Source organism: Cinclus cinclus, chromosome Z (assembly GCF_963662255.1).
Source record: "Cinclus cinclus chromosome Z, bCinCin1.1, whole genome shotgun sequence".
Taxonomy (NCBI): domain Eukaryota; kingdom Metazoa; phylum Chordata; class Aves; order Passeriformes; family Cinclidae; genus Cinclus; species Cinclus cinclus.
This window is the reverse complement of record NC_085084.1, coordinates 28144670-28288848: the sequence shown is the minus strand read 5'-3', so window position 1 is coordinate 28288848 and position 144179 is coordinate 28144670. Positions and strand designations below refer to the sequence as shown.

The following is a 144179-nucleotide window of genomic DNA, read 5'->3' as shown; positions in this document are numbered from 1 at the left end:
AACAGCCATACTGAGATTTTGAACAGCTAAAAATTCCAAGAGGTTCTGCTCATAAAATAAAGCCAGGCAGCTCCTTTAAGGAACACAAAATGTTGCACAAAAGGTAAGTACTTTCAAACTGTGCCTTCTAAAATGACCTCCCAACCTGCCACCATGGACATTTTGCAGTTCTTAATCCAAATTTTACAGAACTTTTCTCTGTGCACAACATACATTCATTTTCCCCGGATTAACACCAGAGTTCCAGTTGTCTCTCAGAAATACCCACTCTGCCAGCTTCCATCCCAACCACCCCAAGAATGCAAATGAAAGCGAAAACACCACAGGTTTAAATCATCTGTATTCCATGGTGAGAATTCCTCCCCAACTAAAGTAAAGAACAATTTTAGTCAAGAATACATGAAGTATGGAATAGATGTCTCTATAGAAGCAAGATGGAGAACAGTCAACTAACAACATAAACACCTTTTCCTGTAGCTTGCTTGTACTCCTCTTCAGCACTTGCTCTCCTAATCACAAATTAGGTGGGAAGATGAAATACCCCAGCCAAGGTTCTCCCAACTCCAAACAGTAGCAAAGACTAGTTTTCTTTGATACTGTTTTATAAAGGGCCTCATTCCCTGTTTCCATATTTTGTAGCATGAGCCTCTTTTCTAGCTTTAGGGTAAACCACAGATCACAGTGTCATAGGATACTGGAACTGTAGGATTAAATATATTGTTTTACTTAGACAAAGCGAAATGCCTGTGCTTACAGCAGGTAGTAGTCCTTATCACAGTGTGGATGGCAAAGCAAACTTAATGAGATCTTTGTCTCATCACAGCCCTTCCTCCCAGAAAAGTGCTGAGCTTTTCTTTCCACATTTCCCTAATAGTTTCTCATATGATGGCGCAGCAAATGTACCTTTGGGAGTGTCCATACCACTGAAATCAAGACAGCCTGTAACTGAGACAGCTTTTTTAATCAGGCAAAGAGACTCACTTTAGTTCCAAGGATGAGATAATTTTTCTGTTGCTGAATTATCAAGATCCTTGAGATACAGAACCAGCTCTCTTGAAAGTAACAGCTGATCTCATGTCATGTCCCTGGACTCACGCACTTCTTCCCCCTCTGGCTCAAAGCCTCACCTCTTTCATTTCTGCAATTTCTTAGTAGGCCTAGCAGATCATACACAGTTGTGACTCTCCACAAAAATAAAACCGACCCCCTTAAAGAATGAAGGAAAAAAAACCACAGTATCTCCATTCCAGTCAGCGGAGTAAGCTGACAGTATCAGTTCAGTGCTTCTGGAATGGGGAAAGGCTGTCCTTTCATGTCACAGAAAACCTTAATTAACTGTAGGCTATCAACAGCCAGGGGACTTTCTTCTCAGAACCCTAGCCAAGTCCAGCTACTGAAATAGATTCCCCAAATAAAAGAATAAATCCTGCTCAAGAAAGCCAAGTTTTTCAACACTATTTAGTAATGGAGCATAACTAATTTTTATTCCCACATAAGAGAAGGAGGGCTGGTGGTATTTGTTCCATCTACACCCCCATACTCCTTGTATTAGAAAACTCTGACACAACCTAAGTAACAATATTTTTTATCCACCATTAGCAGCATTACTGCAGCTTGGCCAGAAAAATCAGCAATAAATGAATTCTGAAAAAATGTACTTCAAAATGTCCCACAGATGTCTTGCAAATGAAGAGCTTTGGGTTACCATGAGGTGCCAGCAGAAACTGGAGCACAATTGTGTGAAAAGCAAACACTTTTTCTCTTAGAATGATCTGAATTTATGAAAACCTTCAGAATTATATCCACTAAGAAGTTTCCTTATAGGACACAAAACACCTAATGAAAAAACCCCAAGGTATCTAGAGAGCACGATATGATACATAAGGCCAGCGGCTGTTTTGTTTCTGCTTGTATTTATGTGCATGATAAAAGCACATTTTAAACCAAAATATCTAATACAAACTGAAATAGGAATTAATTCATCATTAAGCCAATGAAAATCATGGTTTTAAAATACAGTGTTAAAATTTTTAGAGTAGACAGTGGAAGGCCTTACATGTAAAAGTAGTTTAAATCTAAATCACAGTAACTGTAGGAAGCTCTGCTTTTGTCCTCCACCTACCATGCCAAGACTTTCCCACAGGTGAGAACAACAAATAGCAAACAAGTTTTGATTGCTTGGGAAAGCTGGGCAAGCAAAGTACCTTTTTAATTACATTATTCTTAATCATTAAAGTCTGCTTCTTTGTTTGATGCTGTGTAATTATGGTACTTCCCAAAGTTATAAGACGCCTTTTTTCAATTTGCTCCCTAATAGAAAGAAATGCCGTAAGGGATGTTTCTCCAGAAATTGGTGTTGTGCTAGCAAGTAGAAATTTACGGATGGTTAGAAGATATACATCAGCACCTGTATTCCTCAAGCTCACAAAAAAAAAATGTGCATTGATACAGGAATATCTTGCCCATAAATCTCAACTTTAGAATTGGAAAACAGAAGTCTAAATAATAGAACTAAGAAAACAGAGGTCACTTCAGCCATATGTAAACATTAAGAAAAATTGATTTGTTACACAGACTGAGTGTACTGGTTTGAACAGCAAAACTAGTGAGACTTCAAGTCAGTAATACAATTTTTAATAGGGAAGAGGGAAAAAAAAGAGAAAAAAAACAAAATACATGCAATAATAAAAATAAAACCACTGACAGAGTCAGAATACAACCTGATACCCTGTCAGTCAGGGTGCTGGTGCAGTTTTCCTCCAAAGGGTCCAGCGATGATGTGGATAAAAACCTGGTTCTTCCTCTGGAATCCAGTGGAAAAAGGCTGCCTTTGGCGTTCTAAACCTCAGTTTTTATCTAGGTAGGAAAGGCTTGGCTCGTCCTCCTGGCTGGAGCATCTCCCAATGGGATGATGTAATCTTATCAGTTCTACAGTAGGACTCAATGGCCCATTAACAGAAGACATTTCCCACAGAGATAAGGATGATCACCCTTCTCCGATGGTAATAGAATATGTATCTTGTATTGTAAACCAGGACACTGAGCACTCTTGTAACTGCAAAAGAAAGCTTTTTGACATAGTGTGTGTGGAGATACTATTCCTTTGTTTTAATAGACATTAAAAAAATCACGTTAACCTCTAATATTTAATACTATATATGAATTGCAAAGCTGCAATATAATTTCAACTGCAGTATGCAAAATTCAGCATGAAAAGATTAGAATATTAGAATGGATAATTATTTCAAAACCTATTTCAAATGCTTCTTGTTCTGTTGGGTTTTGGTGTCTTTTTTTTTTTCCCCAAACTGAAAATAACTACATTACTAAGTCTTTCTGAGTAATAGTCACAGTGTGGGTTTGCACAGCAATTTGGTTTTAAGATAAATAGGAAAATTCCCCCTCCCAAAAGAAGTTTCATTTATGTGAAATGCAGAGAAGAACGATGTTACGCAATTTTTCTGGACAATTATAATCTCTTTTGACAGTGGTTTTATCCAGAACACAGATGTTTGCCACTTAACCATGAATGTTGGCTGACCTGCCCTAATCTCAATAAAAAGCAGTTGTAGCAGAGTTTGTCTGCAAATGGTTATGCAGACAGGAATCTTCATCTCATGTATATGAAAGTATACCCTCTGTAATACATTCAAAAGCACTTCAGGTAAAAAAAATGGCTCAGAAGTATATGTACTGAAATCACAGCTAAATGCTTACTACACTGATGAGGCTATAGATTAGAGCCAAAACAGTATTAGCAGCTAAAGTAAGACACAGATTATTCTTTTAGAGGTCAAATTACACTGTCAACCCAACCCCTCCCACACTCCCGCCCCCCCTCACAAAAAAAAAAAAAAAAAAAAAAAAAAAAAAAAAAAAAAAAAAAAAAAAAAAAAACCAAAAAAAAACGAAGCAGGAAAGCAGTGTTCATTTTTTTCATTACGTGAAGCAGGTAATATAGTCTATCTACCGCTCTCCTAAGGTTACCACATAATGTAATCCTGGGGTAAAAACAGTAGGAAAGGAGTTGACCAGTTGTGTCAGCTGCTCAGAATGGCAGCAAAGGGCAATGGAAAGCTGTGGTAGGTGGTCACCAGCCAGCCGATGCTCATCATAGAGAGACCATCCCAGACCACACAACATACAACTTACCATCCTACCATTTAGCACTGTCCGCTCTGACAATGAAGTGGGGTGGTTCTTCCTCTGCCAGACACTGAAAATGACAAGACTCTGATCTCTCGAAGAGCTACATGCAGAATTCCAGTTTACCTTTAAAAAGTTACATTATAGCCATTACAGCTAGAAGGGGCTGGAAAGCAACTGAAGCCAACTGCCATCACAATCACTTCCCTATTTTCTTGGGAAAGTGTAATCTCACTAGGGAGAGATATGAGAAAGCAATTGGCCATCTTCTCACTCCATTGTTTACAAGAATTTATGGGTGGGGTTGAATCTTTTTTTAGAGGAGATATTATTTGATATTTTCCTTTCAGGGAAAAAAAAATCACAAAACCAAACCACAAATCACCCCACATCAGTTGCTGAAAGCTTCCAGATTCCTGATGATCTCTGTACCTCCTAAATGGAGATAAATCTCAAGAGAACCCAAGGCCAAGAAAAAGGTTTGTAATTTACCCAATTGTGTCTTTTTGTTTGTCTGTGCATACAAACGTAATTAACAGGTGGCCAAAAGCCCACACAGAACAGCCCTGATAAACTCCCTATATTTTGTTTTCACTATATGGATGAGATCATGTTTGTTTACATCTTATAAAAATTATCCAAAGTCTTACTTAGCACTATGTCAATGTCTCTAGAAGGCTATAAAATTAAGTTCCAGAATTTCAACATTTTGATGTATTTTGATGGCATTAGGCTTTACATATTAACTAAGTATTGAAAAGACATTAATAATATGAATCACCTGAGGTACTGAGATGTAGATGCCCATTGTAAAATGAATCTATGATGACTGGATTTTAATGTATTAGTAATTATTACCCTATTAAAACACAGTATTATCAATTTTGCAACACTAAATTATGGGATTATGCTACCCCCTAATTAAACAGTACCACTGTAACCTTCTTTAAAATCCTGACTATGTCAAGTTTCTGCAAGAGGGTCAATGCCTTCATACAAGTGTACTACAGGCAAAAATGCTGTCAGTTTATTTCTGAATTTTCATAATCAAAACTATTATTTATGTATGCTGCAGGAAAAAAACCTGCAAAAGTATACAGCTTGAGTGCTATGTCATGTCAGAAGTTTGGAAACCCAACACAATTGGTTTCTTTCATCATTATGGAACTCATTTTTTTGTAATTCAAAATGAATGCCAGACAAGAACCATTGTTACAGCATCTCATAAAAATGTGAGCTAAACCTAAGTTCTCTTAGCTGTCAAGTTTTCATGCTTATAATCAGATATCCATGGGCAATTTTCACTTTTTCTAACAAGTAAATGGCCAGACAGTGCAGCTCAGTAAGAAGATCCTGGGTATTAAAAATATACATGACTCATATATGTGTAAGTAGGTGTTAATTATCAATGTACAAAGATTATTTCTGCAATTTTTATCCCAGAGAAAATTCAAATCTGAGCAATCAAAATATTCTGGTTCATGACCAAAGACAATCTTCTTCACTTTACATGGTACACACATGTAATACACCTGGTTCTAAAAAAGGTACTGTCTCCTCCTTACAGTAGGACATAATTTAAAAATAGGATTTGTAGATAAAACTTCTTTAATTGCTAGAAGTCAAATTCCTTTCTATTCTCACCCTAGGCGGAAGAACCGGCAAAGAAAACTAACAGCTTTCTCCTTCTAGGTAGGAAGATAAATGAAACACACCAGAAACCAAACACTTCACAATTTGTGTCATTTTCTCTTTGTTGCACCCCTATACATGACTTCTGATGGACAGAAACACAGTGTATTTACTGTTTAGGAAAAGCACCTAAACAGTAAATTCCTACTGTTTAGGGAAGGGTTCTTGCATGATATTCCTTCAGATGTCAACCTAGTAAGTTACTTCTTGACAAATTCTGGTGTACTGTCCTTACATCAGTTCCTAGTTGTTTCCAGACAAGTAGCACATCAATCTTCCATAAAATGAGTACACATTTTGAACACATTTCTCTGGCGCACTTTCAGGAATCTTGAGTGCCTAATGACCAACTTGACTTGAATAACCCTCAAATTTCTCTCCTAAAAATCATACGTAATGCTGAAGCCATATGTCAGATGTTGCAATGCTTTTGTTGCTGGCACAATTTAGAATTTAAAATATGATAAGGGGAAAAGAAGACAAGAGAAAGTTTGGAGTGCAAATATTCTTTGGTTTACTCATTAAAACAAAAGGACACAGCAAACAGCAAAAACACTGGCAATTAAATAAACAGCAAATTCTTTATATGCTTCCTGACAAAAAGTCTTTGGCTGTTTGAAATGTATTAACTTCATGCTTTTAAGTACATTACAGTGTCTAGAAAGTCACATTTTTTATCCCCAATATCAAGGCAAAGAGAAGATGAAGAAAAAAAAGAAGGATAAAAGGTAGGAAGTAAGAAACGAAGAAAAGAAAATTATTTAAAATTCCATTTTTTCCATTAGTTAAATAGTATATAACACAATGATAATACTAATTTCTGTTTCTACTTTCATTGTACACAAAGGAAATTGGTTTGCAATTTATTTATCAATTTTGGTGAATTCACATCATCATACACATCAGACTAGAGTATCAAATATACTGACTCACATCTTTTCAAAAAGAATTGTGACCCTTCCAACCCAAATGATTGATTCTATGAGTCCACTAGCAGAATTCTAAATATCTTAAGGAATTGCACAAACAAGTCACCGTGTTTTATCTTATCATAGGCAGAGTTAAAATTCTGTACCACAAGCATTTTCTTGGGAATACTCTTCCCCAGTTCGGCTATTTTCCTGTAGCTTATTCCTCAAATAATCCCCATGTAGCCAAAGGAAGCAAGCACCTGTGCAGGCCTACAAGGATGTCTAACTTGGGAGATCCTTCCCTGCAGACAGGAAGTTTTCACCTCTGAGCTGGAGATGCACAAGACTGCTGTTAAGACTCTATGTGACAGCATCATTGATTTCATTTAAAACTCAATGTTGTGTAATGGCAACACTAGGAAGCTGTTATCTGTGCAGAGAGCATAAAAGACTATAACTGAATAATATATGTCTATTTTACAAGTAGATTAAAGAAATTACAGAGTTCACCATCACCATGATAGTCTGTTACCAACATTACTGGATTCTAGTAATTTAGAATTAATTCCATAAATCTATGAAAGATGCAGATTGTCTGACAGCATGTTGTTTTGGATTGTATGTCTATCTTGCTAGACTCTCACTCTACTTGAACTCTTCTTGGATTTGTCTGATTGTCTTTATCAAGCTGTTTCCATAGGCAAAGCACAGTAAAAAAAGTCATGTGGTCTTTCTTCCAGATGGACTGTGAATAGCAACAAATAGAGCATAGTAAGAAATCAATTATTAAAGATTTTAGGAAAGATTTGTCATCATGTAAAAAACCCTCTTTGCAAGCTCCCTTATTCCTTCATAAATCAACAGTGTTCCATCTACAAATAACTCATAGGCAGTCACCTCTAATACAAGTACCTATATGTTCCCCTCATCTAGCATTTTGTTGACCCCATCACAAAGTTTCTGCAAATGGATTTTATAAGGTCCAAAGGGATTGTACAAGGCAGCCAAAAATTCACAATCAGAGAAGTGATCAAACACATTGTTGACGCGTCCGTGTGACTTGGCAGTCAGGTGACGTTGAATGATTTCGTGAAGCAGCTCTCTGCATTCATTTAACAGTTTGGACAAGAAGTTCCTGTCAAAGGTATAATCCACCTGATGGAAACTGACCACGGTCTTAGCCAGCTGATGAACCTTCTTCTTGAATTTCTCCATCAGTGCTATTTCATCCTGATTAAACTGGTTGTTCCTGTAGAGAATTGCCAATTTGAGGACTATTTTAATGAGGTTTTTGATGATCTTCTCTGCTTCTTTTTTATTTTGTGTATATTCCTTTGTTACTCTGTAGAGCTCATCCAAAACATCACTGCTTGTATCATCGATCAAAGTAGTTGCTATTGATTTGGACACCATTTTTCCAAGGATCTTTTTCTGGGCCTGAATGGCCAGACTTTTGGAGTTGAAGACATCTGTGGCCACTAGAGGAAGAAAAAAGTATGCAGTCAGTAATTCCAAACAGACAGTCTCTAGACAGCAAGTTGAGGAATATTTCTATATTTATACATTCGTGATAGTCTCGCTAAGTGTCACAAAAATAATGCAATGTAGTCGTAGACAAACCCCCATATTTAAATCCCTAAAATTCTCTTCTCTTCAGGTTTACATTCTTTCGGACTGTTTTACTTTTGAGAAAATACCAACTGAACTTGCTCAAAATGGTTTAAAAGATCTCTCTATATATGGATTGATGGAATTTCAAATTGAGACAATGAAACTGCCCTATTCTATCAGATGAATGAGAAATCTAACCTGATTCTCGCATTCAGAAGGAAATCTGAAACTAGAACTACCCCCACATCATGACAAATAACCACTGCTATTCAAATAAAGGTAACAATTTGGCAACCATTATAAAGCCTTTTCCTGTTTAGCATTTTACATGATCAGTGAATGCAGACACCACACTTTCTTTTTTTTTTAATCTATTTTATGCATATCTATAGATATCCATGTAGAAATATAAAAGGACAAAAATCTATGGTCAGCATACAGCACTGAGATTCTCTGGATGGAATCTGAAGACACTACTTTTCAGAAGAAAAGCAAGTAGAGATTAACATTATGTCTTACACTTTATGCAGTATAAGCAAGACATTTACTTTCTAGGGATTTGCATAATACAATTGTGAGCATAACCTTTTAAAAAAATATCTTTCTGTCACCAGTGAAGTAGATCCTAGCTCACATTTCCACCTCTAAAACTATGTTTGATTGCACTAATACACCCAATGATTGGTCTGCATTTTTGTTTAGACACTTAAAAGAACCCAAACATAGCCTCAGAAACCTCACTTGTGAAATGTTAACGTGTTCTGTTGTCAGCAACAATTTTTTAAAGCACACTCCCTTGGCAGCACTCTCCATGAAGACACATGTGAGTTGGTATTTTCAGGTAGAATTGTCTGGGAAATGGCTGCCTTTGTGCTGCAGCTCTCCTAGAGTTTCAGACAGGCAAAGGAAGACTAAATCTGTTTACATTTACTATACATATGAAAGGTTTGTTCAGCAAATACAGGGATTGGAAATACTTTTTTTTTTTTTTCCTTTTAATGAAAACATCAACTTTGCAGATGTCAGACAGTAAGTCCCTGAATTTGGAAAAGGTTTCCTCTTAACTGCAGGTATGTGGGCAGCTGGGTGTGTTCAGACGTAGGGTGCCTCAGGGGTTACAGCAAATACACGAAACTTGTCCTTCATGACATGAAACACAAATCCGAACTTTTAATTCAACAGTATCTTTGAGAAACTTAGTAACAAGCTCCTTTTTTTATCATCCCATAAACCTTCAAGCAGGTTTGTTTGTTAAAATTTTCAATGCATATCAGCATTTTGTTTTGAAGTATGAAGTGTCTGAGCACATTTTAAAAAAATCTTTTCTACAAGAGGACACTCAAAAAAACAAAGAACCCCTTGTTAACAATCTCGGGCAAAACACTCAAGATCACAAGACAGACACACTTCTCAACCACAAAGATACAGGAAGACATTTAAAGATGCTGAGCAGTCATTTTGAACTGAAAATATGTGATTTGCTTTCTGTGTTTTTAAAGCTAAGACTGCAGTGGCTCCTATTAGAATAAAACTAATCCAAATTTCCAAAGGGTGGTCAAATACTAGAACTCAAGAGCCAATGCTTTACAAAGACCTACCAATGAATGACAGCTTTCTTTCCCTTACAAAACAGGAGTATCAATTGTTATTTCAGAACTTTCAAGAAGACTTTAAGTCTTCTTATTAATGCTCATGAGGTCTTCTTTCTGACAGTGTACACAGATATTGATGTTCCTATTAATAGCAGTTACTGTTTCAATGTTATCTTTTGAAAAATTTGCAGACAAAAAATTTACGTGATACAATGTACCTGTATTTTTAAGCATTTTTTTCCCCCGGATGCTGCAGGCATTCTTACAAAATATTATCACACTGGAACACTCCACTGCACTTCCAGCCCGAACAATTCTATTTTTTCTAATCTACATAACCTGCCTCCAGAAAGTCATGCAAAATACTCAGGTACAGTATGCTAAATATTTTTAAGTTTTTCAACAGAAAACCCTCATACATTACATAATTTTACATCTTATAAAGCACAGCTCGACATGTAGTTACCTTTGCTAACCAAAACAGGAATTGCTCCATTCCAAAAGCTGCTGAAGTCTTCATGGTATTTTCCTAGTATCTGTCCAAGTTTTGGGGCTATCCAGCATGGCTTACTTTCTATCTACTTTGCTGTAAGTACACCAGAAGTTAGCTTCGTTTTCCCTGTGCTGTTACATGAGTTCTAGTTTAATTGCTAAATTCGTGCATTTCACACTTCAGTATTTCAGCCAATCAAAAAAAAAAAGGAACTTGCTAACTCTTTCTAGTTTATAATCAGAATTTTTCCTCCTTACCAACGATAAAGACTTAAAATTTATTTCACAGCTTGAATAAAACTCAGTTTAAGCAGTAAGATTATAGAGCTTCTTGAGAATGAACACATATACTTCCTTAAATAACAGTAAAACTATTACTTACTTGTTCATCTAACGTGATTGCAGTTTTTATTGCTGACAGCAGAAAGAGAAGAAAAATACCCAAGATGAAGACTGGCCTGTGGTGTATTTACTCTGGTAAATCCAGCGCACACTTTATCATGTGCTTTCAAACATTGTCAGAAGCTACCACGGAACAAATATGGGGTTTTCCTCCTTGCTGTAAGGGCAGCTCTTCTCAGCTACCTCTCTCTCCTGCCTGCAGTGCTTCATTTTGCTTTGGCACCTCAAAATGCAAAAATACATCTCGGTGGTTTCACTTCCTCGAAGAGAGAGCTGAAAGGAAATTGCAGCACTGAGCAAGCAGTGCAACACTGAGGGCTGTTCCTGCCAAATGACAACGGGAACAACTCACAGACAGGGACAGAGAAGAAAGGTCCTGTGACTTGAGAGGACTGGTGAAGTGTCAAGAAGAAGTTAAAACATTCACCAGGCATCTGCAAGTGGAGATGTTCAGTATATTCGGGGTGCCAGACTCACAGGTTGTGCTGAGGAGGGCAGGGCACCCCTTTTCAACTTCCGACTGGAATTCCAGATACAATCACCTGAAAATGCACCTTTATACAACTACTTAGGGATGTAGCCACCTTCTGAAAGTGATTACAGTAGCTGGCCTGGATGTCTGACCACACCTTTTGTGTTGACAGGTTACATCCTTGCACTTTAAACTGAAATAGTATCATTTCTCTAGAGACCTGCTGGTAATCCCAGTAATTTTAAGCATCTCACAGTTTGGTTTACCTCATGACTGCCCTTTATAGCTCCAATTTCTTTCCTCTGTAGTTTTATACTTTACTTTTTTAAAAGGTTATCATAAAAAAATGCCCCTTTGAAATCAATGGCATGTCATTTTCTGCATGAACTACACAGTTGGTGTACAGTAAAGCCACACCTCCACAGAAGAATGAAGTCCAAGAGGAAAGGCTCTCAGAGGAAATATTACTTCCATTACTTTGAAATTCACAGGATCAATCTTGGGAATAATCCAGACATCTGCAAAATCTCCTAATTTATCATTTAAATGAGCAAACAAGGCACTAGAGACAGCCTCTTGTGAAAGCTGTGAGCTTTGTGATTATGAAACTTTTAGAATCTCATAGCTAAGCACACAATATATGTGTTTAATATGATATTTTGTGTATTAAAATGAATAAACACTGGACATGTAGAATTCTGGATGTGTTTTGCCCAAAATATTTTACCATTACCCCTTAAACTGTGGGGGAAGTGTAAACTTTCAGTGAAAATTTATAATTGTGGTTAGTAGACTCTCAGGAGACTGTTATAAAAGTACAAGAAGGCTCATACTTATGGCTGCAATGCTGACTTTTCCCTCACTTGGAAGCTAGCAAACCTCCCTCCATTGTGGCAAATGACTATTATACTATTACCACATACCCTATGTCTCAACTTTATTTAAATCATAAAAGTTAAAAAAAAAAGAAAAATAAAAAAGTAAACAAAAAGGTAGCATTTGGGGAATACCCAACTTATTATTTTCAACAAGACAACAGTCTATGGTGGATTCAATATCACTTGCAGCTGAGTATATGCAATCTCATGTACATTGACAATGAATACTTGAGTCACAGAGTATTTTTAAACAACTCATAATGAAGGAGCAGGGGAAGAAAAAATCCAGTAAAAAATTACAGTAAACCATCACAAATTCCATGGTCAAGTCAAGAGCTGAGCTTTCTGAGACTCGCTGTGTTGACAGAACAGTCCTAAAGGAAGAGAAAATATGACTGTGAAACTGCTCCCTGAGCCCCAGTTCTCGTTTTAGTGACTGGCTCATCACATGCTGTACGAGTAAGGCCCAAAAATGATGAGGGCTTTTGGGAACAAAAACACTGATACAGGCTTCAGAGGAAAGAGACAGCACTAACTGAGGGCTTCAGGCCCTAAATCTAAAGGGCTAAAGAAGCCCTTAGAAGAACATCACATAGCACTGAGAAATGCGGGAATGGACTTCCTGCCGAGAATCCTGTGTGGATGTGTATGTTTGCCTCTCTACAGACTGTGTCTGAGAGCCACAGCTAAAAGCCTGCACTTGCCATAAAAATGGTATGTTCAGTCAGACTCCTGTAGTCAAAGAGCACCATTTCCCTGGTGGGAGGCAACATGAAATCAGGTGGAATTAGCATTATACTCTCTGAGTGTATGTGACCATGAGTCATACACCTCCAAAATCATGACATTGCCTAGATATGAAGGGATAAAAGAATTACTGAATTTTTAATCTTTTTTTTTGCCTTCTGCTTTCTGGATCTTCACAGGTCTGCCCTTGTTTTCAGGAATGATACAGGCCAGATATGTAAAATAATAAATACAGAAACATATAAAATATTAATTAATGTATAAATACATTACTTCAGTAAGGTAAAGCTCCAATGGTGATAAGCTACAAGAGTTAGTATCAGTGAACAAAAGTCCTGAAGTACAAAATAGGCAAAAATAGTTATAAACCTGTAACCAGGGCTGTTAGTGTGAACTATTTTCACAATATGCTTGTTATGTGACAATATGATTAAAAAATATGAGTGGTAGGATACAGACTATGAATTCTTCAGATATGAATAAGGTAAAGTTGATTTTCTAGCTGCCAAATGATATATATATATAGCTTCTTCTTAATAATCATTTGAGTGAGTCACAGTTACAAAATGGTTTTTTAATGCTGTTTTCTTTTTTTCTATTTTAAGAGGAACATCGGTGTTTTGCTTCTTATCTCAGTGCTTCAAAGTTTCCTGGGTGAAAGGTATCCTAAAATCTTTACAATCTTTCCCAAAATTTTTCTAGAACTCCTTCCAAAAATACAGCAGTTCCCAAACAGTAACTTCAGCATATTGGCCAGTCTCCATACTCACTCACTTACTGACTTTTCAAAAGCTGACGAAAACTGAGGCTTGTACCAGACATGCAACACCAGAAGCACTCAAGAGACTCAGAGATTTCACTCTTCAACCTCAGACACTGGGACTGCAACTTCACAGCTGGCTAAGGGCAGGAATGGGAAGAGACCAGGACAGCCACAGAGTTCACTGACAGAAGGACATCAGCTGCGCACAGGTTGGGAAAGCACCATTAGGCAGTGGAAATCCCAGACAGCAAATGGCTAGGTGCAGAAGGAGGAATGAAAAAAAAAAAAAAAAAAAGAAAAAAACCACAAACAAAACAAAACAAAAAAAACCCCCAAACAAACAAACAAACAAACAAAAAAGAAACTACCCAAACAAAAAAAAAAATAACAACCAACAAACCAAAAAAAAACAGCCTCAAACAAGGGCCCTTGCAGAGTACTTGCTTCTTTCACATGCACCTCAACTTTTTTTAATTCATGTACACAAGATCCTGGTTGGAAGATCAAATATTTCACTTGGCACCTTGTGTTTTAAAAGAGGGATTTATATATGAATACCAATTTTAACTAGAAAACTGTTTAAGCTAAAATTTTCAATGCATACAAAGCACTCCTTCATGAATAACATTTGCCTACAAGTCTCCTAACAGGTAAAGTAAATTGTACTAAGTTCTGTCTTGCCATAATTGTTACCAACTGAACATACGATGAGAATGTTAATTATTCAAGCAATGTGCACTAGCTCTAGCATTCGCAATGGAAGACCTTCAAAAGGAAAAACACCCCATCTGAAGCCAAGCTTCATGTGTGGCAAATATTGCATGAGCAGTCTTACTGGATTTGGAAGTCAGCTATGAGGCTGCAAGTCACTCTGGAGCAACAGTTAGTCAAGTAATTTCAGAAAAAAATATGACTAATGAAGCATTTTTGAAAATACAGATTATATCTGATCTGCATAGTCATACTGAAAGTGAGCATATATTCCTCTGTAGAAACATGGGAAAAATAAAAGCCAGCAAACACAGAATAGCTTCTTTTCACTCAATAAAATATTCAGTAAGCCATTGCCAGTAGGTATGCAAATCACATGTGATATTGTTATGTGCTTCTGGATTTTGCATTTAATTTTAACATTAGTATATGATAATGTCCAAAATTTTATGAACTGCAAAAGATGATCCACATTCCAGCTCCAAAACCAAACCATTAAAAAACCCAGAAAACAAAATGGTTTTTTGGTCAAGAGGTGAGAAGAATTGCCAAAAAATGTACCTGAAGGTTAAGGCTGGATAGAGTAGCAAGGAATTATGCTATTTCCAATAAGAATGTTGCAGAGTTTTGCAGTCCCATGGGAGCAGTCAGTGCCAACAAGTTATTCTGGTTTTACATGCTTGTGCTTCCCACAGCCAGCCTGTGCATCACATGACATACATGCTGTAGCTGTTTCAGAAATTTTACAAAGCCTCCTAAAAGCCATTTTCCCCAAAACCTCTGAATGTATTTTAATTAGCAGTGTAGTTTTTAAAAGGAGGGAGTGGGGAGAAAAGTCAGATTAACTTCAGATGACTGCTCTCAGAATACTTCAGAATATGCTGGATATTAAACCGACAAAATGACAGTCACACAGAGCAGTGTCATGAACTTAATTTGGTATTCCAGTCCTCTGCCACCATTTGTTATCCTGTTGGAATGTAACAACTGGTGCAGTGCTGTAGACTTCAGCAGTTGGCCTTTTCAGGGCTATATCAAGTTCCTCTGTGTCTACCAGGTGTCCATGCACAGTGAACAGTAATAGTGACAAATCTTTTCACAGGAAATTAAGTGTATCTTATGTCATTCCTTCCAATCAATCAAATGCCATGCAGGTACTCTGTATTTATAGAGTGTATATATCAGCCTTAGAAACACATACCAAACTGCAGCAAGACAACAGTGCCAAGCTCCCCAGTCAAGTGGCACCCTAAATTTGAAATTTTGAGAAGTGGTACCTAAATACTCTTATAACCATCCTAGCAAGAAGAGTATTTTCTCACAAAAAATAAACCCAAAAACACTTAGCTGTAGGCACAGGAACTGCATACATATAAAAAAAAAAAAAAAAAGAGTTCCTAGCTTGAACGCAGAAGGAAAACTAGAGGCTAGCAGCCCTGGAGAACCTGGAATCATTGCAGAAAATTTATTTGACGTGGGGGCAGGGGTAAAATCTAAGACTAAGATATATGTTGCAAAAATACAGTGAACTGTAAGGTCCAGAGAAGATCCCAATCTGGCATGAGAAGAACTCAATCACAAATGTCACAACCTGGCTGTCAAAATGCCAAAGGCATGTATTTGAACCACACATAAAGAAAAGTCAAAGCAGAGGCTTCAGAGAGTTCAAATGACATACAAGTTTGTAAGTGATCTTACAACGTCTTTGAAACTAGTTAATAATGTTTCTCCTGTATTTCTAGTTCTGTTTCTCTGTTCTTCTCCCTGTCAATCTGCAGCTACACTGCCTGTTTCTTACAGAGATGATGGGAGTCTCTTGGTATCTTTCATTGTAATGTTTAAAGTAGGCTGGATTGCTACGATTCACTCTATGTATCTGCATATATAAATACACACATACATATACACACACACAAATATATATATATATATATATATATAAAACTAGCTTCCAAGACACTGAAGACTGCCACAGCAACAGGCCAGCAACATAAAATCTAGTAATAATACTAAAGGCTTTCTCAGGTGTCTGGCTGGTATACTCATTTCCAATATCACCACTGAAATGTACATCATAAAACACAAGAAAATATCCCATCTAAGAAATTTACTGATCACATATTGGCTGTTCTTTAGGCCTAAGACACTAGTGACACCCTTCATCTCTTTTTCAGTTTTAAATTTTTCACTACCCTTTTTCCTGTTCTGTAGCACAAAGGATAAAATTTATGCTATTCAACACATGGCTGTGCAGAGAATATGTGCTTTGTCTACCTTCCATACCAATCACTCATGGTATCTGTGATTATGGAAGACTATACTTGGTGGCTGAAACGGCAACTTTCTCTGCACACCTAACACATTTACTTTGCTATTCCACATGGAGCAATATAAACCAACCCCTGAATTTGAAGTTATTTTCCCATTATTTAGTAGCTACAGCCTGTTTCCTCTGCATCCATACAACTACTACCACAGCCTTTATCCAAACATCCAATAGTGAACCAAGAGGTTGGGTCTTCTCTTCACTCCTCTACTCTCTCGCTGTCAGGTCAGAACAGGCTCTCCAAGACCCAAGCACATCTTTCATATGCTTTGCTCTGACTGTTCTTTGTTTCCACTAGTGCCACCCAAACCCACTTTTATAATATTTGAATTAAGAACACCAAAACTCTCCAACATAAATTAAGACTGTAAAAATACCAGTCCACCTCCCCATATATTGCAAGAGTTTGGTTTTGCTTTCACTAATGTAATTAAGTTCTAGTGGAAATAAAACGTAAGACAAAAATTAGGTCTTCAATATTGTTAGCAACTTAATCTAAAAACTGAATCTCTGTTAAACATTTTGTCTGACACTGTCATTCTCTTTTACATCAGAAATCACTGCTATCTGGATACAGAACTTTGTTATCTAGGACAGTAGTAGTAATCCTACTTATTTTTAAAGGTCACAAGTATATTTACTGACTAAAAACTGGACAGCCTCCAGAGGTCCCTTTTCAGCTTCAACTCTTCTGTGATTTGTTAAACCTGCATCTACTTTGCAATTCTCTTCCTGGGGCAAAGCATATGAGAATTGACTGCATGGGTTTTTTTACAACTGTTGACTGCTGCAGAATTTGACAATGTAGCTTGTCTACTTCACACTGGCATCAGATGACATTTTCAACTAAGACAATAGACAGCACCGATCTGCTATGAAAGAGCAAGAAAGATTGTGGCACCTTGAGATTTCTAAGATTATTACCCAGAGTAACAAGGAGGGAATGCAAATTTGAACTGGGAGAAGGAAAGCCCTCGAATGGTGAATAGGAACACCATCAATCTAAATTTCAAGTATTTGTACTGAATTAAAAATGTCAATACTTTCTCTTTTCCTCGCCATAGTGTTGTCCTCTCCTCCCCAACTGCATGGCATCAGGTAAAAAGCCACAACAAAGGGATCAACATTTAACTGCAAGTTACTGATTTCGATACCAACTGCTTGTTGCAAAGAATTGTGAGTTTAAACATACATCCAGGATGCAATGTCTTGAATCACAGAATTTAAATCTCTAATTTCCAGCATTGAAGACAAGGCTGTGAGCCTGATGAGGACATCTTACCCACAAGACACCAGAATCAAACTTTATTCCTACCCTTTCCTGAAGCATCTGTTCCCAGATGCTCAAATTTATGATTCATTGTTTCAAGTTCCTAAAGAAGTCTACATGACTATTTCCCAATGAATGCGTTTAAAAGTAATGTTTTTAAGTGAACAGAAACATAAATTCATTTTCTTATTTGCAAGTAGTAAAATCCAGCCCTTGGAATTAGTCAATGAAATACATGCTGGTGTCATCTGCTCACTTCTGTTAATATTAAATCAAATTTTTATTCTTTCTATAAATAAAATGTTCTTTGTAGAACAGTTTTGCAAAGTGGACATTGCAAAAGCAAAACCATAAAACAATGGAGTTTCTGCATTTTTCAGAGTTTTCTCCACACCTCTTTGAAGTTACTTAAGTGGATGCTTGTCTGTGCATGCACTAAGTCAGCTCTTTATTAATTCTGGTATGAACATAAAACACTTTGGGATATGGACTTGAGGGTACCACATTCTTAGAGATCCACTGAAATCACACTGCAGCTAGCAATGCCTTAGAGAAACTTGCAATTACTGGCCTTTATAGATATATAAAATCATCTCAGAATATGTCCCTGGAATTTCATGTTTCAAACCTTTCAAGGATAAATGCTCTCAAATAAATGAGGTGCTTATTCTCACTTTTCTGCAATTTATTCTCATTACTGCAAGCTCCTGGCAGAAACAGGACTCTGCAGACACTTTGAAATTTGTATATTATCTGTCAAACTGAAATGTAGGTTTTCTCTACTGCTATGCAAAACAGACTATCTAATCTTTCACTGCTAATCTGCATAGTTACAAACACTGATGCTAAATTCTGCAAAAGGTAGGGAAAACTGAATTAGTTTATACAGCATGTATTCCAATCCTCTTGCTTCTGCTGAAAAAGTTCTGTTGGGAAGATTTTGAACCCTAAGCTCCCCAGACTGAATCCAACAGCCACCCAGAGATGCAAGCTCTCTACTTCTCACTGCCTGCCAGTCAAGCACTAGAAATGAACCACACACCAGAAACGGGGCAGGGAATTAACTGATGAAACTGAGTCAAAACAACCCAACCTGGGTAGGGACTCAGAGATAAGAACAAAATTTGTGAGAAAACATCCCAAAGTTATGGATATAGAATGAATATCACAAGGGGCAGGTCTCTCAGTTTCTCTCCTTCTCCCTCAAAGTAAGACTATTTCCAAATGACAATGGGTTTAAGGCTTGTGCTTTTGCTCACATGATGATCAAAACAACCAAGTTTTTGGCTGTTGCATTTTACTGCTATTCCCACCATGTATCCTACTCTGTAGTCATGACAGAGATGCCTCCATAAATCAGGAAGCGTACAACTACCATTAAAAAACACAATCATTTCATCAAACATAATTATGTGAACCAAGAAAACACGAACATCTGCAACCTTCAGATTTTCCACCATAAAAAACAACCTTAGTGTCAATATGTATAAGGCTATTGTTCAGATTAGTGCTACTCATTAATGCAGAACAGCCAGTTGAAGTACTCAAATTTCTTACAAATTCATAAACAGCAATCGCTATGGATAACAGTACTACTGCTGGATACTACCAGATCTATTAAATATGTAGCCAATACGCAAACATGAAAAAATAGTTTTAAATATGAAAAAGGGCAACTTTTCCTTTAAAGCCATTATGAAATAAACTATTTTAGCCTACTACTTCAATTAAGTATGGAAAAATGAAAACCAGAAGTTGTATCATGAAATAGCATAAAAATATTTCTCTTTATGAAATGCTATCCTCTTACTACATTTTGTAGTCTAATTGTAGCAAAAAGTTATTCCAGAAGTTTGAAATAACACCTGCAATATAGTTTTCACTTTCTTTCTTTATTATTAAAGGAACACTAAATGACTGAGTGGAGAGGGGATGCATTTCACTTCTCAAAAAGCAGTATTTAAGAACCCTTCTGAAACTGTAATATGTAATGGAAGACTTTACCAAATAATAAATTGATACTGATAAAAGAAATGTGTGCTTTTGGATAAAAATTGCAAACTACAATCAGAGTTTCAGCATTACATTTTCCTTGAGCTACTCCTGGCTGATGTATAATTGCTTAGAAGCAATTCATTTAGCTTCTTACTACACTTTGAAGTAGTACTGTCAAGGAATACAGCTCTACCAAATTTACATGCAAGGTCCTTCCCTTACCCAGGTATTTCTTTTCTGCAGAGATTCACTGATTTTCGCTCTTGGTCTCAAACCTCTTTCTCATTTGTGGCAGCCCATTGTTTGCACAGTCCCCAAGGAAAACAACCCAAAGGCATAAATACTATAATACATCAACAAGTAAATGAAAGGAAGACTGGGAAACTAAGTCTCCAGTACAACAAACAATTTTGGAAGTCAAAAAAATACTCATAGAACTTGAAACCAAAGTAATTTCTTCCCTTAGGTGGAATACTGTGAACAGTATTGGGCTGCCCAATATCTCCCCAAAAAACAAGGTGACAAAGCAAAGCAGGTCCTACAGGCTGTCACCAGCATGGTTAGGGAGGTGGAGCACCTGATACCAAAGAGGTATTGAGAGTGCTAGGTTTGATCAAGATACCAGTGACCCTTACCAGTATGTGTAGTTTTTTACTGTATAGTTACAGAGTAGACAGAACCAGGCTCTTTTTGAGGATGCACAGCAAAAGAGAAGAGGGCAAGAAATGCAAGGAGCATCAAGAGGAAGTCTCATTTGGATTGACATAGCAAGTGTGGCCAAATACTGAAGCATGAGAGAAGTGGTTGCTAGAGAAGTGGTGGTGACCACTCTCAAAGACACTACCAACGGGACTGGGAAAAGCCTGAGCAACTCATCTAACTTTGAATTTGGATCCAGCTTTGAAGCTGATTCTAACTCCAGTGGAAGGTTGTGCCCAGTGACCTTTAGAAATTCCCTAGAGCCTCAGTTAATCTATCATTCTCTCTATCAACCAGATAGCTCAAGGGACTGTATCTTACTTGAAACTAAGCATGTGAACATTGCAATTCATTTTGGATTAAAAGATTTGATTGCATAAGTATAATTATATTAATGGAATTTTCTCAAAGTAATCTAGCATTCAACCCTACAATCACAGCTAAATGATTAACCTGTTAAGTTTCAGTGATTCTCTGAAGTAATATATCAGCTACAGCCCATGTTTATCCCATGTCCTGTGCTCAAATTACCACCTAGCTTCCTCATCTGATCCAGCTGCACAGATTAATAAATACATGAGGTACAAAGTGTCCTGCAAAAAACTACTGCATATGGACTTCTAAATGTGTTATACAACAAAAACCCACCAGTTCAACTAATTAAATTCCGAGCCTGTAGGAAAAGCAATCAGAGTGGCCATCTGATCCACTCACAAATAGGTTATCTCAAAGATGACCCTGATGTGGCCAGGAAAATAAAAACATCATCTTTCAGTTTCAAAGGGGAGAGGTGCAGAGCTTCTGACAGAGTGTCATGGCTTAACAGCCTGAACTCAGTGCTCTTACTGATAGATTAAAGGGCCCACATCTCAATGAAGCCTCAGCAGCTGTGCTGCAAACCATGGCAGTTTTTGTCCTCATCACCTTTTATTTCCTGCATCTCATTTAATAAAATGTACCGTCACCCAAACCACACTCAAAGAAAAATCTAGCAGTTCCAACTTGCCTGCATACTGTACTCTTACTCCCCCAAAATTTCCCATTGCTTCTTCTTCATTAAGATTTTATCTTCTTGGTTTTCCTTTTACCCTGCTATTTGTACCTCTGGCAATGCTTTTCTCATGTCATTGTGATAGTTTTACAGCACCTGGTTAGTAATAACTCTTTCTAAACTCTCACAAGCTTATTTTCTTTTTTTCCTGTACAAGAGGGATAGTTTTTTACCCTATCACCTTGTCCTATCAATAATTCTAATTAACTATAAAAGGGATTGCACAAAATGCCAAATTGTCAAGCACTGCTATGATTTAAAAAGCTGTGTATGTGATATGTGTAGCCAGCAATATTTTCATTCTATTAATCAGCAGAAAGAAAGTCACCTGTGAGAAAAAAAAAAGTTCTCAAATTGAGTAATCAAGATCTCTAACACATCCACTGGGGCCAGATGATTCCTCCTGCTTCTGAACCGAACTGTCCAGACTACTACAACAAAAGGCCACTGTTTCACTGACCTTAATGTTTAATGAAGATTCTTTTTTTTTGCATGGGAGGGCAACCAAAGAGCAGGTGAAACAGAGGAAGCCCACATTTTTTAGTCTTTGGGGTGACAGCAGAAGGTGGGTCAAATCTGTGGGGATAAGCACTAATTCTGTGCTCCACTTCTGCAGTTTGGATTTCCCCCATTCACCATGATAAGGTAACAACTAACAAACGCTAGTTTTGGAGCTAGTGAGATGGAGAGTGATACGTTACAGAGTCCCATCGATGTTGTAGATGGAATAAGTGGACTGTAGGAGCACAAAAGCAGTTGATTTGTTGTTTAACTGAACACAATTCTAGCTTGGAAAACATCCACACATGAGAGGTGACTGCAAAATGTCAAAGCAAATCCAGGACTACTTACAGGAGGGAGTACTGACTTATTGAAACAGTGACTACTCTGTGATTTTATAACCCCTGTGTTGTTCTGAGCTCCAAAAGGAACAAAACAGGTGAGCTCATTCTTTAGTAATCTCATTTGGATTAAAAAAATGCTAATCACGTCTAAAAAAATCTCCAAGCACTTGCAGGAATGCAGTGATCTCTCTCTCTCTCTCCAGAAATGTGGTATTCAAAACTAAGTATGAAAAAGGTGCAATGCAGGCTCTCACTTGTGTCTGAGTTTGTAACACAATATCCATTATTTTACAGGCTATGTACTACATTCACTCTGAATCTGTTGTTATTTTACTCTTCCTTTGAGATATTTGACTTCTCCCTTGCTATTTTAAAAATATACTGCATAAAACCTGCAGAATAAATATGAAGTCCCCCAAAGTTTTACATAAATTTGTTTCCCTCTATTGAAGAAATGCATTCACATCACAATAATTTTGATTGGTATTGCCATGTATTTTAAAAGGTGCACTCATGGTGCACAGTTTTAACATGACAGCACTAATAACATTCCCTTCAGACTCTGAAAAAGGAATTCACTCAAATCAAAACCTGAAATCTTCCATTTGGTACCTCCCATGGTAAGTGACATGTCACCAATCAACACCAGAATGAATTTATGCCATGCAGTTAAATGCTAGTCTTCTTATCGACTTTAACACACAATTTTTTTTCATCTGGGGCAGAAGCAATGAAATCAAGAAAATGTGACGGGTTATTTATATCATGACAGTTGCTTGAATCTGTAAATGCACTACAGATTGATGCCATACAGACACATGCACATATTTACACTGCATTGTGGGGCTGAAGACAAATACAAAGATTGTTCTGAAGTTACTGAGCAGCGTGGAGGTTGGAAAAAACCTCTTTCATGTTACCAATTCTAACATGGACCACGAAGGCATCAAAGGCAGAAGCTGAAAACCCCACATACACTGCTGCTTACCCTACATCCAGCAATTAGTATAATATATAGTGGGGTAATGCCTGTCTTCTAGCAATGTCTTTTTACTCTCTACTCCTGTTAAAAAATTAGATTTTACTTGATGTCAAATGCTCTACTTTTATTTACAAAATACAATTACAAAAAGAAAATCTTTAGGAGTTTATCATTCAAAACTGACCCTGATTTTGGGTTCATTATAATTAATAGCGGGTATAGCACTTTTTCACAGAAGTGAAGCCTATGGTCTTAGATCTTGTTATGAAGATTTTTAAAAATACTCTAAATCTACTTTCATAGACATCCCAATGTTCTCCAGCTACTGCAAGTATAAAGTATAAAGTATAAAGTATAAAGTATAAAGTATAAAGTATAAAGTATAAAGTATAAAGTAGTTACTTTATACTGCTGTAGCTGAAAGTGAAGTATTGCTTACTTCAGGATCAGCTCACTGGCAGAACATGCACAATGTTCAATGTTATTACTGCACCCTCAACTCTCCTTTTCACCGAGGCTGATCTTCCAGCTCATGGTCTGGGAGTCATGCCTGGAAGCTGCAGCTGAACTTCAGAGCACCTCACACACCCCTTCACTAGCTCCTGGCCATTTGAGCATCTCTACTTCAAGGAAAACAGAAAAATCTGCCAATGCTTACAAACATCATTAAGCCAACATTTTTTTTTATGCAGCCTTCTCCTCCTTTCACTATGTAGCTTGTAGCAGATTAGCCACTATACCCTTCATCAATAGCTTTGGCCTTGAAATGTACAGAACCTGGTAGAATACCTTTTCTATAACTGTCCAAGTGTACTCTCTACTCCTTCCATAATCAGTCAAAGGCCTTTACCTCCCAATTCCCTAGGTGGACCACACAGTTTGTGGGTAAATCAGAATTTGTCTTTTAGAGAGACATTTAGTTTTGCACCTAAAGGAAAAATCAACAACCTCCCCTTGGGTAAACCACTTTAAAAATTAGTCTAAGACAAAAAGACTAAGCCATGCATTCTATTTGAATTTCTGAAGCATCCATTTTCTTTATGCAAAAAACATAGTTTCTTCATGAAACAGGGCTTATTAGCTGAAAGACTCTGACTACTTTATGCTACATACACTGGATCACTAGAGATACACAGGTATTTGACTAAATTTTTCAGTATTTTATGCTTCCACAAATGTTCAATCAGACTAGGCAAAGTAGAATTTGTTTGTAAAAACTACATTTTTACCTGTTAATCCCAGTTTTTATTCACATACACACTTTCCCCATGCATTTTCTAAATTGTTCTTTTAAAGATGTGAATATATTACCAGGGTTACCTTTACTGACTGACTGAAAAACCTTCTCAGTGACATCTGTACCTCATCTTCCCACAGTGGTTACTGTTTCATTTTCCATTCTAACACATTAAGAACAAAGAAAAGCAAAGCCCAAATATTCCCCAAGTTAAAAACAACTAAGCAAAAAGCTACATTTTTTACTTCCCCTGTCTCAGACACCTGCTTCAAATGCTTTTTTTTCAGCATGAAAATCCTGGCATGTCAAACTGTTTATGAAGAAATGCACAGAAAAGCAAACCTATTTGACTTAAAGAATCAGAGTCATCTAAGAAGGCAAAACATTTCTTCAAACAATAAAATCTACATTTCAAATATAGCCAGCTTAGTAAAACTGTCTTGACTTTCCTGTACAAAACCAGAGGATCTTTCCTCCTACAGCATGCAAGCAGATCTCCCCTGCTGTAAAACCGAGTGAGAACGTTCCCATATTCTCTTTTTCAAAGTTTCTATAGAGAAATAATTTTTACAGTTCTGCTTTCCAATAAATCTGTCCTACAGAATCTTTATGGGGAAAAAAAAAAAAAAAGGACAATCTGCCTTTTAGTTCAGCTGTTCATTTGACAAGAAGAAAAATATGATGACTATTCTTATCAAACCAGAGGCTGTCGGGCTTCATTACCTACCAGGTTCTACCAGCATTATTAGCATTAATTTTGATTCAGTGCAAGCAGACTTTTTTGCAAATCAACAAAATCCTCTTTTAAGCAAGTAAGCAGACAGATGACCCTGTTAATGTTATATTCAAGTGAAGGAAGTTGTACAGACTTGTGAGGAGAAAACCACCTGAAAAAGTTCTTGTTTTCACCAAATGCTTAGGTCACCTTACTGCCTGCTTTTCTGTTGGGGTTTTTAAAATTGTTTTTCTCAGCCATACAGGATCTCTGAATGCTTGAGTCTCCCTAAGAATTATGTGTAACCATGAAACATCAATTCTATTCTGAGAAATCCAGCATACAACCCCACCACTGCCCTGTTCCCTCATCTATATAAATGCTCTTTTGTACATAGGCACTTTCAGGAAATTGCCCTCCTCCTCCCCTGCTTGCTCCCTACTGTCCCAATCCCTCTCACCCCCCCCTTCCCGAACAACACTAGGGAATAACTGCATTTTTGTTGGAGCACTTCCAGCCCCTCCACACGTTCCACTCCAGAAGTAGCAGCACGCTGTAGCTTTGGCACACTCCTGTTATAGCGCGCACACACACACACGAACACTCATCCGCAGGGAAGACAGTGCCATCAACCTTATTCCCAAAATAATGACCTTTCACTTTCCCCCCATGCAACTGCCTCTTTTGCTGAAAAAAATACAGTGTTTCCAGATGAAAGAAATCTTCCTCTTTCGACATTTGACTACCAGTGTTTTGAACCACTGATTTTTACACTTATCTGTGGAATACACGTGTAAATTACCACTGCCGGGACAGACAGGCATCCCTGGGTGCCAACACTTCGGGCACCTCACATCCAGCGAAACTGGCAGGACTTAGTTTTTGCTAAGGCCTTTTCCCCTCCCCTCTGAACACCCGAAAGCTGAAGAGAGCAGAAACTCTCCTCCATAGCCCAAGAAGCAGCGTGCGCTATTTCGTCTCCAGCGAAAATAAACACTCAGAATCCGTACCTTCCTTGGGCTCATCCGCTTCCGAGCTCATGGTGCCGGGGAAGGCTCTGGGGACCAGATCCAGGCTGGCGTGCGCGCTCAGATGCAGCCGCAAGTCAACTTCCCTCCCCTTCCCTCCCTCTCTCTCTCTCTCTCCCAGAGAAAGGAAAGAGGGTGGGGAAGAGAGAAAAGAAAAAAGATAGAGCTAGCGAGAGAGAGGGTTGGGGTTTTGAGGGGAAAAGTCTACGAATTCAGCAAATCACAACTAACCTACTTGAAAAGAATCGCCCGCCCCTTTCTCAGCCGCACACAGCGACTGTGTGAAAAAACAGCACCTCCAGAGAACCCCGATTTTGCTCGCCAGCTGTTGCCGTTTATGAATCTTATTCTCCCCAGTCTGTAGGAAGGGTGGAGTTTTCACTTGTTGCAGCTTGCCAACGTGGTATGAGAAAGCAAGCAGGAGAGGCCAAAAAAGCCCTGAGAGCAGAGCAGTGTCTGATTGCGGTGACTGACAATCGCACTTGGGCTCCCTTAACTTGCAGGAAAATCTACTTTAAAGCGTTTTGATTTTTAAGCCTAAATGGTACATTTCAACACTGTTTGCTATCTGTAATTACTTCTGTAGCCTCCGTAATTGCACTGACTTACACTGGATTACTTCATAGTGCTCAAAGATGTGAAGTAGCAGGCTTCTTTCAGGTAGTTTAAGATAAATAATTTTCTTTCACTCATGCTCAGTGCATGGTGCCATCTACCCTGAGACTACTAACACTACACACCTTACAATCCCGGAAAACGATCTGGTTTCTTTGTGCTACAGCTGCCCCACACACATCCCAGAAAAGACTGATACTTTTAACTACTGCACGATAAAGTTTTACAGCGAGAGAACCGGGGTCTTTTGCAGTTTGCAATCTGTCTGTTTGCAATCTCTCACAGTTTGCAATCTGTCACACATGCTTTCAAGTGAAAAATCAGGAGGAATTACTTGGAAGCCTATTCTCAATTAGCACAGCCTCCAGTAAAGTCATTGTCCTCGGGAACCATCTTTCCCTACTTACTCATTAAATGGATTTTTAGCAAGGTGAACAGGACTAAACCTCGCTAGAAACACAACTGCTCTGACAAAAGGAGACGTGTGGTCTCTCCAGCAAAAGCCTGATGGCACTGCCAGCTCCCACACGCAATCAAATTTCAAATTCCCACCCACCTCTCTGTCTCAGGAGGTAAAATGTGTGGGCCTGAAGGGCTGTCAGGGTCTCCCGGAGGTAACACTATTAACAGTTAGCAAATGCCTGACTGGAGTCAAGTAGAAGTAAGTGCATTTCACGGTGAAGTCAGAAAGAGCTAAAGCTGTTAGCTCCTCTGCACTAGAGCACAGAGGGAAAAAAATAAAGTGTTCAGATTGTAACGTTCTCTTGTATTCCTTAAGGCTTATACACTCACAAAGCTGGAAAGACCAGATGTAGGTAGGATGGTCTAAATAACAGATACAGTATGAATTCTTTACCTACAGCAAAGTTGTTCTGCAAACTGGGATAAATACCTCAGAATGTAAGTGCTTTTATCCTATTTGCAGTTATTTTAAGGTAAGGACTGTCCTTTGCCATGTATTCCTCCCACACCTCGGAAAGACAGATTTCATTTTATTTAAAGGCTTTTGGCGACAATGCCAATTTCCTGTTTTGCAATATACATAAATCCATGGGTTCCTTAAAGCTATCTCTAAAGAAGTTAGCTGTCTTCTACAGGCCTTAACATCTCCTGTGGTGTACAATGCTGCATCCTTGAAAGCAGAGACAATGACATTGAATATTGCCCTAATTACCACACTGGAATAGCTAAAGAAGTCACATTTTCAAGGTTAAAAAAATAAAAATAAAGTACTAGTTTAGGGTAATTAGGATATTAAAACCACTCAAAAAACTTCATACAGAATAGACAAGGAACAGGAAGAAACATAAGGTTAGTCCATTGGAACTGCAGTAGCCTCTGGGGTCCTTTAATCAAAGGAAGTGTTGTAGAGAGACACAAATGTAAGCCAGCATCAAGATCCCTGCATGATCAGACTTACATATTAGATGGATGCCTTTTGTAATTTTAAATGACAGACAGAGGGATAAGACTTGCGATTTAATGTCAGCAAGTTCTGCAAATTAAGATTTCTTAAATCCCTCAGAAACTTTATACCTCACTGGAGAGATAACAAAAATACAGTTATTTTGTTTTGTTTCTTCCCTGTGGAATCAAAATCACATCTCCTCACGCAGCCCTGTTACTCCTGCATACAGGGTGTCAATTCAGACTAGAGAAATTGTTTTTTCTTTCATTTTGGTTGTTAGGCTTTTAAAAATACATGCACTGGCTGAAAAGACTCCAACCTGGCTAAAGACTGGTTATTTTTTTAGTTAGTTAATTTTCTGTTCTCAGGTTAAGCAGGAACTTGTATTGGAATACAGAAATGGGATATGATCACCTTTTTCCAAGTCTGCACCAAATCAACTTTAATTATTTTACTTAGAAAGACAGCAAAAGTAATGGAATGAGGCGGGTTAAAATTAAGGAGAGTCTGTGAAAAACACTGGGGACCAGGTAACAGATGACACTACATCTACAGGGAAGTGAGATTTATCAAAGCATCCAGATTGATCTGGATCCCATGGTGAGTAAAAATCCTGGAAACCCCCCAAAAAATCCCCCTTAAATTGTAAACGGTGCATGTGATTTGCAATAGGAATGAGAGAAATTCCAAAAATATAATTAGTAAGTGCAGGTAAATTTCATAGGACAGATTCTCCTAAAAATACCTTCCTACAGTGAAAGGAACGAAAACTTACCACACATTAGGAAAGACACTGTTGTGGAGGGAAGGCCAGAATTCCCAGAGGAAAATGAAAGAGTCTGTATGCAATGCACATAGAACAATGGGCTGACATACTTCAGTGGCTAAAAGCCTAAAAGCTTCAAAGCTGGGTGAGACAAGGGGAGTACAGTCCTTTCCACCCTCCTCTGCTGAAACAAAAAAAATTCTGGTTTTACTTTGCAAAAAAATTTAGCTAATTTTGGTTTGGCTTGGCTTTTAACTCATGATCTGTAAATTGTACTGACTTCTGCTAAGCCCTAAGGGAGGGATACCACAGCAAAAGCAGACTAGAGCCAGGCCCTTGCTTACTACAGCAGTGCATGGGAAATTGTGAAAGGATAGGTCAGCACAACCCCCATCCAGCCCAAAACCCTGCTTATGTTTTGTGTCACAATCCATGCTGAGACAGCTCTCTTTACACAAGGATTTGTTCATTAGATACAGAAGCTGCAAATCCTATTATGTATTTATTTTGTAGGTATATAACAGAAATAATAAGCATCTTAGTAGCCAAAAAAAAAGTGCTAATATTGTGTCAAGGTGACTCTGAAATGTCAAAAAAGACTATAATGTTTTGTTTCATAAAAAAAGAGGAAACAGCACCACTACCAGAAAAGTATCAGCAAGAAGCTTTCAAAAGGAGACAGATGCCATAGAAGCAAGACTAAATCTTCTACTGCAAGAAAAGCCCTGCACAGCCCTAGAAAAGTTCTAGAGAAGGACGTGGTAATGTCACACTTCAGACATTACACATTCAGGGGATTTAAAATAAACCACCCAACTTCCCCATATTTTGTTAACATAATTAAAATTGTCTAGTGAATAGCTTCCACTCTTCCAGAATGTCACATTCAATGCAAATGAATGCAGAAAGAATTTTTGCATAAAAAAAGGTTTAAAGAAAAACTTTAAACAATAAAAAATAGTATCTATGCCCAACTACAACTCCTTGACACAGATGATAGTCACCAGTCCTTTTACCTGAGTTAGTTGTGTGCCTTTTGCTGACTGTAACTTACTGAATTATCTGAAGCCACAATGAAAGACCCCCGATAGCAGCTGAGGGGATCTGGATTTCCCACCACACTCCCAACTGTGAGGAAAAGGAAAAGGTGTACAAGTAAACTCTGCATGTGATACACAATAGGAAGGGCAAAACAAAGAAAACTCTAAAAATGGAATCAGTAGACACAACAAAATTTTGTAGGGCAGATTCTCCTACAGAAAACAAAAGTAACTTCCTACAATGAACAGCTTAAAACCCACCACATATTTGGGCAGATAATGTCACAGATGGCAGGCTAGAATTCCTAGAGGAAAAATACAAGGAAACCTTTGGCCATTTCTTCTTTTAGCTGCAATAAGCTTTTGTACTTCTTTCCGATACTAGAAGTTGGGTTAACAGATTTTCAGCTTTTGAGGCTCTTCAACACATAGAGATACATGAAGCAAGTTTTCACATAGGATAAGGACAACATTGGATACTATCCTTAATCATTCACATACATTATTTTTTTATGTAGACAATTTTCAAAATGTACTGGGAAATTACGTGTCACACTATAATGCATTTCAGCAATTCTCAAGAGTTTTGACTTTGAGTTTTCTCTAATATTCTGAGAGGGAACAAGATGTAAGATCATTATATGTAAATCTAAGACCTTCCAAGCAAAAAAACCGGGTATCAGGTCTGGTCTGCATACATGTATGGAATCTCCAAACATGCTGCCCTCTCATAAGGACAAGATGCTTACACAGTATCTCAGGAAAAAAAAACCAAAAACATACAAATGGGGTTTTTTCTCATAGAAATAAGAGGAAAATTGTTAAATTCAAGTCTGGAAGCCAGGCCAAGATACCATTAGGAAATTTAACCATAGCAACTTCTTCTGCAAGTCATGCCTTAATAACTTGTAGATTTTACCTGAAAAACCTTTTTATAAAAAGTTACTGATTGAGTAAGCAGGCAAAGACAGCAGAGAGGGGTGCCCTTGATTTGCTCCTTTGCTCCTTTCCTGCAATCCTTCTACAACCTTTTCCTCAGGCAGGCAGATCATAATTGCACTGAGTTTCAAGATGCACAGATTCATAAAACAGGAAATATTTTTCTTTTCTAGCACTTCTCTGTTAGTTCAGACTGGTGGGTGAGGTCTCAGAGCACTGAGATCTTGCAGCACAAAAGCAAGATCTGCTGCCTCTTGAAGCACTGTCCATCTCCTAGGATGCAGAAATCCACCTGCCCAGCAGCTGTCAGGTGCCCAAGGTTCAGCACTGACCTGCAGGCATTCTGCTGCTGCCACACACGGGCACGAAGCTGCATGCAGGCATTGTGTGTGCAGGATGGGGCACAGGGAAAGTGTGGGGAGAGTGGTACAGTCACAGAAAAAAAAGTGAAGTTTCAGTTTTCTTGCTGAAACAAAGAATTGTATTATGCCCACTTTATCTAAGTTGTTCTGCTTTCAGTTATGCACTTAAACAGCTGCAAGCAGACCAAGTGAACTGGGCAAACCAAGAAATTATTTTAAAGTTATTTCCTAACACAGAGGTAAAGCAACACCAACTGTAGCTGTAGTACTTCTACTGTTGCAAAAGAAAGTGCAATATACATTGTCCGTGAGGTGTGAGCACAGCAAAGCCAAATTCAGCTCTTACGCAATTTAATTATTTTGGAATTGAGTAAAGAAAAAAAATATCTTGATTAGCTGTGTGATTTTAATGGCACTGTTTATACAGTTCTATTAGGTACAATAGCCTGTTGCTGTAGCCAGACTTTACTACTGTTTTATCTTCTACCATAAACAAGATATATATCAAGATAACCTAGACAGTACTTATCTTACAATCAATGTAAAAAATACTGTTTTCAGCAGGATTCAGTGTTTCCACATAACAGCACAAATCTAACATCTCAGTTATTATGGTGCAGAATTGTAAACCAATTTTTCTACATGCACATAAACTATCAGGTAGTTTTTATTTTAGGAAAATCCAGCCCACTGAAAGACAGAGAAAAAACATAAATAAAAAATTAGCAGGTTGAGCTATAATCCAGATCTGAAAAACATGTGTACTCCTGGGTTTGGTCGGATCGCTGCTGCTTTTAATTCCTTAACTTGTTATTTCCCCTTTGCCCAACAAACTTCAGACCAATGGAGACGATTATGGCAGCTGCCGAAACACTCTCAATACCCCCACCTGTTGGGGAAACCCATGAATGATACTCTAGCGTTTGTTTCTATCATGAGTTTTAATGAATTATAGAAGTTAACTTTTATAAGTTAACAAATTATAAAAACGTCATTGTCACCTGATAATTGTACTAGGTGATCACTCAATGGATGGCATTTGCTCCATGTTTGGTATCCAGCACTTCATCCTGTTACTCTCCCCTCCCCACGCTGCCCTCCTCTCCTTTTTCTAGACCTTTCTGTTACTACATCCATTCTCAACCTGCTGCTGGTATACTGAGGTCTGCCCACACTTTCATTTCCAAACGGTAAAAGCAAAATAGGACAAATCTGGTGTTGAATGAACTCATACCACACTACTGTTGTGGCCCTTCAGAGTGAGCACAATCTGGAGCTTGACCACAGAGGAAATTGCACAGAAGAGTGGCTGAACACCTCCTCTGGACAACCAACCAGCTGAATGAGAAGCAGTATGGGGTGACAAAGGAATTCACAACAAGCCTACCAAGTGAGGGGTAGGAAAAAGCAGCATGTGGGGGACAGAAACCAGATTTCATATGGAGGAAGTTAAACTTCCCTAACAGTCCTTAGCCCAGCTCTTCTCCCCAGTAAAAAATGGACGCAGAGAGGGCAGGAAGATACATGCACAAGAGGCTCCATAAAGTTGAACCTGCTTTATACTGAACATAACTTTGCTAGAACATATGAAAGTCCCATCTCTGCATTACCCATGACCACATTTACAAATATTCAGAGCTGACAGCACAAGAAGACAATGTGACAGTAACCACCTTGTGAACTGTCAAGACAGCATGCAGTGAGCATCTTCCAAACCACTGTCCTTGTCCCAAACATGTTGATGTTTCCAAGTTTCCAAATAGTGACAACTGTTGTTTTTAAGCTATTGTAGAGTCTATTCAAAAGGTCATGTGCTTAAGAGGTGAGGAAACTCATTCACTTAGCCTCAAAATGAAGCTTTCTTCATAAATTGAGGGCTCAGACTGAGCCCTACCTTTCAATCTCACAATGTTCATTATTTGTTACAGAACAGCACATTGCAAGGCTACAAGACTGCTCTCAGCTCAGAAGGGATTTCACTGACATGTTTTTTCTTTCAAAATCATTCTGCAAATTCACACACAAAGCAATACCATGACTTCTGAGATGTGAATTCTGATGTAATTTGGATTTCTTGTCTGTACATATCGTGTTGCCAAAACCCACTAATAGTAAGAGGTCTTACTGCAGTCACATATATATGGTGCACTGAGAGTAGCTAACTTACCCAGAAGTTAGCAGTTAGTGAAAACAAGTTTTCAATGTATAAGCAAGCATAAAGCAATTTCTCAAGAGCAAACAATTCAAAGCAATTCAATGGCTTGGTTGTTATTGTCATGGCTAAGCCCCAGCTGGCAACTGATCCCTACAGAGCTGCTCCCTCATTTCTATCCAGGGGCCGGGGAGAGAATTGGAAGGCCAAAAGTGAGAAAACTCACGGGTTGAGATGCAGACAGTTTAAGAGGCAAAGAAAAAGCTGTACACACAAGCAAAGCAGAACAAGGGATTAATTCACCACTTCCCATGGGCAGGGATGTCTTCATCTATCTCCAAGACAGCTGGGCTCCATCACAGGTAACAGCAACTTAGGAAGACAAATGTTATTGCTCTGAATGTCCTTCTCTTTCTCCTTCTTGCCATAGCTTTACATGCTGAGCATGACACCATATGGTCTGGAATATATCCCTGTAGTCAGTTTGGGTCAGCTGTCCTGGCTGTGTCCCCTCCCAACCTCTTGTGCAGTCCCAAACCATTGATGAGGGGGTGGGGTGAGGAGATGAAGAGGCTTTGGCTCTGTGCAAGTAGCAAGGAAAACACCCCTGTATTAACACTGCTTCCAGCAGAAATCCAAACACTGCCCCATTCTAGGGACTGTGAAGAAAATTAACTACCACAGCCAAAACCAGCACATCTATCCTGAAAGAGGAGGTAATCAGTCACAGCTGGTGATGGTCTGAGAACTCTTACAAGTTGTGGCAGAAGTTAGAGACAGTGTTTTTGAAGGCCTTGCATCAAATCACGCGACTTGTACTGACACTAGCTTACAGCAGTGCTTCCTCAAACAGCAAACACTATTTTCACTTTTTTTCCTGTAACAGGATCATACACAAATTGCTCCTGCCAACAGTGCTATGCCAAGCAGAGAGCAGCACTGGAGAGAACAAGACTGTGACCTGCATGAATAGAGAGGTAGGAAAATGTAATTCTCTGGTCTGGTGAAAAGTACAGCAGATCAGAGGTCACACAGGAAAATAAGCTTCCCAACAGTAGCTTATGATGTAATTCTTACTGAGATGCTTGTGTTTATATATGAAGTTGCATCCTTTGCAAAAATAATACAAGGCCTAAGAAATCTGAGGGGCAGAGCACCAAAAACATAAATTTGAAAAAAACTCCCTGCACTGAAAACAGAAATCACACTATTATGTCACAGTTTCCCCAGACAAGTAGAGGGGGTCAGTGGGTGCTACACAGAACCTGCCAGCACCACCTCAGGCCATGAGAAGAGATACTGCACCAGATCTGCTCTCAGCAAGATATGAGAGGTATTGCTGGATGCTTGTGCATTAAAACACTGTGCTAGAAAAAAGATCTTAATTGAAAAGGGACATTTTAATTAAAAACAAAAAATCTAGTATCACATAGCTGAAACTCAAAAAGAGCTCGAAAACAAGATGCCTAATGTTAAATATAGTACATTTTAAAAAGTGCTGCTGGAGTGTGTGGCAAATAACGGGTTTGGGTTTTTTTTGGTTTTTTTTCTAAGGCATGGCAGCAGTGTTGACAGAACAGTAAACTGAACATTATCTTAAAAAAAAAGGAAAGTTTCTGTTCATATAGAAGTGGTGCACATGTGGGAAAACACATGTGCCTCAGTATGTGAGGGCTGTGTTCCAGTCCCACGCACACAATCCAAGTGTTTTTCTAATGTGTAACAATCAAACTATGCCCTTTTTCTCCAAGACATCAAAGATATTAATCATGCAAACAGTCAAAACACCACTTGCATATCAGATGGAGATCTAGATAAAATTTCACATTAAAAAAAACCTAAAAAATACCTATGTGAAAAATCTCCTGTTAGTACAAATTTAAATGAGAGACTAAAAACAGAGATGTAAATGGATATTAAACCTAAACAGGTATTGCCTTTTAAAATTGAGTTTAGCTATAGTTTACATTCACAAGCCAGATGTACTTAATTATAAGATATTCCTTCAACTAGACATATTGATTTCTGCTTGCTCCAATTTTGCTTTTAATCAGTTTATTATTTGCATAAAGCTTAAACTGAAGCCACAAATAATCTGGAGGAACATTTTCAAGAGTTGGCTTTTTTTTTTTTGGCGAAATATTGACTAAGACTACATTGAACGAGTGCTGGAAATTCAATAGCCAAAGAAACTCAGGAACTCATAATTTATACAAGTCTTAGAGGTCACTTGCTTTCTCTGGCTTATGGTAACATTTTCATAACTAAATCACACTTGAGAAAACAGCACTTCAGGCTGCTCCAACTGAGTGTCTGTCTACCAGAGCAGCACTGACTTCTTCCTCTCCATTTAGCATGCTGGCATAGGCATGTGGTGTCCATTTACAGGACATACATAGCTAACTTGGTTTGTTTGTTTGTTTCGTTGTTTGTGTTGGCTGGGAGAATTTAAACCACTACTAGCTCCCTGATTTTTTTTATATATAATAAATTAACTGCAGCTAAAAATAAGTATTTGTCTGAAAAAGAAGGTCTTGGATGATCTCTAATCTAGTTATAACCACTGAAAATCCATACCTTGCTCATTTTCCCCTGTATTAAGCAAGCTTACACTAGTGAGCAATGTGCAAGAAAATTCATGTGTAAACTCTGCTTAGCATTTCCACATTGCATTAAAAAATCAATACTGGGCTTCCATTGATTGCTCTCAGTTCCAATTAAAAACACACACACACACCAAAAAAACCCCAACAACAACAACAACAAACAAACAAAAAACCAAACCAAAACAAAACAAGCATCAGAATTTTGCTGGACTCCAAATGAGTTTATTTCATAGAAGCATGTCTAACTTCTCAACAATTTTATCCACTTTACAGGAAAATCATATTCCAGCCCTTAGAATGCTTTAGCAACAATAACAACACAATCTGCAGTCTGGGGCTTAGCCAAACTGAATACCACTTCACAAGCTTATTGCAAGACTTTCAGGAACTATTTCAAGTATTTAGTTTCAAAAAAAATAAATAAAAAAAAGTTGTGGATAACAAGATCTGAACAAGACTTCTTCGTCTTGTTGCTCAATATTTTGTTTACAGAGAGCTGAATTATGGCACATACTTTAGATGATTTACTTGTTCAGGCAGATGGTCTGTCAGGGCTGTGCTTCTGTAATTCTTCCAAAAACCTTAGGACTTTAAAGTGTGTTTCCAAAATCTGAGACTCAGTATGACAATAGCTATACTATCTTTGTCCACTAGAAAATAAATGGGACAAGAGTGAGAATAAAGACTGCCACTGACTCTGCATACAAGGAATGTGGCACTTGGATCAGAAATCCCACCTAACAAACTTGAGGGCTGCACTGAGGTCAAGTCTCTCAGAAGAGATCCACCTGCTCCCCTCTGTGCGTCCTACATCCATCTCACTCGGACATGTCAGCAAGTGATGCAGGTCATGGAGCATTTGCTACTGGTTTTGGCCAATGCCACAAGGTGGCAACAGCACTCTGATTAAAAAAGAGCAGGACTTCTCGGATGAGTTTTGCTTGTCTAGGGAACAGAGCAGGAAAGCACTGATTAAAATGTCAAGCAAGAGGCCTCCCATACAGCCCTGCAATAGCATTTTATACTGCAACACACAGAAAGGCTGCAATTGTGTTTGGTACATGCTGGTATGGCATATGTGGAGAACTAAATGTTTCCGAAGCAGTGGACATCACCTGAAATCACTTGGCAAAACACCAGGTAGCAGTACAAAATACCTGTCTTTTTTCCCAACCCGAATATCAGATAGGTTTGAAAAAAACTCAAGTACATCTAGAGGATAGCTACATTACAATGGCAATATAGCAGATGATGTACTGGTAACAGCTTGACCACCTTTAATTTGAAACCACACTAAAATTTTAAATATCACTTCCAAGTATGGATAAAAATGTGCTACTCATGAAGCTCACCCTTGCTCCCAGCTTCTGCCTGCAATGTTTAGACCTGCTCTGCCCTCTGTGTTTTTCCCTTCCCTATCCTGCCACTGCCTTTCCAGAAATGGGGTAATGTAACCTTCTTTTTTTGCCTTTGGAGGGGATGTGTTGAGTTACCTGTAACTCAACTTCCCAGCTGAAAAGTCAGTGCCAGCATTTCCTCTCATTGGACATACAGGATTGTTTTGCTTGCAGAGGTGGTGGATTACTGAGGGGGAAAGTGCTGAACTAAAATGTCCATCATAAACCAGGAACACCACGTATAAGATTGCACAGGCAACCTCAACTAAGTCTGAAAAGCCTCCTCAAGCATACGGCTTTTCATTATCTTGCCTCCACAAAAAGACAGTGTCTTATTAATTTTGTGAGAATTCAAATATTCAAGAGATGTTTTTCTTTTGAAAATTAAGAGCAACTCAAACGGTGGCAAAAGGATGGTATACCTAAAATTAGGTAATAGTTGTTGTTTTTGCATCCACTGTAAAACTGCAGTTATCTGGGGCATCCCCCTTCAATATTTTTTCCTATGCAGCTAATTTATAGTAACAGAGATGCAATCAGAAAAATTAGGATATTCTAGTTTAATCAGCACTGGGTAGAGACAATTGCCTACCATGTTTTTAGATGTATATGAAATTAAAAATTACTAAATCTATGTTTTCTACTTCCTGGCTGCCTTAGAGCATTTAATCCTAAATGTATAACAAATGCATACACATTCCCTATGAAAAAAGATGAAGCAGGAACTGCCATCACTTAAAACATTCCCTTTACTCAAAACAACTCTACTCAAAACAACTTAAAACAACTCTAAGCAAATAAGATTGTTCCCAAAATCTCGATCTGTATTTTAAGCCAATGTAGAGTTATCAAGTTCTTCCTCTCTGTAAATGAAATTGAAAAAGCAAATCTCCATTAACAAATCACAATTGCCAAACACCAGACATGACAAATTTGTCTTAACTGAAACTAAGAGAAGGTACACATTAACTGAAAGCATTAAAAGAGCATCTATTTAGCACAAAGCTCATATGTTCACTTGGCTATACAGCTCTTTCATTCAAACCAGATTTTTATAACCAAACACTCTTACTTGATCTCAGTGCAGTTAGCTGTGTGTAGAAAACAGTAGTAAGTCCAGATGATGAATAGAAAAGCAGAGCTGAAATATGGCATTATTATGAGGCCAGGCTACAAATATATTTGACTCAAAGCTAGTGCATGCCTTCCCAAAACAGATAATTTCAACATCTACATAACACGGCTTATTTTTAACATCAGGAAAAAGCCAGCAGGAGCTTACCTGACAGTAAACAGTGAGCATGTTTGAGCAACATAATACTAAGGCCATCATGTTTCCCCATTTCCTGAGAGTTTGCTTTCATAATCCCCTGTGGTTTTTACACCACAGTTTATACTGTAAATGCAGACTGACCTTCAAGCTTGCGACCAATTCTTGACAGCTCTTCAACAGTCATTGCACAAATAATCTAATTTCTTTTCAAAATTTCTGTGGAATTTAAACACAGCAGACTACATATGTAGATACCTGGAAATCTAAAAGTAAGTGTATCAGTCTATAAAACAATGCAGATCAGGGGTTAAGAAGTGAAAACTTCTCTGCAAAAATCACACAGGCATGACAAAATAAAGACAAGAGCCTAATTTTGGTCCTAATGACTGCAAGGAAGAAACAAAAATTCCAATCTATCATACTGGGTTTCTGATCTCTATTCCAATATTTATCAAAAACAGGTGAAATACAAACATTTAATAGCAAATGAATGGGCAAAAAATTAATTAATACATTAAAATATGCAAGTATTTAAGACAAGTAAAGAAATCTGTCTAAATATAAAAAGTCAAGAAAAAGAGTGTCATTTAAAAAAAAAATACTACTCAAAACTGATACTGTGTGACGACTGATGACAAACACAGTTGCTTTCTCCCTCATTTGTGAACTTGATAAATTTTTTTATTTCTTTAGTTTTTAAGAAGCATGCAAGTACAGTCATCATGAAATGTGGCATTTTAAAGTCATAAGGTCTAACAAATATCAGGATCCCCTGCATAATTGGGCAACACAGATTCTATTCTGCAGAGCCTTCACTGATCATGCACACACAGAGCACCTTGGGGTATGTTCTATCTATTTCTTCCAGATCCTTTTAAATGTGGTATCTATGAACATTTATCCTTTGAAGACTGTTGCACATGAATGCCAACTCTTTCTCTTAAATGCAGCCATAAAATTCTTCAGAGACCTAGATGTACGTAAGACCAATGTGCACAACAACAACAACCAGAAACCACTGAGTTAATCACGTTTGTGCAACAAAAATCTGAAAGAAAGTAACACATTTGATGACCACAGAGATTCATGCTCATCTTATCTGATCTCCAACTCAAATCTACTTATGCCTTCTTACCAATTGGTTTCTAAATGAAATCAAAACTGAACAGGGTTAGAAATACTTGGCCTTGGCTGAGAATTGAAGACTTTTTTTTTATCACCTTCAAGCTATTTCTGTCATTATATAAAGAAATAAACAAACCCCACAGATTATATTTACTCCAAATTCATGTATTAACAATCTCCATTCACAGAAAGGTCTCATTTCAGACGTCCAGGACACAAATTTTTTGGGGGACAAAGCTACTACCTTTCCATGTGAAGGACATCTCTCTCCAGACAGGAACTAGGACTTCATGCAGGTCAGCTTCTACTGATGGCCAGGAAGTCCTTACCCAATCTATACTGGTGGCTGTGAATCCCATATTAACTGGTCAGTTCTTTTTGAGGGTGCTGACATCTGATCCAGGGCTTTGTGCTGAAATCCCTTGGTAAGGTAGCATTTTTTTTCCTCCCTAAGTTTTTTATAGCAAAACCCTCATGTATAAAGCTACAGATTTTTCATTTGACCTACTACTGCTTTCATACAGTAAAAGCACTGTAACTACAAATGTCTGCTCCAAAATTGGCTGCACAAGTGAGTTAATCATTCACAGGTGGTTTATACTAAAACTCAAACTAGATATAAATGTTATTTTGACTAAACAAGAAAAATGAAACGTATCTTCTGCATCTCAGCAGAACTACCAACCCAAACAAATAAATAATATCTGTTTTTGCACTGAACCAGAGAGAAGCTATTGATCAAAGTGTCTGATACACCTCTGGGAAAGGAAGAAGGGTTAGCAACATTATGAAAGATGAAGTCCAGGTAGTGACAAAAACCACCAACAGTTAACATGTGAGAAAGTACCCATAAGACTCTTGTTTAACTGCATCTGTGACACCTGATGCTCTCTTAAAATGAAACATGTATTTCTATTTTTATTTACATTTTAGTGATTGCAAAGTTTTTGGGGACCAGTTTCATTACAAAAATTGAGTAATTTAGTTTAAGGCCAAAAAACTTGAATATATTCAGCACCCATCACGAGCCTGTGCTATCATTTTGGTCTGTATAAACCCTGATTTACTATAAAATAAGACAGCAGTATTAAACAACTGCCTGTGTGGTTGGCTGTTCAGAAATAGTCCTAAGACATGCATACTCCATCCACAAAACAAAATGCTTTCAACTGCCACTCTGGTGTGTTCCTAAACGTTTATGTTATCAGTAACCAGTATCTTTAAGAGATACTCACATTATGACTATGCATGACTGGAACTGCTGGTGCAGATGTGCTCACATCTCCTCCCTCAAGGAGGACACAAGATCATGCTGCTGAACTCTTGGTTTCTTTACAATCTTTAAGTGTAAAAATCACTTGGCAGCACTTGAGGCAGAATGACAGAAGACAGTGAATACAGATATGGAATGCAGCTGGAATTATCTGTAGTTATCAATAAACGGCCCTCACATCTCCTTGAGGTCACTCCTGCTCACACTGTTCTTCTGCTCCAGAGGAAACAGGCTGCTCAGGGCTGCAGCCTTGGAAGACATCAATGCCTGTCTAAGGTGCTCCCTGAACACGGAAAATACAAGGAACTCAACTGCATGGGGTGTCAGGCATTGGATACCCGTGTTTAAAGCACAAGCACATCTCATGGGGCTGAGAAACCCCCATGTTAATGGGGCTGAAACCATCTAGCTGACAAGGGGAAGCATTGGGAAATGTAAAATGTCCCAGCATTCCCAGAACTTCCAAGTATTTTTGAAGACGCAGCAGAAATCCTCATTAGGAAGTCTTACCTCAGACTAAGAAGGGGGGAAGGCACCCAGCTGTGCTGTTAGGAAACCACAGGCTCAGAAATTGAAAAAAACATTACTTTTATAGTCAGAAAGAAAGGTAACACTTAGGAATACTTTAAGTTCTGGTTTTTTCAACTTTTGTGTTGGGTCTTTTACTAGCAGCCCAGATGTTTAACCAAACTCAGTTATCTTGTAAGACAACCTCCCCAAAGTAATTGACTTCCTTATGCAGGACAAAGATCTCTCAGTTTTGTTTGTGGGATACATTATGATTGCTAACTGTCAACACTAAAGCATGACAGTTGTTCTTTCAGTGGGAAAATGCTAGACATCCCTCCATACTGCATGGAGATGCTGTGCCCTAACCATCGAAGTGTGCTGGGACAGCACCTTCCACATAATCCAGATCTGGATGGGTCAATCCTCTAAAGAACCTTGTCTTGCCTTGCAGCATCCAGAAAGAATTTAGAATTCTCAGAACAGCAATCCCAGTTTTTGTCAGGGACTGCTGATGCTTTGCATTATTTTTGTAGAATATGGCATGAGACACTATGTCAACTGATGACATCACACACTCCACTATATCAAAAACATGAGAAGGGATTTTCATCATTATACAGCTGCAACAAAATGGAAATTATACAATCTATGTCCAAATGCAGAACAGAAGGAGAAAAAAAAACCCACATCCTTTCTGGCAGGAGTCCAAAGATGTGGTGGTGAGATGCAGTTGGAGGCAAAGAGAGCAACAGTGTCCCTATAAGCAGCAGCACTGCTTCCTCTCCTGAATATAGGGATGAGTACAACTGGCTTAGCTTCTTTCAGAGACAGTAAAGAAAATGAAGAGGAACTCCTCAGTGGCACAGTTCTATCCTTGCTGTGACTCCAGTGCTTATTGTAGGGAAAATTCAAAGCAAGGTGATCTTCTAGAATAGTACTGGAGTCAGCTTAAATATTGCAATACTAGATGAAAGTTATCTGAAATACTTAAGGACTAGCACTTAATAATTTGTTTTAGTTTACAGTAGTTAAGGGACATAAAAATAGGAGTTATCTGTTTATATTGTGAAAGTAAACCTGAAATTAGAAAAAAAAAGTTATATTAATTTACAAGACAATTAAAACATTTATTTTTGTTCATTTATGTGAATAGAAAAAACAAATCCCTAAACAATCTACTCTTCAAACATCTCTTGAAGAAGTTGTGAAAAATCCTGAACAGTAAAATCATACATTTATGTCTTCAGCACTCTGGTTCAGCAGATAATTAAATACAACTGTAATAGTGAAGAAAATCACATCATCTTGGCTTCTGTGAATTGTCCTGTTTTGTTGAAGTACCTCTGTCACAACTAATGCTATTTTAAATCACCTTTTGTACTGGGGATTTTAGAGAAGCAAAGAACTACAGCAAAAACTCAGTACTCAGTCTAACCATTTTAAGAAAGAATATCATTTTAGCTTTCTCATGTATTTTGAAAAAGAGACTGAAGATCAGGATTTAAGACTACCAGGTTTCCTCCCTTAGTTAATATTTAAAATGTGTTGAACAATTTCATTCCTTCCTTCACATGAACTGGCTTCCACTTGCATTGAAAACCTATACAGAAACAATTAAACAACTGCTAAGGAAGAATAGTTTTTAAAAACTCCATATGCTTCCTAGTGAAAACACAAAAATACTCTGACATGTGTACGTATGTCAGCTACACATGGAGCAAAGGGTTTTTCTAATACACAACAGCCAATGCACACACATGTGGCTTGCAGATGCTACACTGGCCCTTCCTTCTGATATACATCCTGCAATGCAAACCTGCCACTGCTGACCCTGAGAAACAGATATTCGTAAGAGCTAACTACAAAATTAATCATTAGACACAGCTATATAAACGGCTAAGATTAATGGGAAAACTCCTCAGTGTCTGGCATATTTTGTTTTCCATACATCATCATCCATTGTACTTGGGCATTGCTGGCTGGGTCAAATTCTCCTGCACTGCAGGGCAGATCTCCCAGTTCACTGTGACAAGTGGCCACAATGAATGCCACACACTACAGTGGCCCAACATACACGTTATGGATCATCAGCTTTAGTGAAAGGCACCTTATTCAGGTATACAAGCTAATATTTGAGAAACAAAGCTAAGCTGTATCAAGTACTGAATGCTCTGAAAAAACCCATACTTCAAAAACTGACACAGAGAGGATCAAACATTCCCAAAAATATCTCAGAATCCAAACACACTACAAAGTTTCTTTACAAATCCTCAAACGCAGAGAATGGTTATATTGATTTAAGGCTGAATAATTTTCATCTGTAATTTAGGAAAACTGCAAAATAGCAAACAATAAAGGGGAATGGGAGAAGTGAACAAGTGATCTGATCAACTACTACTGCCTCTTGGTTTACAGCAGCACTCCAAGTTATGGAATGTCTTCTAAAGAGAGGTTAAATAAATGGAAACATTATTCAGAAGTGGCCATCTACTTCAGAAATAAATCTTGGCTGAAAAGAATGTGAGCATTTGTGAGATGTCTCCAACAAAACTGAGAGGTGTCCTGAACAGAGAAAGTCAAAACACACAGGAAAAAAGGAACAAATCAGGGTTTCAGTGAAATGGGATACAGACCAGTTTCAGTGAAATGGGATACAGACAGCTAAGAAGAAAGTCAGACTGAGAGGCTTTATGAACACTTTATGAACTTTTAAGCACTGCCTCCAAATGAAGTGGTTGCAGAGTTCCCAAACCTTAGACATGTTATACCCACTCTATACCCACTCTGTCCCCTTCTTTCACCCAGCCTGAGAGCTCCCTGTGGTAGGAAAAATATCTGTTTAGCTGCACAACATATCAGATTGAAGGACTAATTCACAAAAAAAAGATTGCTGGGGGAAAAATAAAAAAGGCTAACTGATCTCACAATTGAGTTCCTCATTCTGACAAACATGAACATTTCTGCTGACACAAGGAAGGAAACAATACAAGCATGGGAACAGGACAGCATGACATTTTTGGCAGCAGAAGGGCTGTGAAATCAGTGCCAACTGACTTGAATCCTTCAGCAGAGTGGGTATCATCCACTGGAAACAAAAGGGAAAGGTCCTGTGCCACACAATCATGACAAATCAACCAATCTGTCACTGCTCCGAAAGAGATAAGACAACAATGGTGAGATACACAAGACACTCATCTGCATACAAAGGATGATACAACACTTGGTATGTGGTTAAACAACAAAGCACAGCTTCAACTCTTCTACAGAGACTCACTAAAGTCATAAAATGTGTGGGCTTAAGGATGCCTTGTTTTTTATTTTTATCCTGCACCCAAAGTAATGTATCATAATCCTTTAAACATTCAGACCACATAGGTAAAGAAATTGTTCTGGTCATCTCTTTCCTTTTCTGAGGCTGAAAATTTAATAGCTCACTGTATTTCCTTCATTATGCAGCCATTTACTGGCAGCTACCTTTCCACTGGTATATCTGTCATGCATAATCCTGTGTTGCCTGATTACACAGGGGCTCCTGCCTTTGAAACAACACTCAAACAACACAATTTAAAAAAAAAACAAACTTTTGTTGTATGTCCTATTTCTCAGCCCAAATTCCCACTGCCTTCAGTCAGGCATCATGCACAGCTGGCAGCAGGGGACATTACCAGCCCTTAATCCCTTTTCCTAGGTGCACCACATCTGTTTCTCTCTACACACCCTTCACCCAGCCTGACAGATTTTGACCATCTCAAGACCCAAATTCAGGTCTGCCATGATGATGTCCCCAGCACAGATGTCATTGCATTAGACTTGCCTGTCAGCATTGGTGGCTGATCCCATTTATTTCAACAACCAGGGCACACAGTTCTCATGGTGGAGAAGGTATTTCCAAAACCACTCCCAAAATGCTCCCAGCACAATATTCACCCCACAGCTTCCTCTGAGGCTCACATACCCACACTCTCAACACCTACTGGTGTTTGAAACACTGCACGTCCAATACAAACATACATCACTGAGCTTCTCTCCTTCGGGGTATTTATTTTATTGAACTGGGCCTTCTTCATCCTCAGGCCAACTCTAGATGAGTAGCTACCTCAGTAGTGTGTGCTGAGAACAGTGTTCAACCTTCACCTGAAACAAGGATAATTTCAAGTGACCAGAGATTTTCTAACATGGCTCTTAAAAGCTCAAATGGCTGAATCCTGATAGTGTTTGCTAACGAACTGTACTTTTTCTCCCATGCTGAAAGTGAAGGAACCAAACACGCTCCATCTCTTTCTGCTTCAGTTACCACTTCTCAGCTTGAATTGTGTACCAGGGCCTCACCAGGTCCTCCCAGGACCTTACAGCCCCATATGCCCTTGAGGTCCAAAGCATCTGCTACACCACAAACACTGCTCAGAGACACAGTCACATCTAAACATGAAGAAAAGCATGTCCTGCACATGTTTGCTAACAATGTGCTTAAGAATCTGTTAGTAATGCAGCCACATGAGCCTGCACATTAATGACTAGTTTTAGAACCTTAGAATCATTCCGATTTTAAAAAACCAGTGAGTCCAACCTTCTTCCAAGCTGTACCAGAAATGCTGCCACAATACAACAGTTAATGCCAAAGTGTAGCTATGCCCATGGCAGCATGAAAACATTTAGCAGAGGAGCCCACCTGTCTCTCTCTAGTAAGAACAGAAGAGAAATATCAAGAGCAGTGGTTCCAGCAGAGACAGAACTCCACCTAGAGATGTTATTTATGACAGGTATGTATGTATGTATGTATGTATGTATGTATGCAAAGAAAAGCATGTACTTGCCTGCACTGTTCAGGAGAGCAGGATTTAAACCAGGGGAATTGCAAAGGAGAGTGTAGCAGTCAAGGGGAGAGAGTGCACAGCAAGCAGAAGAGTTTGATATAGTCTTTCAACCAGCATGCTCATCAGAGAAGACCTCAGCCTATGAAAATATCCAGGGTCTGAACAGCAGGTAATGGAAAGAATTAATTTAGTTCACAAGATGATAGGAAAACATGTGAGAATAGATCAGCCACAAGACAAGTAAAACTGTATTGGAAGCCTCCAACACTGGAGCAAATCCCCCAGCTACCTCTGTAAGGAGTGAAAGTGCCTGTGCAGAGTAAAAAATTAGGTTTGACCACAACATGAGATGCAAATGCTTGCTACAGGGGCACCTGTGATTCAGAAGGCAGGCTTCTTCCAGCTGTTCTTCCTAAAGCACAGCCGCCACCACTGGCCTAATGAAACCAGTATGAGAGCACATAGGATCCGCACCAAACCTATAAAGATCTTTATTATCAAAAAGAATTAGGGGATGTCTTAATTATTAAAGGTAAAAATTCAGTCAAGTGATTTCAAGCTAGCAGCATGAACATTAGCAGCAAATATTTACAGATTGTCCCAAGCTTTTAAGTGATAAAACACCACAAAAGATTTTCTATGAATCAAAGTGAATAGTATTCGGTAGTAATTGAAGAATAGCAGTGAAATTTGGGTCCAGAAACATTGTACAGTCAGCAAAACCAGGAAAATTGCCCACAATGAGTTTTATTCTGATTAATTTGATATTATAAATATCACTTTTTAAGTTAAATTTCTTTAAATCTATCTTCCTAGTCAAAATAAAGAATAATTCAGTAAAGTCATAGACACATCTCAACTTCTACCATGTTAAGAATCCTTTTAACAGCCTTAAAATATTATGTATTTAGCTTCTTTCAGGAAAGAAGCTTGAGAAGTGAGGGTTTTTTTTATAGTACCTATTTGAGAAACAGTGGAAGAGAAGAATCTGAATGAAAGCAGCTGATGACTGCAGCATGAGAGTTGGTTTCAGTCTGTAACTGAAAAAGCTTATGCTAGTTTTAACATGAACCATCTGAAGCAGTCTCTCAACAGCTCCAGATTCCTGACTTCAAGCTCTTCAATAAGGAAAGAAGTCACTGAGGGACTGGTCTCCTTGCACAGTCTCTCTATATATATTCATTATTTTGCAAGTGGGGTAACACAGCTGCACATCCTGGAATGTGGTGTAACTCGTCATCTTTACCAGCAAGTAACGTTAGCAAAGTTCAATGCTTCTGAAACAAAAAAAAAAAAGATGTTACCCAAAAGACACTCTGTAAAACTTCCTTATCATATGGCTGTTGACAAGGTACACTTCCTTACAGCTATCTGGTACTAGCTAAGTTGTAGTTAACACAAGGAGGTGCTTTAAGGCTATTTTGAGTTATTCTAAGCTATACAAATAACTTGTCAGCAGAGTAACAAATTTCCATACTTTTACCTCTGAAAAACAGGTTCCCAATCTACATATGCTACCCAAGCAAGCATGTAAGGGCTGAAAGTGCTCACTTCCCATGGCTGACAAACAAAACAGAGGTTCTCACAAGACAAAAGAGGTTCCTTTTCTTTACACATAAACAGAAATTTTAAGGGGGGAAAAAACCCTCAAAACACCAAAATAAGTAATACTTATAAAAATGCAGAAACAATCAAAAAATATATTTTCTGAATGTAACCAGAAAAAAAGCCAAATTCCTCTAAAGATGCAGTACCCTGCACTAGACTACTTTTTCTTTTAATGGTTTTAATAGACAACACATTTCCATGTAAATCATCTAGAAATCCAATGCAGATTTCATTTTTTTCCCAGAGATTTCCAAATACTTTCATGATACCAGAATTATCTGGAGGTTTCATAGCTAACTGTTAAAAAATTAAGCTTCATGCAAACACTATCTTCCGTTGCATTAGCTAAGAACATCTCTTTTTGGAAATGAGACTCTTTCAGTTTCATGTCATTCTAAACAGGGAAAAATCACAAATATAATAAAATATTCCTTGAAACTTCTTACTGGGATGTAGTCAAAGCCATTGAGGCTGTCACATGGCACAGATACATGACTGCATTCACTGCTCTCACCCGACTAGGCATTCCTAGAGGATTAAGACCATGCATTGTTTTTCATAACATTGGGCAAACTTTCCCTGAAAAGAATACAGACTGGAAGAACTTAAAGCAGAATAACTTGTGATTTTCATTATTAGGCCTTTCTCCCGTTCTCTCTCTCTCTCTTTCTTTCTTTCTTTCTTTTTCTTTCTTTCTTTCTTTTTCTTTCTTTCTTTCTTTCTTTCTTTCCTTTTTTCCTTCTTTCTCTCTTTCTTCCTTTCTCCCTTTCTTCCTTTCTTTCTTTCTTCCTTTCTTTCACCAGCTGTTGCCTATCTCTTATGTTCTAGCTGCACAGATTATTGACAGAGTTGTGAGCTATAAACATGGACAAGTGCATGCAACAGAACCCAAATGAAAAACAGAGAAAACTGGATATAAGCTTGGAGTGTGCCCTTGCATCCCATAAAAAAGCATCAAAAGCAGTGTGACTAGAAGGTCCAGAGACCTTCTTACCCTGCCTTCTTACTCCCACCTGGAGTGCAGCATCCAGCTCGGGGATCCCCAACATAAGAAGGAGGTGAACCTGCTGAGGAGAGTCCAGAGGAGACCACAGAGATGATCCAAGGACTGGAGCACCTCTCCTATATAGACAGGCTGAGAGTTGGGAGTGTTCCGCCCAGAGAAGAAAAGGCTCTGGGGCAAACTCTACTGAGTTTTTACTACTCAAAGGGGGATTAAAAGAAAGAGGATGAAAGACTTTTTGCTAGAGTCCATAGTGATAAGACAGGGGGTTTTCAATTGAAAGAGGGTAGTTTTGTACTAGACATAGGGAAGAAATATTTTACCATGAGGGTGAGGCTCTGGAACACACTGCCCAGAGAAGTTGTGGATGCCTCATTCCTGTAGGAGTTTAAAGCCAGGCTACAGGGGCTTTGAGCAGCATTGTCTAGTGAAACATATCCTTGATGACTATCAAGGGGGCCAGGGCTAGGCCTAATCTATCTTTGAACGTCCCTCCTAATCCAGGCCTTTCTATGATTCTGAAAAAATGGAAGGACATAGTCAAGGAAATAAAGAGAATAGCAGCATGCCGAAGTTACACTAGGCATTTTTCATGTAAATACAGGCATGAAGTTTCCTCAAAAAAATATTTGAACATCTATGAATGAAAATGTAGGTCTGAATATTTTGAGCTACTTTCTTCAGTACAAGAGTAATACATTGAAAGAACAAAGGAAAAATTAGGTTTTGAGAAGAAATTTAACTTGTGGTCCCAAGCACAAAAAAGCTTTAATCATAGTAGTTTCAGTACATAATTCATGCAGAGGAGAAAACTGTCAGAGTACTACACTTACTTGATGTACATGTAACTACATGCAGGTGTTTCAGAGAAATTTAGAGAAACCTGTCTGGATTTGTCATTCTGAAAAAAAAATAAAAAAAGGAAGAGAAGAGATATGAATATATGAATCATAGTCCGAAAAGCAACTCTTAAAGCACATGGCATTTAATGAATCAAATCAATAAATAAGCATTACAAGGAGATGTCTGACAAACATTCCTGTGTATATCAAGGTTTAGCTTGGTATTAATTACCTTCTAAACTGTGTAAAAAATGTGATGCTATGTAAGAAAACTCTCATATAATACTAGTATTACCCGTTACTGAAAGTTCCTCACCTGAATTATGGCAAAACACAAAAGAAATTACATTTTTCTCTTTGACAGTCTGGAAGGAAGCTTTATCCCAATAAAGAAATATGAATTCTTCCAATCATGTAAAGCAAAAGGAATTTAAAATGTCACAGAGAAAAGTTTCCTTCAAAAGATTGTTTTCAGTTTGGTTTAGACTTGTTCAAAACAGACAACAATATCTGGAGCATATTTACCCTGGATCACAAAACCAGCTTTATAGTCACCAGCACTAATTCAGCACTCATTCACTTACACACCTCCACTGTCAATAAAAGATCTTGTGTACTCAACGAGGAACCCATTTTCCTTTAGTGATGATTATGTTTTACTGGGACATCTTGGACTGCCTTTACCTGACAGTACTCCAGTATCTCCGCAGGGTTTTCAGGAGGAGAAGAGCATGGGAAAGAAGAACTAAGTACAAGCTCTGCATAGAAGGAGCACATAAAAAAGACAAACTGCAAAATTTGCTAGTCAGACAAAACATTCAGATGTATATATGCACATGCATAGTGCCAGAGGTACTACAAGAAGAATGGGTGTCAAACCTCCTTTACAGCACTCAAAGTAAGAGTGCACTAAGGGAGCAAGCAAGTTATTGCCTGAAGTCTTTTCACAGTTTTTGAATTTCATCTTATTTCAGTAGCTTATGTTAGAGTAACTTCATTAGTTTATCTTCCCACCTTCTCTCAGCAGTTAAGACTAAACTGCAAAAATATTGCTCTAATATTTTTTCTAACTACCTGGATTTGTTAATCTCCTCAGGATTCCCATTTTAAATAACAGAACCACTCCGTCAAAGTCTGTTTATAGATAAAAACTAAATTATGCATAAATAACACACCTTTAAATAACTGCAAGGGAGGGGAAAAATGTTACGGTTTTGAAGCACTTGACTGCCTTTGATTCCCTTGAAGGAATCTTGCATTGAAAGTTTCAGATCCAAAATAGAAGTTAGCTTTGCTGTAAACTGCCACACACTGAGTATTACAGAACAACTGCTGCAAAATAAATGCATTTGTACAGATAGCTATTTCCCATTTCAAACCTTATTGTATTCAGCCAAAATTTTCAGACACAGGAACACAACCTTTGGGATACAGCCACCTAGTGCTATGCTCTGCTGCAGGTTTCCAGAGTTCCACAACTTGCTCTAAAGGCCACTGACAGAGAATAGAGCAGATAATGTTACAATGTGCTTTTTAACGGAAAAGTCTAGCAGGACTAACAGTTTTTTGCATGTTTTATTTTGGGGAAAGTTACTGCTTTTATAGTACTTTCTTTCAATAAAGGGCGTTGAGAGTGGGATGAGGGCTGGGCAGAGAACAGGACTTCCCAGCTCTGACTATTAAAGGACTTCTGCCAGCAGGATGCATAGCTTTCCACAAGCAGCACTGAACATCATAATTAGAGTATGGTCTTGTTTAAAGTATAAAAAAGCTTAAGGCATGCTTGTTTCAGGATTACACTACAGCTACACTAAGCACCTGAACAAACTGTGTCCAAATTAGTCAGGCCCAGTGGCGTTGCCCTTGAGGGAACTTCAGTTGAATTTAGCAGAGCAGAAATGAGGCGATGGTCACAGCTCTTCACACTGGCAGTGTGACATCAGGTGAGAAAGGGTTTATTAGCCAGCACAGCCCCATGAGATCTGTGCCTGGTCATCCACCCATCACAGGGACACAGTCTGACTGCACCCTGCTGCAGATGGTGCTCAGGGCAGAGACCCCACTCTAGGGACACACAGAGGGCTCTGCCAGGCACCCTGTGTGATGTGCCTGTCCCCCTGCAGATCCCCAGATGAGGAGGGGTGCCCGTGGCAGGCAAGGTGCTTCGGGCAGGTTTGCTCCACGTGTCCCTGTGATGTGCAGCACCAGCACCAGGTCAGCCATCAACCCTCTCACAGAGATGTGCCCCAGCTAAGAGCTCCTTGTAAGGCACAGACAGGTCTGACAGCTTTTGTCCAGGCAAGTGCATGCTCCAAACTGCTCTAGAGCCAGCCCTCAGTACATTTTTACTGTCCTGTTTTCAACTCATACCCACTCCCCCAACCCAAAAAAAAATAAAAATCCAGAAAAGCATTAGTTCACTGATTCCATCATTGTCACAGAGCAAGCCCTTAGTTGACTTAGCACAGAAAAAAAGCTGCATTATCACATAGTTTCAGGCTGTCATACTGGGTATCTAAACCACTTCTCTTCTATGAAGAGCCTTTGACAAAGACCTCTCTTCTGCCTGGCAGTGTTACACATTATACCAGCTTTAGCTTATTTTGTTACTCATTTGTTCATGTTAAGAAAAAATAAAGCTTTAAACACACCTTTTTCTCTTCAGTCTTTTGTTTTTCACCTCAAGAGGTACAGCTGTGCTTCTCAAGGCTCTCCTAATCCTTATTCCAGTATTTGATTAAGTTCTGAATTTAATTCTCCCAATCTAATAATTTATTCCTTTGCCTGCCTCTTAGTTGCCATTCTTCTCCATGAACGTATTTATTGCCATCAAGACTCAGAACGCCAACTTTCAGGTTTGTGCTGTAGCTGTTCACTTTTTAAACAACACTGTTTTAAGACAAATACAGTTGAAATAGGTCACAATTTTTAACTGTGGAGTTCTGTACTACTTTTCTCACATACAATTGTGAAACTTAAGAGATTATTAAATGCTGCATGCTGTATTTAAGCCTGGCTAGTAGAGAAGACTGTTTTCCTATAGTTTTAAACCTAAACTTTAAAGTCCACTGTAACCCCACACTCTCCTTCCCTAACCCCAGTCACATACATATAACTTCTTGTGCTTGAGCCGAGAGCAAGGCTGGTTTTGTGACACGGTTTCCTGCATACAGAACAGCAGCACATGTTCTGGTTTTAGGTACTAAAGAGGTTTTATAGGTCTCAAATGCTGAACTCCCATGAGGTGGACCCAAACACTCAGAATTCTTTTTCAATACACCCTGTTCTGTGCTTACTGAAATTAAATATCTGGCTTGACACATAGGGCTGGGTACTCCTTGTAAAGCAGGATCTTTACACAAATACAGTTCGAGTTGTTTTTTTTTTAAAGGCCTTAAATTTTAAAATAAGTAATTAGAAAAATCAGTATGTTGAAATGCTAAAAAACTTCTAAAAGACTATAAGTAACAATGAACAAGTTGGACAAAGCCTATCAGAAAACACTGGCAAATAACCAATGTTCAGGGATCCTGGATGAGATGGACAGCACTGCATGAGCTGAGGTCAACAGCAAGGACCATGTCCTGCACTTATCATCTTTTGATGTTGCCTAGAACATGCTTCCAGCAGATGGATCCTTTTGGAGCAATTCAGGCTCTCTATAGTATCCAAAGTAGTATCTGAAGCAGAAGAAATGTATAAACTGTTAATCACCTGAGATTACATTTGAACACCTCACAGGAATGCAAACAATATTTTATTGCCTATCACTGACCCCTGGATATTGCCTATTCACTATTCCCCCTTATCTATTCCCCAGTTATCCTCCTGGCATTAACAACAAAATTGAAAATTTCAAGTGACTTTAAACCATCCACCTGCATATTCAAAACCACTTGTACAGCAAATACCACTAGCAAACCTGCACAAAAGCATTTGGTCACTATCAGCACACTTTCTGCATCACTGACCAGTGTGGTGTTTTGCAGACCAATACAACACAAATCCATCGCTTGGATTACACAGATTTTTCTACAATTCAGATGTTAGTTGCATTCCTACTATTATTCAGCTCTACCTGTAAGTTCTAATAAATTTTCAAAAGCTCCAAACAAAACAATATTTGAATATTTCTTTTTCTTTAACATGAGAGCGATCTAGTACACTGAAGTACTACAACTTAATAGAGAAGAAATTAAGTAAATATGCCTGGAAATAATCAATTGAACTCACAAAAGTAACTGAGAAGACCTTGATATTAAATGCATGGCAATACAAGGGTATCATACAAACTATTTCTAGCATGAAATCTACAAACAATAAAAAATTCCACCTCTCAAAATGTTGTCAAGTACAGGACCAACAGGAAGGTCTGGTGGCTACACAGAAGTATCAAGACTCCTAGCACACTGCTTATGGAAAGAGATCTATATTGTTTCATTATTTCATCAGAGAGGAGGCTAAAGCATCCTGTAATTTATACACAGTAACTTCAAATAATGTATACTCAGTATACAAGAAAGTAAAACTGTAGTCAAACAGAGAAAGACCATTAGCTTTCCATCTGTGCTCTTCAATTATTCTGAAACCACTGGAAATCACAGAAGACAGAATCATACAATGTTAAGAGGCGTAATGGACTTAAAGGCTGAGCAAGTCCCACCCCCACTGCCATGGGTAGGGACACCTCCCATTAGACCAGGTAGCTCAAGGCTTTTATCCAAACTGCCTTTAACACTTCCAGGGATGAGGCAACCCACAACTGCCCTGGGTAACTTGTTTCAGTGTCTCACCACCCTCACAGTAAAGAATTGCTTCCCAATATCTAACCATAATTTCCCCCCTTTCAGTTTGTATCCATTACTCCTTGTCCCGTCACTGCAGTTCCTGATGAAGAATCCCTCTCCAGCTTCCCTACAGGCCCCTTCAGATCCTGCAAGGTTGCCATGAGGTCTCCACACAACCTTCCCTTCTTCTGGCTTTGTAGGGGATGTGCCCCAGTCCCTTTATTGACTTCATGACCCTCCTCTGGACTTGTTCCAACAGTTCTGTGTCCTTCTCATGTTGGGGACCCCAGAGCTGGACACAGCACTGCAGTGGGGTCTCACCAGAGCAGAACAGAGCAGAGGGACAGAATCCCCTCCCTCGCCCTGCTGGCCACGCTGCTTTTGGTGCAGCCCAGGACTCAGTTGGCACTGTGGGCTGTGAGTGCACACTGCTGGCTCATGTGGAGTTTTCCATCAACCATCCCCAAGTCTTGTCCCACAGGGCTGCTCCCAATGAAGAGGTTCAGAAAAATTTTGCTACATTCATCCTGAATCCACTTGAAACTTCCAGGAGAAGATACCCCTTCACATATTTTACAGTTCCTTTTATTAACTTATAAGCAGTTACAAGGGGAGGGGGGAAAAACACAAAATATTACACAGATTACCTCACCAATGCACACCTGTCCTTTAGCTCAAGCATAGGACAGTCAATTTGTACCATGAGGTTAACAAAATAAAACAGCACAGCTTCTTGATTGTGTTATACACAGATTTAGAATACAGCAAAGACAAAAACAAAACAAAACAAAAACAACCCTTGAACTTTCTTATGCCCTGTTTCACTGCAATCCTAGACATAATCAAACATCTAAACATAAAGGTTATCAACTACCTTCTTCTAACTTGGCCTTCAAAGTTTTTGACAGCTTGTCTTAGGTTGCAATACCAGAAGTAACCAAAAGTATGGTTTATATATTGTTGGGGGTTGGTTCTTTCCCTTTTCCCCTCTGTGGAATTTTCCCCATTGTCATGCTAAGATACCTGTTGACTGGGCCCTGGTGACAAGGGGGAGGAGAGAAAAGAGGGAAACCCCTCGATATCCAAACATCCAGAAGAGCAGACAGAAGGCTCTGGCTCAGCCCATTTCCCCCGTGGAGTTCAGACGAGAAGGACGATTGGTGCCTGAGTGCCATTCCTGCCATCCCAGTGCCGGGAGCCATCCTCGCTGCTGTCAGACCCTGCCCTGCTGCCTTCTCACTGTAACCTGCCACCATCCAGCACTCTGCTGAGCATCAGGACCCACACCGTGAGCGGAGGGCTCTCTCCATCTCTCTCTCCCCCTGGGACAGCGCTGCCATCACCCCCAGCCCTCCTGCAGCTCTGCGGGACCTGCCTGCCCCCAGCACCGGGAACTGCAGCTCAGGGAAAAGGTGCCTGCAGCCAGAAAGGGACTGGGACTGAGTTACTGCTGTGTTTGTGGCTAATTTCATAGCTGTTGTTGTTCTTGTTTGTCTTGTTAGATATACTAGTAAAGAACTGTTATTCCTACCCCCATATCTTTGCCTGAGAGCTCCCTTAATTGCAAAACCATAATAACCTGTAGGAAAGAAGGATTACATTTTTCATTTCAAAGGGAGACTTCTGCTTTCCTTAGCAAACACCTGTCTTTCAAACTAGGACATATATATTTTTATATCTATGGTTTATATCTATAACCAGCTGTTAAAACCATGGAGGCACTGTTCTTTATCTCTTCCACAGCTCATCTCCAGTTAATGGAGTCCCACTGCATGACTGATAAAATTACATAAACCCATTGTGAGATGCTCCACCCAGGAAGAAGAGACAAGCATTCATACCTAGATATAATCTAAAACTTAGAACATCACAGTCAACCTTTTTCCATTGGATTTCCAGAGAACGACCAGCCTATTTACACCACCTCTAGACCTTCAAAAGAAAACTGCACCCTTCTACAGCACCACTGTATCTACAAAACCACATCTGTCACTCCAGGAATGATGGGACTGCTACCAATACCCTGACAGAAGGGGTGTCAGGTTGTGTTCTGACTCTAACAGTGTTTTGGTTTTATGTATTACTGCATTTTTATTTTAATTTTCCTATTAAGGTGTAGTTTTTTTAAAATTTATACATACTAGTAAAAAACTATCCTCATATCTTTGCCTCAAAGCCCCTTAATTTCAAAATTCTAACAACACAGAGGGAAAAAGTCTACATTTTCCATTCCAAGAGAGGCTCCTGTATTCCTTAGCAAATACCTGTCTTTTAAACCAAGATACAACTAAGCAAACTTCAAGGCTCCCACAACATGCTCAGAATTATCTCTCTCGCTCAATCCTCCTGTTCTCCTTCCTATATCTTCTGCAAAAACTTCTACTTTTTAATCTCATAAAAACCATAAATAATTTTCACATGCCACTAAACCCCACTTAGCTGCCTACAAAATCATTCCAGTCATGCCAAAAAGATAACACAGCTGAAAGTTCTAGCAATACTATAAATAAGATCAACTCTAGACTACTTGAGACACAGATTTTATGTCTGGAATCCCAAACACTACAAGCTGGAGGCCTAACAGCAGCAAAATATTTTTCTCCATATCAAAGACATAAAGGTAAACAATGTTTCCTCAGACGAGGATTTTTTAAAAAATAAAACAGTTCTGCAATTATTCATAAAGACAGTACTATATACTCAGGATTAGGGTTATTTTTGTTTCACCTTATAAAGCATAAAGCAAAAAATTCATTTGAAATGCAGCTGATAAAATGCAGATTTTGTGTTCTGAATGGAGGAAGGAGGATGTGGAGTGAGCTGAAGGTGGGCAAAGGTTCTTCCACAGAACCTGAAAGTTACTTTAATACACTATGGAAAATGGGCTGAGCATATTTGTTTTGTATAAACAAATAACCTTCTGCTGAGAAGTGGAAGGATATAATAAATAAACATATATCTAATTATGAATACTCTGAACCACTCAATAATCAGAGCTTAATTACAGGTCATTTCACTAGGCTTACCTTATCTATCTTCTTTATGCATGCACATACTTAGCACTCAGGGAGAACCATCTGTAGCACATGAGTCAAAAAAGGCACAGGTACCTTCTAATACCAAACTAATATTTCTCTACATTCTGAAACCACAGTATGAAAATACTCAAGAAACCCCATCTAACAAATGTTTCGCAAAAGATGGGAGGCATAGTTTTGCTACCAATTTCATATTAGTTAACCATGATATACAAGAGATAGCTCTAAAACACATTTCATATAAAATGGTGATGCTTTATTAATAGCAATTAACATAGTAGCAACTTCCTCTTTGTTCCCCAAGGCAAAATAGCGCCAACATCCCCTTCCTTACTGCTAAAATAGCACTACATGTTGTTTTTCATGGCCAGTGTTTGGTACTGGGGGCTACAGGGCCACGTCTGTGAGAAGCTGGCAGAAGCTTCCCCCATGTCTGGCAGACCCAGAGACAGCTGGCTCCGGGATGGACATGACACTGGCCAAGGCTGGGCCAACCAGGAATGATGGAAACGCCTCTGTGATAACAGATTTAAGAAGGAGAAAATTATTATTGGGCTGATGAAAATGTGCTCAGATAAAAGAGGAGTGAGAATATGTGAGAGGAACAGCCCTACAAACGCCAGGGTCAGTGAAGAAGGAGGGGAAGGAGATGCTCCAGGTGCCAGAGCTGAGATTCCCCTGCAGCCCTTGGGGCAGCCCATGGAGAGGCAGCTGTGCCCCTGCAGCCATGGAGGTAACAGGGATGCAGGGGTTCACCCACAGCCCATGGAGAAGCCCTGCTGGAGCAGGGCAAAAAGGCTGTGAGCCCATGGGAGGGAGGTCTGTGCTGGAACACGCTCCTGGCAGGGACCTGCAGACCCAGGGGGAGAGGAGCCCATACAGGAGCAGGTTTGCTGGCAGGACTTGTGAGCCTTTGGGTGACCCAGGCTGGACAGGACTACCCCAAAGGAAGTCTGCACCAACCCACACTGCACCATTTTATGTAGAACTGTTGTCTGTGGAATGGACTCAAGCTGGAGAAATTCCCAACTGTATCCTGCAGGAGGGACCTCATGCTGGAACAGGAGAAGGACTACTCTCCCTGAGCAGCAGCAGGAACATCCCATGAACTGGCCATAAACTCCATCACCCATCTCCCTGCGCCCCTGGGGGGGAGAAAGTAGAGTTGGCAAGGAGGGACATGTGGGGAGGAAGGATTTTTAACATTTATTTTACTTCCCATTATGCTGTGATACTATTTGGTGGGTGATCCTCCAGCGTTTTGCTCTATTTTCTCTCCCCTGTTCAGTTACCAGGGTGAGTGATAGAGCAGCTTTGATGGGTGCCTAGCATCCAGCCAAGGTCAACCCACTACACACTGGAATGCTTTCAGTAAGTCAAAAGGCAGTCATTTACTTCGGACATTGCAACAGAAAGGTGAATCATATTTTAGAGCATTTCACTATTTACATGTGCTGGGGATAAGCCTTCTGCCATACAGTGTACTATTTATGGAGTAAAAGGATTTGTTGCAAACATCACTTCTTGAAATTGGAACACAGCAGAAGATTCATAGACTCAGACATATCCTCTACTTTTACACTTTCCAATATAAAGCTTAACATTTTTAGTGCCCACGTCCATAAGAAATCCGTAAAAATTATTTTAACCCCATCCCATCAGCAATATTCCAGTGATAGCAATGACATGGTTATGACTCAGATTTCTTCAGAACTGGCAAAAGCAGAAAATTACAATTTTGTTTCTTTCAGAACTGGGTAAGAGCAGCAACATATTCAGGCTGGACATGTTAGTTAGCACATACACCCAACAGACTTCTGACAGAGAATACTCCTTGTCACCTGAAGCCCTATTTTCAATACCCTTTTCTCCAGGATTTCACAATTATCTTCCAGAACTTCAGCTGTACTTGCAGGCAAAGTTCTTCAGGCAAGTATAATATTCTGCAGTAATGTCAACTTTAAATAGGCCAGCACTATGTATCAAATTGGAAGTGGGTGCAAAACAACTTGCTTCAGATAGAAGGTAAAGAGAGGATCTTCTTCATGGAATCACACCGGTTATACATCTCATACTGCACAGTCAATAATTTAAATGTGATAACACTTTGATTGATATATTTCAATTTAGCATGCAATTGGATAAAATTATTATCCCATTCCTAAATGCTTTTTTACCAACAGGTTCTTTTTTTTTTTTTTTTGCCTCACTGGATCACTTATTATTACTTAAAATGCCTTTCAAGACAACAAAATTACAACGCTATCTGTGTGTCATATATATGCTGGAGAGGACAACAAGTCAGAGGTAACTAGTGGATTTTATTTCCATCACAAGAGAGGTGTTCAACTTCAAACCTCAAGAGACAAGTACCTTAGCAGGTAACATGCAGGTATATGCTTTCTCTGTTTGCAGCTTATTTTTATGCTTCTCATTTCCTTAAAGTTTGAAAGGAAGGAAATATATTCCTTCCTTTTACAAGTATTTAGTATGTAGAGGAATAATATGGACTATGATTACATGTTTTTCATCAGTTCAGTTATTGACAGTTCACCCTGAGCCCCAGTAACTTCTGCAGACAAAACACCAAACAAGACACCAAACAAGAAAAAAATACATTGTCTGTAAAAATACTTGGTTAGTTGGAAATTTAGTTTACAAGTACCAGACAAAGACACTAAAAGAAGCAAGCATATAAAACCTTCAACTTCAGAAGCCAGTTCTGTTTAAAACAGTTTGCTTCGCTCTGCCATTCCCTGAATTCCTCTTCAGACCTCCTTAGCATGGCATGTGCTCCAGTAAGGCTCTACTACAGCAGAAATTAATCCGTTAATTCAGAAAGGCTTAAACACACCACACAACAAAAATTTTGCAATTGATCAGGTAATAAATATCAAATTGCTGTGGTAAATGGAAGTTCCACTAACTCATTCTGGGGTCTCCAGACAGAAGCACAGACCAAATACTCAACTGCAAACACAGAGAGCTCAGTCCACTGCTCAGGCACACACACTTCCTTTAGATGATTTAACAACCATCACTCAAGGTCAGACATGTATCCAAATAACCACCATTAGCCACAGCTGCACCCAGCCTGATTTCCCTAGGCCAACACTACTGCACTCCTGCATTCTCCACTGCATTATTCCATAAACTGGGAGAAAATGCCAGGTTTTAATGTGTCCAGTTTTGTTGATCCCACTATAAATACTGAGCTTCAAAAACAGTTACTTAAAAATACACAACCCCATTTCTGGAAGAAAAATGAGATTTTGGATTAAGCCGAGTGCATTTAAAAACTAAAGTTTGCCTGTTAGAAGACACAATTTTATTTAATGAGAAAAGATTAAAAGAAATGCAGATTTTGGTACTAATGTCTTCTGGACTTAATCCTCAGCATACAACTCAACAGCGCCAGCTAAGGGCATTATCATCAAAAAGTCAGGTAACACACTTTTAAGCCCCTATAAGGTTTACTCAAGGGCTGAGACATTTACTGTTCATTATCTATATTTCCAAACAAAAATGTATGGAAATTAAGGAATAGCTTTAACTCTTACAATTTAAAAGCCATGCATCTTGTTTAATACCCCATCTCACACACCTGCCTTACTACAGAGATTCCAGGAACCACCACACTGAAATGAAGAAAGAAGTGATATTTTGGCTTGAAGTGACTGTGTCAACGATCAGTTCAGACAACAGCAGCTGAAACACAGGATTACCAGTTTCTAATACAAATCCTGTACTCCACACTCTTCCCATTGAGACTTGTTAGAGATGCTTAGGAAAGAGCCAAGTGCCTCCACTGCTCTGCAAATTACACACCTCAGTCTCAGAGCAGAGCTCACTTCTCAGCAGGGGTGAGGTCAATCTCTAGGTTAAGAAAGGAAATTCTAGTTTGAACAAAACATTACCTGAGAAACAGAATATAAAATGCCTGTGTGTGAAACCTCTTGTTCACACGCTTAACTGAAAAATGCCATCTTAAATTTCACTTGAACACAGGTAAGTAACATTTACCCTGGGTCTTATGATCTGATGACATTGGAGGCATAAGAGGGAAAAAACCCCACCTCATTTCAAACCATACTCACTTTCAGTGACGGCAAAGCCAGCATAAAATAAAGAGGCCTAGAATTTGCACTACATTACAGCTGAAGAATGTTGTAAACATTTTTATCATAAATATAGTTGACAACATGGCTTCTCATGGCTGTGAGTAAATGGACACAAAAAATTCCCCAGACCAGCCCAAAAAAGTCCCCAAGTTACTCAGACATTAAATCATAGCTCCTGGAGCATGACCATTTGTGTACTGATAGTCCAAAGCTAAAAACAAAGCACTAGAATCTGGCAAGTTGAGGTACATATTACTGAAATTTGTCTTGACCCTTTTTCAAGGCATATTGCACACAAAGAAGACTTTCCCTACAAGAAAATTCTTCCTATAAGCTTAATTTTCAGTAAAATTTTGATTTGTTCATCAGATCAATCAGATACACAAAATGTGACAAACACTGTGTAAGAAATTTGTCAGTGGGAGAAGATAAAACTAGTTTAAATGATCTGTCTAATATAGAGAAAAATAAAAAACTACAAGAAACATACCTACAAAGGCAGTGGAAAAAGACAGAAGGAAAAGAAGCAAAGTACCATCTCTTTGCCTTAAGATTTATCTTAGGCATATGAGAAGCTGTAACCAAATTTACCTAGAAAGTGGTTAAAGCCGCTAGAATCTAATAAATACAGAAAAAAAACTATGGAAAGCTATTACCAACCTTTTAGATTAAATAGGCAGTTTTAAAGGATATACACAAATGGTAACACCATGACAAGTACCATTTGGTGACTTTTTTCCTTTTCATCTTTGTACTGTTCATGTACAAGGATTAACAAAAATTATAAAGATGAATTCTAGCCCAAACCTTTATTATGAGGTAAACTCAAGAACAAACATCTGCAACTTGGAAGAAAATTCATCCTAAGATGTAACTTATCTCAAACTAGCACTGTTTACATACCATAAATTGCTATTTCAGTATTTCAGTATTAGTTTGGTATAAAACTAATTGTAAGGATGCATCTGCGTTAATGCTAATTAGGCATTTTATCATCCTTCACTTGGAGGACTTGCTTTGTTGTACCAAAATACAAAACTGACTAAAGTTGAGATTTGGTTATCCAGTCAGCCTTTTTAACTAGCACGTATCATTCTTTACCTAGCATCAGCTATTTAAAGAAAATTCCAAAGAGATAAATTAAGCCACGGAGCACACTGAAACCTAGGTTTGGTCAGATTAGGCTAGTTACTATTTAACGGAAATGAGCAGCTTCCTGTTGTCAGGGCAAACAGTGAGCAACTTCCATTTCAAGCTGTAGTATTTTGCACTCCTGCAAAGATGTGCACCGTAACTTCTGTTTCAATAGTGTTCCAGGTGAAATTTCCTTTCCGGTGAAGTAGAGGCACTAAATATATTAGAACGTTTCAGTTCTAGTACTAAATGTTAATGTACTAGAACATTTCAGTTTCTTCTTCCTGCTTCTAAGCATGCTCCAAGTTTATGAAGTTTTGTCTTCCAAGTACAGGTCTCGGACCCTCTTTCCAGTGCAACACCCCTTCAGATTTTCTTTTTTTTTTTTTTTTTTTTTTGCTTACCTCCACTGTCGACACTCTTTCAAAGCAGATTTCCTATTTAGAGCCTACAAGGGATAAACAGCTGGAAGCAGTCAACCCAGCCAGTGAGTGTGAAAGCGTGAAAACGACTGCTGGGAGAAGTTTTGACCAGGCAGCCCGCACTGACTAGTTACACAAACAACTTGCAAAGGAGTGTAACCGCAACAGACCGAAAACAGGACATGTGCAGAGAGGGGGAAGCGTCACCTGGACCGTGTTTTACTCTACCCCTGCTCAGGTAAGACTGAACATGTCTAGAGTGTCTCTAGAGACACACAGGGGTGTGGAAGGCCTGACCATTCAGATTTCTAAAATCCTACACTGAATTGTGATCTCTCTTATTTAATTAGCAGTATGTAAATAAGATACGACTAATTCTACCGGCAGAACCTCAGGACTTTTGCTAGCAGTATTCCAAAGCCAAAATAGCACGTCCCAGAAAAGTCTGTCTCCACCACCGCGCAGACTTGAGCTGCATCACCACGCTTGCCTCTGCCTCAAGAACTGCAGGTCAGTCCTGCGAGCCCCAGCGCACACGGACGCGGGGCAAGGCTCACACCGGCTGAAAGCAGAAACACTTCGGAAAAACAGCGAAAAGCCAGCCCAGGAGGAGCCTCGGAGCCCCGAGCAGACCACAGCAGAGCAGCCTTCACCCAAACACATCGGCGGTGAGCAAAATCCCCGCGTGGCTCCGGGCAGCTCCTACACGGAGCTCGGCGCCGGTACCCGCCGGGGCAGGAGGCGGCCCCAGACCCACATTTCTCCCCTCGGGTGCTGCCGAGGCCCACGCCGGGCCCCCGGCCCGCCCCGCCGCCTCTATGGGGCGAGCAGGACAGGGCGTGGGGGCCGGGGCCGCCCGCCGCGGCCGGGATGGGGACAGCAGCGGCGGCGCTCACTCACCCCCTCACTCACCCGCTCACTCACCCACTCCCTCACCCCCTCACTCATCCCCTCACTCACCCGCTCACTCACCCACTCCCTCACCCCCTCACCCGCTCACTCACTCACCCCCTCACTCACCCCCTCACTCACCCACTCCCTCACCCCCTCACTCACCCCCTCACTCAGCCGCTCACTCACCCACTCCCTCACCCCCTCACCCGCTCACTCACTCACCCCCTCACTCACCCCCTCACTCAGCCGCTCACTCACCCACTCCCTCACCCCCTCACCCGCTCACCCCCTCACTCACCCCCTCACTCAGCCGCTCACTCACCCACTCCCTCACCCCCTCAACCCGCTCACCCCCTCACTCCCTCACCCCCTCACTCACTGTGTGTGCGCGGGCGGCGGCCGCGGCAGCGCCGGGGCCGAGCGGAGCGGGCGGTGCAGGAGACTTTGCGGCGCCGCGCCTGGACCGGGACCGGGACCGGGACCGGGACTGGGGGGGGCGGACGCGCACCCGGCCCTGCCCTGGGCGGGGCCCGCCCGTCCCGCTGGATCCCAGCGCCGCCTCCCGCACAAGTGGCAAACCCTAAATACAATAGTTTGTATCCACTGAGCTGTATGCAGAGAGTGTTTAGATTTTGGCAGCACCTTGCTGCAAGCCTGGCGAGATGCATGCTCTACTCATGCCCGCTTTGTGACTCACGTAGGGGCTCTGATAGGAGTTAAAGAACAAGTCTTAAACACTATTAAGGACACAAAGAAGAGGAATTTGTGCCAGGAAGGTGCTTATTATACCAGGCATGGCAGAGGCAAGATCTGGTTAGCAGAACCCGGTCCGTACAGCCCCGCTGCGACCGACTTTCACCGAAGAAAGAACATTCCAAGGTACGGGACAGGCGGCCTTTGCAACCACCAACAGCCTCCAGAGGGACGACAGTGGATACAAAAAATGCCAAATTCACAGGCCACAAGGACACCAGGCAGAACTCCCAACATACGGAAGACAGCCATAAATCCAATTCAGCAACCGTGATACCATCTTCTAACTGGATTAAAGGTAGCTCCAGCAGCGGGAGATTGCAACTACCAGCTCATAGCCCTCCGATGCAAGAAGGCCACTGACTCAAAATGAAGAGAAAGAACTGACTAATTAGCATAGGAAGCAATGGAAACATTAACCGATGGAAGACAGAATGCTAACTGACTATAGAGAACTATGCAACTTGTAGCCAATAAGCATGGATTCCTTTCTTTGCTAAAACGCATAGTGAAAAATTTACATAATCAGTAGCTGATCTTGTGTACCCAGCATCCCTTTCTGCACAGAACTTAATCAAAAGAAGAATGAACCAGGTCCCCCCACACCACCACTGAGAAGCCCAGGGTGAAAAAGGACCAACTGCTGGTGGTGACTGTCTTCTGCTGGGACTCTCTCCTTCCCCTGCACACAAAAAGCTACAAAATAGTTAGAATTGTTGAAATAGCATTTTGTCTCGTTTGCTCCTTAATTTGGGCATCTCTCACTAATCAGATCATAACAGGTGCATTCATACTTGCACCTCTGCTAGAGGTGGCCACATAGATGTGGACGAAGCTCCCCAAGACCTTCACAGGTTTTAAAGGTTAAATAAAAGAAAAAAGTGGCTTCAAAATTTAAATTGTGGCAGACAACAGAAAAAGCCATTACTACATCAGCCTCATTACACTGCAAAATAATTTAGTTTTACTCAGTTCTGTTACTTATGCATAAAATAAACAACAACAAAAAAATCACAACCAAAAAACTCAGAACCCAATCCCCCTACCAAACATGAAAAAGTTAGGAACAAGGAAAGATAAAAGCTTGAGTTGATAAGGCATTAAAAAAAAAACAAATTAATGCATATTTTAGAGCTAGAAATGGGAGGAATAAGAAACACTAAGAAACTTGGTAAATCAATATCTTTATTTTATAGAAAGTAGTTTGATCAGTGTGCTGAACCTGCCATTAGCGATGGTTTTGCTATTTTTAGTAAAAATAAAGATTTTAAAATAATTACCTTGGAGAACTTATCTCCAAGCCTATTTCCCCTTAATCACTTGCTTTTTTGTAACTATTGCATCTAATCTAACACTGGGTGCTCTAAATAGGAAGGGGGTACCTAGTGTAGGATATCTCCATAGTTTATTTCCTGCAACTGGTTCTGAGGTTCCTAAAATGCAGTAGAACATGTATGACCTCACTCTGCACCACCCTGGCATGGTACAAAATCTGCATCTATTCCACCTTTCTCCATCAACATCCTGCCATAGCAGCTGTCAGCTGAGAATTTTCTGGTGTAATGTCACACAGCAAGCCAGTTTAAGTACCCAGATGGCCAGAGTTTTAACTTTCACAAGTTGCTGAAGTAATCAGGAAGAACTTGGACCATGTATCTGAGGAAATGGAAACAGTTAGCAACACAAGAATGACACACTGACAGCATTATGTACTGCTACACAGACAAACACAAGTCACAACTCCCAGTCTATGATATTTAAAAGGGACATTATCAACTACAAGCTAAATTATTTTGTCTGGACAATAAAGTATTATTGATTAAGCACTGGCAAAATCAAATTCTATATTCAGTTTGTGCACATGGCTACTTTAAGCATCGGGACCTCTCTAGGCACTAGTACCCTTAAGTTTTAATAACTTGCATAGCAACAGGGAAAAAGCATTAATTGCTGGAGAACAGAAGTCAGTGGAAGTTAAGGGCAACAGCCAGAACTGAGTTCAGTTCTTCTCCAATGACTAGACTCAAAGTTGAGAGTGTCCCTTTAAAAGTTTCACACAAAACAGAATTTAACTCATTTTTACTCCATCATTACAAGAAAGCTACTGATAATTTGCCTTACAATAGTTAAATATCAATGAACAATATGCAAGCAAACAACTGATTTGTAAATGAAATAGCAGCAACATGGAACTCTAGAACATTAAGTTTCTGCAGGATTTATTGTAAAGATTATAAAGGTGTGGCAAATACATTATGATTTTACACAATTTAATTTCGAGAATAGCTTATGGTAACTATAAACATAATTGAAAATGCCTGGTCAAGGTCAGTACTTTTCAGGTATAAGCGTAAGTTTGCCAGGATTTTTCAAAGTGCAGCTTTACTCAGAAAAAAATGACAACATGGTATTTCTTGGCAAATTGCATTTAAAATCTGCTCAGTTTGCAGATGGTAAGATAGCTTTTTGTAATTGCCAGTACAACAGATTTCAGCTTGAAGAATTAAAGCTAATAAGATATAAATATTTAAGGACAAAGGGACAAGGACACAATTATATAATACTGCCATGATTTTTGTACACTTAAAACTTTGTTAGCTCAGTGGGTGTATAAAACTGATGCATGTATATAAAGCAGCTACAAAGTCACGGTTTCAGCTGATTCTAAAGGAGTGTGCTACTGTTTACTTCACTGTTTTCCTTCTTCCATAAAAATAAAGAATATTAGAAACTCAGCCACTGAGCAGATAACTCATTGGGCAAGTCTGTTGTGTAAGGTGGTATCACTTCTAGTCACTTTTCTGGTCCATCACTATACTTAAACTGTTTTGAAATCACGTTCAATTTCAATCTCTAAGTGTTAAGGAAGAACAATTACAACTGAATCACTGAACAGCTGTACTAGTTTGAAATGCTGCCACATGTTTCTTCATGGCAAAACATTCACATTCTTTTTATTGCACAATTTGACAATTCAGGTTATGTGCATAAAAACCTTCATAGTGTTTGCACTGCAACTTGCGCAACATACATTTAAAATGACCTTAATACATTTTACAAAATCTTTTTAAACAACTTTATATTCTTAAGATAAAAGCATCCTGAGAATGTTACATAGTTCATTTTACAAGCCCTTCATTTCTGCTATGCTTTATTTATCCCCATAGTTCCTAATTTGACAAGTTTATTTTACAGTTAATATCTTGGTATTATATTTCACAAAATATCTTTTAGCAAAAAGTACACCATTGGCATTCAAGTAATCCAGCCTCACATCTAATTTACAAATTAAACCTCTGTCAAGCTCTCAAGTAAGGTAAAGTAATCCAAAATACATACAGAAACAGTTTAGTTGACTAAAAAAAAAAAGGCCTTGTGCATTAATAATTTGGTCAAACATTTAAGTTATGCAGTTTAATATTTTGGCAAAAAATACCCCTCTACATCTATCCTTCTCAGTTTGTTTTCTTTCATCTGACACCAGATGTAAACAAAAACAAGTAGATCAAGAAAGAAAGACTGACAGTGTAGAAGTATTTTGCTGATGATCTATTACTTCCTTTTACCTTTTTTAAAGTACTTAGAAAAAACAGACAAATAAGACTGTAAGTGCTAAGAATGGATTATCTTTGGGATAAATAAAAGTATTACTGGAAAAAATGTAAAAATAAATTAGGTTGGTTTTTATTTCCTCTACAGACATCTAAATAAATAGTCTTTGAAGAAATTCTAGTGCCATATCCTAAAGCAGTATCTGCCTGTATCTTTTTGATCAAGTCTAAGGCTTCACACATAATCTTGACTATCTTACTAGGAAGATATCCATTCATACTTACATTTTATTTTCTGTAAAGGGAGTGTTCAGGGTTAAAAATATATTTGTTTTCAAAAGGTCAGCCTGCCATCCTGATGGCAGTGATTCAAGCTATAGAACAGAAGACAAGTTACAGAACATCCTTCAGTTTCTTATACTCTAAATGAGAGGAAGGAGATCTGGCAAGTTAGAGAGGTAAACAGCCTGGATTTCAGGAATGGAGAGAGAATGTGGCTCATTGTATGAATGCCTGCATGACCAGGAGTAGTCCCTCCTGGAGACTCTGTTTCTCTTCTGCACATAAATTTTTATTGTTGGCTGACTAAAATTGAGAAGAGAAACAGTTATGGCTGCCACAGTGAAAAGAACATTACCTAAGGTTTCCATCAGGATAGACAAGCTTTTACAAGGTGGCATGTTGTTGAATATAAGCAGAGGTCATGCCCAGATGGTACACTCCAGGTGAGAGTGTAACTACCTCAAGAAGAGGAGTAAACTAATTCAGCAACATCTTTATAAATTCTAACTACATAATGTGGAATAGTATTTAGCTTTTATTTTAAGCAATGACCAAAATCTGAAGGACCTTTTAATCTTTAAGGCATTAGTGCAACAGGGACTAAAAGCTCCAGGTAATTAATAAATAAGGGATTGGGGGCAGAAGAGGAGAAAGAAAAATCCCCAAAACATCTTTGTGTCATAAGCTATCATTGTGCATCTGCTTTGTTGGTTAGCTCCAGGAAAAATATTTTCAAGGATGGCAGAAGGGGAATGTTATTCACTATTCTGAGAAAAACATTAGATCATAAACTTCACATCATTTTTTAACACATCCTTTAAAGGGCTGAATCTATCTGGCAAGATTCTCATCTTTACTGTTCCATCAGCACCACAGGAGAATATGTGATTTGCTGGTCCTGTTTCAATTTGCATGACTCCTGTCCCGATGTTTCTGAAGAGAGACTGTCGAGCATGCTCATTGATGAAAGTGTGAAGAAGATTAAAAGTAGACAGACTCCATACCTGGAAAAGCATCAAAACATCAATCTCCTGTATGGATAATTAGCATGATCTTAAAAATCATCACCAGTGAATCATGGAGGAATTGCAGTACATTCTGCATTTACTTTTCTGACACTAACTGTAAAAGAAGAATATGTAGCAGTCTGTAATGACATATTTATAGAATACCGGTACTAATTTTTTATAATTGGCAATATAGAGAGACACTAAAATATCGCTAATTAAAAGGAGGACTGCATTAAAAAGAGGTTAAAACTGACATTTCATAATTAAATTAATAAATGTGAAAGTTAGATTTGAGAAGAAAAGTAATACATATGACAACTGATTGTACCACACCTGTACAAGATTCTTTCTAAATGTACACAGCATCTCTGCTCCCTCCCCGTCATTAATACCTTTATGTTGCCTTCAGCAGATCCTGTGACAAAATACTCTTCTGTAGGATCAACAGCAATTGCTTTGACTGGAGAATCATGACTCTGGAGTAACTGTTGCTGCTGCTTTAGGCGAAGATCAATTACACAGGTAAAGCCTTTTCTGCCTCCAGATATCAACAGCTGGTGTTTTGGAGCATACGCTAACACAGTTGCTCCACTATCATGACAGATAAAAGCTGAAAGCCAAAGCAAAGTAATTTAAATAAAACACTGCATTTTACAACAACCTATAATAGTTCAAGACAATAGCGACTTTGATGCTGTAAATCCAGTTGACCACAACCAGTCCACTTATTGTAGTACCTATACATATATAAACATATATATATATATGTATAAACCCTGGTTCCCATCAGACATTCTGAAGCAGTATTCTCAAATTAAGCAATTAAGATCTCTATTAACAAAAAATTCTATCCTTTTTTTCTATCCCTGTGTAAACACAAACTCTAAATCCTTGACCAGAAACAGATTATTCAAAAATAATTAAATACCAGATTTGTTATTTTAATGCCCACAAGAAATTATTCCTAAACGATCTGCACAAACACCTTGCAAGTTTCCACTGATCATTTTACTGCTAATTTTCTGCTTCTTAAATTTATTTGGATATGTCTGCTCCCCTAAATGAGTGGAAAAAGAGAATGAAAATTACAATTATCAGAACACAGCTTTGTACACTGTACTTGTAGTTCAAAGGGCCTATGAATTTACATTTAGAAATTCCATTTGTCTCTCACATACTCTTAAGCATTCACCATACTTTAAGTACAAGGAGTTCACAATGCCCTGATCTCAATTCCATATTTCAGCTATTGAATGCATTTGTTGTATTACTTGCAACAAAGTATTAGTAATAAAGCTAAGGAAACACAGCTAAAACTTACTGCATCCCCAAAAATCCTACTTAGAGGAATAACTGTTCTAAAGCAGGAGCTGCCCAGAACCTTTTAAAAGAGAACAGAAATGTTTGAAAGGCATGCAAAGGAAGGTGCTCATGTCCATGAAACCAATCATATATATAGAAGACTAAGTAATTCCACAAGAATCTGGTTTGATATTCCCACTGGTGCACTCACACAGAATAGTGAAAGACATTTCACTGTCAGTGTTAAAATTACTTCCCACAATAACTCTTCCAGAAAGATAGACACACAAACACACTTTTTTATACTGTGGTCAAACATTCTGTTTGTTGTATTTTACTTACCATGCACTAAGCTGTTTGTAGGAGAAACCAGAGTATCCCAAAGACAAATATTTCTGCAGAAAAAAATATGGCTTAATTCAGCAACAGATGGTCTTTGGTATTCTGAACACTTGGTAAGTCATCTGTACCTTAAAAAGGTTGTTTCAGGCATAAGGCACTGTAAACAGACTTTTGATGATGACTTCTGAGCAGACCCCAAATTACTTCAATAGTTTATCATACACTGCAAGAACATGCCTGCTACACAATCATTCTATAACTGCTATTTCCATAAAGCATTTATGTTAACAATCTTTTGTATCTTAATTCACAGGAACATTAGCAGGTTTTGATATTTTTGATCAGTACTTACTTACGAAAACAAAAGAAATTAAGAGCTATGCAAACTCCCCAGAGCTACGAAAATCACTTATATGACAGGTTCACGTGCGTAGGACAGAACAGAGTAATTCAGCTGGAAGGGGCCTAGAAGGATCATGTAATCCACCCAACTGACACCCTCAGGGCTGAGCAGAAGTTAAAGCATGTCATTAAAGGCACTGTTCAAATGCCTCAAACTCTGACAGGCTTTGGGGACTGACCTCAAGGAAGCCTGTCCCAGTGTCTGAACCTCTTGCAGCAAAATGTTTCTTCATGTCCAGTCTCATGCCAGACCTCCCCTGGCACAGCCATAAACCACTCCCACACATTCCTCACTGTATTCCTGACAGAAGCACTCAAGACCTCCCTTTTCATTTCTCATGTGGAACATGAGCAGGGTATTTGTGCTTCCCTATGAAACCCCCCCTTAATAGGCACACAAATTTAATTGCAAACATTGCTTTCTCTTCCTCTCCCACCAAGACAGAAACCAAGCAGAAGTACTCTTAAACTGCTTAAGAAGAATCATAAAAAAACAAAGTGGGGGAAAGGATAGAAAATAAGGCACCACTTCATTTCTATGCATTATCACAACAGATCCTACCTGTTGTCAGAAGAAAATCCTGCTGTAGCTATCAAAGATGATGAACTGATGAAAACAAAGTCATTGGCTGTTTTGCTATGACACTGCCATGTCTGAAAAATTGCAGTTAGAAATTATAAGCTTAAAAGGAATCTATTCTGTGCAAGCAGGCAATATTAAACTTCCTTGAGAAGGAAAGGTGTTTAATAAGAAATGTAAAAAACACAGGATAAAAAGGTACTGGCGTGCCTTTTAAAACTCTTAATTCTTCATGGAAATATACTCTGCAGCCCTGTGCAATTGTCCATTAACTGACAAAGTAACCATTATTGACATGTCTCAATGAACATTCAAGTTATTTCAGATCTCATGCTGCATTTTCCACTCTCCACTTAGTAAGTATGATTAGAGTGTAAGAGCCTGTCATACAGTCCACAGGATGGTAGCAATACATAACTTAATCTTGATTATTACTGGTTATCAGCATAATCCTTGCCCTCTCCTAGCTGTTCTGAAGGGAGAAAGAAATAAGGGAACACAACACAAGTTTATGGAGACTAATTTAGTTTTCAGCTTACCAAATATGGCTTAGGTGAAGCTCCAGTAAGTGGGCAACATTTCCAATTTGTCTGATATAAACTGATATATCCATCAGCATCAACAATTCCAAACTGAAAGAAAATACATAGTAATAGGAAGTACATATGTAAGTATTGCAGAGAAAACATCCACAATTTTTAGAAAATAGTTTAGATTAGAAGCACGTGAGTTTCTGCTAATTTACAATTATATTGGGGGGAAGGGAAGGGGACAGCAGAAGAGAGCAGAAGAGAGAGAAAACATACAGAAGCGTTTTGTCAGTTACCTTATTTCCTTGGTAATTGAACCGCATTCGAGTTACCCTTGAGTTGCCACCAGATCGAAAACATGTGATTTGCTGTGCATGGCCCCATTCAAACATTCTTACACTTCCATCTTGAGCACCTGTCAGGTCTGCAACAGAAAATATTTACAGGACCTTTCACAAGAGCTGTAGCTTTTATAATTTCAAGAAAACTCACACTATCTCAAAATAGCTAGTGCAAAAATTATGCCATGGTATCTGTCTTGGTGTAGGAGCAGGACATACCTCTGCAACTCAAAGTCACGTTACTCATTATTTGATTAAGAACTGTATTTAGATTCTCATGAAATATGGAGCTAGTTACTTGGAAATAGTAACACAGTTTTCCTAGTATCTTCATTCTAGTCACAAATAAGAGAAATACAGTACATTTTGCTGTTTCTAAAGGCTATTCTACATCCTCAATATTGTTTTTTAAAATGAAAAATAGTTTCAGTAAGTATGGCTTTTAAAGAATTTTCAAAACATGTATTAGATAGTTGTTATACAAGATAGCAACACACTAAGAAACAGGTGAGCAAGAAATACATAATCTCTGATAACTTTTTCTTTTTTTAGAAAAACCTGAACTTACAATATGGCAGCGTTGGATGAGAAGCCATTCTTCTGACATTATTAATAGCTTTCTTGAGCATCTGTTCAATAAAAAAAATAGAAAAAATTAAACGGTATTAGTGAACAAAAAGTTATCAAACTAGAGAACGATTAGTGATTGCAGAGAGTTGTTTCCTATCAAAATTCCAATGAAAAAAGTACTGGGTTTAGAGATTCAGATAGAAGTCAGTGTCTTCCAAGACTAGTGTAGATTTTAACACTTTTGCAGCTTTATACATCTAGATAAATATTAAACTTTTTCTTCAGAAATGTACAGATCCAAATATAAACACTCCTTAGACTGCAGTCTTACCTCTTTTCTTGCCAATTCCTTTCTGATTCCATTAAATTTATTGGAATATTCCTGAATATTGTAAGATAAGCAAGAGAAAGGCAGAAGCATGTAAAGAAAGAGGTAAACAAACTTTAACAAAAGTAAAAATAGGAAGGAATATATGTATTTTCAGGTCTAGTTAACTTACTGCCATTGATTGAAAAGTGGTTATTTGTGAGCATCCAAAATAAGCAATATACCTTTTAACTGGTATTAAATAAATAATAATTCTTCAAATTTTGCAAATACAGATCAAATGAATTTTCAGTAGCATGTTTTTTTCCAAATTTCAAAATTTACTTTGAGCTAGGCGTACCACCCAGATTTTTGTTTCCTCTTATTTTATTAATTCCTGCTGGGAAGAATTCAATGTGCAAAGAGGACTGGAGACATTAGACAACTATATGTAAACCCCACCTATTTAAATGATACATTCATCACACAAAAGGGAAAAAAGAATAAGTATTTTTTTTGTCAAGGAAATACATCTGTGCCTGTGCTGTCTCTTCCCTTCTTTTCTTTCTAATAATGTATGTTAGAGTTAAGTTTTCATTCTTTTATCCCCCAATAGCTCTCAAAAGTATCTGACTTCTTTGAGGACTGTCTTTCCTCAGAGAACTGTTGGATTTGGTTTGCTCATGCGTGTAATTACCTCAACATTTCAGAAGGGCAAAATATGCATTTGTGGCAAGTGTTAACTTCAAATGAGAACACAAATGAAATTTTGTTGCCAGGGCACTCATCTTCAACACAGCTGATCACTTACCACACAGCAACAGCAAGCTGGCACTGAACAACTTTCAGAGAAACATTAAGGTCAGAAAGTACCTTCAAGACCAGTGAATCCATCTATGACTTTCAGCTGCTGTAATTTCAGATAGTATTTTAACACTGCTTTGGGGCAGTAGATAGTGATGAGGTATTTCCAATATGGTATTCTCCCCTGGCCCCCAGTTATATCAGGTTGTTAACTGGAAGGAGGCAGGAATTACAAATTTTCATGTGCTTCATATTCTTAAATACAATCAATAGAGTTTTAAAGAAATATCCTCTAAATTATCAGCTCACAAACAAAAATGAGGAAAAGTACTTAGAAAGGAAATAATGTACTTTCTTGTAAAAATTTCCCTGTGTTTGGATTCATGGAGTAACTGCAATCCTCCTAATTACATTTTGGAAGCAGATCTAGATCTTTCAATTCTCAAAATTTTGTTGATGAGAAAGCCTTATGCCCTTCAGTTATTCAAGGTCATTCCAAAACACTTCCTAAAGATAAAAAATAAGATCTTGAAATATATATTTATCTTTCTTTTCCTCTAATGTCAGGAAATGTCAAGGAAAAAGCCAAATGGTTCGGTAAAACTATATATACATTTTAAAATTCAGGACAACAGAGAATTATATTCTTCAAACATTTACAGACTGGTAAGTGCACTTATATTTGCAATACTTTCCTCTCCATACTCCCAACTTATCATCTATAGGTAAACGGAAGAACAATAATTCATGTTCACTCTATTTCTTAACTAAAATGAAGGGCTGGATTGAGTTTTTCAGCTACTAACTTTTACCCAGAAGTTAATGGAAGTCATCATCCTCCATTCAACAGGTAAGCACACATCATGATCTCCTAACCCCTGCTGGATTATGCTCTGGAAAAATGCAAATTTACAGGAATGTGCCTTGGAAGGGTTACACTAACAGAACTCTGGTACAGTTTCTCCAGTTTAGAAAACAAGTACAATTATGAAATGCAAATACTTCCATTATTAATGTAACTGACATTTGACACTGCTAGACCTCAGTTTGCCCTTAGAACAGCTAATGGCTAGAGCACTGGCTCCTTTGCTGGACAGTTGGGTGCTTTGGGCCTAATGTGCACTAGTACTGAAAAAAAAAAATGCACTTTAACTGCACCCCACCAGTTGTTAAACTCTTAAATATTGGTGTCAGTCACACTGATTCACAGGACAAGCTGTTGGTAACACTGCCTAAGTTTCAGAGCTGTAGGTACATACTATCTCATTCAGAACTCTCTCATGAACACCTCCTGTAAGAACTGTGTAAACAAACTATGCCCAAGTGCCTGGCAGTGACCCTCCCTTGTATGAGCTGTGCTAGTATTAGCTAGTGAAGAGTGACAGAAAAACCTTACACTTAACAAAATGTTAACTGCTGGATTGTCCCTTGCTGACGAAAGTGAAGCAAAGAGAATGAGATTGAAAAGCCAGTAATGCTACAGAACAGTGGGCTACAAACTACTAAATGGACTGAATATTATGGAAAAGCAAAGATGACGCCAAGAATCACCAGTATCTGAAGGAACAAAGCAGCAAATAGTAGCAAAAGAAAGGCCTTAGTGAAGCCGCTTTTCTTCCAGGTTTCAGTTCTTTCACATCAACACTATTTCCTTCCAAGAATCCCTATTTCCTTCCAAGAATCCCTATTTTTTTCCTTCATTTATTTTGTCCTTCGTTAGGTACCTCTGTCTTCCCTCCCTAGTGGGTAGGTGTCATTCTACGCTGTGCTTGATTGTCTGTCATAGTCAAACAGTGTGCTAGACAAAATCCAGGTCCAAAGTTTAACAGCAAAAGCATTCAACACAAACAGAGCTAAATATATATTTAGGAAAAAGTTTTACTGCATGCAAAATAGAAGGCCATGTAAATACCACTTACATTATCAGATTATGCAATCACTTAACATTGAGAAATACACAAACACAAAAACTCTGTATGTACAGATATTATATATATATATTGAAAATGGAAGTGAGAAGAGAAAGTGGTGAAGGCATTCAGAGAATACTTGCAGAAGAGACCTGATTTTAATTGCAGAGCTGCAACACTGGCACCTAGGATCAGTAGTTCCTAAAGTGAAGGCAGAGGTGCAGGTATTGGCACAATACTCACTTCCATATGTGGAAAACTTTACCAATCAATCTTATAGTGCTTATTCCTTATTTACTCCTCATATTCATCAGCTATTTTCAAAATCATTTACAATATTAATTAATATATGGTTACTTCATTCTGCCACAAATTATAGACTTGCTTTGAATTGTTAAATGACACCAAGTACAGCCAAGTCTCAAGACTTAATGCATTTGATTATTTAGGAAAACTCCACATGCAGACAGACTGAGATACTGGTGTCTTGTATGACCATTTCAGCTCACTTAAGTGTCACCAAATAAGCATCTCCCAGCCAGCTAATCAACAGATCTCCATCTATTCTCCACAGGAACTAAGACAAGAGTGTCAATGGCCAGGCTACAATTATCATTTGATCTGAATTAAATCTAACATAATAACCTTTTGCTTAGGGCCAAGGTTCATTCCAGATACAAGATCTCTTTCTAAAGATCAAAAAGAAGATGAAGATAATGCTTAAAATAAAAGTTATCACAACATTTAACAATAATTTCTACCCAATTCTTGTTGATTTATATTCTGAAACCTGCTGAATATATGCTTTTTAAATACACCATTTGGCTTCAAGTCATTAAAGAATTTATAGTCTAACTTCTTACCCAAACCCTGATTCTTTGCTTTTATATGATGCTTTTAAAGAAAGCATGTATGACTTGACTGAAAGCTTAGCTTATTTAGTTGGTGTCCCTTAAAATTCCGTGCAGTACTTTAACCTATTAAATGAATTGTTACCAAAAATATCCAGCTTGCCTCGGCTACACAGAAAGGCTATATATAGTTATATGTTAACTGCAAAATATAACAAGCAAGACTGAACAGACAAACGGAGAGAAGTAGATAGAATACATAAAGCTAATCTTTGAAAAGCAACTTACCACAGATGCACCCCTGCCAGTCTGTGTACTACCAAGCCAAGGCATATTGATAGGTGTGCCAGGATTACTATGTGTATAAGGAGTGCTTCCCTGAACATTTACCAGATCATCACGAGCATGTATAACTAGGAAATCATCAGCCCTAGAAATTAAAAGAAACATTTTAAATTAAGATTTGAAACAGCAACATTAAATACCGTGTTTTGTCACTCTGATTTAAGCACAGTCAAATGTGATATTGAAAACCAAGAACATATACCCTTTATTTTCTATTTCCATATCATCATCAACCCAGGTATAGATTTGCGTAGCTAAAATTGCAGAAACATCCAATTCTTGAATATCATGACTTGATGCTATTGCAATGCAGTTCCGATTTGCCTGAAAAAAATAACATACAGAAACACAGATGCAAAAGGAAACCTCAAAAATTTATTTGATTTTTTTCTGATTATAGCACTGCTGGTCACAAAACTGTATACTTAGTTTATAAACCCCAAACATTTACACCTATAAATCTATGTACATTTATACTTGATATTTCCCTTTAAAAACTTATTTGCATCTGGAATAGTATCACACAGTATTTGCATCTTGTACTCCCCATGCAGCTCAAGTATCTCCTTATTTTTCTCAGAGGGCAAGCAATAGATAACTATAGTACAAGGCTTGCAACCAGGCTCCTCTCAGTCCAGATCTGAAGGGTTACGTGGCTGAACAGAGAAGAAAAAAATACTTCCTGCTTAACAGAAAAGGACAAATACACCTACAGAAGCCTAAAAAAAAAACCAAAAAGTAGAAGCCACCTCTCCCTTCCATCAATCCACTGCACAATAGAAAAAAGGAGACAATTTGTAGTAGAGTTGTTTATGAAAAGGTAATTTTGAAGTGCCTTAGAGACGGGACTGCCAGAAGTTATAACTGCTGAAAACAGGCTTTGCCAGTCTTCCTGCTATCTCACCCAGTCACAATGTGCCTGTGTATCAGCTAGAAAACACAGCAGTTAGATTATTCTACCTCCTTTATACTCACTTTATTGACTGCAAAAGCAGTAATGATGTCCGACTCTTTATGGATGATTCTTGCCTTGCCACCAGAGTATCCCAAATCTGTTTCTACCTGTATTTAAAATACAAAGCACAGTTAAATGCAAACTCCTCTGCAATATCACGTTTTAGTGAAAGTACAGAGACAAATCAATATTACATGTGAAATTTCTTTTTTCCCTTAATTTTATTTCAAAGAAAACTCAACAAATACAGTCTGTAACAATTACGCTAAACCTGTTCTGTGTAATAAAATAACTTCCCATTGCTGCGTTAAGACTACCACAGCAACAAAGTGTAATGTGTCACAAAAGCCACAGTACTGTGTTCATTCTCAAGTCTTTCAGGGGTGATGAAAACCAGCAAGGCTACATGCAACACACTGTTGATTGAAATTTTGAATTTTGATGTTCTGCTCTCAAAAAATTTACTAAGTCTATGACTGATCTTAGCAAACATCTTTTGCCACTGAAACTGATGAAATAGTCCAAAAGAAGGTGCAGGCAAACTCCTAAAAAGGAAAATGAATCTGAACTTCTTCAGTGCAATCTAATCACACTTATTACAATTTAATAAATTTGAAATCCTGTACATGCCAGAACTGCAAGCCTTTTTCTATCAAATTTTTTTCAATGGGATCTAATGCTGGATTTGAATATTGACTATCATTTTGTATTTTAGAAATGCATTCAGGTATATGCCAGCACAAAACAGAACTCTAAACTTTAACAACACTGTAGCAGTCCTTCCCAAAATTAAAGAACTCAGCACTGAAATAATTAAATTGACAGATTACAGACCTAGACTGTTGCAGTTACAAAATAATTTTGCAGTAAAAGTAGTAACACTGCCAAACTAATGATGACCTAAGAATTCAAATCTGAATTACAGATGTAATATTTCATTTAAAAAAAAATCTTAAAGAATTTTTTCACAACTGTTTCAAGCTTCTCATCTTCAAATTCTTAATTTTCTGTGCTTTAAAAGATTTGAACAATAATATTTTACTTGAAAAGCAGTATGATTTTTCTGCCAAAGAATTGCAAATGGCCTTTTACAAAGTCTAAAAAACACAGCTGTTACAGACCAAGAAGTAGAATATCTTATTTAAAGTCAAAACAAAATTGATACTTCATTTATGTACATAACAGTGGACAAAACTGCATTGGCAAATAGATATAAAACCATGATTTGTGTCTTGTGATGAACAAACCTGCAGGAAATTAAAATTGTTTTTTCTCCAGCCAGCTCAAATTACTTACTTGCTAATACTGCATTATCACATAATTAATATCAACAAGGTAGTCCAAGCCACAAAGTTCACATTTCTGTCTTCACACTAGTTTTGTAGAAGAAAATAATACAGTATTCGTTTGAGCTTCTAGGCCTAGTACTCTACCTTTTTAGTAGACCACACCGATTTTTCAAGACAGCTGCTAAAACACTGTTATATGGGTTGTCACCATCTTTAAAATAAGGCTCAGTGAAAGCTTTCAGTAGCAAACTGCTCAACGTGCAGTTGTCCCACTTTCACTTAAGCAACTATTGCAGCCAGCTCATACTGATTAAAGGTTCTGTATATACTATATACCATATTACTACTGAATTTATGTCACTTGGGCAAATCTCAACTTCAGCTCTTCACTTGGCCAAGCTACAGAATAAGAGATATTGTTTGTACCTAGTTGCTTAATGCAGCTAAGATAATTCAGCTTCGAATAAAACTCTATAACAGTTGAACTCAATCCCTTGCATTTTTTATTAGGAAAAAGAAATTTTGTAATTTTGGTCTAATAAATTTGAGGATTATTACTATGTACCTTATTGACGATGGGCTCCTCCCCCACAGAATTTTTCATTATTTCATTGTGCTCCTCTGATGACTTCACCAAGGAAAGAAACACCACAGAACAAAGCATAAAGATAAGACATAACATGCATGGTATATCAAGGAAATCCTCAATTCTTTGTTGCGTACCTCAACACATGACAACTGAAACACAACAGCATGTTTGCAAACACATGGACCCTATTTTATGTAATAAGAATAACTGATAAACTCTGAACTCTGTTTTCAGTACAGTACACATAATTTACTTTGTACTGTAACAGCACCTTGTCCACCCTGAAAATCAAATTTCTTGAAAAATGAGCAAACTGCACTCACATTTTATTAGCAACGAGATAGAAAATAAAGCCAACTATGCTGTGTAAGGCTGTGGGCCTACCTTGAAACATATAAAGCACATCTAAAATTTTCCAAAGTACCTGTCCTATACAGCATAACAGCATGGATGTGTTAACATAAAATATGGTCAGAAGTGATACACTTCTAACAGCAAAAAGGAACAATTGTCCTTTTAACTGCACTCTGCAGTAATCACAGTTAGCCAACATTACCCAAACAAGCTAATATTCTAGTTGTGACAGGACAAAGGTTAGGTTGTGCAGAACTCTCTGCTGCCACGGCTTTATTAGTCATGAATATTCTTTCTCCTGCATATTTAGTTTGTTCACATCTGCTTCCTTCTTCTCCATTTCTGCTGTTCTACAGCTTTTCTGTAATACCAACAATTCTTCCAAGATTAGGAGCAGGCAAAATGAGAGAAAAAGATCCAAAAGCTCATTACAGAACCAACATTTAAAAACCTTTAATTTTATGTGGAAGTGGAATTCAACTAGAAAATGGGACAAATAATCAGGGACAGAAATACTAACTGCTATATGAGCATTTTTCCTATTAAAATTGAATCATAACATGGCTGTTAGAGGAAGCAATGGATAAAAACCAGGATGGCTATGGTAGGGACAAACTAAAACTTCCAATACTGTGGGCTCATTAGATTACTGATATTAATCTTTGAAATGGTCCATTTTGTCATTCTCTTGAAGCAGCTTTTATACTGATCTTAAAGAACTGACTGTAGCAACATTGTGCTGTCATTTTACAGTCAAAGTCTGATTATTTTTGTAGTCTATGAAACAATGGAAAAGTATTTTTTGTATGAAACACCATAGATTTGGAGTAATTGACAAGTACATTAACCCTTCATGCACCAGAACTAAACAAGCTGGCAAAATAAATTAAATCCAAGTTACAGATAGACCTGCAATATTTTCTGCATTTTATATAGCATACCAACCTCATTTAGGCATCGCTTCTTTGTAAAAATATTTCTGATAAAAGTTTCCTGGATTTCTTCCTGTTTGACCAAGTATTGCCAGAGCCTCTTCACAGACTGTGCAACATGACTGCTAGATCTACAGAACAAAGTTGAATAAATCATGCTCATATTTATACATCATGCTCATATTTATATTCTAATCCAACTATAGTCAGAAGAAATGCTGAAGCAAAACTACAGAGCTACAGACTGTATACAAGACCTATCTGAAAGCACTTTAATAACCTCTTCCTAAAAACCTAAACATGAGAGGAGGTGCAAAAGGAAGAAGAAACACAATATGTAGCAACTCCTTCTATCCTGGGACGAGTGAAAAAATCTCTAAGATTACACAATGGTAAGAGCAGCATACAAATTATTTATTAGTCCAGCTCATTCTTTACAATATGAATAATTTCTGTTTAGTCCCAAAGAGTGATCCTTTCACAAGGACAATGAATGACCAACACTTCCTGCTAGGAAAACATCATTAGCTATGCAACATCTCTGAAACATCCAAGATTATACAGTAACAAAATTGGAAGGATTGTAGAATCAGATCAGAATCCAAATGCTTATGCTTATCCCTAGAAATGGCACACTCCAGCAAAATTCATAAATAACAAGATAGCTGCTATATATAGCTGCTTATGACAAGCCAAAATCTACCAAACTCAGAATTGCTTTAAAAAATAATTTAAAAGTAGTGGGAGACAGCAAATCCATGTTAAACTGGTCCCCTTCTAAACAACTCAAGTGTGAACATAATGAAGTATCTTACAATAAAAAGCCAGACTTTCTGTATTCTGAAATCTACAAATGACAGTAAGATTAAAAAGGCAAAAATCTATTCTAAAAATTACACTTTAGGAGATTGAGCACAATTTTCTGGGTAACCATGCAATTATGTTCAGTCGTAAGTATGAAAATATTATAAATAATCAGTATTTATTCTCTGATTTTAGGTAACAACACTGATAAGACTGTGAGGTAATTTTATTTTACCTTTTACCTCAAAAGGTGGGGGAATTACTTAATTCACTGTCACTAACCCATAATTATCTCCCAAGGCAAATGTTTCATTGTCAACCATACTTCTTCCACAGACACTCAAAATCTATGTTAAGCTTAAGTAGAAGAACTTTAAAAAATGAGAAACTGTGGAATATTTTTCCCGCTCTTGCTTTGGATCAGATATGATTGAAATCTGAAATGAACTCACCACATAGTTATTGAAGTTGTAATCTATCACACGCACTAACAACCTAATGCTTGATTTATATCAAAGATATTACAGTCAGTGTTTATAGAAATTAGACTCACCTGAAAGGAGTGTTTGTAGGCTCAAGTAAAGTTTTGTGGCGAAGCAATGCAGGACCAGCAGCAAGGGCATCTTCAGAAGCATGAACTGAAATATAATGTTGAGGAGGACCCCCATACAGCTCAAGACGTCGGAGAAGAACTTGTTCCCAGCGCTGTAGAGTTTTCAAAACTGCATGGCATGTCGGGGAACTAACTGGAAGCTCTACAAAGACAAGTAAATAACAATAAAACCCCTCCCCTTTCCATTACAACCTTGGCAAAGATAATTCCAGCAGGTGAAGGCTGAAGTTTATTTTGAGTATCTCCACAAGTAAGCTTTGTTCAAACCTTAAGTCCATATTCACAAGTATAAAAAGATGAACTGCTTAGGGCTATTACAGCTGAACAAGGGACAGATTTCTCCAGTATTGGAGAAATTATATTATGGAACAGATTGTTATGAAACAGAACCTCCTGGAAGCTGTCAAGGTGTATGGAAGACAGGCAGGTGGTAAGAGAAAGCTGACAAAATACAGGGCAAACTGTGCCCAACTAATCTATTAGTGCCATTCTATTGTGAACTGACAGCATTGGAGGGCAAGGAAAGAGTAATTGATGTTCTCTACTTTTAACTTCTGTGAGGCCTCCGCACATCATCTATGCCTCTCAACTGCAGCCAAAAGGATGGACTATTTGACAGCTCAGGAACTGATTGAATGACATCATCCAAAGAGTTACATTCAATGGTTTAACGTCTAAATGTATATCAGTAACAAGTGTCATCCCTCAGGGACACATGTTGGGATTGGTACTGTTCCATCTCCCCAGTAATGACACAGGTAGGGGTAGTCAGGGCACCCTCAGGCAGCTGGCAGACACCACCAGTGGGAGAGGTGCTGCTGATTTCCTGGAGGGAAGGGATGCCACCCACAGGGAATGCCACCCTTGGCAGGCCTGAGGAGTGCCCCCATGTGACCCTCAAAAGCTTCCACAAGGACAAGGGCACCTCCCTCCAAAACTGAGTGATGAATAGACTGAGAGCAGCCCTGTTGGACATAGGGCTGGACATAGATAACCTTTAAAAATCCCTTCAAAACCAAACCATTCTATGAGTCCATGAAACAAGGAATAGGAACAATGTTATCTCAATTACAAAAAATCATAGTGTTTCCACCAAGAAATAAATATTGCAAACATTCTTACATGCCTAAAAAGCAAAAAACCCATGAGACCTAAGCATTCTTTCTTACCCATTCACCTTAGCCACCCACCATATAATTTCATAAACACACCTGTATGATAAATAGTATCAGAACATTTATTCCCTTATCACTGAAAAACTAAGAAGTTTTGAACTAAAAGCTACAATACATGTATATTACTCAATACATTACTGATTTTAAATGTGGTAATTAGGTATGAAGAGACAACTCTGCTGCTTATTACCTGAAAGATCATGTCCAGCCAAAGGGTAGAAAATCTTCAAATTGTGAAGTACCAGCTGAACCATTGCCAATCTCATCAGTGACCAACTAACAAGAAAGCACTAGTAAGTCATTTACTAATAGGAAAATTATCTTCTCACTTATTTAATATTAGGTTTTAAATTTACAGCTTCAAATCCTCTTTATAAACTACTGCAAACTACAAACCATACTTTAGAATGTTATAGGTACTTTGAATTCAAATTCACTATAACACATACTAACAAAATGAATAAAATAATTATTGTGAAAAATTAACTACTGAGTCTTGATAATACACTGAAATATCAAGTAATTGATATTGTATCTTGAAAATAAAAAAAACCAGAAACACAAGTCAGATATGGATGTGGAAAAATATTGTGCAGTCTAAAGAGCTATTTACCTGTAAGAATTTGAATTAGAATGCTCTTGGTTAGGTAAATTTGATGCAAACGTGTCTCCATCATTGTCTTCATCATCTTCATCACTTTCCTGACTCTCCTCTGAATCATATTCCACTCTACTTTGAGATGGAAGAAATGGCTAAAAATTTCAACAAAATTCTGTAAGTATCTTCTAGTTAATTATCTCATTCTAAATTACCTTCTAAAATTTGAATATTTATAATGTGTAATGCTTTTTATAAAAAGCAGATATATCATCTTATTCAGTTTACTTAGATTTGGAGATTTTTCCTTATGAAAAGGGTAATTGTCCATAAGCACTACATACTTTAACACCATAACTATTTTTTACATTACTGAAAATGCTAACGCTGAAAATGAAAACACTAATTGTTTTCCAATTCTTATTTTATTTTCATGCCAGATACACCAAACCAGATGTGGGACACATGAGCTTGTCAGAGAGAAGTGAAAACCCCCAGGGTGTATTCTCTTCAGCTTTGCCAAGAACAAGGAGAAATCCTATCCTCTCACTACAGTATTCAATATTTATGATCATTACCATTGCCTCACTGTGCTATTAAGTATTCACATTTTCCTTTTTATCCTTGCTCTTAAAATACACTTACCTAATTTACTTTGCTTATGGAGATAACACTTGATAGAAATGTGCATATAACTCACAGAAGTATGAACTTTCTACAAAAAAAAGAACTGCCACAATGGACTTAACAAGGCAACACAATTTGATTTTCAGTGGGTATGCTTATGCATTTCACCCAGTTGAAACAGCTGACAAGTGCTTCTCACATTTCCTTGCTCCCCTAAATAGGTGACCCATAATTACCTACATATTTTTACTCTGTAATTATAAAAAATCAATATAATTTGTTCATACCATAATCTGAAAATAAATTAATTGAATCACAATTGTTTTCAAGAAAGCTGTTTCAAAAATATGTATAGGTGGCATTTTAGAAAATGCTAAACATGAGCAATAAAAACAAGCAGATTCTACCACATCAGTACCAAGAATAATGACTAAGAGAAAATCTACCAATCCAGAAGTGATAGAAGACACTTAATAGTCAAAACAGCAAAAAATTACCTTAGCAATGAAATAATCCCAGATGCTAAGCTCGGGAGGGATAAATCTTTCCTTGTAAGATGGTGATGATTGTTGGTCTACCAATGGCAATGCAGGCAACTGAGAACTTTCTTTTGGAGGAGTTTTTGATGAAAGCCTGGAATGTTTTTGCTGTTTCTCTCCATCATCTATGACAGAATACAACAGCGATGTTGTTTTAAACCTTCTTCTCTACCACCCTATTGCTTTTAATAAAGAAACTCTCAATGAAAAGTAAAAATTTTTACCATTGTTAGTTTTCAGAATTTTATCTTAGCATTTCTGTAACAACTAAACAGAGAATGTTAACCCTCAAATACATAACACTAATACCTAACTAGAACTCCAGAATGTAAAAACACTCTGCGTAAATAATATGCCCATAATTGCATGAGAAGATCTCTTCTTACAAAGGTGATAATTATTAAAACTCAAGCAGCGGTCTTGCAAAACTACATCACTTTAATAAGGACTAATGAATACTGATTATGTTTGCTTTTACGACAAGCCAGGAGACTTGTTTTTCAGATTATATATTGCAAACACAGAGACTTGCCATTCCTGCTCCAACGTTTAACTCTGTATCTCCCTCTAGTGGAGATCTGTATTTTTTCCCTAATAGTACAACTGCTAAATCCCAACAACACATTCCTCCAACAAATATAAAACATCACATTTTAACTAACACAATCTAATATACAACTTATTAAACAGGGATGGATTAATTATCTGCAGTAACACCTTACATCCTAGGAATGGAGAGGTCCGCTCACTTGCCCCAACATTAATTTTTTTCAAACTAAGAAGTATCAAAAGAATTTACTTCCATTCTTGATTATTACACTACTGAAGGTAATAGCTCATTCATGCTTTCAGGAATATCTTAACACATTTTTATTACCTGATACCCTGAAATAATTCTGGATCTTGTTAGGAATCATATTCTAATACAGCCTTTCTATTAGTAGAGGAGGAATGATACCAATTGCTTGTCAGCAATTATTCGTGTTCTGACTCTTCAGAACACATCAGAAGTGAAAGTGACAAGGGAGAAATTATATTTGGAGATTTGCTGGCCATCTTTCATAACACAGAAAATGGACCTGAATCAATTTCCTACTTGATTGTAAAAGGTGAAGGTTGTAGTTGTCTTTTTATTGTTCAAGGGGTTTTTGGAGGTTTTTTTAGTATTTTTAGTCTGTTTTTGAATAGATACATGTAATGTACAGAGATCAGTTTCTACAGTGAAACAGAGGAACGGGTTCAAGACTTCGGTAAAACAAAGAAAGCTTAAATACGAAGATAAAAAGGAAGTTAATTTTTTGAACTTTGTTTTGGAGTCCACAAAACTTCAAACATCGATTTAGCTGAATCAGTTTTCTTAAGCAGAGGGGAGTATGGAGTGCCCTATGATCTAACAGCAGTAGTAAGCAGGAGCAAAGAAGGCTAAAAGAGCTCACCTGAGGGACAGATAGCTCCATCACTGAGCTCAAGCATCAACACGTTGTGCCAGACCAGTTAAAAGGAAGAACTCCAACATGACCATTGCAAATACGTTCTTTATTGGTTTAAGTTTCCTATTCCCTTCTGCTACCAAGGGCCCACAAAACTAACAACCACTGAAGCTTCCATACTTACATTCTCCTGTTAATAATGCCAGGGATGGCAAAAGAAGAACCAGCACACCTATCTGTTCCTGGAGTAAACTACCACAAAGTATTTCCTATACCCTTATTTTTTTAGTGTTTTATCCACAGGAGATTTTCTGAGTCGTGATAGGTACCTGAAAGACTATGTCCTTCAAAACTCTCATGGGTACTACAATCACTTGAAAACAGAAGGTCTAACATTTTGAACAAAAGAGAAACAATGGTAATTTAGAAACTTATTTCCATACATAAGGCTTATTTGCTCATAACAAACTGAGGCCACGGTACAATTTGTAACTGTGAACCATGCAAAATTTAAATAAATGTTTTTTACAAAAACTTCCAGGTCTTTCATATCTCACAATTTTTAATTTGTTTTCTTCTAATGGACAAATTCTCTGTACTCACACTAGTCAATGGAATTACTTCATTACTTCTGGTCATTTCTGGACCAGGAATAAACATGTTATTCCAGGATTCAGAAAGATTTTTGACCACCTGAGAAGATAAACATTATCATAATAACCAGCTGAACTACTGTACTGGTTGAGGCTGGGGTAGAGTTAGTTTTCTTCACAAGTGACTACTGTGAGGCTATGGCTGGGATTTGTGCTGAACACAGGGTTGATAATACAGAGATGTTTTTGTTATTGCTGAGCAGGGCTCACACAGAGCCAAGGCCTTTGCTGCTTTTGTATTTCCAGACTGGTGAGGAAGTTTGGGGGTGCCTGGGAGGAGACACAAGGAATATTCCAGACCATGTGGCATCAAGGTCATACATCAGTACAAAAAGCAGGGGGAAGGAGAAAGGGAGAGGACATTTGGAGGGATGGTGTTTGTCTTCCCAAGTCACTGTCAATGTGATGGAGCCCTGCCCTCCTGGAGCAGGCTGAACACCTGCCTGCTCGTGGGAAGCAGTGAATTCATCTCTTGTTTATCTTTGCTTGCGTGCATAGCTTTTGTTATTAAATTGTCATGATATGAACACACAAGTTTTCTCTGTGTTTTATCCCTCCCACTTCCTACATGGTCCTACCAGTGGGGGCAGGAGTGAGCGGCTGCCTGGGGCTTGGCTGATGGTTGGGGTTAAACCACAAGAGCCACAAAACAATTCATATATGGAATCTAATAAAAAATGAAGACATCCCATCTTTCATCTTGGAACAGGAATATCATAACACTAAGCATGCACTTCCATGCGGTATCATTTTTTTTTTCCTGTTACGGATAGTATTTGAAATCCACTTACCTGTACTAAAAGTCAAAACCACAATAACTGCAGTACATTATTTCATTATTCAAAGCTTATCAGTTAAGAAGCATGCACATGCATCACTATGAATTTTTAGCTAATTTTTGGCAACTACTAAAAAAAAAAAAAAAAAGAAATTCACTAGGCATGAAATAAAGAGCAAGTGTTGCATGATACAGAAATGAGCAAGTATGAGCCTGCAGACTGTTTTTCAAAGCAGAATTAAAAAGGCAAGTTTTTTTTTTTTTAAAGTACTTTAATCCTTTCTGTTGGATCACTCTTTGTATTTCTAAGAATCCTGCAGGCTAGCCATTGGCAAAAATTAAGTTTGTAAGGCAAATAAAAGAAAAACAACCTAAGTGGTTTGAAAAACAGTACTAACACAAATTTATTTTTATACATTCTAAAAAAAACTAACAACTACATTAAAAATGTCATTAAAATTCTGACTATCATATAGTATTTCAAATTAACAATTACACTTCTGAATTTTTCATTTATTTCTAATTAAAATATTTTACATGTTTCTTTTGGGTTTTTTTTCTTTTTATTTGAAGCATTTATCTTCGTTCCCATTTTGGTTGTAAGAAAAAAATAAAATTTTTGTTATTTCCCAAGAATTTTGGACTGTTTCAGACAAAGAAAATCCCTGAATTTCTTCCAGGTTCTAAGACATACAATGGTAATCAAAAGATCTGTGTTACCTCTCTTCCACCTTCCCAGGAAGAGCTAAAAGGCAGATTACTTTCAACTTTCCTTCATTTGCTCTTGCAGCATGGAATAACTGAATATGTGAAATGAAACTATGGATTTCTAACTGCTAAAGTAAAGGTCAAATTCTCCCTTAAAAACCTTCTGGATGATAGAGAACTTATCAGAACTATATAGATTTGTATTATAAAACAGTTTTCTAAGGCAGTTTTCAAGAGAAATGTGGTAAATGTGATTCTGAAAAATATTACTATAATCAATAGGTTCTTTTTTTGCCTCTTGGAAAATAAAACATCATGTGCAAGTTCTGTTTGCCAAAATCATTTGCTGCAACTGCAATAACAAGAAACACAGCTGAAAAGTATAATGATTTGAAAAGCATTCAGACTGCTTTGTTCTGTGTGATCTTTATGTGAGAGAGACACTAAAAAGTTTTTCATAAAAAATAGGGATTAGGAATTTCTAAGACTACCAGGTACTGTTTTTCGGTTTCTATTTTTACCATTTGAATCTAAGAGAAAGATCATATTTAAATAAGTGAAATTTTATATCTGAAGTTACTACAGTACTCAAGTCAAATAAAGCAAAGAGCAAAAAGGGAAATAACTTTATTGACCAATGCTGTACCTAGAGTTATGATCTCTTAAAATAAGTTTCAAACTTGGAGATCAACAGCCACATTCAGATATGCACTAAAGGACTAGATGGAAGGCAAGGAGGAGAAAACATGCATAGTCTTATTCCATTAGACTTGTCAGTGCTCAGAATTTTTAGCCTTTGATTTCCATTTGAAAGTGGAAGCATTTCACAAAAAATCAGAAGTAAACATAAGGGAAAAGAGTCTAGTTATGCATAACAAAATGGTAAGATATAGAAAAAAATCTAAATAATATTATGGAAGAATATGGCATAGTTGACAGGAACAAGCATTCCAGTCACTTGTCAATATTTGTTTCTCGGTGTCAGAAACCGTAAAGGCACAAAAACACAGCTGTTTTAATCCTAATCCCTCTGCTTCATTGGAGGCCTATTTTTTCCCCCTTTCTCTCCCCAACATTTTTTTCAATGTGACAGACAAAGGACTTTGGAGAAATACCTTTCCCCCAAATTTGCTTTACATAAACACACATTAAAAACAAGTAATAATACACTAAATCCTAAAATTACATAGGTTGAAAGACACCTCGTCCAACCCCTTACTCAGAATAGGGCTGGCTTAAATGATGGCCTAGTTTGTTCAAGTTTTTGAGTAACTCCAAAGAACACCTCTACGCCCCTTTCTCAGTGATTATTCCTAAAAACTAGTATTAAAAAAATGCTCCTCCTTCCCTTAAATTTTTAATTTGAGCTTCTTGATTTTTACAGCAACATTTTTATTACACCTGCAATCAACCAGCCAGCATTCCTTCTCCAGAAAAACATGCAGCAGACAGGCTACATTTAGTATGCATTTTAGAATAACTAATTTGTAAAAATACATAGTGTTTTAAACCAGTGGTAGCAGTAATATTAACATAGCTTACTGTACAGTTAGCACCACCTAGTTAGCAGAATTGCCAACAAAAGCCAGTTGTGACTTCTGAAAATTCTGTAACAGCAAACATATTTACCTTACCAAAATGATGGAGAGAAATGTTTACTCATTACCACAAAGAAAGCTAAACAGACCTAGAAGAAGAGCTCACTTTTGGTTAAAGATTTCTACTCTGAAAACTTTTTTCTAAAAGTCTGATGAAGATATTTAAACAGACCACATTTACAGCTTTCCATAAATGTAAGGTAAGACACTTCAATATGTAACATACATCTAAATAGCAATATTTTTAATATAAAATTACATTTTATCTCCCTACATATATATTCAGATGTGATTTAGAAAGTCATCAGAGTTTAAGTGAATCTGTATTTATAAAATTTTCCTTTAAAAACTTAGTTAACTAGCATTTTTGCTGTTGGTTTTATAGAAGTCAAACTAAACTAAAAAGCACACAACCATATGCTAAATAAAAGCATTACAGGAATTTTTTAATGGACCTGAGGATAATTTATCATTATCTTAATTTAAAACTTGAAGATTGTTTGCTTTTCTAAAGGGTTCTTCGAATATCACAAGACACCTTGCACTTCTAATATCTGGAATGAACACTTAGAAATTCACATGCACAATAATGCTTATACTCAAAATGCAAAACAAGCAGCTCTCCAAAAAAGATATGAAACACTTCTGATCTTTTCAAACCATGGTCAAAGGAATTTTATACTCAATATTTATTTTGAATGAAGAGCTGTTACAATACTATAGGGCTGACAATTTTCTCTTTTAAAGAGGTCCAATTTATGTGCTTCTTTAATCACAAAATTTTACTTTAAATTTTAGTATCATGGCTTGCAAACAGAAGTTTTTCTGTCTTTCTGCATATGCAAAAAAAAAAAAAAAAAGCCCCACACATAGCAAACTGCATGTAAAGGCCTAGTACTAAAACTAGTATCTTGCCTGAAGGTTTGGTAGGACTATGAGTACTGAAGGAAGGAAGGGATTTGGAAAACCCCACGCATTCCATGGAGAACACTACTACCTGATGTGGGCTAGGCATTGTGAAGTGCCTACCTGTCAAAGAGAGAAAACATACTGTATTTGTGAAATGGGAATATATCCCAGTTAGGAGAGAACTGGAAAGCTTCAAAAAAACCCAAAAAAGTAGGCATTAATAATAATGGAAACTCTTAAGATCAACTTAACTCCCTCATATTAGAACAGCTGTGCTACTTGGAAACCTTATTTCAATAGCATTCACTTCTGCTTCACTGTTCTCTTCCGCACAGTATCTACACCAGTAATTTCAAATACTTCTTTTTCTATGCAAATCCACAAGCATACCGATCCTATTGAACACAAACTCCTTAAAGTAATTAAGCTTTCAGCAGTCAAATAATTGTCTTAAAAAAACCCAGAAGACCAATACACATAAAACAGGAGAACTGACCGGTTCTTGTCTTTAATTGCTGCTGTCCTCTGCTGGGTGTATGAGCTCCTCCTCCAAAGATAGCAGACCACATTTTATTGTTAAGTGGATGAGCCATAATTCTATACAACTCATTGCTAGAATGTGTTGCAAGGCCATGGATGAACAGGCTGAGATAGACCGCAGTTAGAATTTCACAAAGTAGAACGGTGAGACCTGGCTGGGCTTCCTCGCCAGCAGAATTCAAGAGACGTATTAGAGCTGTCATTCCTGTTTATGTAAAATAAACACATTCTTTAAGAAAGCACATACGTGTGTGAACATATCCCAGATTATCATGAGTATTTTGTTTGGCAACCTATGTTACTTAGTAATTTTTACTGTAGAAAAATTCCAAGTTGTACGCATTGAAACCAAAGTTGAAAACTTCAGGGAAAAGATGCAAGCTCTTAATTTTTAACAGTTTATTAGCTTTTTAGTTTCCTGTTTTGGACTAATGGTTAGAGAAATGCATAACACCTTTTCAATTACAATAACTACCTGATTATCTTGAAAGTCGAAGTTGAATCTTCTCTCTTTACAGTGGTAAAACCAATCAAAAATCATGGGCATTACACATTGTCTAGCAGGTGTTCTTCCACCCAAGTACTAACTTGTAGTGTTTTTATGCTACTACAAAAGGGTGTAATTTCAGAGGTGGCTTCAACTGTGACACTTTGTACACACAAATGAAAATGCACAGTCATGGCCAAAGAGTTCTTTTTGTCATGCTCTCCATCTTGCACATATAGCATGTGAATGTATTAAAAACAAAGAAAAAGTCAGTTCAAGGTGATGCTATTGATATGAACAACTGCTAACGATTCCTTGCACCATTCATCAGAAAATAACCGGCGATTAATTAAATAACAAGAAAACAAATGACAAGCTAGTTTTTTAATACAATCCCTAGGTTCAGTGACAACGTTTGGCAGAAAAGAAAAAATGGCTTAGCATCAAATAAAAAGACAGCTTCAGACTCTCCATTAAGATTTCTTAAGTGAAGCTTTCTCATTTCAGAAACAATTCTCATATTAAGTAAGAACATTTTCTGGCTTTGCTTACATTAAAGTTAGTGCTGCAAACTGAAGCTCATACCTAGATGACAACATTGATAACAACTCCCCCTAATGTAACTCCCTAGTGTAGTTTCATCAGCATAAATCTCAGCACACTCTTAAGTATTACCTGAAATCTGACATCAATTTTACAGCTACAGAAAACCATGATTTATTATAAATGTCTCATTTTTAATAGTTTCAAGTTAGTTCAAAAGTTGTCCATAAGGTAAAATAATTCTTAGTTGGAGCACAACTTAAGACAGCATTCCCAGTCCTTCTCAGGAGTCAGGAAGTAAATACTGGTGCTCCAGGGGGAGTAAGAAGAGCACAGGACATGACTATCCTACCTCCTGTTTAGTTGCTCTCTCTTTACTAGGTGCAGAACTAACATTTTTTAGTTAAAGGAAGCAATAAAAACCAACTTGACTTAGTGAATAAACAGAAGCACTAAATTAGATGTTCTGAAAAAAAAATCACAACATTTTAATCAAAGAACTCAACAGAGCTGTTACAATACTATTAGAAAGTCATAGCCACATCCACTTACAGTGGATCCAGATAACCCAGTTTTCCTTAGGAGAAGAGAAAGAAATTAAGTCCAGATACCTGGCCACTGAGCAGGTGATGTGTTGGGAGTCACTGTTTCTTCTAAACTTGCTGTTCTTAAAGAATGACGCTGAGTTAACAGGACTGTCTGGTACACTGTCCCAGTGAACTGATTTGCTTGAAAAGAGCTGTGAAACAGAAAAGTGGGAAATTATATTTATTTTTAAAAGTTCCATTTACAACTATTCAAGTGATAGCACTTTCTAGATGTAGGCAAGTGTGATCACTGTCTTCTGGTGCCCTATCCATTATGACAACTGCAATGAGACAGTTGTTTAAAAATCACTTTTCTGTGATTTTTTTAGACTTTACCTGTAGCTGTGGCCATCACAGAGACATTGGTAGAGGCAAGCAGAGAGCGATGCTGCTAGGGTATGCATTACATATATCTGTAAGACAAAGTTTTACACAAGTTATTACACCTAAAGTGAGCTGTGGTTAACATCACAGCCTTTCACTCTGTATACAGATGTGTAACAAGCACTGGACATGAAAGGTGTAACTATTTATGCATTCACAAAGCCATCTTTCCCCTTCAGAATTTATATCAGACAAATCAGTTCACTTGGCTATGGAAAGGATGGGGGAAAACTCACTGACACCACCAACACATAATCACAGACCAGGTCTATCTGAAATGCTTTCAATTATTAAATAGCAACACATTAAGCCTGTATACAACAGTCCTATGTAATTACACCCTGGAACAGTGTCAGTTTGCTGGCTCAGAATACAAAGACTATTTCAGAATGAAAACTATAGTGCAGCTTAGTTTTTGACCAATTCTTGTGCATCTCTTGGACACACACTCAATTTACTCAGTATCATACTAATCAGGACTTTTAACACAGCTGATACTTTTTATTTAATGTATCATAAAACACATCTTAATGTGCAAATAACTAGAGAATATATTAATCACAAAGGTTCTATTGAAACAAAAACAGTTTATTATATTTATTTGTTTGCTGCCTCTGAAACTATGCCAACTAGGAACTAAACCATCTTTTTAGTGTTCTCTAGAAATCCTTAGTAAAAGCAGACGTGATTTGGGACCTAACACTTGAAAAACTTCATGAAAGACTAAGTTTTATTTCCAGAAAAAGGTTAAATATATGTGAAATCTTACAGAAAAAAATTTTAAAACTATTGTACAAACACATACCATTTCACAAAAAAAGTCTGGGTTTATTAAACTTTGCTGAAAATCAGTTTTTATACTTCAACATTTAATTTTACTTAGGCCTAAGAATGAAATGCAGCATCTGCCATTAACATAACAGAAGTAATGAACCCACTGTCATAAAGACAAATATGATGCTTATGATGTACCATAATAATGTCCTTTTGGACAAATATCCAGTTCTGAGAGAGGCCAATATACAGCAGCTTGTTGAGCATCTTCAACACCTCAACAATGAGTAATGATCAGTGGACATTTCTTTTAGCTCAAGGTAAGTACTACAGAAAATGTTTGTGCTTCATGATTTTCTTATTTCTCACAGATAATAAAACAGCACAAAGTTCTCATGCTTTCAAAAAAAGAATTGTGACTTCAGCAAACTATACCATAGCAAGAGCAAAAAAACTGAAAAAAAAAATACTTACCTTGCTGTTCTGAGTATCTGGATGAGGTGGTGAATCAAGGTTTATTATAGCATGTAATATATCATGAGTCAAGTTGCCAAGATGTAGCAATGGATTAGCCACCACTGTTTTGGCACTAGCTGTGCAAGCAAATAGGAGAGGTATGGAGCTTTGCTCTGGTGGAGGGCTTGAAGGTATCTCCACTGACTGCTCCTAAAAACAAGCAAGAAACACACACACAAAGAAACAGTACATATCCCCTGAGGAAACATAAGAACTTTTGAAAGAGGCAAAAGGATTCTAAAAAACAATAACAAAAAATAAAACAATGTACAAAACCCCCATATTAAAAATAGATTAAGATTTCTTAAAAAAGAGGCATATCCTGCGATAGAAAAATTACAAAAATTACAAAACACTTTCAAATAAATCGACAAACCTGAAGCAGAGAAAATACAACTTATGCTCCCCCACATACCTGTTGAGATTCCTGCAGAAGCAGAATTAATTCCATTCTGACAGATGCCAAGCCTCCACCATGTGATCCATGAAGTATACAGTAACTAAGGAACATTCTGAGGAGAGACTGGTATTTCAGAAGCCACTGACGTCTTTTCTGAAAGTCTTCTTTCTGTAGCATAGTTTTTTCCTGGTCAGTTAAGTCTTCAGTGTTTTCACGTAATGTAGCTTCCTCTGGCATCCCTCTAACTCCTGACTGTATCTCTTCTACTTCAACACCATAATCACAGGTCTTCTGAAGAGCTACCACTTCCCTCTCAAGCCACTGGTAAAGCTGATACCGCAACTTTCCACCATCCACTTCATAGCCAGTGGACAGTGTACGAAGCTCCACAGTAAGGATTTTCAGGCACGCTCTAAACTTCAGCTGTGCTGAAATGATATCTTCTGATGGACTTAAAATATCTTTGTCATCAACTACACTAAAAGATTCAGTGTAGCTAGAACTTGTTTCATGTAATTTTTCAGTTTTCTTCAGAGGTTTTAGCTCTTTCATTACCAGCAAAGAACCTTCACTCTCATCATTTTCATCACTGTCTAATTGTAGTTGCAATTGTTCATCTTGGAATAGAGCACTTGGCTGGCTCCAATCAAAGGAAAGAGTGGAATCTACATGTTTTCCTGATGAACAATCTGAAGATGAACCTAGGCCATTGAATACTGGCTGTGACCAATCAATACTGGAAGCTTGATCTTTTGTTTCAAACTCATTAACTGGAGAATATGGTGAGAAATCTTTACCAGTATCCACTAAACTAGGAGATTTACAGAATGACTTTGACCTCTTGACAACTTTAGGCATCTTTGATAACACTTCTAAGGCCAACATAGGACAACCAGCTTTTAGATGAGCATACGCAGTGGTGAAAAATAGCCGTCTTTCACCTAGGTTGATTTTGTCAGCTAATCCATTTTCTACTGTTAGGCAAATATGTGTGGAAGATGTATCAGAAGAGCCAAAATGACGTCTCAGCAAGAGAGGATGTGTTCTTAGGTAGTTATAGAAGTTAAACACTGCAGGGTTACAACTTGAACCATCTCCATCTGAAAAGATATGGGAGCATGAGGAAAATGTACCACTCTATGATATAACCGATCTGCAGTGAAGTCCTACATTCATCAGAAGGCTTTTAGGTCTTCGTATCAATCCTATTGTCTACTTCACACATTCATTCTACTGTTTACTTCACTGCACCCTCCTGCATATCTTTATCATTTGAATATTTCAGTGGGAAAGACACTGCCAAACCTACTAAAAACAAGCAGAGTGGGGCAGCAGGCATAACTTTTTAAATTAAAGCAGCTACCATTTCTTTTCCTTGTAGTTAGGCCAGTTTTACTGAAGTCAAACAAGACCACTTTTCTGTTAATTTTAGAATTCTGAAGTCTCCATTTTCCATCTCTAAATGACAACAAGATGCCATATCTTACATATTTTTACTTAGTCTCTTCTAATAAATTGGATTTTTATTTTCAATTTTGTCTGCATCTTAAAAGAAATTCAACTTACAACAAAACTAGGAAATCCATAATATTTATACATAATGGTAGCAGTACTACATATAAATAAATGAATTACACAGCAGTGCGACACCTGTTCATTTAATTTTCATGTCCACAAGATGAAAAACCCTGAAGAGATACAAGCATCAGCACAGGACGCTTTCAAAGGGCTCAGGTTGAAATAAACCCTTACTCTCTTCCCTGTCAGGAGTTATAGCAGTTAACAGAGAGAGGTACATGATAAAGCACATTCTAGCTAAGAAAATAAGGCAAGATATGACAAACAAGCCATGAACTGATCACAGAAGAATTAGAAACACTTTAAAATTGTTTTACATAGAAAGATGGGACCAAGATAGAAACAACCAAACACTATATTCCTCATTTGCTCAAAATCATCCTGAATGTAACTTCTACTGAAATCAGTTTCACAAATTAGTTACCCAAGTATATGAGGTTTTATTTATTCCCTTCCAATTGTTCTCAGTTGCCAGGACTGAAACCAACTCACTACCAAGGACTTGAAGCATTTAACTTCAATGAAAACACTACCTTTAGGAAATAATACAATTAATTCTTAGAAGGCCTATAAAGCCAGCAAGTGAACAAAGAAAAGAACTGCTCTAGGAGACTTAAGTGCTGTTTCAGGCAGCACATCCTCATACCATTTTAAGTTTCAAAAGCTTTCTGTTGATAATCTTTTATTGTAGTCAGCTCTTACTAAGGACTAAAAGCTAAAGAACACCATGTCTTCCAGACTCTCCTATGCAAGTGGGCAATCAGAAATTTTGTCTTAGGCTGTGATGAAATCAAATTAATTCAAGAACTTAATTTGTCTCCTCATATTTAGACTGCTTCTGGAAAAACAGCTGCATTACTGCAGGGTCATTCCATTATCCTTTAAGCATTCACATGGTCTAAGGACAAAGTATGCACTCATGAGATACAGGTTAATAACAATACAGTCACCATGTTTGCTATTAAAGTCCACATACATTGCTACAGCAAGCTAGTTGCTAACAATGGTAAGGAACTGTGTGGTACCTGGTTTTGCTCAGAAGACATTTTAAGATACTGTGGCTTAAATCAATGAATAGTTAAAACCAGCTCAACAGGCCAAATACTTATATTCTTACCTCCTTCATCTTCAACAGAATGTTTAATCAAAGTGTCAAGAGCCTTGCTATAATCTTCCAAAATCCAGTATGCCATGCTTCGCAAGAAAGGGTCACAGTTTATGTTTCCTGAGTTCTCTTTTCCAGTAGACACACTTCCCAAAACTCTCTTCTGTAGTACAGATTTGTAAGTACTTGACACTTCAAACTCTGATTCATAAAGTCTCGATATTACAAGAGCCAACTGAATGTCACGTAGCTTCTCAAGGCAGACCTAATTAAAAATAAGTATATTCAAATGATAAATGTTGTAATTTCTCCTCAGTTTAAAATTATTACAGGGCAGGAAGCTACATAAATCTGCTCAGATTAAAATAAGTAGGTCTATCAACTCCATAAAAGTGAGTAGGAACTAAGCAGAACAGGTGTAGCTAAGTATTATATGAAAGATCGGATTTGCATTTCTTCAGTTTAAGTATGGCATGACATTGGAGCTTTGAAATCAGGTAGCTTCAATAGATCATTGCCAATGTGCACATACCACCTCTAACCTCTGGATTCCAGTTGTTTTAGCTACAAAGCTTTACAGAACAAATCCTTCATTATCACAGAGACTAATTTCCTCACAATTCTGCAATTCGAATAGACCCATGAAATTATTTTTGTTTGCTTTGTTTTTGGTAAAGGGATTCTAGGAACCAATTAACATCACTGCCAAAGCACCAGGTCGGTAACTTCCTAATGAAAAACTATGCTGTCTTCCTATAGGACTGGGTAGACAATTTGAAAGGAAGCTAATCATAGGTAGGTTCCTTAAGTACTACAACAGAGAAATTACCCATGTCACTTTTCAGTATCAATAATATGACAGCTAAAAATGAACCAAAATGTAAAGATGAAGGTTTTGCATTTGTCATTAATTTGATGTGTGAAAGAAGAGCACCAATTGAAGGCATAAGCTACAGCGGTCATACTAAAGAAAATGCAAAGTGCAGTCAATATATTTGTACATTTCGGACAATGTAATAGTCTTATATATTAAAAATTGTATTACCTCCACTGCATCTCTTAAGTGTCCTGCCAACAAGAAAAATGCTGCAGAATGTTCAAAACGCTGTTTGCCAAGCAAAGAAAAAGCATTCTTTAATGCTGCTTTACGCCATCTGTCCTCAGTAAAGTTGTTTCCAAAAAACTGTGTCATTTTAGTATCTTTCTGGGACCTATATATTGAACAAAATTGATAAAAACATTTTACTTTTTATTAGTTCCACTATGGTTCCAAGTTTCTGCAGATTTCAGTATAATTTTACACAGACCTTTACGTTAGGAAATGCAGAATCTCTCACCACACTGGGAGTTGAGAAGGCTATATATTTAAAAATAGCAGAAACTTCAGTAGATACAAAACCTGATGGTATTTTCAATAACCTGATACAAATTCAGAAAATCTCATTTTTCTTAAGCTGAGCCCTTAAGTGACAACGCAAATTAGTTTTCAGAAGGTTTGCAACACTGAATGCTGTATTATGAAACATCAGTTAGAAAGACATAGGTCAGTCCCCCGAAGTTAAGTTAAAAATTTAACTGCAAACATGTATGTAAGAGATAGGCATGACATTTCACATACTACACTGCTAAGTCCTCAAAAGTGCATCAGAATTAAGCAGTAATTGAAATTACAGGAGATTTAAGACTAAAACTTGCAGCATCTATCTTCAGAAACAGCAACTAAATTCCTTAGTAAATACAAGAAGGTTAGAAATTCCTCATTTAATGTAATGACTAGTTTAGAAATTAGACCTCAGTTTTCAATAGTAAGATTTGTGCTTCCTTTGCATTACCATTACATTCAACTTTTCCCCCCAAAATTATACTAGACAGTGTGAAATTCCATGTAAGAGCTTGAATACCTGTATAATCCCCAGATAACAGCCTTCTTCCTCATCGCAAGGTAAAATATGGCAGCATCAAGTGGATCGTTGTTTCGCTGGAAAGCTGCTTTAGCCACCTGAGAAGACAGTTCAGAAACAAAAACACAAACACAATTTAAATTCTTCTTACATGAGATTCTTGTTGCTTCTGGCATCCCATACCCCACAGTGCTCTGAAGTTGTCTTTAATATAGGATCCCTCCTGCAATTATGAGTCTGATGTAAAAACACAGGAAGATACCCATTTGTTATCACTTAGCTCATGCTCTTCCAGTTGTAGAAGGTTTTTTGCAGATTGAGTGGGAATCTCTGTATCTGAAACCAGTTTCTAAAATCATAGCAAAATTAATTTATTAGTTGGTCTGCTAATCAAAGGACAGATGGAGTCTTGAAAAACAGGCTGGGATCAGTGATTACTTTCAGAGGTTGAAAAGGAAAAAGGGTAAGTGGCAGAAACAACATTCCAAGTCCCATGTGAGATAGCCTTAAACTCAGGCCCAGAATACCTGGCACTTTTTTATGCCAGGCAGTTAAGGCTCATAAAGTGATGATTAATTACTGAAGATTTAAAAGAAAAAGTAGAGACATGCATTTTACCACTTTGTGCTTTGTAGTCCAAGTATCTTGTGCATGTCATTTTCTAGCTCAACACACTTGGCTTCTTCAAGAGCTTACAAGTGATAATGAGGTTAGGCTTATTGCCACATTTGTGATGATTAAAATACTTAATATAAAAACCCAACAAAACTCTAAAACAATAAAACACCAAGCCAAAACAAAACAATAGGTTTATCATGAAAAATAATCAATTTGCAAGATAGATGTACATACAGCATCTAAGTTGATCCCACATCTGATAGGTTTTTAAGAACCTTTTCCCAGAACTTCTTTCTCAATTTTGCTATAAAAAAACACTACATGCTCCATCTGTATCTTGAACATCCACAATAAACATGGCATAATATTATCTTTAAGATGGAGTATCTAACAGCAAAAATTTACTCCACACTGGAATTTCAAGTCTAAATACTAAAAAAAAATAATTAAATACAGAAGTTCATATTTATACAGAAAAATATAGATACAAAAAAAATACAGCACAAAACATTCAGAAAAACTTCATTATCTAAAGACATAAATCTACATAAATAGAAGGTAAACACTGGAGAACAGCTGTTTGGAATGATTGTGTTGGATTGCTGTTGGTGGTTTTTTTAATGCTATGGTTACCTTTTCTATGCATTTCCGGAGGCTGTGGATGTTTCGAACCCACCACCCCACACCCATAGCTCTGAGCTCTGACCATGTTGGATCCCCCTTCTGCACTGCAGGAAGCATACTCAGGAGTTCTTCCTCCGCTACAGAATGGAAAGCCCAGGCAAAGTGACTAGTAGATAAGCCTATATAATAAACATAAAAAAACACAAACAAACAGAAAATTTGGATGACATTCATTAACAAAAAAAAAAAAATCAAGAATCTAAAGACAAGTGGATGAGAAAGGGAAAAAGAAAGAAGATCAAACTGCTTGTTTTGGACTTTTAAGTGCATTTCTGATGAGGCAACCAAATATTAAGAGTATTTGTTAGGACTGCATATCGATTACTACAGGAAAGTCATACAACTGAGGCACTTCTGATTCTCACCGATTTCTAAGCTCACCAGAAAAGGAAGTATCTCAACAAAAATTACTCCACCAGAAAGCTAACTCTGCAATACTCTGCTGTGGCATTCCTGGCAAATTCCAACCTTTGATTCAGCTGAGGGATGAGAAGCCATGCGACTGAAAATGCTATCAATTGCCATGATGGCTAAAGGAGCAATCACAGCCAGTCTTTAGATCTGATTATGACTAATCAAATCTATTTTGTCCTGTCATCTGCAATATCAGGATGGAACTAGCTAAATTATCCAAAAATCTCCCTACATGAAATAGCTGATTGTACAATTACAGTAAGTATATAGAAATATTTAAAGTCCCAGTAGTAATTTTCTTTTCCAAATCTGTACCAAGCACCTACGTAAATGGGTACAGTTTTCTACATTATTCCAGCAGAAGGTTATTGGACAACATGGTGCTAAGAAAGCCATTGAATTTGGGGAAACAGAAATATCCCCCCACCAACTAAAAACTTGTTATAGAAAGCATCAGTTCTGAGACCTTTATTAAAAACAAAATAAGACATTTTCTGCTCTAACATTCATTCATATTGGACAATATTTTCTTAAAAAACCCCAATGAATTAAATCACCAACTCTGCAAAGGCACCTCAACAGCACACCAGTCATAGGTGCAGCTACATCATTAAAACTCAACTCATCTATGAAAACACATCAGTTACCTTGGTGAAGCAGCTGGGCTCGATGCACAGGAGGAAGCGCAGTTGTCAGAAAGGTGTGAAGCCGGACAGCCAATAAAAATTTTAAACCACACTCATCAAGAGTTTCTCCACCTGGAAATAAATATTTTTACACACATTTTACAGCAATTATTCCAAGTAAGTATTAACAGAAGAAATGCAATTTTGTGACTACTAAACTCTTCAAATTTGTAAATGATGGCTTAATTCATAATTCTCTCCTCCAAGAAAAACGAAAATTTCAAATATAAAAACGTTTGAAATTCATTCCGTTCAGTTTTATTCTGTTCAATGTAAGAAACAGAGAAAGTGTTACATGTTAAAAAACCAAACCAACTGATTTCTCAATTTCTCTACATTTGTCATTACCATCTCTGCAAAAGTGAATTAAAAGTAATTATAGTATGTGTATAGTATGTATACATATATATAGCATATATGTAGTGTGTGTATGTATATACACACACACACTACATATATAGTACACGTATCTGACGCACTCACAGTGCATTACCATAGCAAAAGAAAACTTTTTTTTTAATCAAAGTATTAGGTCTTGATATAATTATACTATGAAATGAAGGGGCATCATCACCTTACAAGCCACAAAAATATTCCAAAATAGGAAAAAAAACCCCATGAAAGGTTGTGAAACACATTTAACTTGGAAGAGATAACTTACCCTGACTTCTGTCTCTACTTTCTCCAATGTCAGTACTGGTAGTAGCAATTGTATCTGCCAAGGCCATCAATGACATTTGCTCCATCCTAGTCAGACCTGGCAAGCTTGAATGAAGCAAGTGACGAGAAAGAACTTGAGCATGTTCTGGTCCAAAGTAAGTTGGGCTGTATTGAGAAAGATCAATGACTGTTGGTTTTGAACTGTCTTCATCTGCCTCAAATGGGACAAGGTCATCTGTACTTATAACAGTATTTTGGAAGAGATTTTCATAACTGTCACTGGGCATATCCTTTTTATTTTGACTATTCTGATTATTGGACTTCTCTGAACAGGAATAAGATGAATCATCATCTGCAGCAAGCAGAGCATACAGAGGCAATGGTGGAACAGAGTCTATTTCTATATAGTCTGTAGTCTCTGTTTTGCTGAACATTTTGGGATCTCTTGCAGTACTTCCACTAGCGCTGATTGTCAGAGATCTGAGCCTCTTGTCATGATTAGGTTCAGACTCATTTATAGCAACAACTTCTCCAGCAACGCACTTCACCAAATGGGACAGAATGGCTTTAGCTCTGCGTACTTTACCAAGATCCATGAGTTCCAACAGCTGATACGGGTGGTACTGAGGTAAAGTTGGAGATAATGTATGAGCTGCCTCAAAAAGACCAGAATCTTCCATCTCCATAGACAGATCAGAGGCAGATCTTTTCCCACTAAGTTTCTGTGCAAGGCTGGTCATAGATCTGGTCAAGGTTCTCTTTGGTGGACGCAGACCTGAGACAGCTGACTGGCTTTGTTTCATTAAGCTAGCTATGCATGGCATACTTTCACTGTAGGAATCTGTACTAACTAGTTCCTGCTTAGAAGGAGATTGCCACTGGGAATAAACATGCATTTCACAATCCATTCCAACTACCAGAATGCCATCACGCACCCAAGACAAGGATACAGGAAAAGGAGCTGAACCCTCTACAGATGAAACCAAGTCAACACAACGCAGTAAAACAAAACCAGAAAAGGTTTCAGCCTTGGGACTGCCACTGTGGGAAACAGCTACAATCTCATTACAATTTTGTTCTTGCCTCTTCCCAGACAGCTGACCAAACATATAAAGTTTTGATCCAATCCCCACTGTCAGAATATGTGAACCATCTTCCCTAGACATCCAATCTAAGTGTACCAAGTGTTTAGCATTGGGTATAATACTCCCACCATAAGACATAAGAGTATCTTGTTGGTTATCTGACACTATATCAACACTAATACCTGAGTCCAACATGGTGCCTACCTCATCTAAATTAAGTGTCTGTTCTAAAATCCAAGAAGAACCCCCTGTAGATTCACATTCAAAAATACTAACGTGCATCACAAAATCTTGAGAAAGATTGCTATTTCTAGTTGCTGCCTGCTTGTACGCTACTGCTAATCTGTTTGTGTGTGCACAGCTGACATCAGTTGGCATCCCTGGAACATTAATAGCACTACTGCTAGGAAGTCCATCCTCAATCAGTAATGGCCATTCTTCCCATACATATTGAACATCACTGTCTGTGCCATATTGTGGCATGGAAGAAGCTGATGATTCCATGACAACCCTGCATCTCCAGAATCTAACTTTTCCATCAGAGCAGGAAGTAGCCAGCAGATAAGGTGCACGACAAACAGGATATATGGAAGAACTACTGAGGTGTCCTGAAATGAAATAAAATACACTTTTACTGGAGGAAATAATAAAAAGCAAAATTAGCACCATTTTTATTCAGCCACTGTTTTATTGCTCTAAATTTTAAAAAGTATTACTGCTTCCTCACAAAGAGGTAATTTACAGGGCCTCATGAAAGAGACAATATGCCAAGAATACCATGAAACCATTTTACTCTTTGATTGTATTTTGAGCTGTAGGGAGGAGTCAAACTATATTATTTAAACATGAACATTAATATATACTCTCTTCTGTCAAACAAACATTCCTCCACTGAAAAAACTAAAACTGCATTTTGGAAAGACTAGTGATGAAAACCTTAACATTTAAGTATGTTAAGATCCTACACAAAAACTGCATTAATGACTGCAAAACAAAACTTATTCAGTTTCTACTCTTCTATCTTTCACAAGAATGGGGAACACAATAAATATTATACCTTGAGTAAGAGCTCTATTTTAGTGTTAGCTCCAGGACTGAGATATTAAGTCAGGGGAAGTACATTTTAGCAAACCTTTAGGATTCATCTACACATACTCTAGCAATGAATCCAAAACTTACTATTACTTTGTTTCTATTTTACAACCAAAGTCAGAAAGCCAGAGATTGCTTATTTTAGTCTTTAAAAAAAAAAAAAAGCTGACAAACCTGCTGATGGCTTGACACTTATTATTTCTACTCCTTCTGGCATACTCAGCTCTTGACTATACACCATTTTGGAAGACAGAGTAAGCCAGCTGGTGCTCTGAAGGTTTGCTCTACAAGCCCGATATTTCTGAGTGAAAGGTGATTGGATCTTCTCTGGATCTGGTGAAGAATATGATTCTTCTGTTTGTGTTGCTTCTTCAGGTGGATTTAAACCTATTTTTTCATCTAAAAAAAGTTTGCATTGTTAATTTTAAAAGATCAATGATTTCTTTTAATGTAAAAACTAATTTTAATCACTTCAATAGTTCCATAAGAGAAAGAAAAAACCTGACTGAAAATTTTACATTCATTTCAATGAAACGCAGTCTCATATTCAGATTTAAAGATAGATGTGAGCACATCTCACATTGAATACTTCTGAGACTCTCGAACTGTTGACAGATTATAAAACAATCAAAAGCATGACCAAAAAAACTGCAGACAAAGAGATAATGTTGGGGGCTGTTTTTTTCCCTTTTTTCCCCTCTGTGGAATTTTCCCCATTGTCATGCTAAGATACCTGTTCACTGGGCCCTGGTGGCAGGGGGGAGGGGAGAGAAGAGGGAAACCCCTCGATATCCAAACATCCAAAAGAGCAGACCAAAGGCTCTGGCTCGCCCCATTTCCCCCGTGGAGTTCGGACGAGAAGGACGATCGGTGCCTGAGTGCCATTCCTGCCATCCCAGCACCAGGAGCCATCCTCACTGCTGTCAGACCCTGCCCTGCTGCCTTCTCACTGTAACCTGCCACCATCCAGCACTCTGCTGAGCACTGGGACCCACACCATGAGCGGAGAGCTCTCTCTCCATCTCTCTCTCTCCCCCTGGGACAGCTCTGCCATCACCCCCAGCCCTCCTGCGGCTCTGCGGGACCTGACTGCCCCCAGCACCGGGAACTGCAGCTCAGGGAAAAGGTGCCTGCAGCCAAAAAACACTGGGACTGAGTTACTGTTCTGTTTGTGGCTAATTTCATAGCTGCTGTTGTTCTTGTTTGTGTAGTTAGTTATACTAGTAAAGAACTGTTATTCCTATCCCCATATCTTTGTCTTAATTCCAAAATTATAATAATTTGTAGGGAGGAGGGATCACACTCTTCATTTCAAAGGGTAGGTTTCTGCCTTCCTTCGCAAATACCTGTCTTTCAAACCAGGACAGGTATGTATTTTGCTATCCACTGAAAATAAGGTTTTAGTAAGAATAGATTACCTGCAGCTAAGGAAAAATAAATTAAGACTTTCATGTCTGAGCTTAAAAACTGGTAAAAGATATTTTTCAGAAAAGTTTTAATAATAGTTTTGTTTTATTCCTTGAAACATAGGGAAAAACTTTAAAAACTTAAAATCCTCAGAGAATGTGATATAAATGCTTCCCCTTTTTAATAGAACTCAATAGCTGAAGTATGAAATTGCTGGATATGGAACACAATTTCCAACAGATGTGCTGAAAAGCCTTGTCAGTAATTTCCTCATCACCTAAGTGCATTAGAAAACTCCAATTATTCTCAGTAACTTATAAACTAATTGCACTAATACTTTTTCTCTCATTTGAAAGCATTAGTAAGAAATGCTAATTTAGTTTAAATGACAGAAACATGAATGACAGAAACGTCATAGTTTCCTCTGATAATTGGCATCAGATTTATGTTTCTTAAAATCTTTAAATGATAACAGAAAACTACCAAAGTGGGTCTTACCTTTCTTTAAAACATTATAGTTTTAGTATAGTTTGGTAGTTTGAAAGAGAATCTGCAGATTTCAGAATGTCAAATTGTTTAGAATTGTAATGGCATCACTGATGCTTAGGTGCTTCAGACTACAGTCCTATTTAAAATGCATGCATAAACTCAAAAATTGCAGAACAGGAACTTCCAAAAAGGTAAACATCTTAACTGCTAGACTGTAGTGAAGCCAGTTAAGCATATCTGGCCTTAGAATGCACAAAAAGTACCAAATTCCAGGCTGAAGCTGAAGATTTTCAGCCATCAGAAGATTAGACAATCAAGAAAGGAGGGTTGTGATAAATTCTTGTAATCAAATGTAGAATTATTTCAAAAAGATGAAACAATTTATATTACACTGAAAAGCAGATACGGCAGCTTTTTCAAAAATAAAACTACAAGAGGGCTTACCCATTGAGACAGGAATTGCCTTCAAATGTAAATGCCACATATGTAGTAATGAATGGTTTTGTGTATACTCTATCACTATTAAGTAGAATTTTTCAGAGAATCCATTCTGCTGGTTTCCTGGTGAAATTGAGAACAGGAAGATCTTAGGTGTTATTCACCTGAAAGCAGAACTAAATTTTGCTGGCTAGCAAATAATCACATTACATGAAGTAATACTAAAGTGCAATGGTCTGACTATATCTAACTGTTACATTAGCTTTCCTGTTTTTTTTTACCACAACCAACAAACACTACGCTTACAGGTACACTCATGTAACAGCTGTCAGTGTTTTCCTTCAAAGATGACAATATATTTGCCTGACTTTGCTATGTTTAAAGTTAAATCCCAGAGTGTAATATCAGTACAGTACAGTCAAGAACACAAGAGATAAAATGCTTCTTTCTAAGAATTTACTTGCTCTAGTTTACACAAAAACAAGAACATGTGAGGTATACTATCAAAAGGTGCCTGTTTCTGGAGGGTTTACCCAGGTATTCACTTCCCTTCATATCAAAGTCAACCCATTACGACCAAGAAAGAATAGTTAATTTAGGGACTCTCCTTCCTCCACGGTTCCTCTGACCCTTTAAGCATGTGCATACATAAAACATTTATAAGAACAAGCTGCATTTGCCCTGTGCTTTTCACATTGCTTATGGTACCATAGAAGAATGCAAGTGAATTAGTTCTTTTTAAAAACATAGGATAACAACTTTCATGCATTAATAAAGAGGAAAGAAGAAAGTACTAGAAAATAAATTCAACTTAGAATGCATGCAAATAATCCAGTTCTAATTTAACAGTTTTTCAAAGGACTCATTTAGCCAAATTCCTTACACGGATAGCATGCAGCAATCTATTACAGACTTTCAGACCACATATGGATGTATACAGTTTTCTAAGATCAAATATTTCTATGTTTCCTCTAAAATTATTTCTGTGCATCATACTCAAGATGTAAAATATATAATTATGCTGTAGAGTAACACTTTTTATGTTCTCTATTTTGTTTCTTATTTTCAACATCTCAACTGCATTTTTTGGTCCCCACTGAGGGCTGGGATTATCTCCACTACTCCAAATCTCCTCCTCAGTTAGAAACAGCCAGTTCCCAAATAATCACTACGTATATCCAGTTGATTTATTATTTCCCTAGGTTCCTTTGACACTTTCCCACAGTTCTGCTTCCTCTCATTCAGAATGCCATTCTAGTACTGCAGATGACCTGGTATCGCAAACTTCACTTTGACCCCCTTTCCCCCGTACATTATTTCACTGGAGCACAACCATGTGAAGCCTATATACCCAAATAACTGAAGCACCCCACCAAGGAAAACTAGTAATTTTGTCCAGAGCAATTCAGATTTGTACAAGGACCTACAAATCCACACACTACTCACAGTATTATAGTGAGGAGGAATTGTTTGGCTTGCCATTTGTTGTAAAGCCAGAGGAGCAATATTGAGCTGATGTAAAAGAAGAGCATCGACCATAAATAGGATAAAGAAAGTTTTGTCTATGTCGTACCCCGTAAGTCCAGACTTCACATTTAAAACCCTTTCCCCCTTCATGCAAGGGGAAACTCGTGTCCCTGCTCAACACAGAACACAATGGGTATCTTGTGATTTAAACTACTTGATCTAAAATTTGGTTGCACACAATTCAAAGGAAGTGAAACATCCATGAGCTTCATAAGACTAGAGGTCCTTCTGAAGATCTCAAATTAAGGTATCTGACATTAAAATTATAAAAGACATTTAACAAGTTCATTTTCTTCTGTGGAATGAAAAATAAAACACTGTCTTCAATGTTCTATGAAAAAAAATTATTTACCAGAGTCTGATAAACTGTTCTTCTTTAAAGGCATTTCCTTCTCCTGGTTATTTAAAATGAAGTCTTCTTGAAAAACATGGAATAACTGTGTTTTCCGGCCATGCTAAGGAAATAAAAATACACAAGAAGTCAACATCCTGGCACATACTTTTCAAGACTGCTCTCTAACATGGGAGCTTTTAACTTGGTATGTTAAATACATCAACAGAAGACGCCTCATGAAAATGCACTATCATTACTAACATTCTTTTCATTTACAGGTACTGTTGAAAGCAAGTACAACAATACGTCAGTAAGTACCACAAGTTTACCTAATGGAGAGCTACATGTATTGCCTTTATTATTTAAGCTTTTAAAAAAGCTAATTATGGCATGAAATAAATATAGCAAAAGATCTTACAAGTTCTGTGATGGCATCTAGTTCAATGATACATCCTGGGCGAGCTGTAGATTGCTGACTTATGATGTTAAAAACTTCACCAACATATTTCTGTTTAAAAAGAAACAGGGTGGTGGTCTTGTTAACTCTTACGCATTTTTGTGGCACAGCCTGCTAGACAGGTGCAACATCACTAGGCAAGTGTTAAGAAAATCATTAAATATACAGTAGTTGTGATTCAGTAAGAACACAGATAACACACTGTTTTATGAAGAATACATTTGGTTTTGATGACTGAAAAGTGAGAAGAGCTTCTGGAAAGCCCCACATACAGCAATTTATTGTCCATTTTCCAAAAGCCACATTGTTGTCTCAACTTTTGCTTAGGACAGCAATGCACCCACAGAGTTATTATTCCTTGTGTTAGAAGCTCTTCACAGGTATTTCCCAATCAAACCTTTGGCTGCCTCAACATGCAAAGTTGGCATAAATACAGTATGGCTAAATAAAGCTCTACCTAATCTGTTTTTACAAGCAGAATAATCTGTGGAAGCCTCAGCAACCAGCTTATTCAGTCACCAAGTCAGAGTCTAGTACAACTGAATGAAGTTGTAACATGCAAAAACTTGAGATGGCTTTTTACTTACAGAAATTTCTGGACTGGAGAGCTCACACAGAAGTTTCTTAGCATCTATTACAGCTTGATATAATCTTAAATGCTGTCCATCACTAGCCACAAAGCAGGCACTTGGAGAATTACAGTATGCACCTGAAAAGCAGGAAGGTAGAAAGTGCTCAAATATTCAAACAACATATGGCTTCCTTTTTGTTTTTTGACAACTGGTATTTTTGAAGTTATGGTGAAAAACAATACAGCATTAAAAAATCTCCTGTTAACTTCTATTAACAAGCAAGAGCTACAAAGTTTAAAGCTGTGCTTAGCAACCAAATCAAAGTATACAAAAGGAAATTAGAATTCCATTTGCAAAGTAGAGCCAAATCTCCCTCAGTTTTAAGTCTTCAGCATATTATGAAGTATGCACGAGTAACTAAGAAATTTGCTGCTTAAGTTCCAAAAACATCAAATACACTAAATAAAACAGAACAGAGAAACTTTTTACACAGGAATAAAGAATTCCCAAGTATGAGCAGCTTGAAAACTTATGAAATAAAGGACCGATGCTTAACATTTCTTCCAGTACATTCAAGTATATCTGTATTATCTATTTAAGAGTGTTATTAGGTTTTATTAATTTTATTCTAGAACACTTCACTAATCAGAAAATGAAACTCACCAAGGCAATAGCTGGGTATAAGTGTGGGCAGCCATGCAACATTAGAAAAAGCTGAAACATGAAGAGAATTGATCCGAGCAAGCTCAGAAACTCCACCAGAAAAGGACAAAGGCCCAACAGGATCCACTCTCCAAAGAATAAGTTCACTGTAAACAGCGTTGGGATCCTGGGATGTCACACTTGCATTACTTCTACTCTGAGGTCTCACTTGTGACTCCTGAGACTTAAAAGAAGCATTTTCCTGTATTGCTTTCTCAACATCTGGTGAAATTAGAGCATTGTGATGTGAGGTTGTAAGCAGCAGTGGTAACACTGAGTGGCAAGCCAAGTCATTAAGATGAAAACGGTGACCACAATATCGGGATTTGTGTGAAATACTGAGTACAGTTGAAAAGGCAGATTCTTCAGCAAAACTCACTAGCCACTGGTTCAGTGACCCATCTGCATGTTTGGAAATCATCATAACATTAGGTGTGAAGATACTCAGTTTTAAGCTGTTGGTTGATTTACTGTGTCCAGAAGAGATAAGCATAGATGAAGATCGTGTAAGGCCAGGAGGCTTTTGTTTGCCTTGTTGGATAGCTAAGTCAACATTTTTGGTACAAGCATACATCACTATACTTCTGCAAAGAGAGTTTGCATCACCCGTTGGAAACGCAACAGGAATTCTTGAGACAAATGACACCTGCAATTTCAAGAAAGAAGAAGTATTTGAGTTCCCATCATACTTCTCACTCAACACAAATGTAAAATGCAGGAGGAGTAAAGTACCTGCACCTGGCGAAACATGCCAGGCTGGTATTCATCTAGCCAGTCCACGTGCCACACCAGCAGGGAGCCATCCATAGGATGTATACTGAAGAGCATGTCAGCATTTTTATTCCATTCAGAAAGCAAAACTTCAATTTCATGATCAAAAATAGCAGAAGACAAAGGAACAAGGCTTGAATATGGAGCAGCTTTCTCATCACCCAGTTCCTTCTTCTCTTGGTTTCCTTTTTGTTCATCTCCATTTTCATCAGCTTCTACAATACGCAGATATATACACAGACGTACATATACGTAGATGAATATATATTCATACATATTCAAAACAAGAAGTATAACAGTGTTATTCAGGCATTAGAGCTAATTTTATAAGCTACTCATATGAAAACTAATTTAAAAGGATGAAGATTATAACCATAAATCCTCTAATGGAGCTCAGTGTCTAACAAGCCAAAATGGTTTATATTGCACCTTAATATTTGAAATATTTTATTTTTCCCCTATTTCACACATATTTTTGCATGAATAGAGAGAACAACGGCAATAATATCCAGGATGCATATATTCAAATTAACTGACTGTATTATGTTATAGAATAAAGCTATTTAAATTGGCTATACATTGATATCTAAAAAAAAAAAAATAAAGTTAATTCTGAAATTGCTCCTCCTTCCTTAATATTAAAGTAACATTTCATGCAAAGGCCTCCAGTCAAGCTTAATTAAATAGTACAGTTTTCAGTATATTTAACTCAAAATTTCTGGAACAACTATAAAAAGAGAAACAAGAACTTCTAGATATATATTTTTTGAAGTCACTTAGATACTTTCAGTGTAAGGGAAGAAAATGCATTGAAATACCACTGTAATCTGTATCCTTCCATGTTAAGTTGCCAACCTCTTACTTCTTCCCCTGGGGAATATTACAAATTACTTTATAAACAGAAAGCCATTTCTCTATATGACATATGTCTATATGACTTTTACCTTCTTCTGATCTGCCATCCATTTGATTAGAATTTTCAGTATTAGTCTCAGGAGAATGATGGTCAAAACTCCTTTTAAGTTGTTGCAAAAACACTTCCATAGATAAGGTAAAATGAAGTTCTTTGTTGTTTAGCCAGTGTACAACAAAAGGTCCACTTTTTTCTTCATTTTCACCAAGGCTTAGAGATGTGATAGAAGGCAATAGAGGAATATCTACCAGAAGAAGATACCGATTGACATTGAGAACTAAAGAAGTTAGGTCAAAAAATAATTTTAGACAAATGGTTTTAAGCATAAATCCCACAATGAAAAAATAAATCTAAGTGTATTGCCACTTGTCATTTCTTGCACCAACATCATCTGCTTTGAGACTTGCTCCACACAGAGGTCCTTTGGTGTGCTTACAGTAGGGTCCTGCAATGTTGTATCTCCTTGATGTAAAAATGTGCATACAGGTTAAGTTACCCTTTATTTTTTTAACTAATACAGCGCAGTATGAACCAAATCATTTAAGCATAATTTCCCAACCAGTCCACAATGAATGCTGCAGTAGATGCACACTGTAACCAAAGACCACAGGTTTACACTAGCAAAAATGTGTGCAGAGATCAGAAAATGCCCTGAGTAACACCATCACAAAAGCCCAGGAGTTCTGGTTCTGATACATTCTGTTAGTTCACACTGCTGTTTGAAGGTATTTGGCATTCCGTGTTGCTGGAAAAAATAAAGCAGTAATCATAAAGTGTGTGACAGAAGCAAGGACTGCTGTAGACTAAATTTAAATCAAGGTGAAAAAGCAGATAGGTGATTTACTGCAATTTCCTCAAATGTGTGATACAGCAACATGTTAAAATCTCAACCTGCATGTAATTCACACCTAGAAGTCTCCATGTGTAGTGTCATCTCCTTCTACTCCCTTTTTATGCAGTATTACTTAAATTCCACACCCTGGGAGACAAAAAACTTAGCACTCAAAATCTCTTCTCAAAATCAGCAATAGGTTTGAATTACTAACCATCCAATCTAGCCAAAGAAAATTGTAACTGAGAGCACACAGATAAAAGAAAGGTGCACCATGAAAACTGGCAATTTTGTTGTGGAGAAGGGATACAGAAGGGGAAGGGGGCTAAAGTACCACAGCTCATTTAAATAATACAGTCTATCTTCCTACACAGGCCAGTGCCAGTCTCAAAAGTATCATTATAAATTTGGAAAGTAACAGAACCTGAAGGGAAAAACTTCTGTTGAAACCCTTTGAAAGATTAAACTACAGTAAATATGAATAAAGTGAGCTAGAAAGATTACTTTTCAGATTAGATTATAAATCCACATGCTTTTTGAATATTTATCAAAGTCACGAAAGAAATCACTTTTTTTTCCAATTTCCATTTAAAACTACCAGCTTCTAAATGATGTTCAGCTCTGGACATTATTTAGTGAATTTTTATTTGCTTCATAAATCACAATCACTCCTCCAAGAAAACTTCTGAAGTCTTTGAATTCAGTAACTTTTTCTGAAATTGCCTGTTTGCTAGGACAATTTTGTCCTAGCAACCACTGCTTACTCCTTTCACTGAATTCCACCTAGGCTGAACATCAGAAAAAGTAAAATTATAGTATAAAAGTAGGTCTCAAGGATTTTTGCTTCATACTCAATTTATTCTTATATGAATATATATTACATCATTATTCTTCAAAATGTGAAGTGAATGAGAGATAAAGCTGTTTTGGCTTTAGTTTTTATGAAATACTTTAAAATGCTGTAGTAATGGCAAATTTTTAAGAAAGAGATCACAAACTATTTAAAATCAAATGAAAGGAAATACAATTAGGTTTTGGGATTAAATTCAGTTTCAAAAGGGCAAATGAAAAGGCTTACTGAAAGAATTGGGTTAGATTGAGGTGCTTAAAGAGCTGCCTGTGAGGAAGAACATGTTTCTTCAAACTAAGATTTAAAATGTGAAAGCTACTTCAGAGATTCTACAATAAAGAACAACCTGTTATCCTCCAATACATTGATTTAAAAAACAAGCAATCCAAAAGACATTATTAAAACAGATACTGATTAATAAAGGTAACTTAAAAATAATACAAGATTAGAAAAATTTTAAGAACTTAATCTTTCTAGTAGTTTTTAAATGTATTTTTATCCTCATTTTGTCAGTTTGCTGCTTGCATATTTATGCTGCAAAATCTATCAAAAGCATTTTTAAAGTTTGCATAGTTGTGCTGGTTTTGGCTGGGGTAGAATTAACTTTCACAGTGTCTGGTATGGGGCTGTGTTTTGGATTTGTGCTGAACACAGGGTTGATAATACAGAGATGTTTTTGTTATTGCTGAGCAGGGCTCACACAGAGCCAAGGCATTTTCTGGTTTTTGAACTGCCACCCTGGTGAGGAACTTGGGGCTGTTTTGGACACTGGAAGAAGACACAGCCAGGACACAGACAGATTTCATCTGACATCATGGTCAGTGCTTACAGTGGGAGGAGGACGGAAAAAGGGGGAAAGTTTGAAATTATGGCATTTGTTATCCCAAGTGACTGTTAGGTGTGGTGAGGCCCTGCTTTCCTGGAGATGGCTGAAGATCTCCGTACCCATAGGAAGTACTGAAATAATTCCTTGGCTCTCTTTGGTGGTGTGCACATCTTTTGTTTTCCCTATTAAATTGGTTTTATCTCAATCCAGGAGTTTTCTAGCTTTCACCCTTCTGATTCTCTCCCCAGTCCTGCAGGACATAAGCTATTCAGTATAAAAGATAAGAAATTCTTTAAAAGTAGGTTAAAAAAAATGGTCAAAGATTATGTGCTGCCTACATGAAAAGATTAGCTAGCTCACTGTGCAATCTGAGGAGGGAAAAAGACAGAGGAGATACACATCTCCAGGAATATTTCAAGAAACTTTCCTGTGTGACATTGGGCAGTAACAACCAATGACTGGAAACTTTTCCTATAGAAATACGGTAGCGCTGATGGTACAGCACAAAACTGCAGTAAGTTTCCTTCTGGTAGGCTGGATGTGATTCTAGTCCAGTCTGTTAAAGTATGAACCAATGAACCCATACTCAAAACGCTGAAGAATAATCAAGAAGAAAGTGATAAGAGCTTTGCTTAGCACAGCAGTGTTAATAAAAACCTCTTGTTCTTTCCAATCATACCAGACTCTACAGTTAGAAATATGAACTAATCATAAATGTCCTTAGCTGAAAACTGGCCTTTCAAACAAGGTTCAGGAGGAACAGAAAAACAGTATTACAAAACAGAGCTTAACTAGTTTAAGAAAAGAATTACACAGTATGCTTGCTCATTAAGTCTCGACACAGAAAACCACATCAGAACCTTCATGAATGCATTATGGAATGCATTTCTATTCAGTTTTCCAATGAGTAGACATGCACTTCATTGTCAGCATACATAAAGATAATAAAGACAGAAGTATCAACAGCTATAGGGGAGCTTCCTCAACCCCTATCAGTTGGTGCAAGGCAATTTCAAAGTTTATGAAACGCAGGGTAAAGGTATGTTTTGTTTGGTTCAGAGACAGAAGTATGGGAATGTGTGGTTATTTCAATATTTAAGCATCAGGTGCTCACTTTAAGAAGCTTAGACATTTTTTATTTTATCAGTGTGTTCCCAGTATCATATACAATTCACAGTAAATTTTAACTCCAGTTGGAAATACTTAGCTTTCTTCATTTTCGACACTATCAGTCTCAATTAAAAGATGAGCAAAATAAAAGACAAGATTACTGCAGTGGTAATTTATTCAAGTAATTTCATTACTGTAGAAAGTCCCTTCATGCAAGAATGAAACCAATATACTAGCAATTTTGCATAATATAAATACTGTACAAATACATCTGCCAAGTTTCCAGAGAGAGTATGTACCTAACAGCGACTGGAGATCACTTCATAGCAAGGACTACATTTCTTACCTGTGGCTGGATTGATACTGGCAGCAATATGGAAGTGGCAAAGGGCATTTGCATGAGGAATAACATTCCTGTGAGCTTCATGAGGATCTTGCTGATGCAGAGCATATCCAGTATGTGCTACAACAGCACCCAACCTCCTCCTTCCTCGTCGGAAGTGCCTCAGGTTTAACTGCATGAAGAATAAGGTATCATTTAAAATCCTTGCAAAAAGAAAAAGCAGATTTAATCTGTAAGTGGTTTTCTAGGCAATAATGAATGGTATTTTTAATCTTAAAAGCTAATTTAAAGAATCAGTGAAGTTTCTTGCAAAACTGTTTGTGTTGAGTCTGCAGTAGAGAGAAACCAGTGCCTTTGGATTTATTTATGAAGGCCCATAAAAATACCTTCATGTTTTAACTACTTCATACTTCAGTGCACAGACAACATTCAATGTTCAAAGATTTTATACTTACACAGAAAATACTCTTGTGTTTCATAAACACACACTACACCTATTCAGGATTCTGAACAAAGCAGAAACACTGAGTAATCTTGTTTCAGTCTGAAAAACTCGATCTGTACTTTGGATCTAATTAGATCAGCACTTCAATGCCCCTCAAAGGCCCCAGTGAGTCTTAAGGTCTTCCTCTTTTATGTAAATATTCGTTTCCAAGGGTAAGAATTATTTCTGTTTTTAAGACTGACTTATACAGTTCAAGTCTTTTGTGCTGTAGACATCGATGTAAGCACCCAAAGGTACACAGAGTTACACAATTTGTATTAAAGATGGTGTTACACTCTTGGCATTCCTTTTCACTTCCCGTGCTCTTCATCTTTACACAGCATGCTCATGTCAAACAGTCTTCTCTCAATTATCACATAATCACTGTTTCCGATTTATAATGTTGCTTCTTATTTTCAATAGGAATACAAATTTCTACAGCTTCCTTTTTTCTCTCCTCTCTTTGCCTGTTTTCTTTGCTCTTTTGTGCCTTTCAGTCTGTCATATTTTTCAGGCACAGCATGCACTATTAGCATGCTAAATACACTACTCCGTTAAGATAATAGCATAATGCCCACGTAGGTTCTACATAACTTTGAAGGAGATCACTAATGCTACACTTTATTCCTGATTCCTGCTGGTTAGAAAAGCAGTCAGAATCACTTACCTGGTTATCTGGTCAGAATCACTTGCCTTACTGCATATGAGCAGTCTGCTCTGAGGACTACAGCAGAAAGGGTATTTCTTCTTCCCTCCATACTACTGTTTTTCCAGTTGCAGATGTCATCCCACAACTTCAGAGGTCACAAGTGAGCCCCTACCTTATGTTTTAAGGCATCATCATCCTTGGGTTTCACAAAACCTATACATGTGTGCTCCATACTGTTCCTAGGCCTTTGAACTAAACACTGCAAAGCATTCTTCTTCAGTCACCAGACAAAAATAGGCAGTTGTGACTTTAGAACAGTGTATCTCCAATGTGAGAAGCTCAGCAGAAGAGCTGTCAGCTTAGCCAGCACAAGGAAGATTTCAAGTAAATTCAGCCTTTCATAATATTTTATGCACATCTCTGGTACAAAGGATTTCAGCTTGTGATACATGTCCAAGTTACAAATTGCAAACTTGTCTAAAATCACAAGTTTGCACGTGTGTTTATTCTCTATAAAAATCAAATTCAATTCTTACCTCTAATGCACTCTGCACTTTTTCTTTGCTTGAAATATTTCTATTCAAGTTATTTGTGAAGTTCGCTGCTTCACTCCAGTTGCTGTATCCTCCCCCATACAACAGACTGTCATTGGGTAACAAAGTCTCTGCCCAGAGACGACAAACATTATCCTTACAGCAAGTCAGGAGTACATTGCAGACAGCACCACTAATGAAAGAAAATTTAAGGAGTGAAGAAGCTGCTAACTCTTGCACAGAATCAAAATAAACCATCATTTCCAAACAGTTTTCCAATACCACTTTTTGGAATTGCACAACTTACAGATACCACTGCAAGAAAAACTCAACAATACATTGTTAGGAAAATAAATGATGTAGGAAAGGCATTCCCCTCTGTTCAAGTATCTGTCTAAAAACTACCCCAAACATCACCACGCAACAATGCAACATAAAATTGTGGATTTCAATTTAAAGAAAAATTCATACCTAGAATAGCAAAATGTGTATTTTTATCTTTTAAAGTCATTCACATAAAAAGCTAGAAATATTCTGGATACCTGATCTTAATTCCAGATCTTACTGTACCTACCACTTACAAAACCATATATCCAAAAAAGAAACACAGGTAACACCAGGGATACACCAGACAATTTAAATCTAGGAACTTTTTTTCTTAATTATTACTTTTCCAAGGGTAATCTGTGTTAAATATACAGCCAAAAAATCCAATTACCCTAAACTAGATACTGGAATAAGCTACACAGATCATCAGGTTTCCAGGTCATGTAAGTGCACAATTTAGATCTAACCAAGGGTCCAAAGCAACAAACTCCCTTAGGAATCATGGGGCAGGTGTATTTTCAAAAGTGAACTACATTGTAAGAACTATAGCAATGGATTTGTGAAGAGTCTTAAAGACTGATATAAAGAACAACATAAACTTGCTCAACACAAAGGTATACAAATTTGCTTACTGTTTGGAATAGCATGGAAAAAAGATAGTTGCAGGCCACAACACTACTAATGCTACTTCAGTTGAAAGTACTGGTGAAAACTAGGGACAGGTCATTTTACAATCATTGGAACACAACCCTAACATCTCAAACTCAAGATACCAGCTCCAAGTTATTACTTGAATTCAATATCCAGATACTCTTTCTGACAGAGATCTAGCTTTGCACTAAGAGGAGAAACAAAAAGACATGAAAATTTTTGAATGTTTGTGAAAGAGGATTTCAAGTCACAGACTTTTGCTCTGATTCCATCAGGATAGAACAAGTCAGGATTAAATGCATGAATGGTTACTTAGTGCAATCAAAAAAAATGTGAAGAGACGTGACTTTTCAATAGCTAATTTTGTATTTCGTTCAATGCCTAAGTCACTCAGTCTATGAGACTTCTGTCTTTTCAGTTCTTTCCCATGTAAGAGGATACCTACCATCCTCTCAAGAGCAGAAACAGCATAAAAGGCATGCACATTCAATAACTGAAGTAAATCATACAACTGTGAGACAGCTGATTGTAGAGAGAGGCAGACTGTATAGTTTGGGGGGTTTTTTTTGAGGGAATTTATGAACTTGTTATTAGAACTACTGACCGTGGCATGAATTTACTGGTCTTTCTCCATGAAAACGCATTTACTGATCGAGGATGAGCCAAATAAACAAATGAAAAATCAAGTTCTTTTGACTGGTTTTCTGGACTGGCACCAGGTGGTGTTACAGCTGACCGCCAGCTCTCTGTGTTGTACCATACTTTCACAAGACAGTCATCCTGTGGAAAGACAAAAGGAGACAGTAAATAAGACTACCTTGTATAAGAACATGATGCACTTCAAGTACTTTTGGGTACAACTCTTGAGGTTTTGTTTTTGGTTTTTTTTTTTAAGTAAAATGCTTTTCTGATCAGAGAGGAATACTTCTGTAAATACAACTTCAAAACCTGATCTTAAAGAAAATACAGCAGGAGAGCTTCCATTTAATTCTTACCATTACTAATTTGGATTTCATACTGGTCCTTCTGATTAGCTGCCAATTTTTAATCACAAAAACACAACTTGCACTAGCCTGAGATGGTATTCAAATGTTAGTACATGTAATTCTACCTTGTCAGAAAGCCACCCAAACCCCCCGCACAGATTTAACTGTTAGGAAAACAAATAAAGGTCATAGATGACATGTCAAAAACCAAGCTCAGTACTGCTCAGCCTGCTTTCTTTAGATACACACGTAAATTGATTATGCCTTCAAGGACTAGATAAATTAATCTGGGCCTAGACTCTCAAGTTGTGGATCACCTATTAAATCTCAATGGCACTAAAATATTGAAATTACCTGGGTATGCATAACATGACCCTACTGGGGGCAGGACAGGTTGGTTTTGCTGACCAGCACTGTCCCTCACAAAAAGTTAAGTAAAGGAGCAAGACATTAAAAAAAAAAAAAAGTGCTTTAAAGATTCTCCAGGCATGCAACTAACTCAGGCATTTATGGTAAAAAAATGTTATTAATTTTCTTAATTTTCTTACTTATTCAGTAATTTGCTTTGAAAGAATTTACAATGTACGATAACAGGACATAAGACATTAGAGTCAAAAACTCTGCAATAATATTAACCTTATATAAGCTATTTGCAGATTAATTTATTTTTCCACCCTTCCACCAAATTGCTACATTAGAAACTATTAAATCATTTACATTTGACTTATAAACATCAACTCCTACCCATCAAAATAAGGCGGAATACATACATATAATGCTGACTATAACAAAACACTTGCTTTTTACATAAAACATATACTCAAATAATTCTATTTATCTGAAACATGGCTGGAATGGCTCTCCTTTCTGTCACAGTTAAAGGCATCACAGAACATAAAGCAAGCAATACAACATTCAAATAAGCACAAAAAGAATGGAGTACGAGAACTTATTGCTTTGTTTTTATACAGATAATAATTTATCATGAAGAAAGCCTAGTATTTCACTTTACATGTTGGAAGCTTGTTAATTGGAGTATAGTTTCTGTAGAAAAGGAAATCTAGGCAATTTTACAGATTTGTTACTTCTTTATTTCTTCTTTAGAGATACCAAATGTTTTAAAAGCTAGTCTTCCAGTAAAGCATGATGACCTGAAATGGCAAACTTTAAAGGAAAAAACAAGCACATAGAACTAGCAAATATGTGCATTACTCATCCGCTCCTGATGCACACAACTGAATCACAAAGATATGCATGACAACTACCTTTAAAAAGCAAGTTTATTTGCAGACTGAATCACCTTCAACTCTTTGTTTTTCAAGCATGTATTAAGGGATATTATGACCTAAACAGCCAAGTCCCAGATTATAACTAAACTGAACTCCATTCTAACCACTTTTTATGTCTGCATACTAATTTTTCACTCATGCTTCTAATACAGACTAGAGCAAATTGCAAAACTGTCTTTTATTCTTCAGTCAGAAACACATCCTTGTCAGGTTACTACTGCTCAGGATTCTGTGACACTTAAGCCAGGTTTTCATTAATATCAGCAACTGCATTGTCCTAATTAACCTTACACACTAATATTTTGCTTTGTATCTAGGAACTCTGAAGCCTCTCCTGGGTTCTTTAGTTGGTAGCAGAAACTTGATGCAGAAAACCACTACTTCTCTCACTCGTATTTCTTAACAAGTAATATAAATTCTCATATGGGTTCATCAGATTTGGTCACTGGATCTTCTACATGGTCTTGATTTTTTTTTCTGTTTTGACTTCTTAGGACATTATTTCTCTTACAAAACCTGAACAACAAGTTTTGGAATATAAATAAAAGGTTCATTTGTTTCAGGAAAACAAAAGACTGACATTTAGCTTTTTTTTTTTTTTTTTTGCTTATTTTACCAAGGGGCTCTGCTTTTGCTGATAAACTGCTCAGTGTTGAGCACACAGAACTAAGTAGTGAGACTGGCCACAAACACTGTCATGAACCATGTGCCAAACACACCTACGGAGGGGAATGTGAATGCTCTTCTACAGACACAAAAAGGCACATAGACAATGTTTACACAAAAACATGAAAGAGCTATTTTTTATTTCTTTTAAATTTTTTGGTATTTTGCTTGTACTTCCTCACTAGTAAGATATCTAGCAGTCACCTCATCCACAGATTTCCCCCATTCCCCAAAACTCTATTTTTTCTGATGTCTTATAATTTGGTACAAGTCAAAAATTAGTATTTTAGAACTGTAAGCAGTGAATATCTGGTCTGTTACCACCCTGCCTCAAACTACCTTTCTACCAAATTCATGTTTACCAAAAGGTAAAAACACAGACAGTATACATGAAAATCATTATTTTTTTTCTCATCAAGTCACTTTTTTTTTAAAAATGCATTTTTGCTGGTTTGCTCTAATACCTTATGTGAATCAGTACAAAGCTATAAGGAAAAAAAATGCTTACCTTTCCAGCAGTAGCAAAAAACTCCCCATCTGGTGAGAATTTCATTAAACAAACTTGAGAAGCAGTTCTATGGAATAAAGACAATTAAAAAGCAAAAACAAATTTTTACAACTTTTATAGAATTCTAAGCTTTTTTATTTCCTTGAATGCATTAAAACTTTTTAATTCTTAAATTCAAGTGTGTATTGTGTGAAACAGTTAAGTTTTAACAAAGTCCAAAAAATGTAAACTTGGGTACAACACATGGCTGTAGTGATCCAGAAAACCAAAATCTTCTATCTGAATACCCAATATTCAAAAATATCACTGCAGAAAAGCAGCTTCTAACAGATTAAACTGCTCTACTTTCATTTTACAATTATATTGATCTCAAACTGTTCTCTGTTGTACCATATTATTTTCCATCTTCTCTGAAAGACAGCTCCACTTCTCATACTTCCTACAATTACAACTCAGGGATACAAAAACAGTGTAAAATTAATAATGTAGTTTAAAAGTATCTGAAAGTAGCTTTTACACAAATGGCAACACTGCTATAAAATGTTAAACCTAAATATTCTAAACTTAATTATGTTGTTAACTTTTGGAGCATTTTACTGTAATAGGATGCACTAATAAATAAGCTTCCTTTATAGGGTTTGAAGCACTCAGTTATTGACTAAGTAATAAAGCTTATTAATAGCAACAAGAACATACAAAAATTTAATTGCACAGCACAGAGACAGTGTACATTTTCATCTTTTATTATTTAATACACATATAACAAGTTGTTGAGGCCTAACTTCCAAAAGGGATTAAGTTAAGGTCAACAAAAGCAGAATACATTTATGCGCAGTAACAAGAGAAAGGTGATTACAAGACCCCTGTACCAAAGTCCACTCAGGTTTAAGCTAAATTCTCCTGCTGGGGCATATATGAAAACATTTTGGAATATTTCCTTCAGGCATTAAAAAAGGCTCTTTGCAGGGGCAAAATAACTTTCTTGCAGACTTCTCTACAAGACAAAACTATTCTAAATCTAATTGCAGTAGAAATGCCAGAAGACATATAGGCACAAAAGGTGTACAAAAAAAGCAAATTCTGTTGACCTTTCCAAGACCTACTCATTCAAAGAAGACAACACTCAGCTCTATCTCTGACAAAAAGAAAAACAGGTGGAGAGCTGAGAAGACTTCTGTTAATCTTTTCAATAGTTAGAAATGCAAAACCTGTTATAGAAGGGACAGAGGAAAAGCACTCTCTGTATGATCTTGACTACTGTTACCAGTATTCTAAAGCCATACTCAGTGGCATTCTGTCTACAGGTTGACTTCTCTTATTAGGCTGAGAGATAAGCACACAAAGATGTCTCTAAAAATAGAGTAAGTCTTCAACTTCTTCCATTTACAAAGTTTATCACATTTGAAGAAACATCTCTCAGTAATCATCCTGGATGACCTTTGGCTTTTAAACACAACATGGATAAAAATTTAAGTACAGAGAAAAAAGGAACTACTGAAGGATCATAAAACAGATGTTTTTCTGGTACATCCAGAAAACTACCCATACAACTACCTACTAGAATTCTAAACACTTCACAAAGAGTAACTTCGGATGGGTCTACCCAGTCAGCCACTTTGGGAAACTTCTTGATGGCCATATGGCACATTGCTACCACATGAACAATGCACTCCACTGTACCAGGAAAGTCTGCCTCTGCCAGAAGGATTTAAATTGTCTTACAAACTTCAGTACTAAACTAAAGCTTTTCTGAATGTACATTATACAAATACAAATATCAAAATCAACATGAATACAAGAAAAGAATTCAGAGACACAGAAAAGAGAATGTATCAATCTTGACTGCTCCAAATACCCAGAATAAACCCAGACTGAAAGCAGGGAGGGAGATATGTGAGAAGGAAACAACAATGGAGTACATGGAACACAGAAAGCAGCTTATTTTAATCAGTCTTGCCAGCACAACAGTTTTCAGTTACACAGCTTTCACATTTTTTTCTTCTAAAAGTAAGAGTGCCTATTGGAGAGCTTCAATATTCGCCTTCCCTCAGTATTTTGCTAGTGTTCTGTGTAAGTAAATAACTGTCCCAAAACCAACGGTAACTGCTCTTGTAAGAGGAAAGAATGTCATGGAAATATGATTAAAGTTTATCTCACAGCAGTAATATTTATCAAGTAACAATATGCAATAGCATTTCACTCAACTAAACCAAGTATTTAATCTCAAAATGAAACAGCAAAGAAAAGGGAATTATTGGACTTTACATAGATTTCTTACTTGCATTGCCAGATACATCTCCACTCTCCAAGTCCAACACCTGTTCTTTCAGTGCTGCCATTGTCAGCAGGGTTTTCCAAATGAACAGTGGACCAAAGCTGAAGACAATTGGAGCCAGTCAGAAGGCGAGTACCTGGAACAAATACTTATTAAAATCTAACTATAAGCAAGTAGCAAACTACAGTAGCACACTTTTGTAAAGAGAGAAAAAAACTTCTGCAAAGCTGAAACTGCAGAATAAAATCTAGCAGATATAACTTTTCTAGATTTTTTTGTAGATTTGAGCATCTACAGTTCAAACTATCAAAATTATTCAAATTTTAATTATTCTCTAAAAGAAATGCCTAGGTCTACTGCAGACATTCCTCTTTCTCAACAAATATTTACCATTTAAGCCATGTTTTCTTATCAGATCAGATAAGAATAATCAAGTCAGACCATACAGATGCACTTCGTATGTTAGTTCTCCTGTAATAAGTGACAAAAGGTTTATTGTGCTCCACTTTGGTCTTCATTATCATGCTAGGGCAGAACAAAAATCTCTTCCTTGTCCACAAGGAATGATAAAATTTAAATTAAAAAATTAGGTGCAATATCAAATAGAAAAGTGTTTCTTTTAATCTGTTCATACCTGTGGGATCCCATGTTAGATTATGTGCTATGGCTTCCAGTGAGATTTGAGCATTCTTCTGCCACTGGTAATGTAACATCTGAAATTTTAAGTATTTACAAACATCAGCATGAAAACACTTCATTCTCCTCCATCCTCCTTTTCTAATATGACTAGCACATCTTCACTGCATTCTCCAAATCTTTTGAAGATATTTAACATAAGTTACTGCTTATCTAATAAAAATTGGCAGGCCATTCTGATATTAAAAGAGAAGGTTTTTAATAATATGACCATACTTATAGAGGTTTTTAACTTCTTATTTTAAAAGTTTAGATTGAAAAAAATAGTCTATGAAATTACTATTGGAATTTGAGAATTTTTTTAGGAGGAAGTAAGATTTTATTTTTGGAACAAAGAAAAGATATCAAAAATTACACAAGTTAAATGCACCGGTGTTTGATATCTCTACCATTGCTGAATTAGGATTTCAGAAAGGTCAAGATAACACATGTGATACTTCCCCTCGACTCTTTTTGCTTAATACACAAAAGGAGAGTCAAATATCTTTAGATTTTGCATCACCACTTCCTTTTCCAGAACAAGCTGAGGATTAAGTTCACAAAATATTTATCTTGTCTGTTTGTGTAATAGACCACAAAGGTTTGATGTTTTGATTTATAGCAGAAACTGAAAACATTTCCGGAAATAATATCAGGAGCAAACAGGTTTCTTTCTTAATTCACAGACTTTTTCTAAAGCAGTCACTCCCTACCCCAAAAATATCACACAAAATAGATGTGAAGTTAAAATATGACAAAGCAGTCCTTCAGCAGTTGGCAAAAAAAAAATTAAGAAGCAGCTGAAGATAAGGACCTAAAAAGACTATTTGCAAAGCTGGTTATTTTGGGCAGTTTTTAGATCCTGAACATTCCAGTAAATGGAAGACAATATTACAATAACTTTGAACAATATGCTGGAAACCACTGCATAAAAGTCAACTGAAAGAATGAAGTAACAGATTATTTCTTCAACTATAAACATTTGAAATCAAATTGTGAGTGGTGAGTGCTTCCTCTACTGCTTACAGTCACTACTCCAACTCTGAAGTTTCAAACTAAGTGTGGTGTTTACCAGTATAGAAAAACACTCAGGATGGATTGAAAAATGTGTGGATGGACCAAAAACAAGAGCAGTACATCCAAAGTGACCATAGGAGCGTGAGAACTCACATCTTACTGTAATTTTATTCCACTGCTTTCCAGCGATGTAAATTATTACACATTTGTTCATTTACAGCTATTTAATTAATATATAATATACTGCATGTTTACATGTACACCAAGAATCTTGTGACTGAGTTGGCTAGTACAAAGAGGGGAATCCACTAAATGGTCATACAATTTGTTAATACAAATGGAGACCAAACCCCTGAAGAGGGAGACAGAAGCTCCTTGAGCAATTGCTGTCAAAGTTCTCATATCAACAAACTGACTTTAATTAGAGTCTAATGCTTCTAATTATATCCATATGCCTGTTCATGTGTAAGAAGCACAGTTAAATAACTTGCCTTAAATCATATTATTATTCAGAAATTAAGATTCTGGATGTTAATCACTAAACCAATGTCACCAAAAGTAAGCCCCAAGAGAATAAATATTATTCTTAGTCACAATTATAACACTGAAGTATAATCATTCAGTCAGATACCCTAAAAAAGCCACAGATTTCGGAAACTGTTTCTATTTGGCCAAGGGCATGTAATTTCATAAGCAAAAGTTAAAGCAAGAACTGTAAAATGCATAACAAACAAAGACTACACAGGATTGTTCAGAAAGGACTCCTTATTTTAATGCCTACTCATGGCAGAATGGGGCTGTGTCTGTCTTTTTGGGTACTGGAATATTTTGGTTATGAACTGCAGGGTTACATAAGCAAGTAATATGAACCATTATCATAAAGCCTATGTTCCTTGAAATTACTTCAAATTACAGGCATCTGTCCTTATCCCACCATTTTCACTTCGCAAGCACAACCTTTATGTCTCAACTTTATTCTAGCATTAAAAGAAGACATCAAAAAAACTCCAGATCTAAAGTAAACCAGTAAAATCAGTCAGTCTTTGTAACTGCTCAGATAAATTAAGGACTGATGAAATACTTACATTATGATGACTGCTGTTCTTCTTCAAGTTGCTAACTGGCTCAAAGATACAAATCACCTTTCCATAAGAAGCTGCAATCTGAAGTAAAATACACATATATGTATATAAACACACATAAAAGAAAAAAGCTTAACAAACAAGAACAAGATGCAAATGGTTGATTTTACTTTTAACCCTGCTTGTAGATAAATTTGAAGCTTATATCCATATTTCCTTTTGAAAACAGAAAACTACATTTATCAAAAATCACTAAGCTATTGTGGTCAATAACGAAAATACAATCCTCCATTTACTCATTAATCATGATGAACTACTGAGAGTATAGCTGGACAAGTACTTTTTTAAAAATCAGATTATTAGCAATATTCTTTCCCTATTAGATTATGTAAACACCCAAGACAGTCTGCATAGTTCACATTCTCAGACATGGAACCATGTACAATCACAGTACTTTTGTGTACATCCCTAGCATTAGAACAGTCTACCTTTAAAACGTTATTTCAAAGGATCCAAACCATGCAAGGAAAACACCCAATGCAGAAAGCTGCAAATGAAACTGCTACTAAAGACTAACATAAAATAGTTCAAAAAGAGTTGCAATATGGTCATTTTTAAGTCAGTGTTTCAAAGTCCTATTTCATCACAGACTACCACCCACCTCAAAACTGCATTAAGACAAAATTATTAGTATTTGATCTCAAGGTATCTACAAAAAAGCAAACCAAGAAGACCTGCTAGGAAGAGCCAAAACAAGCCAAATGTATGCTAAAGACCTCAGGCAGAGAGCCTGAGAAAACTGTCATACAGCAATGTTGCCAAAAAGTATCCTAAATTACAGATTTAAAAAAATTAAGGAGAGTGCACATGTCATGAGCAATGGACATACTGCATTCTGAAGTGATGGTTTTTAAAAGAAGAACATCTACAGACAGGATATGCTGTAATAATCAATTTTCTATTTCTATAAAATTCTGACTTAGAAAGTATTCACAGTTTTCCTTTAACAATAAGAAAGTTATAAAATATATTTTTATTCCAGTATCAACCACAAAAGCTTGAAAGGAAGCCAAACTAATCCATCATACCTAAGATCTATACAAACAGTGATACTTATAGATCTTAAAATCCACAGATCCATAGCTTTAAGAGAAACCTTCTATATTAGAACAGATAGTTAAATAAATTTCTATCCTACTAACATCAGCTTGACCCAAAAATGCCAAGAATAATTTTGTCACATTTGCAAGGAAAAAGTTTCTTCAAGCAATTTGTATCTCAGAGTAGTATCTGCCCTCTCTAATTCTCTTTAACTACCTCACTTACTGTTGTATTCTCTAATAATTCCATTCTACACCCAACAGCAAAAAATTTATATAAACTCATTGATTCGATTTTTTTCCTTTTCTCCAAACATGGACATTTTTTCCCTATTTTATTGTTTAGTGGGTTTTAGAGATAAACTAAGATTAGCATTCTAAAATGCTCAACTTGTAGTATCCAGAGCAACCACTGCCCCCTGAAACCATGCACAAGCTTCCAGAGCCACTCAACCTGCATCTTCACTGAGCTGCATTCTGCCAAAAACAATAATGGTGAGATCAAGAGCACCTTCAGCAAGTTGCCTGACAACACCAGGCTGTGTGGGGCAGGTGTCAGGCTGGAGGGAAGGGATGCCATCCAGAGGGACCTTGGCAGGCTAGAGAGGTGCAACCATCATCTACTTCAACAAGTTCAAGGGCAAGGTCCAGAATCAATACAGATTAGGGAAATTAACAGATTGCAAACAGCCCTGTGGACATGGATTTGGATTTTTACTGGTGGACAAAAAAACTGTGCGTGAGCTGACAGCATGTCTCTGCAGCCCAGTAAGCCAACCATGTCCTGGACTGCTCCAACAGAAGGGTGGATAGTAGGGTTAGGGGAGTGATTTTCCTACCCTAATGAGACATTACCTGGAGTACTGGAGTACCTAGTGTCCCAAGCACCAGACAGACATGGACAGGTTGGGCCCAAAGACACAAAAATGGTCAGAGAGCTGGAGTACTTCTCCTACGAAGACACACTGAGAGCACTGGAATTCTACATTTTGACAAACCAAAATGGCATCTGTGTGTCAGTACTGATGAAGAATGTCTAAGAAGGAATTCCATTCTTGTAAGAATGACCTGAAAATGCATTGCTCTGTCTGGTCAATAAGCAAATTCCTAGCCATCCACTGCTTAGTACTTCAGCCCTTTGGAAACAAATCTAGTTTCCTTACAGCAGACAAACTTACAGACTCTGACCTCACAGGTCTACTTAAGAAATGAAACAATTCTGAAGCTTAGTGAGCCTTACAGTGTGATATATTCATGTGTGTTCATTTATAATTCAAGGACAAATTTAAGTGCATACAGAACTGGTACCATGCAAATTTAGAGAAATTTAAAAAACCATTCTAGTTAACAGCAGCAAGTGGAGAAACCCAGGTAGATTATGGCTGTGAGGAGCCAGAGACACAGAGAAGAACATTTCGTCATTTTCATTTGTGTTCCTTCACTACCACTGCAAGAGTTTATCACTCAAATGCTAAAAAGCAGGAATAGGGTGCGGGCAGGATTTCTCAGCACAGTGTTCACATGTAAACTCAAACCGGTTTGTATCAAAGGTCTTATCTCAAGATGGACACCAGAATACAACCAAAGTTCTCCTCAACTCATAAGGCTCATAATGATGAGCAGAAAGCTGACAATCCCCTCATACATGACCAAACAATTATCCAGGCAGAGTTCCTACTGAAGGGGTCAACAGTTCACCCTGTGACACCCCAATGGGGTGTTACATAACTGTGATATCCCAGGGAACAGTTACCTGGTAATTTCTTTTTCACTCTGACAGGAAAATTTTCAAAAAGTTCTGTTAAAAGGACTTAAAACCCAATGCTGTCTAAAATACAACATTTCTGATGCAGACCTACCTACAAAAAAACAAAAACTAAGAATTCAAGAAAGCAAACCCCATCCAAGAGAGGCTTTATGAATTGCTTGCAGGTGTTATTTTTCTGGATGATTCGAAAATTATTTCTGTGGAAACAAGTAATTTCCTGCCAGCCACTAAAATGTCAAAGTATGGTAATGACATGCTCAGTAGTGCAAAGCCATAGTGAATAAATTACTTTTGCTTCCAACTTAGTGATCTTTTAGTCAAATTCTTGCCCTGAATACAGCCCTGAATCCACAGCCTTTTGTGCAGTCCTACCTATCTTCTACAACTATCTATCTTAACTATGGTTACTACTTCACATTCACTGTACTGTTTAAAAGTAAAGACAGAAAGCAATCAATCATTTCATTATTTATTGTAGTACATTTGCCCTAACATGCAAGTATCCACATTCCTAAGAAGGTGTTTAACATGATATTGCTGGAACATTATTAGAAACACTGCTCTACGTACCTTCCCCTGTTGCACTGAACAGTCCACACATCCCACTTGAATGTTTCCATGTTTTGCTCCAGGGATTATCTGTAATCTTTCAAAGTCAGTCCCCAGTACCACAATATCACATCCTGATGCATATGCCTAAAGTATATTAAAAAAAATAAATTAATTAAAAACACCCCAAACAAAACAAAAAAACCACTCCAAAATAATGTAAAGCTTTATCTACTTACAGCATATCAGGGAAGTATGAAACAGTTCAGGCATCCTATCCATGTAAAACAATATACAATCAGAAGAGGTATTTGTAGAGAACATACAGATCTCTGCAATCTAAAACTGAGCAACAGAAGCAGAAATTGCTCTTTCTCCATGCTTAAAAGTGCATCATAAGACTTGCATAGCAAACAAACTGTGGTTTGTGGTAGAAAAACAAAAAAAATACGGAGATACAAAAACATCTAAAAGAAAGTAAAAGCATAAAACCCTAAGTTCTTGCAAAGCAGGAAAAAGTAATCTATTTCTTAGATTGGAGACAGACTCTAGAAATTTTTAATTTAATTTTTGAAATCTCTGGAAAGGGGGAATAAGAACTGAGGAGCTAAAAGGACTTTGTACAGGAAAAAATCAAAAGGGTAACAACTTGAAGCTTAGTTATACGGAAACAAAACAGTCCTTTCAGACCTGTTGAATCTCCCGTTATTCACATTAATTCTATTCTCTCAAGTTTATATTGTCACTGAGTATGTTGATATATCTTATATTCGCAGAGCCAGTTCATTGAGTTCTGCAATGCTCAAGTCAAATTTTCTTCCTATCATCTCAGAAGTTTTATTAGATACTGCATATAGATAAAACTAGAGGAAAAGATTAAACACCAGAGAAACTTGTGGAAAAAACAGTGAGAAGAATCACCCAATTAGCGTAAGAATGCAGCATTCAAGGATGAAAGTCTTAGAATAAGGAATGCACACTCATTAAAAAGTAGGTCAGAAAGATAGCAACAAAAATAAGAGCACAAACAAGTGTTCCATTAGCAAGAGAATTACAAAAGGATCAAAATTTTAATTGACTAAAAGTTTCAAGAGCAGAGTAGTGTCACAGAAACGGAAGATGGAAGATTTCCATACACTGACAAAAGTAATCATGCCTTACAACATAACTCCCCTACTAATTTCTAATGTATTAAATAGATACTGTAGACTTGAAAACAAAAGCAAAATACTGAAGGCTAGACATATAAATTTCAAATCTGATGGTCATGCTTTCAAATGTTTTACATGAAAGAGTAGTTTTACCAAGACTGGCCTAGATTATCATACCATTGCACATCTTAAAATAAATAAATAAAATTTAAAATATCAAGATTTTGGACTGAAGGCACTTTCCCCACACAAGATTAGTGACCCTTCATAAAAGAGTCTCAGCCAGAAGACTGTGTTCACCATTCTCAGCCAATATTCAGTTATCACACTGCAAACAGCGGAACACCAGGGACCACCTCATAATTGAAAATGCTGTCTACAATTCTGCAGACTAAATATAACCATATATTTATGATCACTTATTACTGGTAGGTTTTTGAGGCCCTTCTGTCCAGTTCCCCCTTCAGCTTCAGTTCAAGCACTGCAATTCTGCTTGTCAAAAGAGCAGCATTTATTACTAACTGGCATACTGAACTACAGGTTCCAAAGCAATCCAAGTGAAAACTCATTCCAAAAGAGCAGACTGAGTAGTAGTTTTTGTTTAAAAGTTAAAGCAATTATTTTGATGCGATGGCATGAACTTCAGACCTGTTTGTCACAGAATGTTTTTTTTCTTCAGTTAAAAATTATCTCACCTGGTGACTCACTGGTTAAGTCCACAGTTCACCAGAAAAGAAGTTTATTCAGAAATATCACATGTTTGATTTTTCCCAGAGCCATTTCTTAGAATTTAGAGTTCTGTATAGAGGCAGTTTTAAGGAAAACAAAAACAAACAAAAAGAACGGTTTCTATGCAAAGACATAACACAGAAAACTAGACACAGCTTTATTAAAAATGTATTTAAGATTGAAGAGTCAAAGACTGTATGAAGCCCACCTGCTGTTTGTGAGTGCCCCTCCCTAAGCTTCACCAGCACTTCAAAGACTTACTATACTTCTCCCATCTGGTTCTCTCCAATTCTAGCTTCACACACAAGCCTGAAATCACCTCCTGCCACTACTACACAATTATAGGATAGAACACAAAGAATGGCTCGGATTGGAATGGACCTTAAGGATCATCTGGTTCCAAGTCCTTTGCACCTGGCAGGAACATCTTTAACTAGACCAGGTTACTGAGAACCCCATCCAACCTGGCCTTGGACACTTCCACAGAGAACATACCCACAGCTTCTCTGGACAACTATTCCAGTGTCTTATTAACCTCACTGTAAAGAATTTCTTTCCAACATCTAATCTAAACTAACTTTCACAGTCCGAAGCCATTCCCTCTTGTCCTGTCGCTGCATGTCGTTGTACACAGTCTCTCTCAATCTTTCTTGTAGGCCTCCTTCAGGAACAGGAAAACCATGATAAGGTAACCCTTAAGCTCCCTCTTTTCCAGACTGAACTTCCCTCAGCCCTTCCTCATGGAAAGGCGCTCTGTGGGAAATGCAGGCACAGAGCGCTCACGGCCTTGTGCACACAAGCTCAGAGACAGAGATGGATACAAAGTCTCACCTAAGGCTTTGGAGAGCGCTTGGAGAAACAGAGCATTAAAAGTAAAATAGACAAAAACAATACAAGTTTGTAGTATAAGTGGAATTACGTTTTAAGCAAACAGAAATATGCATTATGTAAGCAAAGCCATATGTTAAGTAAGACAGTAAAGAGTTTTAAAGTTTAGCAAGAGAACCTGTTATAAAGTTAATCAGAAGTTTAAGATGTATGTAAGATGTTTGTAAAGTGTTATATGATTGGTTAAAAAATGATGCATTATGGCAAAGCCATGAAAAGCAAAACAATTAATGATTGGTGTAAAAACATGCTAGCAAACCTCGTAGAAGTATTTGATTGGCTAAAAAACTAACATAAGGCATTGTAAACTAAGAATTAATCGGCTTCTGATGTCATGGCATAGGATCTAACACCTTTAATGTCTCACCCTCCTATGAGACTGATGCCAAAGGTAATAAACCATCCTTTAAAACATCTCTCAGTTGCCCTGTCTCTCATAATATTAATCTCCTGATAGTCCTAATTATATTAATGGCCCTCCTCTGTACTCACTCTATGTCTTTCCTATGCTGGAGCTGGATGGAGGATTCCAGGGGTCTGGGGTGTCACCAGAGCAGAGGGGCAGAGTCCCCTCCCTCCCCTGCTGCCCACGCTGCTTTGGATGCAGCCCAGGACACCTTTGGCTTTCTGGGCTGTGAGCACTCATGGCTGGGTCATGTCCAGCCTCTCACCCCCCAGCACCAGCTCCTTCCAGCAGGGCTGCTCCCAATGCCTCCATCCTCCAGCCTGGAATGATAACAGGGGCTGTCCCAACACAGGGGCAGCACCTTGCACTTGGCCTTGTTGAACCTCATATAAAGCTCCACACATCCATCACAGTGAGTAGGGACCAACACATACAGTAACATATACCATTAGTAGAAATAATGCAATTCATAAACTATTTTAATGAGATCAATAACTCCATCAGTTTTCAGTCCTGAGTACACTTGGCATTTCGCACTGAAAGAACTCCATTGGTAACTATCAAACACCGAAAGTAACTAGAAGAAACTGAAAGAACTCTGTTAGTAATTATCAGTTCTGTTAGTAACTATACACTGAAGACTTGAGGAATGAGCATATTCATCAATACATCAGGAGAAAAGATTTAAAACAGTTATTACAGAATATCCTGAGCTGAAAGGGACCCACAACGATCACTGGAGTCCAACTCCTGGCCCTACACAGGAAGTTCCAAGAATCACACTACATGCTCAAGCACAGTGTCAAAACACTTCCAGAACTCTGCTGCTGTGACCATTTCCCTGGGGAGCCTGTTCCAGTGCCCAACCAGCCTCTGAGAGAGCAACCTTTTCCTAATATCCACCCTATACCTGCCCTGACATGACTTCAGGCCATTCCCTAGAGTCCTGCCACTAGTCACTGGAGAGGTCAGCCCTGCCCCTTCATTTCCCTTGTGAGGAAGCTTGTCATGAAGTTTCCCCTCTTAGCCAGGCTGTCACTGTTGATATGGCTTCCCTTCCAGACCCTACACTGTCTCCTTTGGATGTTCTCTCACAGCTTCATATCTTTCCTACTGCACTGCTCAAAACTCAGAACCCAGACTAGCTCCTGCTAACCCAGGCTACGATGGACAAGACTAGCTTAAAGAAGTACTACCGCATCCTAGACATGCTGCTTCCTGAAGGTATCCCCTTTACAAATATGAACCAAGAAACTACACCTCCTCATATCTTCTACTATGTTTAAACACAGATATTATTTTATGTTTAATAGCAACAACTTCATATGCCATGTGTTTAAAATAAAAGTTTGTTAAACTGGGGATAAACTATCTGAAAAAAACAAGGGGAGCATCTTCTCATCCTAGTAGTTCTCAGTTCTAACAATTAATTGTAAGTGCATTTGTAAGAAGGTGCACTTGTAAAAACAAAATCTTGTTTTTAGATGAAAAATATAATCATTCCAATCTTATGTTCTGATATTTCTGCACACTACTTGAAAAGACTGACATTTAGGGGGGAAAAAGGGAATCACTTCAGAGCGGGAATCTGTTCAGACAGATTAGATCATACGTGGTCACACTGGCTTCCCAATGCCCAAGAAGCTGCAGAACCACTGACTAGTTCCTAAGCCCGTAGAGCTGATCAGTTCCCAAAGAGACAGAAAGGGGAAAGAAAGACCTTTTCAAAGGGCTTCCAAATATAACTACAGCCAAGCAGAAGGATGATGGAGGTTATTTTTGATGTTTAGTCAATGTTCACCTGCAGGGGAACCGCAATTTCAAAGACAAAAGGCAAGGGATGCAGAGGGCAGGGAAGTTCTATATTGCAATGGAAAAACTGTCTGAAGAAGAAGGTGACTAAATTTTCTGGCAAGAAAACTGCAATTGGCTCTCTTTTCTACTGCTGCCTACTGTTCTCATTATTCCTCACGCTGACCAGACACCTTAGGAGGGAAACTTCTGTACTCCTCTCCTCCAAAGGTGTCCTTCCATTGGTTCGTTGTTGTCCCCTCTGCAACTCATCCATAAGACTGTATCTGTGCAGAGATGTCAGATCCTCTTACACTCACTGGAGCCCAGACTCCAGCTGTAAATGAGGTTCCTAAGCAACAATATCTTACCAAGATGGTTCACTAAACAAAGTGTATAAAATTAACTGCTGGACTCATTTTACACTTAGATTTCTTTTTTTATTCACTGAAGAGGTATTTTATAGTATAACAGAAGACTATATTCAGGAGGAAGAAATACCTTCCATATCCTAAGAGTGTCTCAGATACAACAAGAATGAATTTTGCCCACCAGTAGCTTTATCTAAATTTTATTGTGAGACTTGTCCATGAAAGTTCACATGCCATTAATTTTCATTTTAACAGGAACCAATAAAAGTGCATTTTTGTAAGCAATGGTAACTAAGAAAAAAGGTAACCCCAGTTTCCTCTTAAGCAAAGTGCAAATGATTCCAGTATAAGAATCACTTGTATGTATATATATATACACACACATATATATTTTCATATACATAGATATATTCACTTACCTACATTACTTGGCCCTGGGTGGGGAGGGGAAGGGAAGGAGAGGCACAGCACGAAATACTGTCAGTACAGTTGAATGGTGAAAGAATTCCTAAATATATATTAATTTTTAATAATAATACCCTAAGACAAGATTTTGAAGCAAGCAGAGCTTCTACATCTGATGTTGGCAGGCCATAAAAGCCTTTCACCTTAAGAATGCCCTAGAACATTTACAAGAAAGTTGTCTTTGCACAATAAGACAGGCAGATAAGTGATATTATCATGTACCTGGAATGTTTATTAAACAATACTTTGTTCTTCTGTTACACAAATAAACAAGATAGAACTAGTTCAAGCTGCAGGACCATGGATCTCACTTGCTACTGACATAGCAAACAAGCCTGAAATTATGGAGTGAAAGATGTTCCAGGCCTGTGAAAATAAATGTGATTTTGCATTGCAGAAGTGGGTTTTCACAAAAATTCTGCCCATTCTTTTAATCCATTGTTGACTCTTAGGTCTAAATTAAAATTTCTTTGAAGAAGAATAACAGACATTTTGACTAGAACAATGCTTTAAAAGCACAGGAAATAATATAGACTATTATGTGAACTATTCTGATTTCCTTCTAAAGTGAAAGTCTGACATACACAACTCACAATCTGATATTGGTATTGGGAAATTGCTCTGAACAGAAGGAAAGCAAACAATTGGAGGCCTTGACCTCTCACATAGCACAGCACCTCTAACACATTTATTTCCCTCACAACTGACCTCCTTGACATATTTCTTCTGCATATTGACATACAAAGTTTTTGCTATAGTTTCTGCTACAGCTATGTAAGGGTTGACACATTATGTTGGACAACTTGTAAACTTACATCTCTTATATGAAAGGCAGCTATTATCCATGGCTAAATGCAGCAAACATGTACACACATGCGTATTTATGAAGATACTTACATATAAGCACATTCAAGCAAATATGGGATCAACATATACTAGAAAGACAATGCAGAACTCAGTAAAAGTCAAGATAAAATCTAAAGACAAATCCATGAAGCAGATGATACTGCAATAATTGCTTTTTTTTTTTTAATGCCCTGTGCACAGAATGCTCAAAATCAAAGCAGTCACCATGAGACACATGGCATCTTGTATAATTCTATTTAAGTATGGTCTCTCTCCATCCCCACTTTTGCATCAGAACTCACACTAGTCTAAGTATTCCACTTAAAATCTTATTTAAAATAACTAAATTCTTCTATTAGGATGCTAGACTAAATTTTAAGCAAGAATATTTCACAATTTTTGGGAAAAAAAACCCCAACTTTCTAATTTATCAAAAATGCTTTATTATACTACAACTGTATTATAGTATATATAAGTACCAAATTGATTGACCATACACTTTTGAACCATATTTCACTGAAACAGCACTTCTCATTGATGTGTAAAGAAATGTTATAATTTTTTAAGGATTAATTCCATTAAGAAATAATTACCTTCTTAAGTCCAGAGTCGTTTAATTGAAATATTATTAAAAAAAAAACAAAAACCAAACAAACAAGGAATTCTTAAAAAAAGTTCCATATTAAATCCCTTTCCTTTATAAATACGAGCCAAGAAGCAGGTGAGGTGTAAACAGTGTAGTTTCTTGACTGACTCTTTTAATAACTCAATTTTCTGGACTACAGATATCCAGGGAGTTCTAAGTGCTAATACTAAGTATTTTCTAGATAAGTAAGTAACAGTATAATTGAGTCATTTATATGACTTCTATAGAACTTCAGATATTTAGTTCCCAGTTCTATCAATTGTACATAGCAAGTCCCTCAGAATTAGTTTAATCTCACACACAGAGGAAATCTGTCAAGGAAATATTTTGGTTTAATTGAAATAATCCATGTAATTAATCTTTCACATATTTTTTTACCCCTACAGACAATCACTCTTTTGTAACTTTCATTATCAGTCTTGGGACTTGCACTTGTAAAGTTGTTATTGCTCACAGAGATTTCACCCCACTTCCCCCAGTCTTCTGCTTTGGTGCGGGAGAATAACAATGATTTTAAAAAAATTACATAATCAGAACTGAATAAGCAAAAAAACTGTACCAGCACTGGTTATCCACTTATTAACTTATATACAACATCAGTAATAACTAGTTCAGAGGAATCCTATGTGATAAACGCCACAAACTTTTTAAACATTTACTCAAATATTTCAGATCTGACATGAACAAAAGAAAGCAAAGGATGTCCTCCACTATGGACAAGTACATGGAAAATAAAATAATTAAGTATCAGAAGGACATAAAGAATAAACAGGTAAATTGTGGCATCTGAGGGACAGGTTCTCATTGATTTAGTGCACCATGTGTTGCTATCACCTGCCCTCAGCAGAGAAACAAGAAGCATGCTTCTTATGGTATCTTCATGCTTATGAGCCTTTTTCTACACATAAGTAAAAGATGGACTAAAAACTTATCAGTACTCTCTCCAAGGAAGCTCATGCTCCACTTTACACTTCACATCCTAAAAACAGCAAAGTCAGAGCAATAAACCTGCCTCCCATTATAACAAATACCTGAAATACCTCCTTAAAACACAAATGCACATATTCAAAAAGTTGTATATAATTCAGTGGATACAGGAATTTTCATACTAACTTTGCTTCAAATTTTTCACCTTTCAAGAGAAGAATCTTGATATTTTTAGCTTAAAACTGTATTATTTTAAAATACTTCACTTTAAATATTGTGTTGCCTATGTAAAAATATCCTGAAGCATACTTTATCTAAAAAAAAAATTAAAGTTACAAAGTTCTCCTGTTGGACAAGGACAACTTGTCCCTCCTGTGCAGTACATAATCCTGAAATATCAACTCCTGTGTGCTCAGCCACAAAAACTGGTGGCATAGAGTGAGATGTTTGGGGTTTTCTTCCATTTCTAAAATACAGTTCAACGGTATGTATACTTATTAATGCTTATATCATAATTTTGGACAGGGAAAAACTATGGTCAATTTTTTTTCAGACTTTCTAAAGGTAGAGTCCATCATTGTTTTCCAAAAAAGCAGAAATTAGCTTCAGCATCTCTCACTTCTTAATCCTTCTGAGCAATCTTGTTAACTTAACCCAGTGTTACAGAATCAGTAATAACAACAAAACCAGCCCTGAAGCAGTTGAGGATATTTCTGTTAGCCATTTTAAATCCAAGTAAAAGAAACCATTAATAACACTTCAGAGAAATGATAATGCAAGGAAGATGAATGCAGCTATAGGAAGTATTGTTATTACATTTATGTCAAGGAAACATTGTTACACTATGCTTATATGAAAATAGCTCCTGCAAAAGAGAGGCCACAGTAATGAATATCAAAAATTACATTTCCCAACCATTCCATTCTCCTGGAGAAGAGGTTCCTACTCTTATCCACTGGGGACTTCCAAAACTTTACGCAAGTTCAGCTGTAACAGGTAGAAAGTGATTCTAGTGACATGAACAACCAGAATTACTTCCCTCAAAAAAGAATGCCACCAAAATGGCAAACTTACGACAACGTATTTTGAAAGCCTACTAGCACTTCTCTTTAAAGTAGACTTTCTTGTCTCATATTAAACCACTTCCCACCAGAGGTAGGTCTTTGACATTTCTGGGTATGCAAAATTCGAGAGTTTGGCACACTTTGGTACCTGAAGTCTCAACTGCTGTAAGACACCCTCCAACATGAACTTACTTACAGGAAGCAAGACATGGCTGGACAACTCTGCAGACAGACTCGGCAGGGCCAGCCCAACCCTGGGGAAGCGCCTCTGCTCCACTACCCCAGAGCCAAGCCGCAAGTAGCCAGACGAATTTAACTGCGTACACCAGATGGAAGAGCAAACGAGCTCCCATTCCTGCATTTCTATCTATCATTCATTCCCTTATCAAACTGGAGAGCACACGAGGCTGAAGCTGGGGGCAGCCATAAAAGGTAAGGTTAAAAATACCCCAGCGTGGTGCCCTGAGGAACTTTGCCGCGTCTGATTTCATTCCTCCTCAGCCCCACGCCGAGGGAGGGTGGGAAGAAGAGCACAACAGAAGTCTGTTTACAAAACAAGAGCAAAAGGAAGGAAAACGCACGCTAATAAAGACTTCGGCCTTCACAAGGCACTCAAGTGTTTTCTCTCCACTCCAAGAACAAACACGGACAGGGAGTTCAAGCAGGCTTTGAAAACCTCAACAACACTAGAGCTGGGTATTCCAAGGTCTCCTTTCAGCTATGCCCAGGAGAGGATTACAGCCACCCTCCTGACTGCGAGGCAGCGCTGAAGCTCCCACCCAAAGGAGCCGCACGTCCCCGGCTGCCGTTTTATGTAACCTTTTATCACCGCCGCCACCTCCCGCGGCCCCGACCGCCGCTGCCCGCACGTGCCCGCCGCCCCGCCGGCCCCGCGCCCGCCCGGGCCGCCGCCGCCACCGGGACGGCCGCTCCGGACAAGTTTAGCGCATCCCCGCCCCCGCCGGGCCGGGGACCCGCGGGCTCCTCGGGCGGTGCCGCCGCCTCCGGACGGCGCTACCGGGGCGAGTCCCGCGCCCGGAGCCGCCCGCGGCCGCCGCGCCTGACGCAGCCGCTTTCGGCGCCGGGCCCTGCGGAGGCGCCGCGACCGGGGACGCTCACCGTGAAGGGCCGGTCGTGTAGGCTGCCCACGGAGAAGCAGCTGTCCCCGGGGTTCACGGCGCCCGTCAGCACCTGGTGCAGGTTCATGGTAGAGGGCGCGGCCGCTCGGCCACCGCCGCTTATCCCCCCGCGCCCGGCGGCGGCGGAGGCGGCGCTTCCCGGGGGCGGGGCGGGCGCCGCGCATGCCCGGCCCGGCCCGGCCGGCCCTGGGGCGGGTGTAGGATTCCGTCCGCGCCGTGGGGAACCCGACTTTCCTGTTAAAATAACCCGACTTTCCTGTCAAAATCAGCGCTGGGAAACGCTGCCGCCGCGCCGCGGCCAGGCGGTGGTGACGGAGCGGGCTCGAAACCTGCCGAGCCCCTGCGCCTGCCGGGGCCGACTGCGGGAACCCCAAGCGCGTCCCCTCCCAGCCCCTTTCACTAGGGCAGGGGCTCGGCCGCAGCCCTTCCACCGGGCAACAACAAGAG

General features: G+C 37.7%; 2 protein-coding genes across 9 annotated transcripts; both read right to left on the bottom strand.

Moving 5' to 3' along the window:
• Positions 1–7073: 7073 nt before the first annotated feature.
• On the bottom strand, positions 7074–10843 carry TNFAIP8 (TNF alpha induced protein 8). The gene is made up of 2 exons (XM_062513297.1): positions 10827–10843; positions 7074–8227 (listed from the first exon to the last, which is right to left on the bottom strand). Coding segments are annotated over exons 1-2 (567 nt in total). The 5' UTR covers positions 10828–10843; the 3' UTR covers positions 7074–7661.
• A 55771-nt stretch (positions 10844–66614) lies between these two features.
• Positions 66615–143815, bottom strand: DMXL1 (Dmx like 1). Of its 8 annotated transcripts, none has more exons than XM_062513463.1 (44): positions 143713–143815; positions 133331–133456; positions 129896–129973; positions 127753–127831; positions 127122–127254; positions 124844–124910; positions 121999–122174; positions 120420–120609; positions 118754–118922; positions 114821–115033; positions 113838–114091; positions 113067–113751; positions 112419–112540; positions 111793–111882; positions 111393–111495; positions 109520–109636; positions 107354–107578; positions 105004–106695; positions 104304–104414; positions 103192–103361; positions 101941–102038; positions 101085–101250; positions 100052–100304; positions 97372–98456; positions 96915–97106; positions 95619–95695; positions 95307–95434; positions 93622–93870; positions 87008–87174; positions 85899–86038; positions 85476–85561; positions 84051–84252; positions 82707–82824; positions 81384–81446; positions 79550–79636; positions 78777–78898; positions 78518–78659; positions 74356–74416; positions 73743–73870; positions 73456–73548; positions 72899–72990; positions 71935–71987; positions 70683–70900; positions 66615–70284 (listed from the first exon to the last, which is right to left on the bottom strand). In XM_062513463.1, exons 1-44 carry the CDS (start codon positions 143797–143799, stop codon positions 70060–70062), a joined length of 9132 nt encoding a protein of 3043 aa, XP_062369447.1. In that variant the 5' UTR covers positions 143800–143815; the 3' UTR covers positions 66615–70059. The 8 variants fall into 8 exon arrangements, with proteins under 8 accessions (XP_062369447.1, XP_062369448.1, XP_062369449.1 ...); XM_062513464.1 differs by having other exon boundaries at positions 87008–87212; positions 93645–93870; XM_062513465.1 differs by lacking the exon at positions 81384–81446 and having other exon boundaries at positions 87008–87212; positions 93645–93870.
• Between the last annotated feature and the right edge of the window lie 364 nt (positions 143816–144179).

What these genes read in the sequence shown, in the direction of transcription:
- DMXL1 (XM_062513464.1), bottom strand. Translation starts at nt 143,799, where the DNA reads ATGAACCTGCACCAGGTGCTGACGGGCGCCGTGAACCCCGGGGACAGC. An exon ending in TTTTTGCTACTGCTGGAAAG is followed by an intron (nt 122,175 to 124,843) that starts GTAAGCATTTTT and finishes GTCTTTCCACAG; the next exon opens with GATGACTGTCTTGTGAAAGT. An exon ending in TCATCCAACGCTGCCATATT is followed by an intron (nt 73,871 to 74,355) that starts GTAAGTTCAGGT and finishes TTTCTGTTGCAG; the next exon opens with ACCTGACAGGTGCTCAAGAT.